At 44.4% G+C, this 126,794-nt stretch overlaps 14 protein-coding genes across 21 annotated transcripts; 5 read left to right on the top strand and 9 right to left on the bottom strand.

The window, feature by feature from the left end:
- Positions 1 to 3,495: 3,495 nt before the first annotated feature.
- LOC146661337 (apoptosis-associated speck-like protein containing a CARD) lies at positions 3,496 to 6,915 on the bottom strand. Its single transcript, XM_085421435.1, has 4 exons — positions 6,824 to 6,915; positions 5,780 to 6,077; positions 4,845 to 4,892; positions 3,496 to 4,418 (listed from the first exon to the last, which is right to left on the bottom strand). The coding sequence occupies exons 2-4, from the start codon at positions 6,075 to 6,077 to the stop codon at positions 4,165 to 4,167; spliced, it is 600 nt and encodes a 199-aa protein (XP_085277561.1). The 5' UTR covers positions 6,824 to 6,915; the 3' UTR covers positions 3,496 to 4,164.
- Positions 6,916 to 11,176: 4,261 nt separating this feature from the next.
- Positions 11,177 to 22,665, bottom strand: LOC146661336 (uncharacterized). Its single transcript, XM_085421434.1, has 9 exons — positions 22,516 to 22,665; positions 20,187 to 20,481; positions 15,112 to 15,171; positions 14,940 to 15,002; positions 14,050 to 14,078; positions 13,777 to 13,797; positions 13,257 to 13,679; positions 12,193 to 12,423; positions 11,177 to 11,725 (listed from the first exon to the last, which is right to left on the bottom strand). The coding sequence occupies exons 2-9, from the start codon at positions 20,479 to 20,481 to the stop codon at positions 11,465 to 11,467; spliced, it is 1,383 nt and encodes a 460-aa protein (XP_085277560.1). The 5' UTR covers positions 22,516 to 22,665; the 3' UTR covers positions 11,177 to 11,464.
- An 831-nt stretch (positions 22,666 to 23,496) lies between these two features.
- Positions 23,497 to 25,533, bottom strand: rnasekb (ribonuclease, RNase K b). Its single transcript, XM_085421433.1, has 3 exons — positions 25,316 to 25,533; positions 24,268 to 24,350; positions 23,497 to 24,114 (listed from the first exon to the last, which is right to left on the bottom strand). The coding sequence occupies exons 1-3, from the start codon at positions 25,391 to 25,393 to the stop codon at positions 23,970 to 23,972; spliced, it is 306 nt and encodes a 101-aa protein (XP_085277559.1). The 5' UTR covers positions 25,394 to 25,533; the 3' UTR covers positions 23,497 to 23,969.
- Positions 25,534 to 25,632: 99 nt separating this feature from the next.
- bacc1 (BPTF associated chromatin complex component 1) lies at positions 25,633 to 29,008 on the top strand. The gene is made up of 6 exons (XM_085421432.1): positions 25,633 to 25,915; positions 26,583 to 26,677; positions 26,910 to 27,011; positions 27,430 to 27,659; positions 27,899 to 28,003; positions 28,085 to 29,008. Exons 1-6 carry the CDS (start codon positions 25,895 to 25,897, stop codon positions 28,147 to 28,149), a joined length of 618 nt encoding a protein of 205 aa, XP_085277558.1. The 5' UTR covers positions 25,633 to 25,894; the 3' UTR covers positions 28,150 to 29,008.
- A 312-nt stretch (positions 29,009 to 29,320) lies between these two features.
- Positions 29,321 to 38,805, bottom strand: LOC146661333 (P2R1A-PPP2R2A-interacting phosphatase regulator 1). Its single transcript, XM_085421431.1, has 9 exons — positions 36,335 to 38,805; positions 35,548 to 35,632; positions 34,381 to 34,437; positions 34,196 to 34,242; positions 34,067 to 34,124; positions 33,756 to 33,820; positions 33,622 to 33,677; positions 33,454 to 33,538; positions 29,321 to 33,379 (listed from the first exon to the last, which is right to left on the bottom strand). The coding sequence occupies exons 1-9, from the start codon at positions 36,421 to 36,423 to the stop codon at positions 33,256 to 33,258; spliced, it is 666 nt and encodes a 221-aa protein (XP_085277557.1). The 5' UTR covers positions 36,424 to 38,805; the 3' UTR covers positions 29,321 to 33,255.
- Positions 38,806 to 39,698: 893 nt separating this feature from the next.
- Positions 39,699 to 47,097, top strand: LOC146661332 (uncharacterized). Of its 4 annotated transcripts, none has more exons than XR_014913599.1 (8): positions 39,699 to 39,838; positions 40,758 to 40,822; positions 40,945 to 41,140; positions 42,636 to 42,748; positions 44,912 to 44,993; positions 45,819 to 45,929; positions 46,010 to 46,653; positions 46,870 to 47,005. XR_014913599.1 is itself a non-coding variant. In XM_085421429.1 (8 exons), the coding sequence occupies exons 3-8, from the start codon at positions 40,949 to 40,951 to the stop codon at positions 46,962 to 46,964; spliced, it is 711 nt and encodes a 236-aa protein (XP_085277555.1). In that variant the 5' UTR covers positions 39,699 to 39,838; positions 40,758 to 40,822; positions 40,945 to 40,948; the 3' UTR covers positions 46,965 to 47,097. The 4 variants fall into 4 exon arrangements, 3 of the variants coding, with proteins under 3 accessions (XP_085277555.1, XP_085277556.1, XP_085277554.1); XM_085421429.1 differs by having other exon boundaries at positions 46,010 to 46,127; positions 46,870 to 47,097; XM_085421430.1 differs by lacking the exon at positions 40,758 to 40,822 and having other exon boundaries at positions 39,700 to 39,838; positions 46,010 to 46,127; positions 46,870 to 47,097.
- An 8,037-nt stretch (positions 47,098 to 55,134) lies between these two features.
- LOC146661331 (P2Y purinoceptor 3) lies at positions 55,135 to 57,960 on the top strand. The gene is made up of 2 exons (XM_085419727.1): positions 55,135 to 55,607; positions 56,695 to 57,960. Exons 1-2 carry the CDS (start codon positions 55,165 to 55,167, stop codon positions 57,602 to 57,604), a joined length of 1,353 nt encoding a protein of 450 aa, XP_085275853.1. The 5' UTR covers positions 55,135 to 55,164; the 3' UTR covers positions 57,605 to 57,960.
- Positions 57,961 to 60,198: 2,238 nt separating this feature from the next.
- LOC146661330 (uncharacterized) lies at positions 60,199 to 70,432 on the bottom strand. Of its 3 annotated transcripts, none has more exons than XM_085421511.1 (9): positions 70,261 to 70,432; positions 69,272 to 69,502; positions 68,858 to 68,996; positions 67,386 to 67,531; positions 66,774 to 66,826; positions 65,245 to 65,369; positions 64,736 to 64,843; positions 63,151 to 63,360; positions 60,199 to 63,000 (listed from the first exon to the last, which is right to left on the bottom strand). In XM_085421511.1, the coding sequence occupies exons 2-9, from the start codon at positions 69,472 to 69,474 to the stop codon at positions 62,689 to 62,691; spliced, it is 1,296 nt and encodes a 431-aa protein (XP_085277637.1). In that variant the 5' UTR covers positions 69,475 to 69,502; positions 70,261 to 70,432; the 3' UTR covers positions 60,199 to 62,688. The 3 variants fall into 3 exon arrangements, with proteins under 3 accessions (XP_085277637.1, XP_085277639.1, XP_085277638.1); XM_085421513.1 differs by having other exon boundaries at positions 65,257 to 65,369; XM_085421512.1 differs by having other exon boundaries at positions 69,272 to 69,497.
- A 1,192-nt stretch (positions 70,433 to 71,624) lies between these two features.
- On the bottom strand, positions 71,625 to 73,641 carry med31 (mediator complex subunit 31). Its single transcript, XM_085419725.1, has 4 exons — positions 73,462 to 73,641; positions 72,576 to 72,650; positions 72,401 to 72,497; positions 71,625 to 72,285 (listed from the first exon to the last, which is right to left on the bottom strand). Exons 1-4 carry the CDS (start codon positions 73,469 to 73,471, stop codon positions 72,069 to 72,071), a joined length of 399 nt encoding a protein of 132 aa, XP_085275851.1. The 5' UTR covers positions 73,472 to 73,641; the 3' UTR covers positions 71,625 to 72,068.
- A 3,831-nt stretch (positions 73,642 to 77,472) lies between these two features.
- LOC146661328 (Na(+)/citrate cotransporter-like) lies at positions 77,473 to 84,724 on the bottom strand. Its single transcript, XM_085421427.1, has 8 exons — positions 84,553 to 84,724; positions 84,344 to 84,466; positions 84,007 to 84,219; positions 80,548 to 80,651; positions 80,345 to 80,466; positions 79,757 to 79,918; positions 79,394 to 79,531; positions 77,473 to 79,297 (listed from the first exon to the last, which is right to left on the bottom strand). Exons 1-8 carry the CDS (start codon positions 84,702 to 84,704, stop codon positions 79,169 to 79,171), a joined length of 1,143 nt encoding a protein of 380 aa, XP_085277553.1. The 5' UTR covers positions 84,705 to 84,724; the 3' UTR covers positions 77,473 to 79,168.
- Positions 84,725 to 88,882: 4,158 nt separating this feature from the next.
- On the top strand, positions 88,883 to 91,681 carry LOC146661327 (uncharacterized). Of its 2 annotated transcripts, none has more exons than XM_085421424.1 (2): positions 88,883 to 91,211; positions 91,565 to 91,681. In XM_085421424.1, the coding sequence occupies exon 1, from the start codon at positions 89,110 to 89,112 to the stop codon at positions 90,355 to 90,357; it is 1,248 nt and encodes a 415-aa protein (XP_085277550.1). In that variant the 5' UTR covers positions 88,883 to 89,109; the 3' UTR covers positions 90,358 to 91,211; positions 91,565 to 91,681. The 2 variants fall into 2 exon arrangements, with proteins under 2 accessions (XP_085277550.1, XP_085277551.1); XM_085421425.1 differs by lacking the exon at positions 91,565 to 91,681 and having other exon boundaries at positions 88,883 to 90,866; positions 91,147 to 91,211.
- A 1,270-nt stretch (positions 91,682 to 92,951) lies between these two features.
- Positions 92,952 to 99,122, bottom strand: LOC146661326 (Na(+)/citrate cotransporter-like). Its single transcript, XM_085421423.1, has 8 exons — positions 98,951 to 99,122; positions 98,742 to 98,864; positions 98,405 to 98,617; positions 94,946 to 95,049; positions 94,743 to 94,864; positions 94,155 to 94,316; positions 93,792 to 93,929; positions 92,952 to 93,682 (listed from the first exon to the last, which is right to left on the bottom strand). Exons 1-8 carry the CDS (start codon positions 99,100 to 99,102, stop codon positions 93,554 to 93,556), a joined length of 1,143 nt encoding a protein of 380 aa, XP_085277549.1. The 5' UTR covers positions 99,103 to 99,122; the 3' UTR covers positions 92,952 to 93,553.
- Positions 99,123 to 103,280: 4,158 nt separating this feature from the next.
- Positions 103,281 to 106,079, top strand: LOC146661325 (uncharacterized). 2 transcript variants are annotated; one of them, XM_085421421.1, is made up of 2 exons: positions 103,281 to 105,609; positions 105,963 to 106,079. In XM_085421421.1, exon 1 carries the CDS (start codon positions 103,508 to 103,510, stop codon positions 104,753 to 104,755), a length of 1,248 nt encoding a protein of 415 aa, XP_085277547.1. In that variant the 5' UTR covers positions 103,281 to 103,507; the 3' UTR covers positions 104,756 to 105,609; positions 105,963 to 106,079. The 2 variants fall into 2 exon arrangements, with proteins under 2 accessions (XP_085277547.1, XP_085277548.1); XM_085421422.1 differs by lacking the exon at positions 105,963 to 106,079 and having other exon boundaries at positions 103,281 to 105,264; positions 105,545 to 105,609.
- Positions 106,080 to 107,349: 1,270 nt separating this feature from the next.
- LOC146661324 (Na(+)/citrate cotransporter-like) lies at positions 107,350 to 124,500 on the bottom strand. Its single transcript, XM_085421420.1, has 13 exons — positions 124,255 to 124,500; positions 117,282 to 117,410; positions 116,982 to 117,118; positions 116,652 to 116,884; positions 115,873 to 116,040; positions 113,347 to 113,530; positions 113,138 to 113,260; positions 112,801 to 113,013; positions 109,342 to 109,445; positions 109,139 to 109,260; positions 108,551 to 108,712; positions 108,188 to 108,325; positions 107,350 to 108,080 (listed from the first exon to the last, which is right to left on the bottom strand). Exons 1-13 carry the CDS (start codon positions 124,498 to 124,500, stop codon positions 107,952 to 107,954), a joined length of 2,088 nt encoding a protein of 695 aa, XP_085277546.1. The 3' UTR covers positions 107,350 to 107,951.
- Positions 124,501 to 126,794: the final 2,294 nt, after the last annotated feature.

Genomic DNA, 126,794 nt, shown 5'->3' with positions numbered 1-126,794 from the left:
GAGGAGGCCGGATGCACCCTCCCCCTTGTTTAGCAATCACGTGATTTTCGTGCATTGCATGCTGGGAACTCGTGGCAAAACAATCCAAGCACCGCAGCAAATGCAAGCGTTTGCAGCACCGCAAAACGTTCATTCTCCGGTTCCAATACCTTCTTGCTTTTTCTTTGCCGCACAAAAAAGGAATGTACAAAACGAAGGAGAACAATGCCGGTCCGTACAAAGACAGACTCGACGAAAAGACCAAAGAAAAGATACGAGGAAAAAATCAAAGGAGTGAAAGGGTCAGACCCTTACGAGCACACAGAGTGGACAAAAGACGTCAGCGTGCTGCCCAACTTTCACCACGCTCAGATTTATAATCATACGGTTCTTGGAGTGAGTGCATACACTCATGAAGTTTAGTAACTTCAGGTCACTGCAACAAGCCCAGGTACAGTTTACCGACGGATGGGTGCAGGACCTTGAAATGCACCGTGTAGAACGAAAGACCATCGTACGAACAAAGGTAAGTTTACCAGTCTCACAAATCGTCGTCATAAATACACGTTCGTTAACCGTTTATTAATAGGACCTTTGAGCTCAACGGTAATTAATTAGTAGTGGAAATAATTTCTGGTTCATCACAGAAATGTAGCAGTGACAATAATACTGTATGCTGTAATCGTACTGGGCAATTAGTGATACAAAAACCCTGTTTTATCCTGTGAATAAAAGTATGTGTTTTTGTCAGTGTACCATAATAACAGAAGCGAAACGCAATATTGTGTCAGGACAATTCACTATTTATGCACAATAAACAAAGGAGCATAGCGCGACAATTTCTGTTCAGCGCCAGACTTGCTTGTAACCTATATCACCAATTATGTTAAGAAAAATGACGTATTAACTACTACAAAACTCTGACCTTTGTGGAAATGCTTGGAGCAGACTAACCTGTGAGCTGGAGTGTTCTGAGATGTTATATTTGGTATATCCAGACCATCCGTCGGCTCTTACTTCGGAAACATGGCTTAAAAAATTTCTCTTCAACGACGTAATCCGATTAAAAAAACGATCTCTTTACCCGTCGGCTTCTTGTGGCTGTCATGCGACCGGCTATTGCAGTTAATAATACGACAGCTTCTTGCCATTTTTTGTGTTTCTTTTTATCGCTGTGTAACTGAGTTCAATTGAACGCCTGCGTGCGCTAGTACCGCTTGCCACGAGTTCCCAGAATCCTTTGTGGTTTTACCCCTGAATGACGTCACATTTTCAATCTTTATCCTGGTGGGCCGGTCTCTAGTCAAAATGCCCGGGCCGATTTTTTGTCCCAGTCCAGCCTTGCGAGCGTCCCCGTCAGACTGACGTTCTCCGTGGAACCTGAACTCACCACAGAGCTCGTTCTTTATTGGTCCCTGTGAGGAGCACGGTTTGTCCTGAGCTTGCGTGTGGTTGGTCAGGTGATGGCGCCTCTGAAGAATGACCCACATGGTTTAATTTGAACCAACCTTCAAATTAAACCATGACCAGAAAAACTGAGCTTTATTGTTTCAGACAGGAAAAATGTACAAACGAGTTGACGTGGCTTTGAGGCTGGAAGCAGCTGGAGCTGCCTCTGGAGCTGGATCGCTTATTCTTTTTGGGCTTTGATGGTCCACCAAGTGCAGCCTGAACAAACCACCATCACAAAGTTAAAAGATGAGCTGGCAGATCAGATATTTCAGTTGTCAGATATTTCAACCAGAACAGTTTGAGGGGAAAGCCAAGCGGGCACTCTGGTTTATTTTCTGAGACAGTTGTTGCCTTTTATTGGATCTGATGGCAGAGAGCCGACGGCAAAGGGCCGCAGGTTTGAATCCAACCCGGACAGCTGCATTCACTTTCTGTGGTAAACGGTGATCTGCTCACACCATGAGCTAACCTGGCACTCAGACCAGTTTGTTTTTAATATTAAGGCATAAACTTATTCCTGCAGCCCCGCCAAAATAAAACCATGATCCTGTAATGAGCCAGAATTTTAAAAAAGGCCCTCACAGGATATAAGATTGGAAATATTTTGGTTGATGGGGAGGGCTCTAAAACTGACCTCTAAGGTTTAGATATGAGAGCAGGAACAGTCTGAGAACACCAGCACAAACACTAAAACACCAGATCATGTGCAGGGATGGTAAACGGGCAGTAAAAAGAAAAATGATAAATGGTTGCCATGGCGTCACCCTGCCAGTGCTGGATATACAGTCTGGTCCAAAAATATTTAACTTTTTTTTCTCGTTTTGGTTCTGTACATCGCCGCAGTGACGTTTAAATGAAACGACTCCAATGCCGTTGAAGTGCAGACTTTCAGCTTTGATTTTTCTTTTTTTTTAAACACAATGCCTTAATTTCAGGGGCGCAAAAGTAATCGACAAATAAGTAATCATAAAATGTTCATTTCTAATACTTGGTGGAAAACCCTTTGTTGGTGATGACAGCCTGAAGTCTTGAACTCTTCTGCGTATGCTGGGTTTCCTCCTTTCGCTCTGCCAGGGCGTTTCTGCAGCAGCTCTCAGCTGCTGTTTGTTTGGTGGCCTTTCTTCAACAAGTGAAGACTAAACTCGGGTTAAGATCAGTGAGTGACTGGGCCATGGAGGATATTCCACTTCTTTGCTCTAACAGATGTGTCTGTCTGGATGAATGTGATTTCACTCTTACCTTGTCAGGCTGGAAGCTTTTCCACCATCCTTTAAAAGAAGAAACTGTTACTTTTGTTTTGAGGTAAACTTTCAAAGGTCAAATGAGTTTCTGCTGTTTAAATGTAATTTACTCCCCAAGAGGCGAGCCTGGGGAGGAGTTCACTGGCCCCGGCCCAGAGCTCATGACGGGAGGTAATGGTAGACTTCTTATCTCATGAAAGCTCCAACGCACACTGAAAGTGTCTAAAACCACAGCGGACCCACTGTGACCCCTTTAGGTGTTTTTACGTACCGACTTCAGGCTCCGTCGGCTGATTTTGAATCACCTTCACCACGTTTCCTCTTCTTCCCTGAAAATTACATTTTGAAAAGTTGAACAGAGATTTTAAAGGTTGAATATGTCAATAGATGGTTTTCAATGAATAATAATTCGACACTTAGGCTACGTTCACTCTGCAGGTCTTGATGCTCAATTCCGATTTTTTTGATCAAATCCCATTTTTTTGTCTGCTTGTTCACACTACAAATAAAATGCGACAGCAAACGCGCTCTAGTGTGAACGCTCAAAGCGCCGCATGCGCAAAAGAAGACGTCACACACAACGCGCTCTGTTTAGACCCAGAGCAACAGCATTGTTTGACTGATGGCCCTTAATATAAAGACTTCGGGCTTCACGTTTCACGATTTTTGCTTTAAGTTATTTTGTTATTTACATAATAATGTAAATAACCTAATAATGATCCTTATTGCTGTTTTAGAGGAGCGCTGCTTCAAAGGATAGTTGCAGATTATACAGTACAAATGAAATGTTCACGTTTCTCCAACATTGTCTTCCCAACAGTTTCACCGGATGGCCAGGAAGCGTTCGCGATGTCTTCTCCGGCGCTGATAATTGGCGCCTGTCTTGTGTCGGTGACGTAAAAGACGAATTTAATGCGACTTGACCGTCAAACAGCAGTCGCTTTCTGAAACATCAGATATGTATCGGATTCAGGACCACATACAAAAGTGACCCAGATCGGATTTGAAAATATCGGATTTGTGCCGTTCACACTGTCAGACCATGATCGGATAGATGGTCGCAGAGGGTAAAAAAAAATCTGATTTGATGCGCTTTCGCCTGCAGTGTGAACGTAGCCTAAGTATTACTGTAATTAGCGGAACATGCGGCTAAACATGTCACCCCTGGTCTGATTGGGGAGGGGACCAGAGAAAACTACAAATTTGCACACCAATTCAATATTGATTTTAGTGACCTCCGATTGGCGTAACCGGGTGTCATTACTGCCGACGTGAATTATGATTTTACTGAAAACTGTCTGGTAACTTCCTGGTTGAGTAGAAGTTTGTGTTTTATTGGATGAAACTTGTTTTCTGTGACCAAAGAAAGGTAAGCGCTGACATGCTGGTGTGTGATTTACCACACAAATTTTAATTTATTGAAGCCCAACATAAGGTGCCACAGATGTACAATAGATACACAAATATAAAATGTTAAAAACACAAAGTTCTTTCAGCTGAGGTCCTCAATGAGCATCTTCTCATGTTTCTTGAGGCTTTGGTAGAAGGCTTCTTTGGCGGCATCGCCAGCTTTCAGAGGACCGTTGTAGAGCGCCCTCATCTTCTCCTGAGGGGTCTGCTGAGCTCTGATTTCATCATAAGCTTCTTGTTGGATGATTTTTTCTTTTAGCTCTTCCAGAATCGGTTCGATGTTGCTCACTCTCTGGATCAGCTCGACTCGGTGTTCATCCACAAAGTGTTTTTGTCCTGAGGGGAAAATGACAGCGACTGATTGGAGTCTTGGTTCATTGCTTTTATATCAAAATGCAAGAATACATTTTTATTTAAAAACATAAATCACTGAAGTTTGTTAAAGAAAGATCCAGAAATATTGATGTCATTGTTTGGGTTCTCTGGTAATGAGACCAGAGGATTATTATATGAGTGGCCTGCCTGTGTTTTACTGATTTTATCCTTTGTTCCTTTTTCCATCGTCATTACTGTCTGTGATTGATCAGTGATTCATTTGTGCTGTATTATTCGCCTCCCAGGAGTTTTGATTAAAGTTCTTTATTTTTCACCTGATCACCGTCTCATTGCTGTCTGCAGTTTGAACTTCAGGAACGTGACAAACGCTGTGACACGTTTCTGTTTCTAATCAAACACATTTACTGAGGACAGCTGTGTGCCTACCATCAGCCAGAGCTCTGACACCAGTTGCTCCTGTTGATGGTCCTGCATCTGAAAAATAAAATTGGGTTGTTAAACAAATCAACTGCTCTCATCCGCTGTAACTATAGCAACAACAAAAACCCACACAGGTAAACAGACTCAAGTTTGTTTGTTCTGCCCACTCCTGCTCTACCTGAAGGAACTCCAGCAAATGTGAGGTTTTACATCCTGGTCTTACGTGCTGCCTGCAGAATCTAATTTAATGGTTTGTCAGCTGAATAAATGTTGTACCAGTCATTTCTTAGCATATCTGATTTCAGAGCATGTCGAAGTATATTTAGTGTCACTTTCATTATAATCAAAGTTCAATATTTTTGAAAGGAAAACCTTTCCCTACATTTGCTGTTCTTTATGACTGAGTTCACCAGTGCTTTATTATCCCTCTTACAGGTGTGTGTAGTCTGCATGTGCTCAGCTTCATCTTCCTTAAATTCTAAAATCTGCTCCTGGTTTGTGGAATTATACTTTCTTGTTGCTTCCTCAGATTGGAACTGATGACTCTATATTTGTAACCTGCCTGCCAGTCTCACTGTTATCTGCATCTTCAGCAACATGAGAGCTGTGAGTCTGGAGACACTTTACCAGTTTTCTCCACAAAGTAAGCATGAAACCCTCCCAGTGGTCCCTGGTTTAATCATGTGATGCTGTGTATCTGGCACTTTCATAAAACATTTTTCGACCTTTCAAGAAATGTGGAATTACAATAAAATGAATAAACATGAATAATTAAATCTTAGATTCTCATTTTAACATGAAGAAAGAAAAAAAGACCTAAACATCAAACATCTGTAAAAACCTCTTGATTTTCACTTACACTGACCTTTAAAGCTTCTGCTGTTGCTCACAGACCATCTGTAGAAACTTCACATAAACATCAGGTCACAGGATGAACTCACCTCTTCTTTCACTCTCCTGTTTCTTCTTCAGTCTTTCCACAAAGGGGCGCAGTCGGTCCTGAACTCTTGGGTCCCTCCGAGGTATCCGATCCATTATTTTATTGATTTCATGGACAGATGTTTCCACTCCGTAGTGCTCGATGATTACTTGGGGCATCTCTTCTCTGGGCTTGTCCGTCCTTACATGTTTGGGGATACCCGACAGAAAAAGCATCATCTTCTTGTACTGTGACCCATCGAGCTCTTCGAGGATCTCGGTCAGAGCTATTTTCCACTCTTCCTCTGAAATCGTTGACATCTGACACACGGACAGAAACGCTCTGTTACACCAGCTCCATGAAGCCAACACACTGAGAGGTGAAAGCACACTGTGCAGTTTTCACTGCACCTCACATTCATCTGAGAAGTTTCATTTCTACTTTCAGCCTTGTTTTAACACTTATTGAAACGCAGTTTAAAGGCCCCGCCCTCTGAGAGCTGTCATGTAAACACAGAGTGATCTGTGTGTTCTGTTTCCAGCTGTGGGAAATCGACTCGGCAGCAGATCAGAATCACAAACAACAACATTTACACAGAGACTCTATAGTCAGAGTTTCCTTTGCACTGAGCCTTTCTATTCTCCATGAGGGCGGGTGTTGTTCACCAGGAGGACCCGAGGACCCCGTCTGTCACACCACTGACCTGCTGCAGGTCATTTTGTAGCTCCGGCACTGCTCATCCTGTTCCTCCTTGCACTAAGGAGCAGGTACATACGACACACACTGTATACAGGCTTTTGCAGAGGTGCTTTATTCATCGTCTGCAGAAAAAAAAAAGCTTCCCTGAAACAAACTTCCTGATGGGAGGAGATGCTGCCCGAGGACAGAGCTGCTGTGCCAATGACACGCACTACCAGGAAACAGAACCCGTAACAGGCGATAATCTGCTCTCACATTTCTTTGTTCAAACCACAAGATCAACAATAGTTTATAAATGTAAAATTCTTAACTATAAAACATTTCTTTTGTAACAGCTTTCAGGGAAAAGCATTTAAATAATACTCACTCCTGCTGGTTTTCAGCCGCAGCTTAGTTCACGAGTTTCAGAGCAGCAAACTGTTTGAGGAAGGCGGGAAAGCTGCTCAGTGTCATATTTCACTACGCAGCGTCTGTGTGATGTCAGCGCGCAGGTCGAACATACCAACTTAGCTTTTATATCGTTTGCTTGTCAAATACACACTGATCATAACAGATACACACACACACACACAGATTATAGCATCCCTGTTTGTTCAGAAATAAATTTTAATCCTCTTAACAGGCAGTTTCAGAGTCACAGTCCCCATCCTCATACAGAATGGTTTGGCCCACAACGGCTGTACAGCACACTTCCTGTCTCTTCTTAAAGTAACACAAATATGTAAGCAGAGATGAAGCAGAGTTATAAGATAAGATAGAACTTTATTAATCCCTCGGGTGGGTTCCTCTGGGAAATTCGGTTTCCAAAAGCACAGCACCGACAGAAGTTACAGTTACAGAATGTTATATATATACACACACACACACACACACACACATATATATAAATACAGAGACAAATATAAATAAAAATAAAATATACGAAGGGGATAAATAGAATAAATAGAAATAAAAAATAAAAAATATTCATAAATAAGAGAGAACTCTTTATTGTCATTTTACAGTCGTACCCAGTACAATGAAATTAGAAACTGCACAATGTGGGACAGCCCCAAAACCACAGAGCTGTTTGAGCTCTGTTGGAGGTCTGTGTCTACCCAGGGACATGGAACTGGACACCCTTTCCACACACTCTGGGCTGCAGCTCAGACTTCCTCCTTCTGAAGTTCTTTTGTCTTGGTGGTATTGAAGTCCAGGTTGTTGTTGCACACAAATCTGACAGCCTCTGAACCTCGGCTCTGTACGCCGTCTCATCTCCCCCAGAGATGAGCCCCACCGCAGTGGTATCATCTGCAAAATTGTACATGTGTGTACAGAGTGTACAGTCGGGGACTGAGTACACAGTCTTGTGGAGAGCCGATGTTAAAGCCTGAGGGCTGAGGAAAGATGAGGCCCCACTTTAACTCTCTGTACACGGTCTGACAGTCTGTTGTCATGGCTGTTACCATAACAACAGTAAACTCACGGGGTATGTAGACGGGTCTGCACTTCACAGTCAAATATTCCAAATCCGGAGCTTCCTACAGTCTTTGTGTTTTTGCACCAGCTGTCACTGATGTGCAGGGTGGGCCATTTATATGGATACACCGTAATAACATGGGAATGGTTGGTGATATTAAAGTCCTGTTTGTGGCACATTAGTATATGTGAGGGGCAAACGCCTCAAGATGGGTGGTGACCATGGTGGCCATTTAGAAGTCGGCCATCTTGGATACAACTTTTGTTTTTTCAATAGGAAGAGGGTCATGTGACACATCAGACTTATTGGTAATGTCACAAGAACAACAATGGTGTGCTTGGTTTCAACGTAACTTTATTCTTTCATGAGTTATTTACAAGTTTCTCTTTGTTCACAGCCATTGACATGTCGAAGAGGTTAACACGTGAGGAGCGGATCGAAATCGTGTTGATATCTGGTGAACGCAGTAACCGGGTCATTGCAGCAGATTTCAATGTAAGACACCCTACGAGACCACCCATCTCCCATGCTACAGTTAGCAAACTGCTTGCTAAGTTTGGTGAAACTGGTTCAGTGTTGGATTTGCCAAAATGTGGACGCAAGAAAATGTCTGTGAAGGTTCTCAGTCATCCAGGTCATCGTAGTCTAAGGAGCTTGGAAAGAAAAGCGTCTGGACTTCTTTAAGTTGCTTGAAGACGTTTCACCTCTCATCCGAGAAGCTTCTTCAGTTCTAAGGTCAAATGGTGGAGAGTCCCAGATTTAAACCCAGAAGGAGTTTCCCCCCAAAGAGGGACAAAGGACCCCCTGATGATCCTCTACCTAATCACATGAGCCAAGGTGTGAAAAAACCCGAAACCCTGGCTGATTGAAAGAACTCTGTGAAAACAGGTGTGGGTCACAAACTCTGTGATCAAGGCATTCCTTTGTCCCCCTCCCCAGCCTCTCGAGGTTCTGGGGGGAGGCTGTAGTATTTTATCACAGGCACATTCCTTGTGAAGGTTTGTTTGATATTTGGTAAGCTTCCTGCCCTTTTTATGGTTTCACTGTGTTGTGTATGGTGAACCAATACAGGAATTGAACCATATATTGGGTGTGGGGGAGATTACCCCCTTTATGACCAGGATGTTGTTAGAAACAGTTGTGATCAGGAGGTCACACAAACGCACCCCCATGACACACACACACACATTCTCACATACACACACGCACAAGTTCTTGCACATGCTTTTACACACACACACACACACACACACACACACACACACACACACACACACACACACACACACAGTACCTTGTCTTTGTAACCAAGGGGGGTTTTACGAGGGGAGGTGCTTGTGCAAACTTGTGTAACTGTTTTTTCCAATAAAAGGCAGCAAGCGGAGCCCACAGCGTAGCACTCGCCGCATGTCACTGGAGAGTGGCATTAGTCGAACATCCCTTCGGTGGATATTAGCTACTCACAAACGGCACCCTTACAAACTCCAGCTACTGCAGCATCTCAGCGAGGACGACCCAGATCGGCCACAGAATTTGCAGAATGAGCAAAACAAAAACTGGAACAGGACCCTCAGTTCACGCAGAAGATTTTGTTCAGTGATGAGGCAAACTTATATGTGAATGGTGTTAACAAACAAAACCACCGCTATTGGTCTGACACTAACCCACATTGGATGGATCCCTCCAAGACTGTTGGACCAACAAAAGTGATGGTTTGGTGTGGTATATGGGGCACAACGATAGTGGTAATGGTAAATGGTAAATGGCCTGTATTTATATAGCGCCTTACTAGTCCCTAAGGACCCCAAAGCGCTTTACATATCCAGTCATCCACCCATTCACACACACAATCACACACTGGTGATGGCAGCTACATTGTAGCCACAGCCACCCTGGGGCGCACTGACAGAGGCGAGGCTGCCGGACACTGGCGCCACCGGGCCCTCTGACCACCACCAGTAGGCAACGGGTGAAGTGTCTTGCCCAAGGACACAACGACCGAGACTGTCCAAGCCGGGGCTCGAACCGGCAACCTTCCGATTACAAGACGAACTCCCAACTCTTGAGCCACGATCGCCCCACAGCCACGATCGCCCCAGTGGGTCCATTCTTCATCAGTGGAAACCTCAAGGCCACTGGATATTTGAAATTGCTACATGATGATGTGTTTCCCTCTTTGTGCACTGAAGCTGGCACGTTCCCTCAGTTTTTCCAGCAAGATGGTGCACCACCACATTATGGGTGCCAGGTCCGAGCATTCCTAGATGAACAGTTTCCTGGAAAGTGGATTGGTCATCGTGGGCCAGTTGAATGGCCCCCAAGGTCTCCCGATCTCACCCCCTTAGACTTTTATCTTTGGGGTCATCTGAAGGCAATTGTCTATGGTGTGAAGATACGAGATGTGCAGCACCTGAAACTACGGATACTGGATGCCTGTGCTGGCATTTCTCCTGCAGTGTTGCTATCAGTGTGTGAAGAGTGGGAGAAGAGGGTTGCATTGACAATCCAACACAATGGGCAGCACATTGAACACATTTTATAAGTGGCCAGAAACTTGTAAATAACTCATGAAAGAATAAAGTTACGTTGAAACCAAGCACACCATTGTTTTTCTTGTGACATTACCAATAAGTGTGATGTGTCACATGGCCCTCTTCCTATTGAAAAAACAAAAGTTGTATCCAAGATGGCCGACTTCTAAATGGCCACCATGGTCTCCACCCATCTTGAGGAGTTTGCCCCCTCACATATAATGTGCCACAAACAGAACTTTAGTATCACCAACCATTCCCATGTTATTACGCTGTGTCCATATAAGTGGCCCAACCTGTAGGTTGAATATTTCTTTGACGGCTTCACTCTCCTCTAGTTTTGCTCCTTTACTGTTTGTCCCACAGTTTACGTTATAACTGCATGTTTGTATTTTGAATATTGTCTTTTTTAGTGTTTACTTCCTGACTAATCTCGAAACAACTAAAGGAGGAAGCTTAACACACAGCGGGACTGAGATAAAGGATGGTAATGATATTTCATGGTGGAAAATCCACGGTGGGCCGGCACCATGAGGAGACTCCATGGAAGCAGAGAGCTGGGAAAGAGTCACACAACAGAGCTGAGCTCACTGCCTCTGAGCCCCACGAGTGCTCGCCCTGCTTTCTGTCTGCACGAGGATCTGTGTCACTTTACTGCTGACTGTTGCTTTTCCTGTGACAGGAAATCAGACACAGGAGGATTTTGTAAACAGATTTACAGAACAAACAGTTAAATCAGAGCCTTTTTTATTCCAACATAAACATTCCATCATCCTCAACATCAGAGCCATTAGTTATGATTATGAGAAGCTACTGCATTACAGCACTGACAACATGAATATAAACGTACAGTTCTTACACACAGGAAAAAAGAGGACAAGAAAAATCAGAATAACCAGTTAGGAAAGAAGAAAGAAACAGCACACATTTCATGATTTGGAATATAAAACTGATTCAAGAGAGATTTACATTTTTTATTGAAACTCAAAATCTGCAGCCTGAACACTGGAACTCATCTTTACTTCTCCTTCGCTTTAATCTTCATGATCTTGTTTCCCTTTATTTCTACATCTGCTGAGAACGGCATTTTCTCCAGCAGTCTGTCCTCAAAGTCGCCCTCCAGTCTGACACCAAACGCTTTTGCCAGCAGGGATGAAGTCGCCACAAAGGACTGCACCTCTCCGCTGCCGATCTGTGCATCCACCTCTGTTTCAGTCTTCTTGGTGTCTTTGATCCCAATGATCTCGATTGTGACGTTCTCGACTGTGGCACTTTGAACCTGCAAAACACCAGATTGACCGTAGAGATCATGACATGTTGAACCAATAAAACTGAAGAACTTGTTATTTAAAAAAGTGAGCAATGATGATTTCATAGTGAGTCTCATCCTGCAGAAGAACTCCAAATCCACCATCTTGTCCTGCAGCAGACAGTCCTGGTTCTGCTCAGGTAACAGCACATGAACATGTTCTGGAGTCACCCTCCAGCTCACAGAGCAGAGCAAAGACTGATGTCACCAGCTGGAGTCCAAGATGGTGGAGATGAGTCTGTCGGACCACAGGGAGACCCTCACAGTGAACCACCTGATGGGGACACTTAGAACAGGTACGGCTGGATTAACTAGAGAGCAGAGACTCAACAACAGTGAGGAAATGTTCCAGTAGGAGGTCAAAGCTGACAGTCTCTGCTTTGAATCAATACCAAATATAAAACACATTTCAAACTGAAGCCAGAATCAGAAATTACCTTAAAAATTCTGGTGAAATCTGTTGAGTTCAGCGATACTGAATCATAGTAGTGACTCGTCTTTACATTGACCACCCTGACAGAGTCTCCAGGTGATATTCCTCTGAGCTGTTTGATGTCTTCGCCCCACAAAGTGATCCAGATGGAGCCTGTGCTGTCCTCAAGTTGGAACTCTCGCTTGTCTTTCTTTCTTCGTTTGTTCTTCAGTTTGACTGTTTCAACGGAGCCGATCTGAACAAACCAACAACATGACAACAACTCAGAGACCAACAACTCTCCTGTGCATGTTTATTTCTGCTGTGAAGTTTGGAATCACAAATTCAGCCTCAAGCTGCTGTTAGAGGAACTTTAGCTGTTGCCACTGTGATGGCTTCATTGCTCGGCGCCAGAGTTTGACTCATGTAATAACAAGAACCTCCATCTAGGCCTGGGCGATATAGAGTTTTTAAAAAATATCGATATATTTTTCTATGAGATATAAGATGTGACAATATCGTTTATATCGATATTGTCTATGTTACGTTATAAAAGAGGATTTCAAACTCCAGGCTGTCAGTCACGCAGTAGAAGTTGGGAACAGAGCAGCTGTGAAATCTTTGTTATTATGCTCAGCGTCTGCTAGTTTACAGTTTGACTGCACAGTTGGGAGCTCTTTGTTATGCACAAAAACAACATTGTTTTATTTATGGAGCATTATTATTTAATAAATGCTCATAATTTATTTTTGAGTAATTTTTCATGTACATCTGCGCTGTATGTTAATAAAAGTGCCTGTGTGACATCTGGGACACCGCTGTGACTAAACTCTCTGTTTGTTCTTATTTTATGGCTTTAAAAAAAAGAAGATCGAGATATATCGTATATCGCCATCCAGCTAAAGAATATCGAGATATGAATTTTGGGTCATATCACCCAGTCCTACCTCCATCCATTTCACTCAAAGACTATTAAAGGTTAGTTTAAAGGTTGATGTCATCAGAGTTTCACAGCCTTCAGCAGGACACTAAGCTAAACATGACGAGCGCCCTCACAGCTTCACTGCAGCAGATTCAGGTCACACTTACCTCTCTTACTGTTCCTTCAACACTCACTGATGTCTTCTCCGCTGATCCGATGGCCTGTCCGATGGAGCAAACTGGAGTCTGGGAATAAACGAACATCTGAGCTTCCATCTCCAGGTTCTCAGGAACATCAATAGCTGCTGTCTTTGATATGACGCTCTTTTTGGTCACTTTCATGACATGTTCGTCCATGATGATCTCTCTGAACAGGTAGCAGCTCTTCTCCTGGAAACGCTGATAGCGCTCTCTTCCATACACCATCACTTTAATGCTGCCTGTTTCATCAGCCACTCCCAGGTAAAAGAAAAACTTCTTCTCCTTTTTTTTGGTTTCGTATGTACGCAGACCAGATTTCGCCACAACTTTGCCAGCTATGACTTTGTTTCCAAGGTCACCGCTGATCTTTACATCATGGATGGATTTCCTCTGCAGGCAGATGGAGAGTCAGCTCGCAGTCAAAACTTACATCACAAAACAAGTCAGATGCTGTGATCATCCAATGAAAACTCAAAAATTCACTCACCCATGAAGGGATTTTTATCTCCTGAAAAGAAAGAGTTAAACAGTAAGTCACTCATAGACTGAATATTGTAAATGTTCAAGAAACTGTTTTCAGAAATGTGCAAACAGTTATGTGGGAATCAAATCCCTACCAGCCCACAGAGCTGATCTCTTTGGTGTAATTACTTCTATCATACAGAAAGCATAAATGTCCACAAGTTAATAAAATTATGTAAAACTTGGTGTAACGTGACATGCAGTATTACATTAACTTGAAAAAAATCACAACTTCTACCTTGTCAGGCTGAGGGCTCTTCAGTCCATCTGTAAAACAAAGTAAAATGACAAAAGCACAAAGGTAAAGTGTAAAATGCATCCAGGACAGAAACAGCTGCGTGATGCTGCTAACAGAACGCCAGCTCTTTACAAGCACAGACAGCATGCTAATGCTAAGCTAGTCAAACACCCAGAGTCACGTCAAAGGTGAGCGTATGCAGACTCCAGTCCAGCAGCCAGAGCCGAACTTTAACAGGTAACAGTCAGGCTGCAGCCTGTTTGTACCGGTTCCTGTACCAGTAAAAGTAGAATGGGAGGCAGAGCCTTCAGTTTTCAGGCCCCTCTTCTGTGGAACCAGGAGACAGACACTATCTCTACTTTCAAGATTAGGCTTCAAACTTTCCTTTTTGCTAAAGCATATAGTTAGGGCTGGACCAGGTGACCCTGAATCCTCCCTTAGTTATGCTGCAATAGACGTAGGCTGCCGGGGATTCCCATGATGCACTGAGTTTTTCCTTCACTCACTGTGTGTTATTAATAGACCTCTCTGCATTTAACTATTAGTTCTTATTAATCTCTGGTCTCATCCACAGTTTCTCAATCTCCCGCCTCAGCCAAACTGGTCTCAGCAGATGCCCTCCTTCCCACTATTGCCAACCACTTGCTCATAGAGTTTCATGTAATTGTTGGGGTTTTCTCTGTATTATTGTAGGGCCTTTACACTACAATATAAAGTCCTTTGATACAACTCATTGTGATTTGGTGCTGTATAAATAAACTGAATTGAAATGGATCTCAAAATTGATACTGAGCATTTTAAACAAATGACATCACTGTGTGTTGGATAGTTAGCTCTTGAGATGGAAAGCAGCACTAAAATCCAGCAGCACTGTTTCCTCCAGCACTTACCAGTTTCAGCCTCTCGCTCTTCATCTGAACTTGAATCACTCACAATGTTGTTCTTCTTAAAGCCTGAACACACACAGCTCAACATCAGACTTACATCAAATAAAATATTTATTCTCATGATTGTGGCCACAGCTCAGTGGCTCTGCCACAGTTTCAGGGTGTGTTTGCCTACCAGCTTCAGCCGTTTTCTCTGCTGACTCCGATTCAGCTTCACTGCGTTTCCTCTTGTTTCCTGAAACAGAAATGAATCCAACTTGTGAGAGCATGTGTGTGTCAGGTTTTCACTGAAGAGTCAGTCAACATAAAGTCTGTTTCTTTTAGGGCTGGGCGATATATCGAGTTTTTAAAAAATATCGATATGTTTTTATACGAGATATAAGATGTGACAATATCCTTTATATCTTTATATCTATGTTACGTTATAATTATACTTGTGGAGCCGCAGGTTTGCCTCTCTTTCGTCCACTTTCGTCTCTACGCAACGTTACTCGGCCTCGCCTCTCCTTCACTGAACACAACTCCCCCTCCTCCCCCATCGCTTCACCTGCAGGAAGCGACAAGATGGAGACGGCAAATCTCCGTTAACGAGTTACTGCGCATCGCCCCGTGCGTGGGGCTGGACGCCGTCAACGTGTTAGCTAGCTAACCACGCTAACGAGCTAACCACGCTAACGCCATGCAGCCCAGAGGCGCTGCACGGACTAAAATCCTTTCATTTTCTCAATAGTTGACAGCGCGCCTTATGTATGAATTCTGGTTGTGCTTGATGGCCGCGAACCGATCTTATGTGGAACACGGCGCTCAGCAATCTGTCAAAAAATGTTTTAGTACGACTTTGGTAAGCTACGGAGCTGCACCGCTTGATGGATTGTCGGAGGATTACGGCTGAGCCTCGCGGAGTGATACGTACTGTGCTTCAACGTAGTATTACCCTACTGTGTATAAGGACCATAAATGGCACCTGTTAAGAGACGTGGTTGCGAAGCGGATTACAAACTCCAGGCTGTCAGTCACGCAGTACAAGTTGGGAACAGAGCAGCTGTGAAATCTGTCTTTGTTATTGTGCTCGGCGTCTTTTAGTTTACATTTTGACTGCACAATTGTGAGCTTTTTGTTATGCACAAAAACAACATTGTTTTCTTTTATTTATGGAGCATTATTATTTAATAAATGCTCATAATTTATTTTTGAGTAGTTTTTTTCATGTACATCTATGCTCTATGTTAATAAAAGTGCCTGTGTGACATCTGGGACACAGCTTTGACTAAGAACTCTTTTTTTGTTCTTACTTTATGGCTTTAAAAAAATATATCGAGATATATATCTTATATCTCCATCCAGCTAAAAAATATTGAGATATCAATTTTGGGTCATATCGCCCAGCCCTAGTTTCTTTCATACCTACACAGAGCAAACGTAAAAACACTAGCAGTGATTACTGTTCAGTCTGTTCACATGTAACTCTGCATCTGCAGCAGCTTTATAAATAATACATAATTTAAGCACTTTGGTAAGAATATCTTACCAACGAAAGTCATAATCTGCCTTCAGCAACTACAAGGAGAGAGGTTACACCCCGTATATATGGACTTCCAAAGATCCTCAAAGAAGCGGTCCCACTCAGACCCACTGTTAACAGTATAAACTCTGTCACCTACAAAGTTTCCCAGCACCTTATCATCACTTTACTTCCATTTGTGAGAACACATCCCATCACATCAAAACCTCCAATAATTTCACCAATGAGATCCACAAACTTGCACTGGACCCAGATGAAACCACCGTGTCCTCTGATGTGGTCTCTCTCTTCACGACTACAACAAAACAGCTCCTTAGAAAACAGAATCAGTTTCAGCCCCGATCAGATTTCATGGTAACGTTCACACTCTGATAGGCATCTTCACTCACAGCCTTTTTCCACTAGTACCTACTTGGCTCGGCTCGGCACGCTAAGTTTTCCATTTTGCAGGTTATGGTACCAGGTACCTTTTAGTACCAACTCCGCCGCGGTTTCTAAACAATCCAAGGCCATCTGGAAAATGTGATGTCAACAGATTGCAAGCCACTGATTGGCTGGTCTGGTTGATGAGTCATTTGAAAATCAAAACTGTCATTTTTGAAAGCCAGCAACAAGGAAAACTGCTGCACAGGAACAACACTGTGGTCCCAGAGTCTGAGTGAGAGTGACATGACTCCAGCAGATCCCGGGAATAACATCGGAGATCTCTGTCCAGAAGAGCGCAGTCCTGGGAACAGCTAAGATACTGCAGGACCCTCAAGCTCCCAGGCCTCTGGTAGAGGACCCGAGCTTGAAGGATAAACCGCCCACAGGGGCGAGAGGGAATTTTTTTATACATACATATAAATATTTTAAAAAAAAAACTCTGCTTTTGCCACTGTGCGGTTTGGGATGAACTAGACAGGAGAGTGAAAGCAACGCAACCTACAAGTGTCGCACATTTATGAACTTCTGTAACAGATATGGGAGAAGATTTGATTTCTATTGTAGAAAGAAGCCACGGCTGTGTTCAGCTGTTATATCTGCCAAAGGCGGCTACTCTGATGAGTCAGAAGTAGAGCTGGGCGATATGAGATTTTTTTCATATCACGATATGTTTTTTTCATTTCAGGCGATAACGATATCTATCACGATATCAGCCAAATAACTATATTTGTAAGATTTAAATGTGCCGTTGCTCACAAGTAAAATGTGAAATAATCAGCAGCTTGTTTTTATTTAAATATTTATTTCCCATAATAAGTTCAACAGGGTAGATGTACTTAAGGAACACGAGACTTTTTCAGATAAATAAAGGCAAATATTGCAAACTACACAAAAGGCAGCCGCTAAAGCGTTTAAGTTTCAAAATAGAACAAACGAAACAGACTAAACTGTCAATTCCACTTAGAAACAAAATATTAATTCTAAAAATAAATCTTAGTTTGTTTTACAGAAGAACAGACAAAACTGACTAACTTTTGTCAATATCAAATAAACTGAGAACTAAAAGGAAATTCTCGATCTCTCCTTGTTGTAGGTTCAAGGTTCTTTATTTGTCACATGCATAGTTATACAAGTATAACACACAGTGAAATGTAGCCTGACACGCTCCTCGACATGTGCAAAAATTGGGGGGGGGGGGGGGGGGGGGGGGGGTAGTATAGCTTAGCTTTTCAAACAGTTACTTTAGTCTGACAAAAGCCGAATGACGAATTAGCGCTTCCAGTCAGAGACTGAGGCTACGTCCACACGTACACGGGTATTTTTGAAAATGGAGATTTTCCGTTTTCGTTTTAAAAAATAATCCCGTCCACACATAAAGGCAGAAATGAAGGAAAACGCTGCTATGAACATGCCAAAGCAGCAGGTGGCGCTAGATTCCTAACCGTGCAGAAATGTTGGCCAATCAGAAGTCTAGAAGCCTCGGTGGGAAAAAGTAAACAAAGCTGGGGCATAGAAGCAGAACCGAGTCGTCTGTGTGGAGGGACAGTAACTGTGTGTATATGTAAGCATTTAAACACTGCAGAGAGTACAATTAACAGTATTGTAGAAATTCATTTCACCGAAACAATAACGTGGCGCACAGTGTGACGTCAAAAAATGCGCACACCTTTGACGCTGCGTTTTCTCCGTTTTTCTGGTCCACACGTAAATGCAAAAACGGAGTTTTCAAAAATCTTCGTTTTCAGTGACCAAAAACGCCGTTTACGTGTGGACGAAAGGTGCAAACGCATAGAAAAATCTGCGTTTTCAAAAATACCCGGGTACGTGTGGACGTAGCACATGCACCAGTTTATTGTATTTCCAGACTTGCTTTCGGCACAATTTACAGTGCACGCTACTCTGTTTTTAGTCAGACTTGAAATAGCCGAAATACCTTCACACTACGGAACTTCTATGGCTCTTCCGTTCGACAATCTCTCCGGCATTGGAACCATCATCTGTTTTCTCTTCGGTCACGCTCGGTTGATTTTTCTAGTCGGCACACTCATTTCCTCCGTTATCCGGGCGGAACGGTGGCTGGCTGCTTCCCAAACAAACACATGTGCGGCTTGGCACTTGTGCTGTACGTAACAAGTCACGTGATGTGACACTGCGGCTGTGATTGGTTCGGCTCTGCGCTACGTAATTTGGATTGGCTTTTTTTTTTTTTAAGAGGACAAGAGCGGCGAGGTCTATCGCGATAGTTAAATTTTTTTTATCGAGAAAAAGTTATATCGCGATAGTATTTAGTATTTTTAGTATTTATTTATTTATTGTCATTGTCAAGAACAATGAAATTGCGTTTGGGGCAATGCGATACATATTGTTATCGTTCTATCGCCCAGCTCTAGTCAGAAGTTTAGAATAGATTTTATTCTATGAATTGATTCCACAATTTCTTTCTTCTTTTTTTGTCCCGTTTGGATCTTTAGCCATCAGAATTGTTGTCTTAAGGCCAAGAAAGATGCCAAGCGGATTTATTTTACCAAGTGGATCATCATGGCCTTGCCATATTGGTCCATTCGATTGACCTTTATTATAATTATGAATTTATTTTATTTTCGGTTGCTACAAACGGGACAGACATGACTGTGGGATAGGACAGGGGGAAAGAATGAAAGAAAGAGAGGGAGAGAAAGAAAACCAGAGGGGAGAAGAGACGGTGAGAAGGGGGGGAAAAACAAAAAAAAACAAACACCTGGGTCACCTGTATGGAGAAAAAAAACAGAAGAGAAAGCAAACAACAAAGAGCAACATAATAAAAACAGCACCATCACAATAAACTAGCTAGCAGTAGATAACAGTAGATACTAAATAATAAACGATATTGTGCAGCACGCAAGATAGACAGCGCACAATGTGCTTTGAGGCAGCAGCCAAGACAGCTGTAGTCCGCGTCTGTGAACACCCGTGTGTACACCTGTGTGCATACCTGTGTGGATCAGCATGCTTGTATTCCAAAGGTTTCTCCATGTAACGATCCACGATTTCTTTTTAACTCCAATTGCTTTTTGTACTATGCTTTACTACTTTTGACCAGAATAACACAAAAAACTTCCACAAATGCTCAAAAAACACAAATGCTCGATCCACTCCTGCTAATTTGGAATTTGTTCAATTGCTGCTTTACAATGAATAGTTTGGTAAGACAGATTCAAATTTGAATATATTTAAACATGATTTATTCTATTACACATGAGATTCTTTGGAAAACCTGTCACACCTGACCAAAAAAAAAAAGAAATATCAATGAGTGAACTCACCTTTTCCCCCCTCGTCTTCTTTGTTCTTCAGTTTTTCAACAAAGGGCCGCAGCTGGCCCTGGACTGCTTCATCCTTCCTTGGTATCCAGAGCATTGCTTCATCGATTATCTGGATAGACGTTTCCACTCCATAGCACTCGATGATTGTCTGAGGAATGGTTTCTCTGCACTTGATAGTCTTCTTCTGTTTGGGGATATCCAGACATCCCAGCATCTTTTTGAGCTGTGACTTATCCAAATCCTCAATGATGAAGGTCAGTGCTTTTTTCCACTCTGACTCTGAAATTGATGACATCTGAGGCACAGAGAAAATAATAAGCAAAACATACTAATACTGTTGTATGTAGCATATTAAAGCCTCTAAAACCTTGTAAAAACATATAGACTAGCACAGAGCCTTTGTAGTCTATATTTTGGATGCTTCTTATTCCACTCTGTGTAGTGTGGATACATGTTGTATGTATATATCATGTGTACTATGGTACCTCAAAAACTCTGGAAAAAAAAAAGCATGATGAAGTCGATGTGAAACAGACAATGAATCTGCCGTTTCTGCCGGTCAAGCACCGTAACAAGTTTAGGAACAATGCTACAAATTAAAATAAATTTGTCATCAACTTGGAAATTTTCTAATTTGAATCTGGTGAGTTACACAAAGTGGAAGAGATTACAATGATTTCAAGATACGCTATCCCTACTCAAAGTAATCTAGATTCCTGAACTGAACTTGAACAACATGAAGCATCTGAGCTGCAACTTAATCTACACGAACATTTTAAAACGAAAAGTAAAGATGCTTTTATGAGCTCATTTAAATCGATCAGCAGCATTAACTACTCAAGTAAAGTTAATTTATTTGGCTTCGTGCTGCGCACTGCCAACAGTCTTAAACTCAGGCTACGTCCACAATAATAAGTTTTCTTTAGAAAACGCATCTTTTCTCTCCGTTTTGGCCTCCCGTCCACACTGAGACGGCGTTTTCGCTCAAGGAAAACGCCATGTTTTGAAAACGCTCTCAAAAACGCACACGTTTGAAAACGGTGCTTTTGCGTTGCAGTGTGGACAGCGAAACCGGAGACTTTGTGAAAACGATGACACATTTTAGTCATGTGATGCAGTCATGTGACCAATTAAACTGAGATAGCGGAGGACATTATACAGCAGTTCTTTTGTTTGACAGCCCTGTTAAAGATGAATATCAGTCTGTACTGCTCCACAAAGCTTTTCTTCAAATTCTTTAACTCTCACTCGCTTTTGCAACTTTGTACTTTTGTACAAGCGCTACATACGCTTCATCATATGTCCTCGTCTTAGCCTTCGGGAGATTTTCGTTTCATTATCTGCGTATCTCTCCGCCTTTTCATCACTATTAAATATTTTTCTTGAGGGTTTGTTTACTGCACTTCAGATCTCCTGCTCTGTCTGTGTGCATGCCCGGTGCAAAAAAAACCCAAACCCTGCCACCTACTGTAGTCTATTACACTTTATTCTAGAACAGGAAAAAAAGCCTGTTCCCAGGGGTCACACTATTTGAGAAGGACTGACTTAAACTGATAGTTTTAGTTCTGGTGTCCTTGTTTTCCTCTCAGTTATCGATTCTGTCACTATTTAGCTAACATAAAGTAATCTATTATTCTAAGTCTGCCACTCTAAAATCTTGCACTGCTCAGGATGTAGTGCTGCTCACTCCTGCAACTTTAAGATACATTTATTTATACATGTGTGTATTTATATAGATTTACTCTGTTAATACTGTTAATTACGGTGCTATACTGCTGAGTAACTGTCTCCTGCTCATCAAACACGTCATTGCAATGTTCACCGTGTGCTAACTTGCATATGACAAATAAAACAAAGAAAACTAGCAACAACCGGCCGACCCGATGACGTCACGCTTCGCTGACCGAAGATTCGCTGAACGTGTTTTAAACACTTTAACCACGTAACAAACCCTCACTGCTGCTTTCATACTGCCCGGTTTTAGAGAAGTGGAAACCGCTTCAGTTTCTATCGCAGATCAAATGAAGTAAGTTTTGTTGAACGCGTTTTCTCTGTGTTCCAGTAACAGCATTAACACACAAACACATAAAACGTGTTCGCCTACAGAGAGTCTACACGGAAAGCATGCCCTCCGTCAGAGTCCGTGAAAACAGACACGGACACTCCGACCTGCTCCCGACGCGACGTGTTCAGGGTAACGCGGTGATTTAGCGGGTAAAAAGCAACGACTGTAGAAAAAGCGACTTTCGCGAAACCGAGCACTAACATAGCGTCGTCTCGTTCATTCTCCAGCAGTAAAACAATCAGAAAGTAGTGAAAGAAGGCTCACCTTTCTTTGTTTTCGTCCTCAGCCTGTTTCCTGTTGCTGTCACTACTTCCCGGTCTCCGTACATTCGAGTTTGGCGGTATTTTCGCACCGGGGCGGAGTCAACGTCCGCGTGCCTGCCCTTTTAAAAAACTTAGTAATAATAATAATAATTATAGTATTATTACCAGAGCTCTGCTTAGATTATTCAGTGTAGAAATACACCCAAAGTAAAGCAGCTGCCTTTCTATTACATGTTTATATGGACAGTGTGGATACTGCACTTCTCCACAGCCCGAACTCACCGTCTAACTTCTCTAATACTGGAAACTAGCTGTTATAAAACTCCAGCATTCACTTTAGTAAAAAGATGAAATTCAATTTTGGACTTTGGAATATTGATGACTCACATTCAGGTTTTATTAAAAAAAAACATGCACATAAAAAAACCTCACAAGGCTCAGTTTGGTTTACCCTGACGTGTTTGAAGAACAGACTTATTTTAGTTTCAGATGTTTACAGAGTAACAGTAGATATATTGTAGCACAACTTTATATTCCACACTCACTAACCCAACTTGGATTTGGTGGGTATTTTAAAACCCAGGTTTAATATTTGTAGAGGAATTCATTGATGACATCCTTTTCCCCCATATTGGTTTTTAATTAGGTTTTTAATTTCGTTTCAACACACTGGACAGGTGACACCATTTTATTTTTAAAGGAAAGCTTAAATTCCTATCGCTATTAACACTAAGGTATCTTCTAAAACATCAAGTCTCCATCTTAGCATCAAAAAATGTGAACTAATGGCAACTAAAGATTGTTCTGAAGCAAATTCTGAAAATACTCCAGTAAAAAATATATAATTTAAACTAAAGATCAACACAGAAGAAGTTTCTTAAAAATTTTCTTTCATAATTAAAACTAAACCAAACAAAACGAACCCCATTTAAATCCATGAGGAACATTTTTCCACAGTAACTGAAATGAAGACGACTCCCTGTAGTTTTCCACTCACACACTTTATTGCAAACGATGTTCCAGCAAACACAGACCCACATCAGAGACACAGCACCGCCTCATGTCCTCCGATCTGTTCGAGCAGAGGACGCCCGAGCGACGCCTTCGTCTTTGTTCTTGTGACACGATAAAACCGCCTCAGCTGATGGTGGAGGCATCCTCGGGGCTCCGCCCCCCCGTTTCCTTGTTAATGTGATTAATGTGGCGAGCAGACGTGAGTGTTTCACACTTTTGGTCACTTTCATGTCCAACGGAAAGGAATGAAACAACAATTCACCCAACAACAACAACAACAACAACAAACACGTAAATACAAAATAAATAATCCAGGTGATACCTGACCCCGCCCCCTTTTTAATCTTAGCCAATCAGATTTTCCAGCGTTGAGATATAAATAAACTTTATGGACAGGAACCAGGTGCTCGAGGTCAAAGGTCAGGCCATCGCCGCAGGTCTTTATGTCACCATGTACTCCTGCCGCTTGTTGAGTCGGACCTGGCAGAGCGAGATGGCGCCCACCACCACGTAGACGGCAGCGGCGATGAAGCAGTTGATGCCGACCTGGTTGTAGAGACCGTAGATGTTCTGAGGGGGATTTTTACTGCGGGGAAAAAAAGGAGAAGACGAGTTTATCTGCTGTTTGTCATCGGTCAGACTGACCCTGCTTCCTCTGATTTGCCGTCGCATCTATGACGCGTCGCAGCGTCTCAAGCTCGGGTCGAACCGACCGAGCAGCTTTTAACCCCCAACTCACTCGTTATGGATGTCATCCTCGGTGAACGGGACGTCTTCGATCAGCACGGCTGACTTGGCACTGAAGAAGATTCCCAACATCGCCTGCAAGAGAGCAAGACACGGGGTCAACATGAGGCTCGGGGACCCGTCAGGGCCACAGCTACGAATCGAACCTCGTCACTGAGTTTAAATGTTTTCTGTTCACTGCTTCAACCGAGGATTTATTCTGATAAGAAAAGCAGGAAGTGATCTGCTAAATATTTTAACTGACAGACCTGAGACCTCAGAACCTTTAAACAGGGTTCGTACAGGTGCTTGAAATCCTTGTAAATGCTTGAATTTTAATATTGTCTTTTCAAGGTTTGAAAAGTGGTTGAATTTCAGATGTGGTGCTTAAAAATGCTTGGAAGTGTAACTGTAGTTATTTGTGGTGAATGAAATATCTGATTGAATAGTTTTCTTATCAGACAGAAATAAAATGAGTCGCAAAATGTGTTGATGCATCTCAGTCATCCAGGAAAGTTATAAACATTACTCTTACAAACAGGACATTTGCATAATGACTGAAACCAGCCCACTGAAGGAACAATGGGCTGGGAGGATATCCACTTACGAGGACATTATGGTGCTACTGTTTTATCAAAATTTTAAACGAATATCCTCATATGTGGCTCTCATTTTTCTTAGAAACAAAATTCAGGTAAAAAAAATAAACAAATCTCGTGATTCTTTGTTTTTACATTCATCAGGTCCCAATTAGCCCAAATTTCAAAGAGAAATTAAAAATCCATGCCATGGAAGAGTTCGGGTCTTAGGAGGTCAAGGAGGGTGAAACCAGCAGAACTACATTCAGATCGGCCTACGTGGGCTCCGTCTATGTACCCGAGAAGTACTGGAATTCAGTGATTAGCCAGTCAGCGTTGAAATGCGTTGAGAGTTTTACCAACTTCGAATAAAATTAGCAGCAAGAAATTGCTCATAATAACATTATATTTAATCCAAATACAGAGTCCCCACTGGTAGTTCCTTAGCCTTCCAGGAAATAGTCGGTCCCTTCGTGATCTTACCAGCATGATGACGCCCCAGATGCTGATCACGATCCCGCACGCGGCCATCTTCGGCCCGCAGAACAGCAGCGACGGCATGTCCGCGTCCCTTTGATCGATCAAAAGATTATTATTATTATTACTATTATTATACTCTAAACTGAAAGAGGACCCATCGAAGAACGAAGCCTCTCGGTCAGCTGATCTCACCGCTCGGCTTTATTCGGCGAATGTCGCTACTGTTCGTAAGCCGCAGGCCAGCGACCAATGAAATATCCTGTGCCCATACACTCCGCCTTTTCCTGTCAAATTGGCCAATGGCGTTTAAGTTGCAAAGTCGCGCATCATTCTCTGTTTCCCGTTTGTCTTTGTTGTGATATTTATAATTTTTCTTTCTGAATATGTAATTCATAAATGACCAAATTAAATCGCAACTTCTCATCGGACGCGAGTCCCGCACAGCTTCGCGAGTTTAGGATCTTAAATCTTGGGAATCCCGCTAACGGAAGTCAGCTAGCTAAGATCATAGGAGCTAATTGTAGCTAACAGCTAGCTACCGTTTGTTTCAAAATAATATTTTTTTTCACCTGAGGCTCAGAAATGACGTCAGCCTCTGCTAAGGTAAGCTTTCACCTGCTTATGTTTTTTTTTCTTTTACGTAAGTGCAAAAATTGAGCTTAACAGCCAACTTGTAGAGAACCGGTCATGTAGCTGCACACATAACTCAATTTAATTCAGTTGCTGCATCATGAAGAAGAGCTTCATGAAATATACTTTAATATCTTTTCACCCCTAAATTATAAAAAGTAGAGGCAAATTCGGCACATACTGAACACTCAGAGCTTTTTTTTTATTTTTGCGCAGAAATCCAGTTGATTAGAAGCAGTGCGGTACTATCGCCTCACCATGACAGCAAGATGTGTTAAAAGTGACGCTGTGTTGTTCTTATCAGAGACAAATGATGAACCAGAAACAGCTTTCAGATGCAGCCACACATCGCACTGACTGTACTGCAGAGAGAGTCCTGATAAATCAGCTCACTGTTTCAGCTCAGAGTAAATCTGCTTTGTGCTTCACTTTTTCCTCAGATTGTTTAGAAATGCAGTGAATGAGTGTATATGTATGTGGTGCACACCTGATCCAGGTTGTGATAGGTCTCCATGTTTACAGTGAGGGAAACACAGCTGGTGGTGTAGCACCTGAGTGTGCAGTTAAAGGTGGTGTGCAGCGTAGATCATGTCTACGGTCACCGTTTAAATCGGAGCATTGATGGCTGTGTTTCCTGCAGGTGGGCGAGATCTTCTCAGCAGCTGGCGCAGCTTTCACCAAGCTGGGAGAGCTGACCATGCAGCTCCACCCAGTGTCCGACTCCAGCCCTGCAGGGTGAGACAGACACACACAGAGGAAGTGGCTGCATTACTGACACAGTGTCAGTTGGTTGTGACCAAACACTACAGCTAACTGTAAACTATAAACTGAATGTGAGCCTCACACACATGCAGGGGGGATAAAACACAGGTGGAAACGAGCAGCGTGGTTTCACGTGTTTGGACGTGAGCGGTTTGTCGACATGTTTGAGTTTTTCTGTGAACTGATGCCGTGTTTGTGTCCTCAGGGCCAAGTGGACGGAGACAGAGATCGAGATGCTGCGATTGGCTGTGCGTCGGTTTGGAGACGACCTCAACAACATCAGCACGGTGATCAAAGAGCGCACAGTGTGAGTGTTAAAGGAGCAGTTTGCCTTTTATTAATGAAGACGTTTAGTTTTAGAATCGTTCAACAAAAACAGGAAACGAGAATCAGACAAGGTCGCCGGAGGAAACGTGACAACACGAAGGGAATCAAAAGTAAAGGAGGGCTCCGCTAACGCATGGAGGTCACTTCATGTTTGCTGTTTGTGTTAAATGGACGGAGGACATGAATGTAGGAAACACGAGTGAGACTCTTTGGTGTCGGGTTGTTGTTGTAGGACTGCAGACGCAAAACTCATAGATACGCCAATAAATGCTCATGTGACACGTTTAAAGGCTTCACTGTTGAATATTTTATGTTAAAAAATTTCAAGCGTTTCCTTTAAGGATGTAAAAGGCAGAATGAACTTTGATTGGCTGACGGCCGCTCCTCTTCCTCTGCAGAGCTCAGATAAAGAGCACGGTGAAGAGGAAGCTGTATGAGGACAGCCGGGTGCCCATTTCCTCCGAGTCTCCCAAGAAGAGCGTCAAGAAAACTCCAGTCGCCATGACACCCACCCCGGCGCCCGCCGCGTCCGCCATCATCTCCGTGCCGACCTCGCAAGTCGTGGCTTCCACTGGAATGCAGAGCAGCCCCTCCCTGGCCCCGCCCATCAAGAAGCAAAAGACAGCAGGTGAGATCCGCTGCGTTTTTCTTTGATCTGTGTGATGTCACAGAGAGGGGACGATGATGGTTAGAAAGAGGGGGAGGAGCTAAAGCAGCTGGTTTTAGACAGGTTGAGCTGAGGCCCAGGAGCAGATAAAGAACCGTGCACCTCTGGACTTCCTGCCACTGTGTGCTGACCTTTAACCCCCGAGGCCTCAGACGCTCCGAGGTTCTCTCTGTTAATCCGAGCTGTCCTTCTGCCTGCAGACGTGACGCTCAGCGCTCTGAACGACTCGGACGTCAACAGTGACCTGGTGGACATCGAAGGCCTCGGAGATGGCTCGTCCAATAAGAAGCTGAACTTTGATCAAGGTCAGTGTGGCGCGGGTGTGAAGGGGTGGAGCTCCTGCAGACTCACTTCAGTTTGTCCATAAACTCCTCTTCTCTCCTCAGAGAGCCTCAACCTGGACTCCAGCCTCATCATGAACTCCAGTGACCTCCCCCTCCTGTCCCGCTGACCTCTGACCTCTCCAGAGCCGCCTCACTTTCTCACTTTGTTTTATTTTATTTTTTTCCTGATGAAGCTCGAGTCGGACTTTTCTTCTGTTGTAGTGACGCAGATATTTTTTTTATTTTCAGTCAGTTTTAGTTTCAGGTCAGTTTGTGAGCGTCGTTATCGTGAAGACGTTTGCCTGCAGATACTCATGTGCAGATTCACCTCTGACCTCTGAGCCTCCAAATTTGACCCCACCCCTGACTTTGACCTGCACCGCCCACCTGAATCTGCAGGACGTGGTGCCAGCGGCCAACCTCCACCTTCAGAGTAAACATGATTTGATGGTAGGAGGTTCAGCGCTCTCCTGGATGTGTGAACGCCCCTACACAGTGCGTGGCCCCTCCCACACCAGCATTATGAGTGCTGACCAGCATCATCACTACGACAACAAGCCGACCAAAAAGGCGGCCGTGATTTTTTTCATGATTGGCTCGTTTCAGTGTGAAGCACTGAGAGGGTCGACTCTGACCCCCCCACAAAGGCGACCACCGCTCTGAAGCTTCGGTTTGCTCTGAGCTGGCGTCCTGCTGAGCTCTGCTCATCGTGCTGACATCATCGCGCATTTACAACTTCCTGTTCAGAGGAGAGCGGCTGTCAGCTGGCTTTTTGATGAGGTGGTGTGGGTGGAGCTTCAAGGCTCAGAGGGGCTTGAAATGACTCGGCACATGGGGTCAGGTGACAGGAAGTCTCCTTCAGTCGCCTTAGGGTAGTGGATGGCAACCACGACGGTATCCGCAGCGAGCTTTGTGACCTTATCGCTGAGGGTCTGATGTAAAAGCAGTTTGAATTATGTTGAATAAACTTGACTCACAACTGTTTGACGTGTTTTTCTTCCTTTGCTTTGAGGCAAACTTTGGACAACAGACACAAATCTGAGGATACGAGTTTGTTTCGTAACCTGATGAGGACGGTTTGGGACAGGCTGAAGTTTAAACGTTTATAACTTGATTTTCAGACGCCTGATATTTACTAAAGTGTGTCGAAGCTGGAAGAAATCGAAGCTGATAAAATGAGTAAATCTGTTTTTAAAGCTTCATTTTGTGCGTCGCTCGAGCAGAGCAGAGGTTCTCTGAGCGATCGTCCCTCTGTGACGCTGCCACGTTGACACCAGAGTCTCGTAACAATGACGAGAACAAACTCGCCGATGTGAAGGTACAGACGTTCTTTTATTGGTATTTTTCATATACAATATAATATTTATATATATTTATAGTGTGTACATGAACAGTTTCCACTAAAGTCGTTCTTTTTCTCGTACAGCCGTGAGAACGTCTCGAGGGAATGAACACTTGAATATAGACTTTAATGTTTCAGTTGCATAAAAATACATCGTCTCATCCACGTAGACAAGTCCAAGTATTTACACGTGAACGTGTGACTGATGTGCTTTTAGTTCCCTTTGTCCTCAACAATAAAACTCTTAGCAGCCCTTTTGTTAAAGTCGTATCTCACTCTGGTCCTTCGCCGACTTTCATAATTTCAGAAAAATAAAAACAGGCTTTTCTCTTCATTACAAAGTTAAATATTTAATGTTGCTGATGAGCGTGAGTAAAAACTATGAAACCAGCTGAAGGTCGCTCTCGATGTTCATGGAGGCGGAGCCTGTTTACTGAAACACAGGTATCAGCCAGCTGTTACCATGTGACTGACAGGGAAGTCTTGGTCACATGATCACAGGCGACGCCTCTGCAGTCTGAAAACCCAGTAGGTAAGGCGTAGTTTGTGTGGGCCCTGAAGGTGGCGCTGTGGTGTCAGGCTGAGCCAAAACATTATTTCCCACACAGGATGTTTTGTTTGCTGGAACTCAGAGGACTCCATCCACTGATGGAGACTCAGATGAAGGTGAAGCCTGAGCTGCTGTCAAACTGAAGCTCTACAGTGTGATGGAGGCGGGGGAACTACGGGCCCCCCCAGGGTCATTTCTGACGTTTGACTCTCGGCGCTCTGCCAGAGTGAAATACTCCTTCAATACTGAAAAACTTTCAGCAAATACCTCTGAGAACAGCGCTCACATCCTCGCCTCTGCATAAAAATCCGTCCGTGTCAGGATGTAACGGATAACAGCTTCATGTCCAACACGAAAACCTCCAATCACACTGGACACGTGCATCACATATAAAAATAAAAACATGATATTGGACTTCAGACACCTGCAGGACGAGAGTCTCGACAACGAAACACCAAAGACGTTTAAACCAGAGTCCGTCACATTTCTGTCCCGCTACATAACACCTCTCACCAGAGCTACTGACAGCATGGGATGGCGCTTGTGCAAAGTTTATCTCACACACACACACACACACACACACACACACACACACACACACACACACACACACACACAGGAAGTTGTCTTAAAGCTACGGTCTGTCTGAACAGCGACTAGAATTTGGCAGCGTGTCGTGACCTCTGAGGAAAGTCTGTCCTGCTTCAGACGCTTCAAACTGGAAATGAGTCCTGATTCAGACAAACTGCATGAAAAACGCAGCAGAAGAATCAGTAAATGTCTGATTTACATCTTTTTTGACACGTTTTGCTTTTTTAAAAAGTTAAATAATAGTTTATTTTTTCCTTTTAGACCAGGGGTGGGCACCTCCAGGCCCCGAGGGCCAGTGTCCTGCAGGTTTCAGATCTCACACCTGAATCACATGATCAGTTCGTTACCAGGCCTCTGGAGAACTGCAGGAGCTAATTTAGTCATTTAAATCAGCTGTGCTGCTTCAAGGACACATCTAAAACCTGCAGGGACAGGGGCCCTCGAGGCCTGGAGGTGCCCACCCCTGTTTTAGACATTTTAGCAGGTGAAGACTTTGGTGTGGGCCTGCTCACGAACCCCGAGCCGCCATGTGAGAGCGTCTGGAACAGGACAGACTCAGAGTCGTGACAATAAAGCAAGAACAGAAAAAGCAGCAGAACTGGACAGCATCCTTCCACGAGGTTATGTCATCAGTCTCTGAATGAAAGGACGATAAAATGGTCAAACTGTGCAAAGTGGTGACGGCAAAATATAATCTGCCTCTAAAAAAAACTACAAAGCTTTTGTGTCTGCGTCGCCGATGGCGACCAACGCTCAGCGGGTCTTTCTCTTTAACTGGGAATAAAGACACTTCATCAAAGAGCTTATAGAGACTATTTACAAACATGTCTCACTGAACCTCAGGCCTGACCTTTGACCCGACCGCTGCTCCTCCCAAATGAAGACATGTTCAGGCACGATGAGTGATCGTAGGAAACTGTACAGCACTGTGCAAACGCTGGAAGCAGAACTGCAGCTCGTCCACATAAAGCATCGCCTCCGACCTCTGACCTCAGATTTGTGCTCACATCATCACAGGAACATCATTATATCCAGACCGGTGAACTGGTGCTTCCAGCAGGAATACCATATCACCTTTATTTATTGCTGTAATATTCTTACAGCACAAACCTGCTCACTGACATGCGGCGTGAACTTTGAACCATGCACCACATGGATAATACTTCACGGTAACACCACACGGCACATACATCCAAAACCACATCAAGTCAACTGATGTTGGTAACTGTTGCTTTGGTGTCAGTGAGCTTTCATGTAACTAAATGCTGCTAACGCTGAAGAACTGACCGGCCCCTCTCTTTATGGGGGCCTGTACCTGCACAGTCTAGCTTCCCCCGTCAAACGGCCTCAGGAAGCACTCAACACTCTAAACTCTCTGTAGGTCAGGTGTGGCTGATAAATCAGAGCAGACTCAAGCAAACTAACTTTAGTGGGTTGAGTCAAAGGAGCTTGCAAAGAAAAGCGTCTGGACTTCTTTAAGTTGCTTGAAAAGCAACTTAAAGCAACTTAAAGAAGTCCAGATGCTTTTCTTTGCAAGCTCCTTTGACTATGATGACCTGGATGACTGAGAACCTTCACAGACATTTAGTGGGTTGAACGAGTTCAATCATAAATGTATATCAGAGGAGGAAGAGCACGGCTTCTTTCTGCAGGCCGAAGGAAGGTCAGCGCACACCAGCTGCTCAAAGTATTCACATATAGATACACTATTAACAAGAAACCACCTCTTTCCTCTTACTGGAGACCGGCTTAAAAACGGCCTCCAACTGAGATCTGACAAAACCAGAAGGATCCAGTCTCACCCATAACTGGAAGTTTTCATTAAAACACAAAAAGCCTTCGAAGGCTGAAGTGTTGTTCAGAGGCAGAGCTTCAGCCCACCTTCATGTGGTTTTGGGATCGGGAATGATCCTTGATTCGATGAAGGGCTGTGAGTCCAGATGATCATGAACACTCATGAATTCCTCTAAATAAACCTCATCATTTCTATGTCTTCCTTACAGAAAGATTTCTGAGATTTTACAAAAGCAACTTCAGGAAACAAAAGTTGTGCTGAAGTTTCCAAGTTTGATTCCGATCCCGTCGATTGAAGAGGAAATCAAATGTTCCTGAAGTGCCTCCGAAGACCGTCCGGACAGCGGTCTGCGTTTAAGTCCTGAATACAACTCAGGACCTCATTTGAACTATCTCAATAATAAACTACAGAGAAACAGGAAGTTGAACATGAACAGCATCAGCTGATTGGTCCGTTTGGACAGGAGCCTCCAGGTTTCATCCTTCCACGAGCCGAGATCCGTCTTCAACGCGTTTTTAAAGAAAGGAAGCAAAAGAATGGGACATCCTCTGGCTTTTCCTTTTTCTTCTTCAGTCCTAATTTCTGCTCCATGTTCACGTAAGGATTACCCACAAACCCCTTCACTCCAAGCTGCGCTTGTTCAACCCGATTACACAACCAGCGTGTCTTCAGTCCTACAAAGTTTCCCGAGTTTACTTCATGATGTCACGATGACACTGATGTCGAGTCCTCTCGGCACTGTTTGATGGCAGTGGGGTGGAGCCACAAAGTGACATGATTGTGGAGATGAATCTTCAATCAGCCAATGGGGACAGCTGGAAATCTACAGAGGCGGGGCTTACAGGGACACTGGTGGATGACTGGAACAGATCTACGATGTGATGAAGGTTGAAGTTCCTCCAGCTGCTGACGGGCGGTCTGTGCCCACTGTGACGGGTCGGGAGGTGAGCTGGTCTTTAGTGTCCAGGGTGCTGGTGGGAGGTGAAGGGAGTGAAGGCGGGTGGGGGCGAGAGAGACAGGGGGTGGGACTGAGGAATGGACCCTCCCACAGGAGGAGAGTCTGCCGCTGACTGTGAGACGCTGAGAAGAGAGGAGGAAGATCAGGTTTCACGTTTTAGGTTTTGAACACAATGCATCTCTCAGGTCATCCTCACCTAACTGTGTAGCTGCTGTGGTGGGTGGGGTCTGTCACCCCAGCAACAAAGAGCTTCTTTGGGGGTCCATCTGACTCCACCCCCCCTGAGGGATGAGTTTTCACAGATTTACACACTTTTGTTTCAAGACTGCAGAATAAGAATGATCCACAGTAAAATGTTGGTTACCTTTCCTCTTCAGCGGAGTCAACGCCGGCCACCTCACCGTGGTGCTGACCGCAGGTCTGTGGGGCAATCGACACATTCGTCAGCACAGTGGCGCAATGACTACACAATAAATCAGGCTTAGGCGTTAGACAAACCTGAACCTCCTGGTAGGACTCGGGGACGAGTTGGGCGTGACGCCGCTGTCGTGTGACGGAAACCACTGAAGAAAAAAAAGCTCCAGTTTAAATGAACTTCATTCACTGTTTGATCGGGTTTAGTTTCAGGGCTCCAAGTCAGGAGATTCAAACTACATTCGAAACTAAAGCTCTTTCTTATTGGTCTAAAAACTACAATACCCATGAGGCTCAGCAGGTTAGAAAAGAATAAAGCATCCTGACAGGAAGTGCAGTTGTAAACCATCAAAATAAGAGTGAGGCAGCATGAAAGCTGAAGTGGAGAAGCTCACCACTGATGTGTGGTTGTGCCACTGGCTGCCTGGAGGAACTGGGACCAGACTGGAAGGACTGGAAGAGAGACAGAGGATTACCGACTGCTTGTTTAAACCTCAAAGATAGAAGTAGAGTTTCTGGATTACCCGAGTCTCTGCAGAGTCCCTCTGAGCGTCATCTCCGTGTTCTCCTCCTGAGGTGAAGCAAACACAGACACTGAAGCACTGCTCTTTGATTTAAAAATAGCTTAAACATGTTGTAGACGATGCTGAGCAAAAAGAGAAAGAAAGTGGCGTGCTGGCGGGAAGCAGAGCAGGAAGTCTGTCCTCACCTGCCTCTTGTGGTCGAGTCTGTATCCGGTCAGAGAGAAAGGAGACAGAGGGACGAGCTGAAAGAGGAAAAATGTGTAAAACAGGAGCTCAAAGAGGCTAAAACGGATAAAAAGTGGACTGAAAGGTTTACGTGAAGCTGAAATGAAGAGAGCATCATTTAAAGGACAAGCTTCAGACTGTGCAGGTCAGAGGTCACGAGCTGTGAGTTTGTAAGCTGTGCTGGCATCTTTGTTTGAAGGCTGGAACTGTGCTTTTCCATCAGGCTGAGTCGAGAGAGAAGGTCATTTGATTTGATTCTATCATCACTGATCGTTTTGTAATCGATTGTCTGACCCTTTTTATTCTATGTTACATCCTGGTGTATTTCTGGCCCTGCTGTCTGAACTTAAGTTAAAAAGGTGCAACATGAATAAACGTTTTATTATTAGATCTGAAAACTGTCTCGAGATTTTTTCCAACTCTGAGTGATCTCCACAGTTTATCCTTTAACTTCAGAACAGATGCAGTCAAAGTGCTCATCACAGTTTAGTCTGACTTTTATCACTGTTTGTAGTCCTGCTGAGTTCTTCAAGGATCCAAGCAGGAAGTCCTGACTGGATATTTGCTGCTGATCTTTGTGGTGAAGACAAAAGTACAAAAACAAAGTTACAGAGAAGTCGGAGGAGAACGTGGTGTTTGGCCCAGCGTCTATGATGATCGTCAGATTAGAGACTAGCTCTGCTCTGTGTTTCAACGGCAGATTAAAAGGTCAAATGTGGTGCTTATCTTATAATTTCTCCTCAGTACTTGAACATTTTGAGTTAAAAGTATGTTGAACAGTAAAACATGAGTGCAGTTGGCTCCTTGTTTCCTTCTGCAAGCGTACGAGCAGTCATAAACATCGGCATGGGGTGCAGTTAGGGGAGCTGTGATTGGTTGATGAGACCTTCCAGTTTCAGCCCTCGATAAAAACTTTAATATCCAGATCAGAGGGTTTTTCTCAAAGCTGGTGCAGCTGTCACATCTGGTTCCTGTGCAGCTCTCTGTCTCTTCTGGTTTAAGTTTCGGTCGACCTCTACAGCTCAAAGGAAACACCTGACGCTTCAGATCAGGTGTGCTTAAACACTGTGTTATCTCACTGCTTATGAACATTTTCCGGTAAATAAAGTTTTTGCAGCACTACTGACCTGCGAGGGACAGCTGGGGTTGATGGAGATGCTGCTGCGTCTGTACCGAGCCGAGGACACGGGACTGAAGACCGTCATCCCGTCACTGAGAGAGAGCAATAACGTGATAAATAAGATAATCAATAACCTCTCGTGTAATTTTCACAGAGCCGAGGTTTGGATATTTAAATATATAAATAACTATTTATTGGCATCAGTATCTTAAACAATTATGAACAATTATGTTAAAATTTTGTTCTCGTATGTTCAGGGTTCAAACTGATTCTTGCTGCCCTCATGGTACGTGTCATTTTTTAAATCTGTTTAATGATTTTCAAAGTACAAAAATCAAAAAGGATGCCAGGAGTGTTTTTTATTTTTATCCAAGTAGCCACAGAATTTTTTAATTTCTCATATTTACATTTTTTAGATTTGCAAATTATTTCATGTGTAAATAAACTGTAGTTTAAACTAATTATTATATGGACTATAGTGGCTGCTACTTTCAAGCTAAGACATTAGTATTCACAGCAGGAGATTAACAAACATAAAAACAGTAATAAGTTGGCCATGTTTACAATCTTTCTGTATAGTTCTATTATTATCTAAGTGAAAATAAGCACAAGTAAAATAAACATTTAATTTTATTACATCACACCTGGCATTAAGCCGAATAAAAGACCAGGACTGTTGTATTAAGATGACTTACTTTATCTATTAAAATAATACCTTCGAGCTTTCTGTGATCAATACATTAAAATTTAAGTTCTTTTGGACGGAGTTCAACGTGTGGTGTAGAACCACTAACCTGACACTCGTGATCATGGGGGCGCTGTTCGACCTGCGAAGTGCCCCGCCTCCTGCGCCTGCGCACTGGTCCACTTCCATCCGTTCCATACTTTGGTCCACAGGCCCGACTGCGCCGTCTGCCGGCCTTCAACCGCTTGACGGCGGCTACGGGCTCTACTCGAGCCCGGTGGAAGCCCGACCCGCAGGCCTCGCTAGCAGCAAACCCAGAGCCGCCGAGTCAGCGGGCTGAACAGCGAAGCTCGCCTCTCTTTACCGCATCTCCTTACGAAAACCTTATTATCCGCGTGTGACTGCGGGCCACGGCGACATTTATGACCCACAGCTGGCTTCACTTGCTGCGCCGCTAACGTTATTTTTTACGACTGCGTAAAACCGCGAAAAATACGCAGAAACAGCCGCGATGAAATTCCCTAAATGTGCCCAGCAGAGCCTCCTCCTGGGCCCGGCTTTGTGGGGAAACTTTTAATCCGCACAGCTGATGCGACTTTTAGGATTAGCTGCGGAGCTAACAGCAAAAACCTCCAGAGATCAGAAAACCGCTAAGCACCCGCGCCACACTGTCCTAGGCGGGACGGTCCGCCTGTCCCCGGGAAGAGGCGGTCACGCCGGCCCCGAACCCACCGAGCACTCCTGCGGAGGAGTCGCGAAAACTCCGAAAATTAACAGTTTGAAAGATTTTTACAACATAGTCCTTCAACCAAATACAGGCAGTTCGCCAACTGTGGAAACAGCGCCGCCGGCCGGCCACAGGGGGAACTGCAGCCTGCCATGCAAATACATAAAAAGTTCTGTCCTGTTTCTTCCTCCAAAACTCAGAGATTATCATACATGACAAGCGTTTCCACACTTTAACATAAGAGCCACCGATATTTAATACACTAAAAAATCTAAATGCCTTTAATTTAGTGAAGAATTGGTCATTTTCTTATTGTCCAATGGTTAATCCAGCTCACACCGATTTATTATTATTATCATTTTTAATTATTCTAATCTACAGAACAACGCGTGACATCATAGCATGTAGCTGTAGTTTATATCAGTGTTTGTCACACTGGGTGTTGAAATTGAAGTTGAGTTCTGTGTGAAATTATCTCTTAAAAGATTTATGACTGTAATGTTAACAGTGATGACTTTAAATTTTATAGTGGTAAAATGAAGCATTGGTATTGGTTTTGATCAGTGATTTAGTTTTCCTTTACTGTCTGGTTCTGATTTTAAAATAAAACAATTTTAAGATAACTCTTTATTGTCGTTTCAGTCATATTTAGTACAATAGTACAATGACATTGGAAAATTGTCCCACGCCAGAAATAAACACAACGCAGTAAAATTTAAAGTGGATAAAAGTGCAAAAAAGTATGACATAATAAATTCTAGAATGGATGTTTGTTGCACATTATTGCCCCCCAAAAGTCCAGGGAGGCAGTCATGCCAGCTGTTAGCACTGATTAGGGCTATTGCTAGGGCTGGCTATCGATTTCTATAACTGATTCAATTCAGATTCAGTGAGAAATATTATAATTCTGGTCATTTATCCGTACAGTCTATATTTTTATATCCATGTATAAACACAAAGCTGGCACTTGTGAGACTTCGGAGGAGTGAGCATCACAGCAGATGTCTTTGTGTCAAAGTAACTGAGGTAACACAGAAAGATGAAAAACAGAAGAAAACCCTGAATCAACATCTGAACATTACCTGATGCTGCTGAAGATGAAGCAGAGCAAAGTTACAGAGGTTTGATTAGAGACACAGCTAAGCAATCATTTGTAAAAGTTTACATTTCTTTGTTATTGAACAGCAGAAATGAGGCTTTTTTTGTCAGTGGTCAATGAAAAAAAACACATCTGACAGCGCTGAACACGACGGTAGACTGGGGTGTAACAATCAAGCGAATACTGCAGAAAATAGAGTTTTTTGATGTAACCTGGTCTCTGAGTACACTGAGACAGCTGCGCAGGTCCTTCAGGATGTCCAATGATTGATGTTAATGACCCTCTGAAGTGCCTTTTTGTCTGCCGTGGTGCAGCCAGACAACCACACTTTGAATGTGAAGCTAAAGTAAGCTACGTTTATTTGCTTAATAAATTTAAAAATTTGTTTCTTAAAAAAATTAAAAATGAATTTAAAAAATGGTGTAACTGTTTAAACAAAGCACGTTTGTCTTTTTATTAATTATCATTAGTTCTGTTTTTCCTGAGTTTACTTTAACAGATGGATGGAAAAGAAATGAGGGACATTCATTTATTCATTTTATACCATCTGTAATCTGGTCTCTAAACTTTCAGGAAACAGTCATACATCCAGGGTGGCGTCTTCAAGCAGTTAAACTCAGTTAAAGTCATAAAAACTGAGTGTTTAGTATTTTATGTTTAAATGCTCATCAGCTCAGACAGGAAGTTCTCATGACTGAGCTCAGTAACACGGAGCGTCAGGACGGAGCTTCGATGGCAGGAATGTTGTGGTGTTTCCTCTGTTGTTGTGAATTCTTCATCTGCGCTGAGTCGTCATCTCCAAAATATGGTGAAACTGGACACCGGCAACCGTAACCCCTTCACTGCCGCTGTGCAGATGTTTCCCACGAGGAGAGAATCAGCTGGACCTGAACCTGGACCAGAGTCGCACCTGGACCGAGTCCAACACAGACATGAAGTTATTAAAAGATTCCAATATTTTACTGAAAAGCACCCAGAGTGTGTTTCAGCGAATCTCCGTTCAACTCTGATCCACATCCAGCAACAAAGATCATTTCAACATCCCAAACCTTCAGGTTCACATCGAGGCAACCACGGCAACATCCTCAGTTGGCCAACCTCTGCATGCAGCAACTTCTGCCCCAAAACCAAATATCTAAGCACAACATACACGACTACAGCAACACCTGTAACCAGCCTCAGCAACCACAGTGAGAATGCCTGCATATGCAACTCACAGCAACACCACCAACTAGTACAATTTGCAACTAAGATGGCAAATATTCAAAAAATAAAAGCAACTAAAGCAAAACAAGCTTATGTAATTGGTGCAACTAAGTAGCCATAGTAACAGTAGCTGCAACCTGAACCACACAAGGCAACCATTGACACAACAGTGTACAATTAAACACAGCAACTTCTGCAGCCAAGCTAATCGCAGCAGCAACAAGATGGGGCAACTCCTGCAACTAAAGCAACCACACCGCGCTCCTGACTGCACCTAACAGTCCCCACGCACGCACCCGCACACCGGAGTACTCCAAGTACCGTCCCGTTACCGTTAGCGCTCGTGCCGTCGGTCACTTTAACGATCAGACGAGAGGTTAAATCTGGGAGAGCGGAAGGGGAGGTGGAGGAGGTGCTCCTTCCTCAGACGGAGTTAAAATAGTTTCAGGAAACTTTGAGCTGCTTTACTCGAGGTTCCCGAAAAAACTGTGAAGCTTCGCGGGAGGCGCACACGGAGACCCGGGGGGCCGCACACGGACGGCGACATGCCGGGGAGAACCGGAGCCGCCTGGATGTGACTGGTAGGTGGGGTGTCCCCGCTGCTCCTAAACAACATGCGGCCAGAGCAGCGCGACAGCAGCGGGACACTGCGGAGCCACAGCCGCCGGGAGGGCTCAGAGAGCAGCAGTCACAACTCTGATCATTCACCTCTATCCGCAACCACATGGGCAGATCATTTACAACCAATAAATCTTCCGTAAACATATTTAAACGTTACCAGATTGTTGAAACTATTCCTTAATTATTGATCTCTATTGATTGTATTTGGCATGTGTGCAGCTTTACATGATTATTGCTGGGTTATTAATGATATTAATAACTTTAGCTCACACCACTGCTCAGTCCCAGCTCCAGATGTTTATCCTGGGTTTCTACAGTAGCTTAACATGAGTTAAAGTTCAAAATAAGCCCTCTTTATCTTAAACTGGACCTTCAGTTCATCAAACGTACAGAATAGCATTGATGCTAATGCTGTATCGATAAATATCTTTGTGTTTTGACTGTATATTGTATTAACAGCCTGTGAAACCTTTAAACAGCAGAAGCTGAGCCAAAGGGCTTCACTGACAGGACCATTCAAATTCCAGCTCTAAAAAATCCCAGTTTCAAACTACTACTACTTCAAACTACTACTTTTGTTGTGGAAAGTTAAATTCGCTGTGATTTAGTGATCATTAAACTATGTCCAGAATTATCAAATATGTTATGACACACTGAGAGGTTGCCACATTATTAGTATTGGTATCGGCAATACTGGCCCAATATTTGCTTAATATCAAATAGATACAAAAATATGCACCGGTGGCACAGCATTTTAGCCCCTCCCTCTTTAAGCCACTTCCATATTATTGGCTGCCACTCATAAACAGAATGCAAATGGGTGGGGCTTTGCTGCCTGAGATAACCATATAAGGTATTTCTCTGTGTGACTTCTTACAGATCCAGGAGTAGAAAAAACTGCAACATGTTAATGAGTGTTGTGGATAAATCGTCTCAGACATTCTGTAGGTTTGAGTTTCCACCTTGGTCTTCAGAGTTTTTAAATGAAAACAACGCTGTTTGTTGCTTTCTGTGTTTACACATGTTATTGTTTACTTTTTGTTGATCTTGCTTTGGTTCATTCAAGGAGGATGGAGGGAGAGAAAGAGACGTCTGAGGAGAAGGAGGAGGAAGAGGAGGGGGAGGAGAAGGAGCTTCATCAGGATCACCCCATGGAGGCATCCTCTCTGGACCAGGACCTTCCCATCATGCACTGGGAGGAACTGAGCCAGCGGATAGCTGAGCTGGAGAAACAGGAGCAGGAGCGGAGGGAAAGGTCAAAGGTCAGCTATAGATAATGTTCAGAGTTTGAGGCTCTGTTTCTCAGTCAGTGGGAAAGACTACATTTCCCATGATGCACTTCGCTGGACAAAGAAGGAAAAATCAAGCACCAAAACCTGCAGTTCATCTAATGTCCACGAGAGATTCCAGCAGTTAGTTCGAATTTTAAAGTAAAAACAAAAACAAGCAAAAACAAGGCGGTTTTTGGTGCATCGCCTTCTTAGCGACCACCTAGCAGCAGCCAGCCACCTTCAGCAGCCACTGGGCAACAGGTTGGGCAGCACACACAATCCGTAGCCAGCTGTGGTTTCCATAGTTTCAGGCTGTAACCTGGAACTAAGCGTTAGAGCCTGAGAGCAGAATCTGCAGGAATACGAGCAGAATTAAACCAGCAGAGCTGAGCGCAGGAAACTGCCCATCTGTAAACATTGCCGGTTGAAAGAGAAGCTTCACTTCAAATTTTTAGTTTGCTGCTGTTCAGTTGCATTGTGGGAAATGTAGTATCCAGCATGGTTTGCCCCCCCCTCTGCTCTTTACTTCAGGTCTCTGAGGAGCTTGTTCCTGATAGTCTTTGCCGTTTCCCCTGTTTTTTAATTCGATCCTGAACAGGATGAGATCGTGTTTGTTGTGTCTGAAGAGCCGCTGCCGTAATCCACACCGAGCTAAAACAAGGAGGAGGAGGTGGTTCAACGACCTGGTGTCACAGCTGCATGTTTATACGTTCTCTGGCGACACGACGATCACTCAGAACTTCCCAACATCAGTTTCCTGTTTGCTCTGGGCGACAGCCTCTTATCTGTGCTGCTTTTTGGGCTAATACCCATCACACTTTAGTTTTTACTACATTTCCTGTGATTGGCGAGAATCTGCTGCTGCTGGAGTACTTTTTTCTTTCACCCTTGCTTTGCTGCACAGAAAAATCTGAAACCAGTCTGAGTGGTTTGTTGTCAACATAAACTGTATATAAAAGATGGATGTGACCACTGTGGCGTCACTCACTAAGTTTTGAAAGGCCAACGTTAGTTCATGGTTGGTTTTTAAAGCCAGTAGGAACCATATTTGTAGTTTCATAACAATTTAACATTATTTCACACCTGCAGTTAAACACAGCAACGTCTTCTAATAAACCAACCCCTGCAACCAGCAACACAAAATAGTCTCAGCTTCAGCAACTAAACCAACTGCTGCAACTAGAGCAACAGTGCTACACTAAGTTTTTGTGCAACTGAACCAACAAAACCAGTGCAAAGCCAGCAATGCCTGCAACTAAATGTCAACTTCTGTAACTAAACCAAAATACTGAAACTAAGGCAACCAAACACAGCAACCAATAAGACTAAACCTTCCGGTCCAAGTCCTGGATGCACCTTTAGAGCATCTAGTGGTCATCGGGGGAACTGCAACTTTTGATGCTTCATTTTTCAGTCCTGGATGTTGATGGTTAGTCGTCAGGTGATCGGTGGAGAATTATCCTCAGGTTATGTTGTCTTCCTGCAGAGAGGGGCGGGGCTGAGGACGGAGGGAAATCCAGATGGAGTGTGGAGCAACGTCTGGGGGGAAGAGGAGGAGGAAGACTTCAGGAGGTGTCGAGTGGCAGTTGTTACATCACGGTAATGAAGCGTCGTGGATAATCTCTGTTTTTTGTTGAGTTCGTGTTTGTTGGTTTGAATCTGTCAAAGTGTTGCCCAGTGATGACGGTGACCTCGCAGGCCAGCTCGCTCCTACACCGGTGCTCCATCATGCAGGATGGAGGAAGCAACACTTGCTGGTTAGCGAGGTCCCACCGTGAAGCCTCCAGATGCATTTTCATCATCTTTGCAAGAAATTAGCGATGTTTTTGTTTCCAGCATCAAATCGATGCATACGGTCGGATAATTCTTCCAAACTCTGATAATCCGATGACTCAGCAGAACGTTTTCAAATCACGGTAAATTCCAGCTAAAGTTACCGTCCGGTAACGTGTGGCGTCGCATAAATGATTGTGGTGAGGCAGATGCTGGCGTCAGCCCGTTGCAGGGATATGGTCTTCCTCACAAAGAGGTGAGAAGTTAGTAGCCAGTTAGTAGGAGGAGTTGGCCGTCCGACTGCGGTCTGGGGTGTGGGGCCTCCCTGCTGCTGCGGAGTCGGGGTGGTCTGCCTCTCCCCACCGCAGGGAAAAGGGTAACACCACCTGGGTCTGGGTGCAATTCCCCCCTCCAGGGGCAAGGGTACCTAGACCCGGTTTGTAGAGTACGCTTGGGGAGTGTGATTGTGTGTACAGCGTCTCTTTATGTCTGTCTCCACGTTGGTTGAGTGTGGAGTGAGTGCATATGAGAGCATGAGGGTGGGAATGGATGTTTGTGTCTGTGTGTGCCTGTATGTCTGTGTCTATATGTCAGGTTGGGTATCAGACGCCACCTCTCTGGGGACACCTCAGGCCCTCCAAGGTTTGGAGGCCTATCTCCACCCACCACCACTTCCCCTGCCGGTGGCGGACTCCCTCAGGTGTCGGTGTGTTGGTGGTTCTTTGTGTCTGGGGGTGGGCGTCCGGGTACACACCGGCTCACTCCTTGGCGGCCGCTTGTCGGGGCCTGGGGCTCGCTCGGGCCCCTTTGGAGGTGGGGTGCCCCCGGCCTCTCGGCCTGGGGCTCGGTCACTCAGGCACAGCTGGGGGCCGGCGGAGCTCACGGGCGCGTCACTGCAACTCCCCCTGACTTCTGCTCCGCGGCTGCTGGGCGAGCCCTCATCTGGGACTCTCCTCAGCTCTTACTGGAACAGTGGCGCGGCTGCCCCTCTGTTGGTCTTCCATGGTCTCTTGTGTTCTGGGGGCCTCTGGATGTCTGGAGTTTTGATCTCCTCCATACCCGCTTCACACCCTGGAGGACGGGGCTGTGGCCCCCCCACACTCCCTAGCAGATCATTACATGGAGAAACCTTTGGAATGCAAGCATGCTGATCCACACAGGTATGCACACATGGGTATTCACAGACGCGGACTAAAGCTTTCTTGGCTGCTGCCTCAAAGCACACTGTGCGCTGTCTATCTTGCGTGCTGCACAATATCGTTTATTATTTAGTAAATATTGATATCTATGACTAGCTAGTTTATTGTGATGGTGCTTTGTTTTCTCTATTATTATGTTGCTCTTTGTTGTTTGCTGTCTCCTCTGTTTGTTTTTTTTGTTTGTTTTTTTTTTTTTCTCCATACAGGTGACCCAGGAGTTCTTTTTTTTTTTTCTCTCTCTTCCCCCCCCTTCTCACCGTCTCTTCTCCCCTTTGGTTTTCTTTCTTTCTCTCCCCCTCTTTCTCTCATTCATTCCCCCTGTCCTATTTATTAAAAAAAAAAAAAAAAAAAAGACAAAGGATGAACTGAAGCTCTGCCATCACGTAATGTCGCATACTGCTGTTTCTGATGTCATTTAAGAAAAAAAAAAAAAAAAAAAAAAAAAAAAAAAGAGAAGTTAGTAGCCAGCTCGACTGTAATGGCTACGGGCTGTACTCACTCTGGGGGTCTCTCTTCCTACCACGATAGTAGAATGACACCCCCTAGTGGTGCTGTGCTGTAATAACAGTTGTTACAGACTGACTGCAACATGTTGGCAGTCTGAAGTTATAAGTTTGGTCACCTGGCAACCACTGAGTTTCCGTAGTCACGGGGAGGTTGCCGTCCTGTTTTTATTCGAGCGTGGCCGTGCCGTTACCGTCTGTGGATTCGGCCATGAGATGCAGCTAGCTGATGACCGTTTCTTCCCCTCTCATTTGTGAAGAAAATAAAGCATTTTATTTGTTTACAGATTTCACAACCACAGAAACCTGCAGCTGTGCTTCATCAACAACAGCGACAGTGAAGAGGAGGAGGAGGGGGCCAATAAAAAGGTGCTTCCTGCTCTGCTTGCTGCAGCGAGTTTCAGGACACAGATCAGGGACAGATTTTACTGCAAATGCAACAAACTGATTCAGAATCTAAGCTTCAGAAGTTTCATGTAGTGAAAGGAGAGTTTGTCTGTTCGTGAAACCTTCCAGTGTTGCTGTTTGTAATCACTGAACATTTTAAGCTTTTGGGATCTGTGAACCTCTAGCAGAGTGGCAGCAAAGCTGGGTGTGGACACAGCTTTTCTCAAAGGATATTTAGACACTGCTAAACATTTGAGAGCAGCAGCCGAGCCAGTGTTACTGCCAGAGATCTGCAGGAGAGTCCAGCCAGAGCAGGAGAACATCAGTTCATCACCAGGCAACAATAAAAATAAAGAACAGCTCGATCACGCGGAAAAATGGGGTCAACCCTTAGAGTTTTCGGAGTCCATTGTACAGAGAGATCAAATTTTAAAAAGAAGCTGAAACACTGATTGGAAGTCACTGAGGGTTAAACGATTAGTTCTCTGGGCTCCATGTGGGAATCCTTTCCTTTGTCTCTGAGTCATTATCAGGCACTAACTCGTGTTCTCACTCGTCACTGTCTGAACACATCGCTGCACAAGGAGTGTAACTCTAACTGTTATTAAAGCTACTTTTTGTGATTATCTGCTGCAGAACGTAACGGCAGCTGTCACCAGCAGGGGGCAGCGTTTCTCCAGCGAGTCTTGTTGCTGTTTTTCTGAACCCAGGCTCGCCTTTACCTCACCACTTCCTAATGCTCAGGTTAAAACACAGTCACAAACAGGTGCTATCCACAGTCTGACCTCTGACCTCTGACCCTGTCAGGTCACAAAGGGAACAGGGCACAATGGTTGCCATGCCGCTGGGTTGAAACAGGAAGTGGCCACGGCTCTGAGGACGTTGAGAGACAAGTTGCTGGCCGAACAGAAGGAGGAGGTGAGTCCGAGCCCGAGCCCGACCAGCAGATCGATGACCTGAAGCTCATCTGTGTGTGTGTGTGTGTGTGTTTGCTGCAGCGGCTGGCTGGCAGCAGCTGCGTGGCCCAGCGGAAACATCTGGAGCGCTGGGAGCTGCAGGAACGCTCGCTGCAGCAGCTCGGCAGCTTGAGGGCGTTGCTGGAACGAGACGTTCACGGTACGCAGAGCTTTAACGGAAACACAACGGTGCTGCTCACAGCCTCACATCTGGGTTTCATTTAGAGTCAATCTTTATTTCACAACTTTGTCTCTGTTAGGTTTACGTCCAACAGATTTGTTCTTGAAAATAAAGAAACAAATTTATATATTTGTGTTAATTATATATTTGTCAGTGCGCCCCAGGGTGGCTGTGGCTACAATGTAGCTGCCATCACCAGTGTGTGAATGGGTGGATGACTGGATGTAGTTTAAAAGCGCTTTGGGGTCCTTAGGGACTAGTAAAGCGCTTTACAAATACAGGCCATTTACCATTTTCAGGAAAAGCCAGGCTGGTTTTCTAAGTAATGACATTCCTCATTAGCCTCATAGTGAATCTTTTACTCTGTCGTGAAGACTTTAAAACTTTGAATAGAAAAGATGTGAAGCTAATCGCAGCTGTCAGTAATCTTTCCACAGCCCTGAGACTTTACTTCCTGTAGAGCCTGTAGACTGAAGGCTGTTTTGTGCTGCAGTGAAGGAAACAGGTGCGTTTCATTTATGACACAAAAATCAGAGCTGTTCTGTGAAAAGTGGAGCGTTTGATCACAGTTGTCTGGTTTTAATAATCAGACCTGATTGATCTCTCAGCCTCACCTTGTTGTGGCCTCTATCTGACTCTACCGGGCTCAGAAATTTCTTCCACTTTGTTCTGGGGACAAACGCCTCGTGTTAGCCCACACTCTGCTTTGCTTGTTTTCCAGCTCTGAGCTCCGAGCTGGTGGCCCACCTCCTGGTACGAGACCAGCTGAGGACGAAGCAGGACGCCATGCTGCTGGACGTCCAGGACCTGACCTAACGCCAGAACGGCACGGCGGACACCTTGCACAGTCTCTGCCCAGTGCTCCTTCTTTCAGCCTCTCTGGGACCAGGCTGACTGCTCGGGCGTGTCAGCCCCTCAGCTGTTTACTGCGTCAGCGACAACCTGCCGGTTCATCTAAACTGACCAATCAGCACCATCCAGAGAAACGACGATGACATGATCCTGGAGGACTCACGTCGGTATTCACAGAAAGGAACAACGTTCATAACAGAGCTCAGATGTTGGAGGGTTTTTTGGTGAAGTCAGATTCATTCATCGGGACGGCCAATCAGCTGCTGGCTTGTGACAGTTTAAACCGAAGTCTCGGTCGTTGTTCTGACTCCTGACAATCGGGCTTGTTATGTTTCTGTTGTTAGAGCAGCTCGTTCATCTCACAGCAGCTCCGTATGTGACGCCCCGAGTTCATCCTCAGCCTCAAACAATCCTTGGAGCTCATGTTCCTTTAAGGCCCGCCTCTCTATAAGCACACTCTTCTTCATGTTTTTCAGCAGGTGACATGTTCATGCAGCATTTTCTCAGCATGTTTCCAGGATCACTAAATCGTTCTGCTCCAAAACTGCATGACAGGGGTCTTCATCTGCACCACAGATTTACAGGCTCGGCCTCTGAAAATGAAACTGACATTTTGGGAAAGGTTAGTATATTTTGCTGTGACGTTTGGAGAAAGCTGGAGCTTTTCAAATCTTTTTTGATACCTGTGCTCCTCTAAATGCTCATTTTAAGCCACCGTGGTAGCACGGTGTTATTATCCTCACTCTGTCCTACAAGAGGATTTTTGTGGAGACTTTATGTTCCTCAGAGGATCCATTGTCTTCGTCAAACAGCCTGTAACCGTGTTTTTGCCTTGAGACACAGGTCTTAAAGCTACAGGATGAAATTTGGGAGACATAATCATGGTCAGCAGACCAAAAACAATGACTTTGATAAACCCACGAGTCAAACGTTTGTGGTGAGCGACCCCCTGGAAACCTGCGGTTGCTATCAGTACTTGTATATTCCCACCAAGTGGTGATTGGTTGCTGGTTATCACTGGGTGAAAATGGGTTGCAAAGGGAGCGCTGCACCCAAAACCCTCCCTGTGATTGATTTGGTTGCCACGTTTGTGTTGAAGACAACATGTCTGCAAACATTCACACTGAGCCAAGCGGTCGGGAAAGGCAAACAGGAAACTCCTTCAAAGTAAAAGTTGTACCTTACTACTGAAAACAACACATTTCAAAAGGTGCAACTTTTACTGTGGAGGTTTCAGGTTTGTGTTGCACTTTCCTGTTTGCTTTACCACTCGGCTTGTTGGTCGAGTGTTTACAGGAAGAGAAGTCACATCACAGCTGGGAGCGACAGCCTGCCAAACCAACCACAAAGAGGCTTGTCGGTGTCTTCCTCTGAGCTCATCTACCAACCTCCAGCAACCTCACAGTTGGTTAAAACACATTTTTCTGTAGCACCTGGTGGTTGGTAGGTGGTTGCCAACCGGTCTCTAGACCTGTCCAACTTTGGACCTTAGACAACGAATGTTACTCAGTTCATTTAGAAGATGCATTTTGGTAAAACGGTGTTACTTTACACCGTGCTGAAAGCTCAGTGACTCATCGGTTCAAACATCCTCATCGAAGTCAAATTGGTCAACTTTCTGACTCCTAACATTACGTTCAGATTTGGGAGTTTGGTGATCAAATTTCATCTAAAAAAATCCCATTTTCACATATTTTCGCTGTGTTCTCTGAGTTGCGGCGAGACTAATTAGACATAATCAACAAAAGGGATCTAACTTATCTTATTTAAGTTTTATTGTGTTACTTACTGAACCACTTTTACCTGTTACTATAAAAAGGGAACAGCACACAGATATAAGCACGTGGAATTAAAGAGCTTACATGATATCTTGATTATTGGACATTATACTTAGTTTTTGTTTTGTTTTTTAATTAAAGGGGAATTTCACCCAAACTTGATGTCATCATCACATTAAAGCAGAAAATAAATAACAAACAACTTCAGACTAACAAAGTTGCGTTTCTGTCACAGTGGTGAAATTCCTCTTTAACTGATGCTAAACTCTTCAGGTACCGTCTGTGATCGCGCTATCGTTGTTTACTTTAAATGTAAGGGAAGAATCCACTGAATATAACCAACTATGTGCCATGATTGCTGCCTTACTTTCATTTTCTTCTTAAAACTAAATGTTTTGCATCTCATCCATCATGTGCTTTAAATAACTCCCTGAATCTGTTTTCATGAGCACAGTAGTCATTGAAACAGTAGTCGAGGATATTTAGCATTGTGCTCTCGTGCCTGTGATAAGAAGCTGAATGTCATTTACATTGAAAGCGATGTACTGTAATGAGAAATGTGCTTTAAAGTATATAAAGTCACACTGAAATGTGCTGTTTTGAGGTTGTGGAAGGTTATGACACTGATACAAGGCTGGTAATCATTTCACCGTGACTTTAAGAATATTTGGAGAAGTATTTTAAAATGTAAATAAAATTAACTACAAATATATTTGTATATGTAAACATTAATTCTGAAATATATTTTTAAAAGCAAAACTTAATGATGTCATATTACTGTGCTTTGCTGTAGTTCTTCATATATGTGCATTTCTATGCAGATGATACCCAGGTTTATCTGCAAAGACACAAAAATCACTTCTTTTATTAATTTTAATGCCTTCGAGCAGGAGTGGGGACCTCCAGGCCTCGAGGGCCGGTGTCCTGCAGGTTTTAGATCTCACCCTGGCTCAACACACCTGAATCACATGATTAGTTCATTACCAGCCATTGAAATCGGCTGCGATGGATCAAGGACACATCCTGGAGTTCCACCCCTGTTTTAGACACATAAACACCTGCAGGATAAATTAGGTGTTTTATCTTCAGGCTATTGTATGCAGCCCTAAACATCTTGGTTCTTATCACTTCTATTATTCATAGAGTTTATAGTTAGGTTGGATCAGGTAATGTAAAAAAAATAATCAGAAAAATCATTATTATGATTATTATTTTTGTTCTGGGATTTGCAGGTCATAATAATCCTGGCTCCACTTCTTCCCAAAAAATGAATCAAAGACTTGGTGGTTATGGGAGCAGACAGCTTGTATTGTCAGATCCTGGATCAGTGCATCGGTTGTTTGATGTGGAGCTGCTGTTTCGAGCTCCAGCCCACACTTCTTCAGTCTGAGATGACTATATTAGAAGTATTTCCTTACTATGACATCACAGAGATCTGGGAGAAGAAAAAACTGAGATAAACTGTCATACACTGAGCTCGGTGTTAGAAACTTTGGCCGTGTTTAACAGGAGGAGGGGATGTGACAAGAATGAGGAGACCGCGGCTGTTTGAACACTGATCCCGCTGCCGTGTTTGATCACACTCAACACAGCTGATAGTGTTTGGTCTGCCCCTCAGCTCTCTGTTTATTTAGTATTTACTGTATGAATCAGAGCTGATGGTGGTGATGATGGAGAGAAGAGAGCGGACGGGTTGGAGGAGGAGGGGCTGATCCATTCACTTTTCTCTCTAATTAAAGCCTCAGATAACTGGAGGCAGAGCGAGGAGCTGAAAGCTTCAGGATCTCCTCCGGATGAGAAGGTGAGTGATCCTGTTTCCACACGAGAAGCTTTTTAAAGTCCACTCTGATCAAATTATTTTTAATTCCTTTGAACGTGTAGACTCTGAGGATTTATGAACATAAACCTTTGACTTTCTGGCTGCTTGTAGAAGACGAGGAGCTCATTAGTTGAAATGTGTGACTGATTTTATCTCGGGTCGTGTGGAGGACAGTTCATCACAATTACAGGAGAGTTGGCGTCGAGCTAATTTGTATATCCAGCATCCAAATACTTCATTCAATCAGCAATAAAAAGTAAAGACATTAAAACATCCTAATAAATTCAACAAATATTGGGTGGCATCAACATTTAAACTTGAGACATTAAAATATTTTATGTCTACTCTGAATTATTCAAACCTCGGCTGCTCGTGTAAAATCATTGGCGCTGTGAGCACCTCCTCCTCCTCTTCCTCCTCGCCCGCTGCAGTCCCTGTATTGGGTTTCATTCCTGCAGCTGTGGCTGAATGAACGCTGATCAATTATTTACAGAGAAGCTGAAGGTCAGGAGAGAGACCCAGAGAGACCCTTTGGGCCCGAAACAGAAACTTCTTAACCACAAGTCTACCAAGAAAAGCCGGAGGTGGAAGCTCAAAGGACGACAGGCTCTGATCCACTGATGCTCGGAAGATGAAGTACTAGAAACAGAATCAATTTCAGGCCAGATTCGCTTCAAATCTTTCAAACGCACCCTTAAATTTCCGTGGACCAGGAATGTCTTCATGGAAATCAGGCACCAGCTGACAGCTGCTGTCAGCTTCTGTCAGTTAATACCATCACAGGTGAGTCCACAAACATACAGACTGGATTTAATCCTCTGCTTGCCTCCAGATGAGATGGTGTGTTTGCTCACTTAGTAATGAATGATTGCTATAACTGATCATAATGAGAGTGATAAATTATAAAGCAACTTACATTTCCTTCTTTTAATTATAAAGAAGAATAAAAAAACAATATAACCCCAACAAACGTTGTGTAAATAACAAACAAATGCAATGATTTGCAAAGCTGGTAAACCCATATTTTACTCACAACAGAACAAAGAAAACATAAAAAGTTTAAACTGAGACTGTTTCATGAAAGATGTAATGGCAGCAACACATCTGTAAAAAGTTGGAACAGACTCATGTTTCCACTGTGCATCATTCTGTAAATGTTTGAGAGCTAACAGCAGCTGCTGGGCTCACAGAGGAACGCTGTCCTGTTCTGGTTTGATGGAGGTTTCTAGCTGCTCAGCAGTCCTGGCTGCATGCATAGATTGTGCATGCAGCATATGAATGCATAGATTAGTGTGTAATTGTGTATTCTGAAAAAGTAGCCAACATGGAGATTGCTGTTCTATCCGTTCATGCTTTAAAATATGTGGCTAAACACTGCCAGTGTTTAGCAGCTAACAAAGGTCAGTGGAATCTAACAGAGGCTAACAGCAGCTAATGGAGGCTAACAGCAGCTAATGGAGGCTAACAGCAGCACACTGATAAAAAAAAGTTAAGGATGTTCTCTACAATTCACCTCGGTATTATTGTCATTGTACAGAAGGGAGCTTTACTGTCTTTACGGCTCTTATCAGGCTGCTTTCACAACTTTTACAGCCTCTTCCAGGGTAATTAGATTTGGCCATATACTGAGAGGTGAGGTAAACAGCAGACTGACAGCCCACACTTACTACAGACGAACAGCTGTTTGCCCTACTGTGGCCACCATACCTAAGATTATGCCCTTGAGTTGCCCTTGCCCACAGAGATTTCGCACAAGTCGCATAAGTCAGAGTAATACAAACATTAGATGGTTACCTAGGCAACCAGAGCATGTCCTATGAATGCCCAGCGTGATAGTGTAACCACCCATCAGCAAATCAAATCACTTCCTCTGTGGATGATCCATAATTAAAGGATGAGAGTAGAACTTCATGCAGCAATAACTTCAAGGTAGCCCAGCCCAAAACTTGCCCTGGCTTCTGTGACTCTAATGGGACAATGGTAAAGATCTAAAGGTAACTGAGACCATGAATTCATCAGAGTGGTGTACAGTGGACTCATTTGCTTCTCCTTCTCCTTATAATTATGTCAGCTGGTGTAGCAAAATAAATATCAGATCAATACAGTAAAAATATTTGCATTATACACTCAGACTAATTTTTAAAAGCAGACTGATCACCAAAATCATTTATTTTCTGGGGATCATGAATGCTCTTTTAAATTTCATGATAACCCATCTGATAGGTCCTGTTTGGAATAAAGGGCCAGATTTACTAAGTGAGGCAAAAATAGGAGCACTTGGTTTTACAGATGATTTACAAAAGTTGCTTTTTCTAAACACAGTTAAAGTTGTTTTCAGCATGACATGCCCAATCTGCCAAAACCTGCATGATTTGGTTTGTTAAAAGGAATCAGAAAAGTACATAAGTAAAGGTCACAGACGCTTTCATGTTGACCACAATAATGAAAATAAGGAGAAGCAGCGAAAAGAAAAACTTTCTGCACCTGAACTGGAGGTCCTAGTTGACCGAAACAACATGTTTAATGAAAATCTGAGCGTTCAGTCTGGCTGTCAGAGAGCTATTCTTTTTTAGAAAGGGTGAATGCAGTGCAGCTCCACTGAAGACGTTAAGAAAGGTGGAATGATTGAGGCGACTCACAAGACCAAAAACTGTGTACAACAAGGTGTCAGCAGAGGAGACGGTTGTAGGTCCTGTGGGTGAAGTACCAAAACAGTCAACACTCATTGGTTCAGATCTGAACAGGTAACAGGAGTTACCTGTTACAGAGTGTTGAGCTCGAAGAGTTTTCTTCTTCTTCGGTCATGTTCTCTCAATAATGCGCACACTTGGTTTGTTGCTTACTTTTCCCTTTTTCTTTATTGACAGCAACACCGGAGGGAAAAAACATACATTCATTTTTGCAGTTCGCGCTTCAAAACATCAGGAACAGGAAGTGAAGTCACCTATAATCACCAAAATAAAATCATTTCCAAAATAAGATGACAATCAGAAAACGTCTTTTACAAAATAAGATAAATTAATATATTTACTTATGAGAACACAAATCTAACATGCAGCATCTGGTTTAGCAAAAATCGGTGGCTCAACAAGCCACACGTGAAATACTGTGGACTCACCTGAAGGCCAACCATCTCCGTACTTTCTAACCTGCAGGTTTTTAAAATGTTTGTTATTCTGGAAAATGAAGACTTTGTGAACAGACCCTGGATGCTTTGCTACAGTGTTGTAATAATGTACATAATGTTTACGGATTTGGAGACTATTTGCACATAAACTGAGTGTGTGTGCTTCTTATTACACAACCCACACTCAGTTTCACATGGGACAATTAAAAATACATGTGTTCTGTCAATTACTCCAAAGATGGGAATCCTGCTGAACCGGCTAAAGGGCGTGCCCAGAAAGACACATACTCTGAACTCTTCTCGTCAGTCACATCGAGACCAGGCCATATTTGAGACCAGGCAAATGGAAACAAAGGCAGTCTTTAATCTCTGCAATGCCTCCACACAGCAATAACTGCCATCACATCAAGCTTTTTTCCGGCGTTGAATATCCCTGCAAATAGCAATAAAACAGGTGTTGTGAAAGTTAGTAAATCCAACTGTGTGCTTGATTGAAGTATTCTTCTCTCTATAGTTTTGATCTTGACAAAGGAAGTCCCAGAAATCCATATCTAACAGAGTCAGTTGCAAAATTCCCAGAGTTCCCACCTCTAACACAGAATGTCGTCAATCTCAGCAAAACCACGTTTGTGCTGGTGCAACACACTAAACATCTTCATATGTTAGCTTGTAATCAAGTCACTTCTATTTTGACCTCACACTTCTTCTTTTATAAGATTTATATTTGATCATTTTAAACAGTTAAAAATTCCGAAACACAAACTTGACCCTAAGATGTGCACTGACACTCTGATCGCTGTTCAGAGGTTAGAGAACAATCTGCACGTGGAACCATTAATAGCTCAACTAATAAACATGGAATATACTCTAAAAATAACACCCTGTGCTTCAGCTGTTTCCTCTCAGAGACTTTGTGTTTTTACACGAAGCCACTATAATGTGCAGTATATAAATTCAAAGTAGAGCTCACAGCTGAGTTTCTACCCTACTGTATACTGACTTTAATCATACATATACATGACTCAGCCATTTGAGCAGCTGTGCACGGGGCGTCTTGACCCGCACTTCTTCAGTTATTGTGACACGGGCTTTAAAAAAACCTGACCCCAACATAGAACAGACCACCAGCCTGCTGTACGAACGGTCTGGAAAGTTTCATTAATGATTGAGGGGCTAATTGAGCGAGACAGAGTCTTCATCAGCATAACGTTGGTGGTACATTCTGAACAACCTTTCCCGAGAATAATGAGGCAATAAGGCTGTGTTTTCTTTGCTCTCTTTCCCTCTCTTGTCACAGAGACATGGATCAGTCAACATTGAGCCGAGACCGAGGATGGATAGATGGCTAGATAGATAGCACCTGAAGAGGAAGGAGCTGAGATGATGCCAGACAAGCCTGAACTAATCCTCTTCTGCCACAAATAGCCTCAGCGGTTCATCATGGGGTTGAGTCAAACCTCAAGCATCACCCCAGACATCAGCTTGCTGGCGGCAGTTGTGGCGAGCAACCATCTCAACACGTCAGGCACCTCGCACACCTCGACACTCCCTCTGCCTTCATGCAGTATCGATGAATCCTACAAATATGTCTTCCTACCCGTCTGCTACTCGCTGACCTTCCTTTTCAGCCTTACCCTCAACTCAGTGGTGCTCCTGCGCTCCTGCTGCCATCATGGACGTCGTTGGAACACTTCCCTGATCTATATGGTGAACTTGGCCACCACTGACCTGATGTATGGCCTGTCTCTGCCCTTCCTGGTGGCAAGCTATGTGCTGAGGGACTGCTGGGTGTTTGGGGACTTCATGTGCCGCCTCGTACGCTTCCTGTTCTACTTCAATCTCTACTGCTCCATCTTCTTCCTTACCTGCATCTCTGTGCACAGGTAGGACAGCCTAGAAACAGTGCAGCAAAATGAAAATGTAAAAGTTTATCTTCCGCATAAATGTTGTCTAAACTTTAACCAAAATACCAGAAAATCTGCACAATAAATACAAAAAAATGAAGGTTTTGTGAATATTTGGATTTAATGTAAGACTTTGTGAGTTTAATTTAAGTTTCCTGTCACGACCAACTCTCAGAGTTTACCAAGAGTTGGTTGTGGCAGATTTTCAGTTGGTGCCATTAAAGCTCAAGTTAAAGTCGGCTTGATGGCATCTTGCTGCTTTTTGTTGTTTATCAAATTGTTTTGTAATCGTTGTTATTATGAGACTGGTTTAGTAACTCAGATATCCAGCTCCTCCCCCTTTGTTTCCAGCTCATAACCAGAAGCACACTTTCACCGACACTACAAACAAATAATTACTGCTCATATTATTTCCTGGTAATGTTAATTTTTGATGGATTTCTCATCTTTGCGATTTGAACTTTGACTGGCTAACAGGAAATTAGCAAGCTATCAGATTCTTCTGATCTTTGAGCCCATCGGAAGTTGATCAGATGTTTGCAACAGGTGAGCTGATGGGTTTGACCTCAAAGCTTGTGATCAAAATAAACTGCCGACCTAACCAAAAGCCATTCTGTTAAAGAGCCACATAATTGTTCAGTAGGTTTGAATGGGTAAGCTTCAGCTGATAATTCGACCCCTGATAATCTGAACCTGACATCGTTGTCATCAGTCCATACTAAATAAAGGCTAGTTCTCATTTGCTCCATTAGCTCACTACCTCTAAGGTAGGTGTGGTTTATCTGTTAGTTTGTTAGCGGGATCACCTGATATGTTGCAGTCAGATTTGCATAAAAATACTATTTATGTGAAAGGTTGGCTTATACGTTAGTAATCAGGTGCTGAACTGAGATGAGAAGCTGTTTCCTTTCAGATCAACTCTTCTATGGATTTTTGACTTTCTGAGTTTTCTGTTATTTCTGTTTGACACATGGCTGAAAACAGTTTACATGAACCTCAGTGTAAATGCTGAATAAGCAGAGGTTAAACTGATGGACTGAACTGACCACTAGTCGTTTCTCCACAGGTATCTGGGGATCTGTCATCCAATGAGGACCATCACACTGGAAAGTAAGCGGGTGGTGAAGGGGATCTGCGCATTAGTTTGGGTGGTGGTCTTCATTCTCACCTGCCCCATCTTCAGGTTCGCCCAGACCGGATACGTTAGGCGCAGAGCTGGTGAGGCTGTTGAGCCTGGAGAAGGGAGCGATTATGGGAACAGAACTGGAGACCAGGTCGGCGAGGAGTACATAAACTGCTGGGATGATGCCATAGATAAGGAGTTTGCAGACTACGTCCCATATGGCATTGTTCTTCACCTTCTAGGTTTCTTTGTGCCCTTTGTCATCATTGCCTGGTGCTACTCCCACGTGGTCCGGACAATATTTCAGACCCTGCGCTCTCCTCCCAGTTCAATAGAGGGTGGCGAGGATGGACCAGTGGGTGACGGGTCTGTGGAAGGAGTTCGAGGGCGCGAGAGAACCTCCGTCTCTATTTCTGGCTCACAGTACTCACACTACATCCGCCGGCGGCGGAAATCCATTAAAACCATTGTCACTATCACACTGCTGTTTGCACTCTGCTTCCTACCCTTCCATGTGACTCGCACGCTCTTCCTGCTCCTGCGGCGGGGACAGCTTGGCGGCTGCAATGCCATGAAGACCGTCTCCATCTGCTACAAGGTCACCAGACCTTTGGCCTCCTGCAACGCATGGCTCAATGCTCTGCTCTACTTCCTCACGGGCGATAAAGGTGGCCCCAGCTGCTGGCCAGCCGAACGCACCATCCATCGAGACCGCCGGAACGGCTCCCTCTGGTGGCCGCTGAAGATCCTCAAAAGAGATGGAGTGGGAGAAGACGATCACGAGGTGGCCGAGAGGGTTGAAAGGGAGGTGCACATAGAGAACGAGTCCAAGTCCTCCAGAGTTATCTTCTAGGATGCCATAGATCCTCAGTGGGTTACAGGCCATGTGGGATTGCTGTTTTTGATTTGAGGATGTCTACAGACTCCTCAATGCACCACACATGGCATCGGTAATTTCTTAAGAAGAAGCATTTCCAACTTGTTAAAGCATACGAAAAAACTGCAGCGATACCTGGCCAGACGTTGTTACCAGTCAGTCTGAACAGTGGAATTGTTTGTAAAAATGAAAACAGTGACAAACTGATGGAGGAGATGGTGTCTATTTCAAATATTCTGTAACTGAATTGTAAACAAAGCTGTCAAATTGTTAAGTCCCAACAACAGAAACTCTGATATATTTATTCTTAATTTAGTGATTTGAGCTCCTGATGATTTCATGACCAGCAGCAAAGTGAGCTTGGTTCCTCCCCACTGTTGCCAAGTGGTGCTTATATGGGATGATCTGATTGTTGAGGTCCTTTCTTTAAAATAGTAGGCTATTTACCTTAAGTGCATTAAGAGGAGCTTTTCCATGTTGATTTGCCCGTTGATACTCTCAGTATGGATGATTCTGAAATGATTAGCTACCTGCATTAATCTGTTTTTATTTATTGTATTTATTTCTTTGACTCGCAGGCAGCCGCTCTCGAGCCCTGTAGTGGCTTTCACAAAGCAGAAACATTTCACTTCACACAGGAGGGAGGGACAATTTTTTGCTTTTAACGAATAAATCAAGAATTTCAACAATTCACAGCTGTATCGTCAAAGCTTGAAGGGAGGGCGGCTCGCGCCTTTCTCCTTCCGCCTTCCTTCGACAGTCCAAACACATGTATGCCTGGCTGTCTCATTGTGCTACACCTGCCCAGGTGCATGTCACCTTTGACAGCTGGGATAGGGTTGTGACCACAGCGGCGCTGCTTTGGATAAGTAGAAAAAAACAGATGGATGGGTTTGCAATGTTGAAAATACATATGAATCCTTTTTTATGTACTTTAATCTCTCAGAAAAAAGGCAGAGAAGAAAAATATTTGTACATGAATCCAGTGAAGGCCAAATTTGATTAAAGCTGCATGTTAAATATCTGTGAAATATGTTGAATTTTAAACAATAAGCATACAGATCACAAGGACACGGAGTCCTGACCAATCAGTAGAAACTGCTGTGTCAGTTTTAGTCAGTTTAGAAACACACTGTGTTTTCAGCACTGAGTTATTAACATTTTAAAGTGACCATTATGATTTTATGCTGCGACTTTTGCACCTGCTGACTGCAGCCGTGCCGGCCCGGCTGTTTGGATGGATCTCCTTCAGAGGCACGCGCTGCAGCTTCCTGTCATGTTGTTGTCCAGCCTGGGTCACTCTGTGATATCACACCTCATTTCTTTGATGTGTTTGTGGGACTTTGTCTGGATTAAAGTGGGTTGTTGAACTCAGCTCTCTGTGCGGCCTTGTTTGTGGATCTGTCTTTGCTCAGAAATGTTTAATCAGCTTTTTCAGAGACAAATCAGCCGGGCTTCTGCTGACATCATACAATAACTAATACTAAGCAGCCTTCATGTCATCACTGTTATTTATTACACAGTTTTAGATTCTGGGTGAAACTTTCATAGAAAGTCCAGCTGAAGCTGACAGGATACTAAACTGGTGGCTGAGTGGTGTCACTGCACAGGAACACGTCTCCAAAACATCCCAGACATAATCAAGCAATTGTGTTTTCACTGTTAAACAAATGTTAACCTCAAACTATCATCAGAGAAACAAAGGTTAAATCAGAGGCAGCGGTTTCCCTCTCTGTGTTCATCTTTCACTCATGTTCCAAACGTGCTGCAACATCTTCACATCACCAAAATCAGAAGAAAGTGGAAAAAACTCACATCTGACGTTATTTTTTGTACACAGATTAAATAGCACCAGAAATCTTTGGCACAACTTCACCTACTTCTAAGGTGCATGCATGAGAAACTAACACCACACAGGTGTCGAACTCCAGGCCTCGAGGGCCGGTGTCCTGCAGGGTTCAGATGTGTCCTTGATCCAACACAGCTGATCTAAATGGCTAAATTACCTCCTCAACATGTCTTTAAGTTCTCCAGAGGCCTGGGAGCTTGAGGGTCCTGCAGTATCTTAGCTGTTCCCAGGACTGCGCTCTTCTGGACAGAGATCTCCGACGTTGTTCCCGGGATCTGCTGGAGTCACCCTCCTAGTGCTCCGATTACCACTGGGACCACCATTCTCAAGATTCTCGTGTTTCTTCTTCCTGATGTTGCTGTCATTCAGGGTCACTACATCGATCACTACGGCCGTCTTCTTCTGTTTGTCTACCACCACTATGTCCGGTTGGTTAGCCACCACCGGTTTGTCCGTCTGTATCTGGAAGTCCCACAGGATCTTAGCTCGGTCATTCTCCACCACCATAGGGGGCGTGTCCCATTTTGACCTCGGGACTTCCAGGTTATACTCGGCACAGATGTTCCTGTACACTATGCCGGCCACTTGGCTATGGCGTTCCATGTATGCCCTGTCTGCAGGCATCTTGCTGTTATGTGCAGCCTGCAGCTGGGGTCTTGTCTGGTGTGGCAGACCCCAGCCTCCATGGACTTAGAGTTTGTTCCTATGCTGCCATGTTTAGTGTTTTCCAACACACACACACACACACACACACACACACACACACACACACACACACACACACACACACACACACACACACACACACACGTGTATTTTTGACTAATACAGTGAGCCGTCTTTACCAGAAATGACATCTTATTGTCCAGGCTTTCTCAGAGCTAACAATTAGATTCTTTTCCCGACACATGCTGGCAGACAAGCATTCCTGAGTTGCACTTAGAGCATATCTGTGTAGTGGACAGAATTAATATTACACCAACTGCAGACAGTTATTCTGGAGACACACAAAACAGTCTGTGTGGACTCATTAAGTTTATTTACAGGAGCCGTGCTGTATAAACACGACAGAAAGAAACCTTAAGATTAGAAAGGAAACAAAACTGCAACACGACTACAGCATGTGTGGTGAGCTAACACAAAACAAACACGGATCTCACTCCCACCAAGATAAACTAAGCTTTACACAGTGAACACTTTTATTACTTACTAAACTAAAAATAACCAAAACAAACAAGTAAAATGACGAGATGGACGACAAATAGTGAGTTTCCCTCTAAAAACAAGAGCTGATGCAACATTAAGGTATTTTATTAGGAGGGTGGTGCCTCCATAACTTCTCTCACTACACCCAAGATCTTCAACAAAAAATCAGAAAATTAAGGAACTCATTGAACTAAATTACCAAAGAAAAACTTAAAGCTTATCACAGAACAGAAACAGTGACGATTATAACTGATCCTCTTATGGCCTCTGACAGCGGACTAATCTCTGTGATTGTCCAGGCCCCATCTTATCTTAATGACCTTGTAGTACCATATCACCCTATTAGAGCACTTCGCTCTCGCTCTGCAGGCCTACTTGTTGTTCCTAGAGTATTTAAAAGTAGAATGGGAGGCAGAGCCTTCAGTTTTCAGGCCCCTCTTCTGTGGAACCAGCTTCCAGTTTGGATTCAGGAGACAGACACTATCTCTACTTTCAAGATTAGGCTTCAAACTTTCCTTTTTGCTAAAGCATATAGTTAGGGCTGGACCAGGTGACCCTGAATCCTCCCTTAGTTATGCTGCAATAGACGTAGGCTGCCGGGGATTCCCATGATGCACTGGGTGTTTCTTCTTCACTCACTATGTGTTTATACACCTCTCTGCATTTAATAATTAGTGCTTATTAATCTCTGACTCATCCACAGCGAGTCTTTGTCCTTGAAATAATGAACGTTTATTGTAACGATTGAGGTAGATTTGAGTGTACAATGTTTATTAGAGGCAGCTCTGCTAATCACAGCAGAGGGTGGCACTAGAAGGTGATTAAATCTACAAAGCTTGGTCCTCTGTGGAGCTGGAACCATGATTTCACAGTAATCTGATTACACTTTGAGAGTTCCCGTCAGCCCTGAATCATAGGATATCGCTGCAGGGATCAGCCCATTAAAAACACAGTGACCGTCCAAATCTCAGCATATAAAGTGCAGTTAGTGATAATGTCACTGTGTAGAGCTCACTCTGCCTGCTGCCAGCTGTGGGCAAACACATTTAGATTCATGCTGTGAGATGATTTCTGAAGGCCTGAGAATCAGCTTGATTGGCTCATTTAAAATGAGCTGAATCGACTCCTGAGAGGAAACGGGGCCTGCGATCCTGCCGCGCTCTGCGCTCTAATCACACCTTCAGATTGTGAGGTAAAACCTACTGCAGTGCTTCGCTTTCTGCCTGTCGGCGTCACAGATTTGCTTCTATTTGTGTCATCTAAAACCTGCCAACACCTCGTTGCACAGACTCACAGTCTCATCTCTGTAGCAGCATCAGTGCTGGAGGTCTCTATAACCTGCAAATAATCAGCACCGCCCTTCCTGTGTCTGTTTCTTCACAGGACAACTGTGAGCACTAACTGTCCTTTATAATAGTAATTAAAACTAAAAGCAAAGTGCCATTGTTATAAACTCCAGTCACATATATTAGTGACAGCTCTGGAGTCACACCAGTTTACATCACGGACTCACAGGGAGTAAAAGCAGCCTTCACAAATCAATATGTATTAAATACTTTGGACTTTTAGACCAATAAAATTCTGAGGTGTGTTTTCAACAGCGGCTTTAGCAGGCGAGAACATTTATCACACAGTAAGCACAAAAGTTGAAGCATTGGAATATTTGTAAGGTGGTTCTTGAGACCACTCTTTGTGTTCTGAGCTAAATTGGGGGCTCATCCGAGATTTGTGCATCCTATAAAATTTGCTTGTTCAATGATGCTGCTTTTAAGTGAAGTGTCGATGTATTTTGGTTTGATGACTTATTAGCCTTTATTAGCTGCAGCGGGAGTTTAAATATAAAAGGTTTTCATTGGCTAATCAGTATAATTACGGATGAGGGTGGAAGTCCTCAATCTAAGCAAGTGTAGTAAATTTGAAGAGGGGCAGAGGGAGCAGGCCTCTCAGGTACAGCCTGATGCGGCGCTAGAGACTCAGCTTCCTTTGCACACCTGCCCTTCACCGATTAATTGATCAGCTCCCACTCCAAGTCGCTGATCAGCCTGTAATTGAGCTTCCGGTAGTTTTTGGGGTGAATCTGTCGCTGCCGCCACACCTCCTCATACAGGCTGCGTATGACCGTAGGCAGCAGTGGGAAGCCAGCGGTGCGAGCCAGTGTGTTGCAGTACTCCCACTGATCCTGGTCCAAGATCAGCAGGTGGCGATGCTGGACTCCCCGCTCCAGCTTCTCCTGCAGCTCCCGCCGGACCTCATCCTCCATCTGAACTCGAGAGGGTAACGTGACCGAGCCCTCCAACACGGCCAGGGCGAACTGGACCTGCAGCGATAGAAGACAAACGAACCTAACAACCGAAGCTACCTAACAAACGGCATTCAAACCAGAGTAAGTCCGCTCTGCTTCTTAGAAAGTCGACACTGGGACTGCTGCAGTGGAGAACAGTGGGTATGACGGTACACTGCCGCTCACCTGGCAGTTGAAGTTGGGGAAGGGGCAGATGATCTTGCAGATGCCGATGAAAAAGAGCGAGGGGAAGGCGGGTGGCACCAGAAAGCGGTACAGAGGTGACATCATCTGGTCCTGGATGTCCAGACCCAGCTGGGCTGCGTCCAAGAACGGAAACCTGAAGTTATACCCGGTGCAGAACATCAGGACATCCGCCTCCGTCACCGAGCCGTCCTGGAACCCATCACAGTGTCAAATACAACCAACCAATCACAGGAGGCGTCTGCTTGAACTTTATTATATGCAGTGGCTTGCAAAAGTATTCGGCCCCCTTGAACTTTCCCACATTTTGTCACATTACAGCCACAAACATGAATCAGTTTTATTGGACTTCCAGGTGAAAGACCAACACAAAGTGGTGCACACGTGAGAAGTAGAACGAAAATCATACATGATTCAAACATCTTTTACAAATAAATAACTGCAAAGTGGGGTGTGCGTAATTATTCAGCCCCCTTTGGTCTGAGTGCAGTCAGTTGCACATGCACGTTGCCTGATGAGTGCTAATGACTAAATAGAGTGCACCTGCGTGTAATCTAATGTCAGTACAGATACAGCTGCTCTGTGACGGCCTCAGAGGTTGTCTAAGAGAATATTGGGAGCAACAAAACCATGAAGTCCAAAGAACACAGCAGACAGGTCAGGGATGAAGTTATTGAGACATTTAAAGCAGGCTTAGGCTACAAAAAGATTTCCCAAGCCTTGAACATCCCACAGAGCACTGTTCAAGCGATCATTCAGAAATGGAAGGAGTATGGCACAACTGTAAACCTACCAAGACAAGGCCGTCCACCTAAACTCACAGGCCGAACAAGCAGCTGATCAGAAATGCAGCCAAGAGGCCCGTGGTGACTCTGGACGAGCTGCAGAGATCTACAGCTCAGGTGGGGGAATCTGTCCATAGGACAACTATTAGTCGTGCACTGCACAAAGTTGGCCTTTATGGCAGAGTGGCAAGAAGAAAGCCATTGTTAACAGAAAACCATAAGAAGTCCTGTTTGCAGTTTGCCACAAGCCATGTGGGGACACAGCAAACATGTGGAAGAAGCTGCTCTGGTCAGATGAGACCAACATGCAAAACGCTATGTGTGGAAAACTAACACTGCTCATCACTCTGAACCATCCCCACTGTCAGATATGGTGGTGGCAGCATCATGCTCTGGGGGGGCTTCTCTTCAGCAGGGACAGGGAAGCTGGTCAGAGTTGATGGGACGATGGATGGAGCCAAATACAGGGCAACCTTGGAAGAAAACCTCTTGGAGTCTGCAAAAGACTTGAGACTGGGGCGGAGGTTCACCTTCCAGCAGGACAACAACCCTGAACATAAAGCCAGGGCAACAATGGGATGGTTTAAAACAAAACATATCCATGTGTTAGACTGGCCCAGTCAAAGTCCAGATCTAAATCCAATCCAGAATCTGTGGCAAGATCTGAAAACTGCTGTTCACAAACGCTAATCTGACTGAGCTGGGGGGCCGAATACTTTCACAAGCCACTGTCTCAGGTGGACTTCCTGCAGTGGAGGATTAATACAGTTGAGGTCAGTCACCTGGAAGCGAATTCTGCCGTCGTCCTCGACGGCCTCTACTGAGCTGGACTGTTGAATCCCATCAGGCAGAGGGAAGGTGATCCGAGGGCGGCGGTGACTCAGAGTCACCTGTGAGATGAAGAAAGAAAAACACGCCGTGAGTCTAAAGCTCCGTCACACGCTTTCTGCACTCGCTGCTCGTCCCAGGCTGCAGTTATGCAGCGTAACCTGCTGTTAACTTCTTTAAAGACACAATTATACGTCTTTGCTCTCGCTCCTCTTCCTCCTGCTCTCTAACCAGAGGCTTCCTGTGGCTTTGTCAAACAGTTAATACAAATGTAGGAACATGCACCCTCTGTCTATCACCTGGCACCTTCCTCCCATCAGAGGAGGAACCCACTGGTGCCCAGTGGGTTCCTCCAAAATAATCTCACACTCGTCAGGCATTCTGGTAGGTCAACTAAAATATGCAAGAAATAAAGATAATAATAATAAAAATAATACATCTGCATGCAGATGTTAGTTGTTACCTGGGCACCCACATTGGCCAACTCGAGGGAAATATCCAGACCTGATGCTTTGGCTCCCAGAACGACCACCGACTGACCCGCAAACGGCTCCGCGAATCGATACGAGTGACTGTGGAGCACTTTCCCTGCACACAGAGAGGCACACTGGTTCTAGAATGGATCACTGGGAGGGATGCTCTGTGCAGCGGTGACAGCTGTTCCAGAGTAGGCGGGGTAAAAGTTGTCCCACAAGGCTGGCCGACATGATAGACGATGGGCAAGGCTGTGAATACTCAAGACTGTGTTTATTGAACGCAGTATGGAGAAGAACAACGAGAATTAAGAGACCTGGTGACCAGTGATGGACGTTAGACCAGCTGTAAAACTGGAGGCAGTTTGTTCGCACTAACCACAACAACTACCATCTTCATCTGATGCGGCCCCCCTGGCGCCAGCTGGATGCTCAAGGCAAAAGCTGACGGGAATAACACAACTCTCCGTTAGATAACAAAACAGCTGCTGTGACTCCTCATTCAAGGTCACCGGCGCCGACCGAAGATTGCTGACTTTTGCATAACCGGGTGAAGGGACACTTTCTCTCCGCTGAACACGGAACACACACGCATGTACACTGATGCAGACCTACACTCACCTCCACCCCCTCCAAACGCCTTCGAAGCTTATGTCTTTATGTTGTGAGATGTGCTGATTCGTGTGTTGAGGTGTTTTTTTCTGTTCTCAAACTGATCTCCCTGTTGGAGCTCAGTCTGGGAGGAGTTCTTTTCTTCTCCTCGTCTTTCCTCATGTTGTGCATTTTCCATGGTTTCGGTTCGGGTGGCTGCTCGTGGGGTCGACCGGCCAGAGCTACCTAGCCTGACCGGTCTCCCCAATGTGATGTTTGTGCATTGTATATACGGTCGGCAGGGTGTCTGTCTTAATTGCCCCTTGGAGATAAATAAAGTCTCTCTGACTGACTTGGCTGAGCTGCCTGTTGAGCTTTCATTCAAACTTCTTTGGTGTCCAGAAGCCTCTGAAACCTCTGATTTTACCAACTGACTGAAACACGAAGGTTTCCCGGAGGTGTCTGAACACACCCGGAGGTACGCTTTGTGGGGATTCAGCACAAAATGAGAACAATGCTGGTGTGTCTAACCAGCCACACAAACATTCCTGAAGCTCACACCGATGCGGCTCAGTTTGAAGTGTCACGATCTGCTGTGAACTCGCAAAACTGTCCACACCTTCAGTGTGCAGCAGACAGAAAGGAGAGGACTGAGCTCTGAGCGCAGTCCTTCCGCTGATCCAATCTAGCACCAGCGAACCTCGATTTACTAAACTGACACAGATTAATGCTAATCACGACTGAGTGTTTACAGATGTTACTGAGGCTTAAACACAAGAATAAACCTGATGAAGTCATCAGCAGTTCACTGCATTCATTCAATCTCCTCAGAAAAACAAATTTCTATCATATCAGGAACTTTTCATTAAAATACTTGCTTGTTGTAAAAGCTTTGTTTTTGTTATGAAGGCATAAATGTTTGTTTTACCTTTAAAGTTCTCGATGCCTGGTATGAGTGGGATGTGAGGGTCTGAGTAGTGCCTTTAAAACAGACGAGAATAAGAGTCAAAATAATAAGAGCCGCTGAAGCAGGTGAACTCAGAGCTTTGGCACCCTCAAGTGGCAGCAGGGGGCAGAGGCTTTTATTCTGAAGTAAAGCCTACAGAGTCATTTCAAAATAAAATGCTCACCTTCAAATTAAGAGCTTTAATACACACTTTGTAACTTTCTGCTTTTGGATAAAATCTTTTTCTTTCTCCAAAACACAAAATCTTAGACTTCACAAGATTCACACTTTTATTTGTAAATGTCAACATTTAAAGACTTTTAAAAAAAGACATCGTATTAAAGTTGCACTCTGGAATAATTAGTGAATGCAAATATGTTGAATCGCAGCCACACGCTGACCAGGTGTTACGGCTCATTAGCCAATGAGATGCTGTAGTTTAACCTTTGATTTAATGAAACTTTAAACTACGTCTGAGACCATCAACTCATGGGCGAAGTGTTGGTCACAGAACCAGATTCATATGTTTCTGCACTATTACTTTTATTTGCCATCGCCCCCTGCTGGTCATTAGAACGCAGTGTGTGATCTCACCCCGAGCAGACGAAGACAGAGTCAAACGTCTCAGTTTTCTGATGACCTGAAGAATCAGATGATGTCACTTCCCACGCCGTCCTCTCCTCCACCTCGCCCTCTGTCGTCACATTGACGGGCTTCACGCTTTCCACGACAGTGTTGAACTGACAAAAAGAGTCACAGTGAGGAAAGTGGCGCCGCGGGAGGTTTACTTTTGTATTGTATCATATTTGAGACAAATCAGATCTCTTAGAAAATTCAAGGCGAGCAGATTTTTATTGACGGAGCTGAAATCGTCTCCAAGTCTCTGATGATCCTGGGGTCCACACCGGTGGCAGGTACTCAGGTGTTGGCTTTATACTAGAGAGCAGTTTAGTCATATTAGAAACTCCATCAGTGACGAAGCATCAGGCTGTTCCTGGATGCAGCGATGTTTCCTTATGTTTAACACCCTGTTACAGCCAATCAGATCACTGTCACGGCTTCATAAACCAGAACTAAAAAAACTCAGGACAACAAACCACAATCACACTTGTTTCTTTCAGGGATTCTGAAAAATAACCAGCCACGTAACATTAACCAGGTCAGGACTACTATTGGATGGATGGACTTTGTGTTTAGTGCTGTGACGTAGTGTTTGTGTAACTGCTGGATCTTTATTTGGGTTTTATGGTTTATTTAATACAGCGTGTGCCTGCAGAGGGAACATAAATGAGATGATGAATAAAGAAAAAGGAAATGAAAACTTTGTTTTGAGTTTGAGTTCGGTGTGTCACACCAGGCTTTATGAACAGCTTTCATTAAGCCTGAGGAAGCAACACCGCTGGTACATTTTCATGTACAAAGCATGCTGGGTAATCGCCTTGATTATCTTTATTGCCTATGAACAGCTGTTAGGATTGTCGCTCGTGTTTCTGGTACCAGGAGTTAAAACAGAAAGTTCAAACGAACGAAAGCTGCTTTTATCCAGCTGGGAAACTTGAAACCTCAGATCTTCTACTGCAGAGTGCGTCTGTGATCCTGATCAGGTCTCTGTTGAACCAGATTTTACTCTCTTGGTTAAATACAAGAAGCAGTCGAGCTGGTTGGAGCCTCGCTTCAGACTGTGGCTCGGAGTTAACATCTCCATGGTCACGGCTGTGGTCTTTCCCACAAACTCCACACTCTTACTTTTTACAGATGCAGACATTTTTCAATTTTCAATCCAATCAATGTTATTTAAAACAACAGCTGCCTCCAGGCGCTTTATACTGTAAAGACTCTACAATAAAACAAAGAAAGGAATAAAACATTACTGAGTCGATATTTTCCTTTCTGCACTCGAAGGGCATTAAATACAAAATGCTGCCATCGATAAAGATTTTAACTGAATCGTAAAGTCTACACGTATCACAAAGCAGCCACCTGCACCCTTCACTACATGACATCACAGACTGTGTTATGAGAGCCAGCAGCTTAAATCTGACTCAGAAGAATCCCGGGCGACTCACCCGGATGTGAGGCCGGATGCCGTGGCTCTGGCAGTACCTCTCCAGGTACCTCTGGACCTCCTGATGGGGCAGGAAGCTGCTAAGCTGGGGTTCAAAGGGGAAGTCCGGGAACATCATCACCTCCTTGGGCAGGTTGGTCCTGTCGGAATATCAGAAAACATTAACTGCGAGCACAGAAAGGAAACTTCACTGCAGCTCAGCCTTTCTCTCATGTTCATGTCAATGTAGGAGACTGCAGAGAGAACGAGCCCACAGGAAAGGACCAGAAACAACTGTGACTTTAGGCTTTAGTCGAGTCAGGACTGAAGCGTTAAGGATGACTTTACAACATAAATTATGCAAAGCTGCTCTCGTGAAACGTGGAGCCGGCCCTCGCAGCGAGCCCATCGATGGTGTGCAGACAGGTGAGCCTACCTGAGGTCTCTGTACATGCTGCTGTGCACCGGCAGCCCGTTATCAAGCTTTCCAACACGTTCGTCGTAACACCAGGTGCCGCCTACGTTTTCAGAGAGCTCGAACACCACCGGAGGAGCGAAGCGGCCTGAACGGGACAGGATGTGCCTGGCCGCGCAGAGTCCGGCTGCTCCGGCACCGACCACCGCCACCCGCTGCAACATCAGGTCTGTGCTGGTGACTCCACCTGAACTGAGCACGGAGACACAAACGCTCGAGATGAGGTCTGGTTATCACAGTGAGTAAACATGAGTGTGCATGCTGTATGAATACAGTACGTGCTGATCTGCTCCACCTCATTTCCTGTTGTAAATCTATGTTCCAGTGCTACGTGCTCACATCAAACACAGCACACAGACGGATAACTAGGTGATAACTGATTAATGTGAAATATTTCCGAGCATCAAAATGATCTTTTTGCTGGTTTTGGCTTTGCGCTCCAGAAGAAGCCCCGCCCACCTGCTGATTAAATGTTCTGTTTATGAGGGGCAGCCAATCAGAAGAAAACTGGCATAAAGAGGCAGGAGTTGAAACTAGCGGAACTGAAGCTCTGATTATTTTGAACCCTGTTAGAGTCAAAGAATAAAAGGTATGTGAGTCTAAAGGTCACAGGTGACGCTGTGACTCTAATTTACAGTTTAACCCAGCCTGGACTTGGACCTGCAGGCTGCCACTTTACAGTCCGAGCCATTAGCTCCGCTCCTCCACACTTCACAGATGAGCAAATATGAACAACTCCCTTATCAGAATGCTAACAAGCTAACTCAGCCACAGTTTCATAAATCACGTTTATTCAACCCCATATTGCAAACTGCGCATGCCCACACCAGGCGGCCACAAACTTTTTAAGTCTACCTGTCAGTGCAGATCGCTCCGTTGCTACATTAAAGTCGGCACTTTTAAACAAAACACCCCGATTAATCAGTGATGATGAAGAAACAAGGAGTTACCGTCGTCCCGCTCAACCGTTTCCCGTCCCGGTGTCCGCGGAAATAAGCGAAAACATCGCTTAAACGTTAGCTAACTGAACCGCTGGGCGTCCATCCAGGTACCGAGGCACGACTCACGTCTCAACACCGCTCGGTTACCGCACAACGGCCCTGGTGTTACGGAGAAAACGGTCCCGTGTCTTCCGCTAACGTAATCAAAAAACTTCCGGAGTCCTTCACAATAAAAGCAGATAAGGACGTTTAGCGCCAGAAAACGGCAAAAATAATATTTTATTTTATTCTATTTTCAATACATTTTAGCTTCATTTAGTTTCCTGAGTGGATTTACTTTACTCAGATGTATTATTATGATTTTGTTTCCTCTGTTACATTTTATTGCTGGTATTATTTTATTTATCTATCGAACTATTTGTGTATTTATTTTAGCTGAACAGTCCTCCGATCAACGCTTCCTGTTTTTAGATAAACGGACTTTATTATTTTGAAAAAATAGTTCGATGATAGTTTAGGTTTTAGTGTATTAACCATCCTATTACGGCTGCTTGTCGTGTCAGTATTTAACAAAAATGACTTAAACTACATGTCCGGGTTTCTTTTGAAGTTAATTTTATAATAAAATGTTTGTTAGCTGTATCAGCCAGCTGACCTCTGAGAATGGTGTTTGCACTCCTCACTGCACGTTCAGTCCTCGGTCCTTCATCCGTTTTGGTTCCCGCTGCTTTAGATGTCCTGTCATAAACACGCGCTTACACTCTTACAGGTGAGAGCAGCAGGTAACAACGCACCCTCAGTCAATAAACAGAGGGTCCAGGAGGGCTCTCTGTCTGTGTTTGTGCTCAAGGCTCTGCAGCCAGGGATGCTTTGTCTTGTTGCTCTGCTCTTTTCCACCGGATCTGTTTTCGGGATCTAAATCTAACGGGATCTAAAAATAGAAAAGAAATATTGAGTTTCCTCTTTAAATGCACATCATGAGCCACCCTGGTGGTGGTCAGAGGGCCCGGTGGCGCCAGTGTCCGGCAGCCTCGCCTCTGTCAGTGCACCCCAGGGTGGCTGTGGCTACAATGTAGCTGCCATCACCAGTGTGTGAATGGGTGGATGACTGGATATGTAAAGCGCTTTGGGGTCCTTAGGGACTAGTAAAGCGCTATATAAATACAGGCCATTTACCATTTACCCTCACTGAATCACTGTTTAATGCTCTGCTGTAGAAGTGACGATGGAGGGAAACTTTGTGATGAAGTGAGATCTTGTTCATGTGACCTGCATCAGAGCACCTCCTCTTTCCCTCACGTCAGGATATTTCAGGTCAAGGAAAAGTGGTTAGGAAAAGGAGGTAGGTCATTGTTGTTATTGAGCAGACTAACTCAAAGAAAGCCTGCATAACTTTATTGGTTTAATCAACACGCAAACAGAAACAAACTCTTCACATTTCAAACATTTTATTAGAACAAAGGATGAAAACAGGCCGAGCCACTCCCCTCTCCCGGAACACTTCAGTCACACTCAGGTGATCGCCGCAGATAAAAGCACGCCCCCATCAGGCAGGAGCTCACTCTGCAGCTGAGCAGCGGGACTTTAAATGAAAACCTCTGCTGCCTTTTTGTTTTCAGTCTGTTCCTGCTGAGACCATAGGACTGACAAGTTCCAGGAAATAGTTACATCCATAAATCCAGGAGAAATTTTAGCTTGAAAGCTTGATGCTTCCCATCAGCTGATCAGCTCCCACCTCAGTTCCTCCCCCACGGTCTTTAATGTTCACGTGAATGGAGAAATAACCTCGGTATCCCAGCAGCACTCCAACTCCGTCGTCATTTTGCGGCAGCATTGCCGTGCGGCGGGGCCGTCTGTGGCTGCGCCTGCGTTTGCTCAGCGAGCGCCTGCTGCAGCCGCATGCGTTTTCGTGAGTAGTGCTGCCAGTGCAGCAGCTGCTGCTCGTCGATGAACTTGGCGCACTGAGCGTTCACCAGCTCCTTCCTGAAGTGCTCGTACTGCAGCAGCTCCAGCATGTGCAGGCAGTGGGGGTACCTGCAGGGGGCGGAGTCACAGAGCAGAGGTCAGCTGACAGAAGGGTTTACAAACATCACAACTTTATCCTCAAAGAGAAAATCATCTAAACTGAGGATCAAACACGTCGCCGTACTTGAGGAACTTGGCATACTCAGGCTCCTTCCAGTACAGCAGGTACTTCAGGTAGTTGATGAAGGATCTGTCCCTCAGGATGCCTCTCTGAGCCAGAACTGGAAACAAACACACAAAACCTACGTTAAACTCTGGCAAATGTGAAGCTGCGAGTTTCTGATTACAGAGTCACTCACAGTTCAGGTAGTTGGGATTCGCCAAACACTGGACGAACTCGAGCTCCAACTGGAAACGGTTCCTGGCCTGCTCGTCTGCACCGGGAAGCACACGAGTTAATCAGCAACACGACATTCAAACCCACAGCACAGATTATCCTGAGATCATCAGGAGCACATGCTTTTAACTTCTATTATTTAATTACATTAAATCTAAACCTCAATAATATCTCGAAGGATTCAATCCACACTACACACACGCCAACGTAACACACCCACGAGAACGCATGTTTCTATACCAGACTCCATTAGAAAAAAAGCAATTTAGAGGCACATTGTTTTAATTCAACCTGAAAACTTTAAACAGGCAGCTCGGAAATTAAATTTAATATAAGGATGAATTATTGAGAGCCGAATTAAAGAGCGAGTCTCGGAGTACAGTCTTCAGCGTCCATGCCAGGTCATCTTCAAACACACTTACGTTAGCTGATAAATCAGGTTTGTTGTCAATCGGAATAATTTCTTGGGACGTTGTGATCAGGACAGAAAAGGCCGACACTCTGCAGCCTGACTTAAAAGCTAATCATGAGTGTACCAACGTCTTTAACAACACATTCAATTACATTTAAAAACAACCAGAACCTTTACTCCCTTTAACTCCCTTAAATAAAACTCGTAATCCCAGCGCCGCCAGACTCCATTCAATTTAACGCCGCTTTGTCTGTTTGCGGAATGCTTCGTAGTCAAAGTAGAAAAACAAGACGGAGCACATGTAAATACCATCAGCTGCTCACAGACACGCTTTTAAAGCCAACAAAGTAAAACTTACGGATTTATTTATGGCGTTTTGTCTTACAGGAAATATTAGCCTAGCAGATTAGCATTGACCAAACAATCTGCTACAAACCTGTTTCCATGGCTACAGCCTGAAGGCAGCAGTATGTAGATGAAGGACTTAAATGTCAGATAAACTGTATAAAAACTTAAGAAGCACAAATAAGAACAGAAAGCCGGGTTTTGCCCTTTTCGGGTTTAATCGCCGCCATCAAACGTGTGCAGACTAAAACGTAAAACGTTAAACTTCCGCCTTCGCGACATCCACGTCGCTTTACGCTGCCTGCTGTTCGTTGTTTGGCCTCAAGAGGGAGGCAACAGCAGGCAAAAGATAAGCGCCTTCAGACTCCCACAGATATGGAACGCCAGGACTGACATAATGAATTAATAAATACACCATTAAATAATTAATTAAATGTGGCAATAATTAATTAAATAAATATTTACAACTCATTTAATTCAATAATTATTGGCACATTTAATAATTATTGACATATTTAATTAATCCATCCATCCATTCGCTTCCGCTTCTCCTTTTCAGGGTCGCGGGGGGCGCTGGAGCCTATCCCAGCTGTCATAGGGCGAGAGGCGGGGTACACCCTGGACAGGTCGCCAGTCTGTCGCAGGGCCAACACACAGGGACAGTTTTTGTGTCTGTAGGGCTGTTTGATGACGGTTTGGACTCTGGGAGATGAGGACACACCCACATCTGTTCCATACTGCAGCCATTGATGGTGTTACAGCTCTGAGGCAGCTTTGGGGCATCAGACGCACACACTGGAAAACCAGCACCTGGACTTCATGCAGGAGAGACGGCCTCAGTGATTTAGGTTCATAAGCGAGTTCAAACACTTCTGGCCTCTTATCACTTAGATTCCTTAATCTTAACAGTGAATGCATTTAAAGCAGGAACTGCACACCTAGCTGTCAGAAGTTTGGCAGCATGAGTACTGTAAAGTTTTGTAGGGTCCTTGTTAAAAATTCCACAAGCACCACGTTTGTCATATAAAGTTCCATTTTTTACAGTACATTGTTGAAATTATAAACTATATATTCTAGTTGTCCACTTGTCAGTAATCTTTGAGTAAATGGATGTCAGTGATAAATCAGTGGTGATTCACCTGCAAATGTTTTTAACAAACTTTGTTTTTTGTAGAATTCATCGGCAGCTGTGGAGAGATGCATTTGAATATCTTCTGGTTCCACTTTTCCTAACCTGGAAGCTGAGGATGGCTGATTGCTGACAAGGACGCACCTCAGTGCTTATCATGGGTGTTACATCCTCTGTGCAGGAATTCCAAAGAAAACGAGAGCAACGAGCACTCGTTAAGAGCAGCCAGAAATCTGTCCCTTTCTGGCAGCTGTGGAAACGTCCAATAAGAAAGTTTGCATTCTTAGAACAATGCTGGTCATGTGTGATGTGTCATCATATGAGGATATTACATTTTGACCTAATTCTGCTCAATTAAGTGTTTTGATCGTTGATCCAGTACGGCAGCTTTGTGTTGTGCTGCAAGTTAAAAACCATTGTCCTCATGAGCACAGCATCTAACAACTCTCCTTTACAAAAGTCGATTGACTTTAACTGGACACAATGGTTTCCAGTGGGAGCAGTGTTGGGGAGTAACGGAATACATGTACCGCCGTTACGTATTTAAAATACAAAATATGAGTAACTGTATTCCGTTACAGTTACCGTTTAAAAAGGTGGTATTCAGAATACAGTTACTTTGTTGAAATAAATGGATTACACTGCGGTACTTTCCTGTTTCATTTTGTCGCGGGTCAGGACTGTTTGGGTTTTGTTTGACAGCTACGTTCTGTTGTTCCAGGCGGCAGCGCTACGGTTGCCATGGTTACAGGGCGACGCTCTCTCTCTCTCTGTGACTGTGTGTTTCCTGGGTGAGAGAGCGCCTTTTCGTTGTTGTTGTTGTGCTAAGCTAACAGGCAGAATGCTACAAGCATAGCTCTAAAGAATGTAGCATCATGGGCAGTGTAGTCCGTGCTGCAGGGAGAATGGACTGCCATACACGTTATGTGTCTGTGAGCGCGAGGAGGGAGAAAAAGGGGAGTGGAAAGGTACGAGTTGACATCGAGGAAAAACGGGAGCTGGAAGCATGTAAATATAATAATAACCACTGCAGCCAAGAAGAGTGCCTGACGAGCCCAGTTGTAAGTAAGCTATTAAGACTCGACTGTACACCGTGTTCCTGTTTTCCTCCAAAAACAATAAGTTGCGTTGGAGCAGCCTTTCAACGCCTCTCTCTGTCTCTCGAAAGAAAAGTTGACCCAGACAACAAAGTAAAGCTATTTTTCGGCTACGAGCCGACAGGGACCCCGCCGTATTAGTCAGAGGTCCCTTTACTACAGTTCGGAGTCGCGGACCTTCAGTAATAGTAATAAATCACACAGCAATAGTACATTCACGTTGTTGTAAAAAGCATGATAATATATTAAGTAATCCAAAGTATTCAGAATACGTTACTCTCATTGAGTAACGTAACGGAATACGTTACAGAATACATTTTGGGGCATGTAATCTGTAATCTGTAATGGAATACATTTTAAAAGTAACCTTCCCAACACTGGTGAGGAGATACATTCATCACTCATCCCTGACACCGGAGAAGTCACCTGGATGAGTGAAAAAACAATTTTCCATGGAAAATCCAGAGGAACTGAACTTTGTTGTTTCTTTGGGCTCAATTTCAGCTCTAGCAGCATCTCTCAGAAGAAAACGGTTTTCCCAATTATCAGATGAAAAGATTGTTGAACCAGGTGGTATTCTCTGGAGTTGAAATGCAGTTTATTAAATTGGAATTCAAAAATGAATTTACAAATACAGATTTTATTCTACAATTCATTAATTAAGCACAGAACTTTTTATTTCGATGCGCGTGGCTCTTGTGGTCCTCCATACAGCCTGGTGTAACAGAGTTAGAAAATAGCTTAATGAATTTCCTCAAAATTGATGTGCTTTGTGAATAGTTGGAGCCACCTGGTGGACAAACACAGCAACTGCAACTGTTAAGGTTCCAAATTGCTGCACAGCGCATGCCTCAGCAAAGGAAAAAAACTCCCAAGCTGGTGGTAGGTGCTAGTGAGCGATACTGTTGTCAATTTTGTAATTGTATTAATGAAAACACCCTCATAGTGGTAATTGTCAACATGTATTTTGATTGTAAGCAGTACTAGCATGTATCCCGAAAGTTACAGGCATTTTGATGCATGGGTAGTAACTTTATTCACGAGTAGCATTTTTAGTTAGCATGCTAAGCTAATACTCGTTAGCTAGTCGGGTGCTTTTTGACTTGCACTCAGCTCTAATGCTTCTCTATGAGATTGTGATTGTTCTAATTCTTTTTAACAGAACTGAATGTTGCAGTTGCTTTGCAGATTGTTAATGAAGACTGTGTGCTGTTTTCTTTGTACCAGGTAGGCGCTGTTAAGTATAAGTTTTAATCGATGCTGTTGTATAGGAAAAAAAATGATGAACAATGATGATTGTTTTATAATAGAAAAGCTGTTTTTATATGTTATTGTTGTTGTTGGTTAGGAAAAAGGAGAAAAATAAATAAATAATATTGCTACTATACGATCACAAGTTTGGTTTCAGCTAGAACTTTTAAAAGAAAGATTTTGTTGATGTTGTGTTGTATAAATATATCTTAGTCATTTGTTAAGTGTTATGTTTGGAAAAGGAAAAAGGAAAAAAACTCCCAAGCTGGTGAACTGAATGTTGCAGTTGCTTTGCAGATTGTTAATGAAGACTGTGTGCTGTTTTCTTTGTACCAGTTGCCAGAATAAAGAGGGAGCCCAGAGTAAGGGCAAGTCCAGCGTTGCAGTGCCGTCCTTTCTACATGGGCATATCACACCACTTGCACAATAGACTCTCAGAACAGCAACAGCTACACTGGCATCAGTTAAACTTCAGCTGATATCACTTCAATATAAAACAGACGTTTTGGACATCAAGTCCAAGCTTCTGTTTGTTTCTGTTCTAACTTTAGTTCATTTTGGAAGATTTTTGTTTAAAAAAAAAAACAGCAGAATTTACAAAAGCTGCATTTAAAGATCAATTTTTATTAATATGAAATAAAACTGTCAACAAGATGGTACAAAACTCTGAAACGTCATGTATGTACAGAACACTCATCAGCTCGCATAAAAATGGTGTTATTATGTTTAAATATGAACCTTAAAAATGCGAAACATATTTAGTAATTATGCTCAAATAATTCCAGTTCACAGGGAAAATAGTTTCTTCACTGGGAATTTTCCCAGTCAGTACAGTTCTGCTGCAGCTGTGCTAGAGTCAGTCCTCCAACAGTGAAATAATCACAAAGAAAATAAAAGACCAGCAATCTGGAAGAAAGTTTTAATACAGCATCATCTGCAGAAGAATCAGTCTCATTAACATAAACTGCAGACCTGGAACAGAGCCCGGTGGCAGCCTGCTAACAAGCAGTTTCACACATTTATGATGAGCAAATAAATATCAGGACTTCAAACAAAAAGAACAATTTTAAATGACATGGTTCTTACAGACAACACTAAGTGTTTTATAATCATCCTGTTTTCACCCTCTGTTAAACTTCTTCCATGTTTCCGTGGTTTCCTCGCATTCCTCACACTGTGCTTTCATCCTCTCATTCTTCACAGCTTCTTCTGTTTCACTGCCTTTAAACAAAATAATATTACACCACTGACAGTCAGCTTTCTGCAGATGTTTCAAATTAAAAGCCGGTGATTTTTTTTTGTTGAAATTCAGGTTTCTTTCAGCTGTTAAATTTTCATCAATATGGTAAAATGGTAAAAATGGCCTGTATTTGTATAGCACTTTACTAGTCCCCAAGGCCCCCAAAGCGCTTTACACATCCAGTCATCCACCCAGTCACACACATTCACACACTGGTGATGGCAGCTACATTGTAGCCACAGCCGCCCTGGGGCGCACTGACAGATCGTGGCTAGGGCGACCGTGGGTCAGGGGGTTGGGAATCGCATCTGTAACCGGAAGGTCGCCGGTTCGATCCCTGGGCTCTCTGTCCGGGTCGTTGTGTCCTTGGGCAAGACACTTTACCCTACTTGCCTACTGGTGTTGGCCAGATGGCGCGATATGGCAGCCTCGCTTCTGTCAGTCTGCCCAGGGCAGCTGTGGCTACAACTGTAGCTGCCTCCACCAGTGTGTGAATGTGAGAGTGAATGAATAGTGGAATTGTAAAGCGCTTTGAGGTTCTCGAAAAGCGCTATATAAATGCAATCCATTATTATTATTATCACTGAAGAGTTCTTTTTTTAAATTAAAGGGTCAACAGGAATGTGAATGTTTGTAGTTAGAGTCCACAGTCCAGCTCAGAAAACATTTTGAGAATCTATTTAAAACTTGGGGACTTATTGTCACTGTTGTCTGGCCCTAAGATTGCTTTAAAGACACTAAGAACGAATACTGTGACCTCAGTTTGTGTGTATTTCTCTTACACCATCTGTACAAACATATAAAGGTAGATCTAGTTTTTCAATCCACCAAAGGTAACGTCGACTACATTGCTTGTGTGTGGAAGTCCATTAATTGCCATTATTACTACTTTGTAGACAGTTTACTAGAACGTGTACACGCACAATGACACAAACAACAAAATCGAGATGATGTTTCTTGTGGGTGTAACACGAATATAAAAAACAAACTCCTGGCTGGGAAATGCCAGATGCTGGAGCTGAAAGATCAAATCTGAAAAGGTCTTTATGTGCATAAATAAAGATGTGGGAGGATGTTGCTCCTATACGGGTGCAGTGACGTTGGCCCACGAGGGGAAAGTGTCCAGAGAAAACATGACCCGACCCCAGCTGTTGATGGCCAGACTAATGCAGCCGATGCCGATGATATTCATCACCACCCCTGTTTTTGCCTGTAGGGGGCACAGTGGGGGGGGGGGGGGGGGCTATGATGACATAATGAATCAGAATGATTATTTCTTTCCAACTGGAAGAAATGAAGAACTCACCATGTCGGACACTTTGAGGAAACCGGAAGAAAACACAATGGCATTGGGTGGAGTGGCCACTGGCAGCATGAAGGCGAAGGAGGCGCTGAGGGTGCAGGGGATCATCACGTACAGAGGGTTCAAGCTGATGGACTGGGACTGGGTTGGGAAAACAACAGAGTCATCAACTTTACCCATAAACTGGCTTCAGTGGCTTTTTTCCTGTTACATTTCAACACTTCCTGTTTAGATGTATCATAATAAAAGTCTGTCAGTGGTTCAAGGGTGAAGCTCCTTCTGTTCTCTGTCACCTTATGATATGAAACATCTGTAGGAACATCTGCAAATAACAAATATAATCTGTGCTGGCTGTGTTTTTGGTACCATGGAAGCCAGGATGGGCAGGAAGAGAGTTGCTGTTGCAACGTTGCTTGCACATTCAGTGAAGGTGGCAACGAGCAGGCAGAGGATGATGGCGATGGCCCATGGAGGGATTGAGTGGAGCGGCGTCATCTGATCACCGAGCCAACGTGACAAACCCGACTCCTGAAAAACCAACAAGAAAAAGCCGGACTTCAGTCTGAGTCTGAAAGCAAAGGTTTCTCTGTGGTCTTTACTTTGAATGAAAACTCCATCTGGTGTCTTCACTTTTCCAAAATATATATAAGATTTACTTAATCTCATCAAACCATCTGCACTGTGCCCATACAGAGCAGAAGCGTCATTTTCATTTACTCACAAAGTCTTAGTTGTGTTGTTCTCTTGGCTATTCAAAATGTACTTTTAGTTTATTCCTTCTAAAAATATACAAACTAAGGCTGCATAAAAGAATGTAACAGAAGGCCGGAATCTGTAAATGTCTTTGAAGTGTCAGCAACTATAAATCAAGGCTGATGTAGTAAAAAAGCCTTGTGGTGCACTTGGTGGAGCGATTTGTCTTATTGGTCCTTGTTTACTCTTCAAAGGTTTTACCTCACTGCCTTTGGCCAAAGCAAAGCCGCCTCCCAGCAGCAGGACAATATTCCAGGGCATCTTCTTCTGAGTCACCTGCCAGGTGAGCAGAGAAGGGGCGGGGCCTCGAGAGACCTGAGACTCTAATTGGATCAAACGAACAATTTAAATCACGAACATAAATTGCCTTTGTGTCCCATCCACATGTTGTGTGTTTGTGGTACCTGTGTCGGAGCGCCTCCAGAAGCAGAGGTATCGCGGCGGCTCGGAGGGAAGAACAAACAATAAAACAGCAACAAACAAGGCAACGGTTGCATCTGTGACGAACCTGCAGACACAGAGAGAGAGCTCAATGCAGGATCTACTTTCATCCACTCAGCATCAAACAACAAACTAGATACTGTCACTTCCAAAGACCACAGGTGGTTCGGGAAGATTAAAGCCTTAAAGAGTTATGTTGAGTCGAACATCTGGGACTCTAATGGCTGTGCTGTAATCTGGCAAGATCACCATGGTAGCTTTTGCAAAATGGTTATGCTTATTCACTGACTCATTACGCGATGTCACGGTCAAAGTGCAAATAAGATTCTCTGTAACAGGAATAACAAAACTCGGAGCCTCCTGCTGCTTCCTGCGACTGAAGCAACAGGTTCTAGCACCTTCTAAACACTACAGTCGGTCACGGGGCTTTGAAAGAGGAACACTGTTCAGCTTCTGTTTAAAATCTGCCGAGGAGAAGATGTGACAGCATAGCAGGTGAATGCCTGATCCCAGGGTTGTATTCATGAAACATCCCAGCTGTGTGTTCAGGGTCCAGGTCATTTAATGACTTATAAACAATAACCAATACTTTGAACTCAGGTCTGGGTCAGACACAGGAGCCAAATCACCTGACCTGGTGTTGAAGGGGGAGGGGTCTAGTTTTGGTTACCTTGGACCTTTGGTTTGTGCAAACAGAGGATTTTGAAATGTTTCCTGATTACACAGGTTTACAGTCGACGTGCAGTCGCCCTCAGCTGATGTCACAGCCTGACAATAACATGAGCAGCAACTATTTTCAGTAACTATAACTATAATAAATATCTACAGTGAACTACGTCATCAATGACTGTGCAGCAACAAAGGAATTTTCCTTCAGTGAAAACAAGACATTCAGATCTCAGAGTCTGCCTGCAGCTGACTGCTTCCACACAGATGTTACCAGGCACAGGGCACGGCCTGCTTCCTGTCTCCAAATCAGTATTTCAAATAACTGAAACCCCTAAAAGGTCAAAAAGTACAAAGCTCACAGGAGGTGGATGTAGAAACATAAACCCAGTGGTTGCATGGTCACTGAGTGTGTGCAAATACCAAACCTCCGGCTGTGGTGAAACTCCTTCTCACGAACTCAGCGGTCGATATTAGACGGGAGGTGAACAGAGTCAATGACAGCTGAAGGGCTTTCACTTAAGACGGAAGAGGGAGTTAAAAAGTCCTCATGTCTAAGAAATAATGACAATAATAAAAATAATTATGAGCTTTTCCTGCAGCCTTCATCGGTGGACACAGACCTGCTGACTCGCAGGTTTCTTTGGGAGCATATTGATATTTTTCATCTTTGCTGAAAAGTTGAAGGCTAATGCTCCTTCGCTTCATCAGCAACCTGCAAACTGATGCTCAGTAACATCCAGAACTGCGACCGCTCGGAGAAAAATCGGAAAAAGTCTGAAAAAGCTTTCCAACAAAACCCTAAAGCTTCAGTCCACAGAGGGCAAACATCTGCCATCCAGCTGTTTCTTCATTTTAACGTGTTTTATGATGAAAGCTCTGAACACGAGCTCACGGTTTCTGGAAGCTTCTTCAAGACTTTGTCTCCACATTCATGCTCCAAAGAGAAAAACGCTCTGATGGGACTAAACTGTGAATTCAGTGACAAGAAAACCCCCCCAAAGCTGTTGTATTTCTCAGTTAAACTGATTATTGATGTTTTTGAATATTCTAAATGTTTCTGTTTACGTGTTAAATCTCACATTTTTCTCAGAAACTGAGGATTTTTTTATTTCCCGTCTCGGCCTTAACAACAACACGACAGAAACAAACAGGTCGATGCGTGACGTCTGCGCTACTCTCGCTGGTCATGTGACCCCACCGGGAGTTTATGAATGAACAGGAAAGTCATGTCATGTGTTGCCAATTTCCCACATGGTTAAATACGCATGTGTGTTTAGCTGTGGTGGTGCTGGTCGGGGTTTAAAGTCAACTTTAACGTCTCAGAGTTACAAAACATACATTTACAGATTAAAAATCTTCCTGTATGAGTCAGACAGACAGACTCTGCTTCCTTATTTATGAGCTTGTGCTATACTCACATACAGTCAGACATATATGATTTCTGATACTGCAGAAGCGAAGCAAATAAACGTGACAACCCTCAGGCTGCTGCTTGTTTCTGTGATTTTGTTCTGGACGTTTTCTCAAACGCAGAAACTCTGCAAAGTGCAACAACACGAACACTGTGCAGGCGTCAGAGTCGCAGCTGCAGGCAAAGAACCGACTACACGGAAAAGCTTCTAACTATTAATATAATCTAATGGATTAAATACATGGTTAACCTAATTTGGAAACCAGTGAGTCCAGTATCACCAGCTGATACACTAAAATTTAATTCACAAAAACTAATCATGCAAATGCTGCTGAAAGGGTTGAATAATAAAAGCTGAGATAATAACATTTAATTGAAAGAAAAATCAGACTAACTAGGCCCGATGTGCGGTGTGGAGGTGAGCTCAGTTCATGCCTCCTGCATTTGTGTAACACGGGTCAAAGCTGCAGCTGTGACACTAAAGTCCAGCATTTGTACCCAGGACACGTCCAGTGTTTGTTCCTCGCTTCTGAGTCCTGTTTATTCTGGGAGTTTGCCCCGAGGCAGGCCCTTTCTTTCCATCTCACATTACTGCAGGAACAGAGACGAACACGTGAAAGTTGGACCTCAGAGTTTCTGCTCAAAAAAACTCAAAACACCCCTTTAAAGGATCATTCCAGTGCTTCACAAAAGATCTACTTTCAGTTTGAAAATGAGACTTAAATCCAAATTCTTATATTTTCATTTAACACAATAAACAAATGAATAAACTACAAGCTTAGAAAGTTGTTACGATAACGTGGAGAGGCAGATTCATCTAAAAACATGAACCAGAACAAGAAAAGTGCATTTTAAAAAAAACACACCTTGGAAATAAAACAGGACGTAATTTAAAAAGGAAGTAATCTGGTCTTTTTTTAATGACACTATCTGACCAATAGAGCGGCTCCTGTGTGAAACTCAGATGTTATTCTGTTGGGTGATGTTCGTCGCCTGGTTACAGCTTCCTGCTGCTAAAGTAACACTGGCAGAAAGCTTGCAGCAGACCCTCCGACCCTGAGCGCTGTTAAAGCCGAGAGCTCGCCGACCCGGCCGAGCGGGTAACACTGGATGAGCAGGTGTCAGTGACCTGCCGGTCACAGCTCGTTGGCCGAGGAGGCTGGGCCCTCAGAGTCTCAGTTAGTCTGCTTTATTAAAAGGCTGAGATGGCGGTGGAGATCTGGGCGGAGCCACGCACGAGGACGTGACTGATTTGGGTTTGGTCTGCGCCGCTCTCTGAACCGCCCAAAACACTAAAACAGCTTCAGCAGCGAGCACTCATGAAGGTTTCGCTGGTACTCACTCAGCTTTGGAGTTGAACATGTGCGTCGCCCAGCCGTCCATGAAGCGCGGGTCTCGTGTGAACCACAGCGCCACCATGAGGATGAAAAGTGCCAGAACGCTGAACTCTCCGTAGCTCATGGGTCCCAGACGGGAATGCTCGTCCCTGATGACCTGGTATGCTGCCCGCTCCTTCTGCGACTTGACCGCACCGCAACCCCACGTCTTCCTCAGGCTGTGGTGCACAAAAGCAAAAAAACCCAATCATGGTTGTAACTGTAAAGTTGAGTTGTGGGAGCTGTGGGAGCTGTGGGAGATGTCACAGTAATGTTGGGGTTGTGTTTTGGTGAATGACTTACTTGCAGCCCACGTAGAGGAACTGCAGCCAGAACCAGGCCAGGGTCAGCGTTAGCACCATGGTGGGGAAAGCAAAGGCAAACCAGGAGGCAAAGTTGATCACGTCACCGTTCTGAGGGAAGAGCCTGCGAGGAAGAAACAGGAAGTTGAGAGTCAGGCCTCACAGGACACGTGGTCACATGATGTGGGTGCCGTTGCTGTGAGTTCGTACTGGTTCATCTGTCCGATGAGGACCAGGTTTGGCCCGGTTCCTGTCAGGGTAGCGATGCCTCCGATGCTGGCGGCGTAGCAGACCGACAGTAGGAGGCCTTTACTCATCCTCCTCGTCTCCTCCTCCACGTCACTCAGCTCCTCCAGCTCCATCTGACAGAAGTTGCTCTCCACGGTCACGACCACTGAAAACAGTTAACAGTGTTAACCAATGAACCTATTACCCACAACAGCTACTGAGCGAACACTCACATTTATCTGAATGTATTCTCCACGTTATGTTTGACTCTTTATTTCTGATTTGGACTCATTTAGATAGATTGATTAAATCTTTATTGTGAACATGTTGAAAAAGTACAACAACATAGAAACAAAGCAAAACAAAAGATATGGCTGAGGAAGGTTTGAAGCGTCAAGGCAGGCGAATGGAGGACATTGGTGGTGAGATCGCTAAAATGTTTGTGAAACACTGCCCAAATCCTGAGCTCGCATCTGTGTTTAAGTACAAACAGATACATGAGTGGACGTGCAAGGAGATTCAGGAGAGGATAGATGAGTATCGGCGCGAGAGGGTGTCTTCTGTGAGAGTGCGCGTGGTTGAGGCCCATGCAGCAGCACTAATTCGTGATGACACGCGTGTTGAGCTCTTGAATAACGATGACAGGAAGTCTTCTGGTGTTGACGCGCTTCCTACGTCACCCCCGTCACCTGGGGTAGGACCCTCTGTCTCACCCTCTCCTCTCTTGTCCCAGACGCAGCAGATGTTTCTTGCTCCAAGCTGTCCCACTGTTCCTCCTCTATTGTCACAGGATGGGGAACGGAATCCGACGACCTCAACTCAGAATAGATGCCAGACTATTCCCCTGCATTACCAGAAGCAGTCTGCCCTCCCTGCTCCTGAGCAGCAGTTCCCCCACAGTCAGCAGCCCAGCGACAATGCTGTGCTTGGTGAGATGATGTCGATGCTCAGGGAGCTGTTGAATAAAGCGAAGGCTGGGGATGGACATTCCCCCTCACGGCAGGGTGGCAGACGAGTACAGAATCGGGCCCCTTTGTTCAATGGCAGGAGCTGTCAGGTCTGTAATAAGGAGGACCACACTACACAGTCCCATTGCCGCTTTGCCCGACTCTGTTTCACATGCTTTCAGCCCGGTCACACACGTCGCTCGTGTGCCAATGGGGCCTCTACGGGTGACAATGCCCAGGGAAACTAGACGACCTGTGCTTTGAGGGAGGCTGTACAGGTCATGAAGAACACTCCCACACACATGATGCAGCAGAACTGTATGACAATGTAAAGGACTTAGACAAGTCTGAGAGAGTTATTTTTCAGGACACACAGAGAATCAGCAGCAGTGACAGCCTGTTCTACACTCCTGTTACAATCGGAGGCAAGTCATCCCTTGGTGCTATGTTGGATAGTGGTTCAATGGCCTGTTCTTTGAGTGAAGTAGCGCTGCAGAGGCTTGCTGCTGCTGGTGCTATTGATTTGAGAAATCAGGGGGCGCCCACTGTTGTTTTTGTTGGCTGTGGTGGTGTACGAGTGAAGCCTAAATCAGTGGTGGAGCTTGACATGGAAGTGTATGGGTGTCGTATCTTGGTTCCAACCTTTGTTGTTGAGAATCAACAAGATGACTTAATAGTTGGCTCGAATGTCATCAGACATTTAATCCGTCAGTTCAAGAAAGATGCAAGCTACTGGGAGGCAGTTTCGATGTCGCGTTCAGGGCATCAGGAACTTGAACAGTTCCTCTCTCTGCTTGCTGGCCTGGAACGCTGGTCTGGTACTGAGATACCAGACAAAGTGGGCACAGTCAGGTGCAACAGGGCTGTCACCCTGCCAGGTAACAGTGAGTTTCTTGTATGGGGGAAACTTCCGAAAGATGTTAAGATATCTCCCGGCTCTACTGTAGTTACTGAGCCAACCACCTCTCGCTCTGCACCCAGGGGCATCATGGTCGCTAGAGTGGTGACTCCTCTCTGGGGAGACAGGTGGGTCCCATTCAAGTTCCTTAATGTCACAGACAACCCTGTTATTCTGCGGAGGAATGCCAAGCTTGCTGATGTCTACACCTGCCTTGCATTGGAGGATATGGAGGTTCCAGAGCTCAGTCAACAGTCTACTCGTACAGAGCCCACTGGGACATCTGTACCCACAGTGGATGTTGGTACTGTACAGGGGAGGCTGGACCGTGTTGGCCTGGGTGACCTGGACCTGAAATCCTGTGATGTGTCATCGGACTGGCAAGAAAAGTTGGCTGACCTTGTGGTCAATTATCAAGATGTCTTTTCCCGCCATCATCTGGACTGTGGTGAGGCTAAGGGCTTTGTACACAGGATTCGACTGACAGATGACAGGCCATTTCGTCTCCCCTACAGGCGTGTGCCTCCTGCCGAATACCACAAGCTCCGCCAGGTTCTTAACGAGATGGAGGAGAGAGACATAATCAGGAAGTCTACTAGTGAGTTTGCCTCACCTCTTGTCCTTGTGTGGAAGAGAAATGGCGACTTGCGAGTGTGCACCGATTTTCGATGGCTCAACAGGCGGACGCTAAAGGACGCTCATCCCCTGCCACATCAAGCTGATTGCTTGGCAGCCCTTGGTGGCAATGCGTTTTTTAGCACGATGGACTTGACTTCTGGCTTCTATAACATGCCGCTACATGAGGAGGATCGCAAATACTCTGCATTCACAACACCCATGGGTTTGTACGAGTATAACCGCCTCCCTCAGGGTTTGTGCAACAGCCCAGCCAGCTTCATGAGAATGATGACCTGCATTTTTGGCGATCAAAATTTCCTCAGCCTGCTGTGCTACCTTGATGACCTGTTGGTCTTTGCACCATCTGAGCAGTTGGCTTTGGAGAGATTGGAAATGGTTTTCAGCCGACTTCGCCAAAACAACCTGAAATTGGCCCCAAAGAAGTGCTGGCTTCTCAGGAGGACGATGAAATTCCTCGGGCACATCATTAATGAGTCTGGTGTGTCCACAGATCCTGCTAAGGTCGAGGCTGTCAGCAATATGACCATTGCGGACCTAATGGAGCCTGATGGGATCACCCCGTCACAGTCCCGTGTCAGATCATTTCTGGGGATGGTGAACTATTACCAGCATTTTGTGCCCAATTGCTCTGCCTTGGCAAGGCCCCTCTTTGACCTTCTGTCTGGCCAGAAGCAGAAGCGCAAGGGGCGGGCACGTGTGAGCCGTGCTATGCAATCTCGGAAGCTGACACCTACTGACTGGACACATGATCATCAACAGTCATTTGAGGATCTGAAGGCTGCTTTGGTGTCCTCAGTAGTTTTGGCCCATCCTGACTTTGCTCGCCCTTTTGTCTTGTCCACCGACGCCTCCTTGGATGGGCTGGGAGCAGTTCTTTCACAAGTTCAGGAAGGTGATTTTGTGGCTAGACCAGTTGCATTTGCCAGTAAATCCCTTTCCCGTGCCCAGCGTAATTACCCTGCTCATCGCCTTGAATTCCTTGCGTTGAAATGGTCTGTGTGTGACAAGTTCAGCCACTGGCTCAAGGGACATGCCTTCACGGTGTGGACTGATAATAATCCACTTACACACATTATGACTAAACCTCATCTGGACGCCTGTGAGCAGCGGTGGGTGGCGAAGCTGGCATCTTACGAGTTTGATATCAAATATGTCCCTGGTTCTAAGAACATTGTCGCAGATGCACTAAGCCGTCGACCGTTTGTGAAGTTTGCTGTCGGAGAGAGGTTGCTCTGCTGTCCCTATAGCAACCTAGTTGGAGAAGCTCTTCCCATCTCTGTTGGCTCAGTACAGGAGGCATTTCGACAGTCGAACTCCAGTCGACATCTCTTCGATGGCCAGGTCGAGGAGGAGCCTAATGTGTCGGTGCATGCTAAGAACCAGTCCTTGACTAAAGAAGAGGTCTCTGCCATCTTTGAGACACATACCCTTTGGGAGTCGGGTGCCAGAACGCGTGCTGTTGACATCCTCCAACAGCTTCCACAGCTACTTCTCCCTGCAACGGATGCTCAACCTGTGTTCTCTGAGGGTGAGCTTCGTGAGGGGCAGTTGAGGGATCCCGTCCTCTCCAGAGTGCTGTACTTTGTGGAACGTGGCCGTCGACCTTCCCGGAGGGAAAGATCCAGTGAGTGTGCCATGGTCATTAGGTACCTTAAACACTGGGACAAACTGACGATGTGTAATGGTGTCCTTTACAGAGTATCTAGGGATCAGGTCTCCAAGAAGAAGAGATACCAATTTGTTGTTCCTGATGCCCTTAAACCCGAGGTCCTCCATGGCACACATGACAATGCTGGCCACCAGGGGCAGTTTAGGAACTTGTGTCTGGCCCGCCAGAGGTTCTTTTGGCCGCACATTGACAGAGATGTGAAGGATTATGTGCGACAATGCCAGCGGTGTGTCATTGGTAAGGCAGCTGATCCTGAGGGGAGGGCACCCCTGGAGAGTATCAAGACATCTGCACCTTTGGAAATTGTGTGCATTGATTTTTGGACTGCGGAGGATTCTAACAAGAAACCTGTTGATGTGCTGGTAGTGACAGACCATTTTACTAGGATGGCCCAGGCCTTCCCTTGCCGAGATCAGTCTGCTAAACAGGTTGCGAAGCAACTCTGGGACAAGTATTTCTGCATTTATGGATTCCCAGAGAGGGTCCATTCTGACCAGGGCGCATCATTCGAAAGTCAGCTGGTTGCCGAATTGCTCAGGGTTGCTGGTGTGAAGAAGTCTCGGACGACGCCGTACCATCCAATGGGCAACGGTAGTGTGGAACGTTTTAACAGGACACTGGGCAACATGATTCGTGCCCTCCCTCCTGATGCGAAACACGACTGGCCCCGGCGCCTCCAGACCCTGACATTCATGTATAACTGTACTGTGCATGAGACAACAGGTTACGCTCCTTTCTATCTCATGTTTGGTAGGGTCCCCCGTCTTCCAGTTGATGTGCTGTTCAAAAACATACTGAAAGATCCTGAAATCGGTTGTTATGATAGCTACGTGGTGTCCCTGACAAAGGATCTTCAAGAGGCAATGGCTATTGCTCAAGGACATGTTGACAAAGAACAGAGACGTCAGGCTGAGCTCTATAACCGCCGTGTGAAGGGGAACTTGATCGCTACGGGTGATAGAGTCCTGGTTTCCAACAGACGTGAGAGAGGGAAGCGAAAAACAGCAGACAGGTGGGAGTCCACCATATACACTGTCGTTGGTGTGAAACCTGCTACTCACACATATGTGATCAAGAATCCTATCACTGGACAGGAGAGGGTTGTGCACCGTAACCTGTTGATGCTTGTTAACTTCTTGCCTGTGGACGTGGACAGTCATGCAGATCGCACCTTTCAGTCTTCTTCTGAAGCTGGATCTGGCGATGCCATGGATGCGACGGGATTGCTGTCTTTCTCAGAGAGTGGGGATTCTGTGAACAGAACTCGGCAATGGGTTGACAAATTGTCGGCTGCACGTTCGGACAGCTGTGAGGGCGCTGAGCCCTCTGGTCATGTTTTGAGCATGGCTGATGAGCCTGAGAGTGTGAGTGATTTGCACCATCAAGCCGGTTCAGTGACCTCTGAACGAGACTGCTTATCGGCCCCCTCGACTATCACTCAGGGAGGGAACAGACAACTCACGCCTTCCACCCACTCTGGTCCTGGCGATGTACAACCAGTCAGATCTCGTTTTGGACGCATTGTCAAACCAGTCAATCGGTTGCTCCATGTAATGTCCACTCAAGAGGTTGTTAATGATGCAAGTCAGATGATTGGCAAAGTCTCTAAGTCATTACGTCAGGCTTTTCAGTAAGTTTTTTTTATTTTCTACATTGTGGTTTCCAGTTTGGTGTATTCTTTGTTCCATTCTGGTTTTCCATTGCACCACCATGTTTGAACTTCGGTCCCGATGCGGGGACATTTCTTTTTCTGTGGGGCATGGTTTGTGTGGGGTGTAGACGGCATCCTGCATCCAGGAGCTGGTAGTGAGTTGGCGCCGCTCACTCTGCTTCATCCTTTTGGGGATACTTCTTGAGTTGGTGTGTCTATATAACCATGTCGGGTCTGTTTTCTTTTGGGTTTCTCTTTTGTTTTGTTGATTTTGGTGGATGCTGTGGGTTGTGCATCTTTAATTTTGAGTGAAATTCTGCGGGGGTGGATGTAACAGAGTTAGAAAATAGCTTAATGAATTTCCTCAAAATTGATGTGCTTTGTGAATAGTTGGAGCCACCTGGTGGACAAACACAGCAACTGCAACTGTTAAGGTTCCAAATTGCTGCACAGCGCATGCCTCAGCAAAGGAAAAAAACTCCCAAGCTGGTGGTAGGTGCTAGTGAGCGATACTGTTGTCAATTTTGTAATTGTATTAATGAAAACACCCTCATAGTGGTAATTGTCAACATGTATTTTGATTGTAAGCAGTACTAGCATGTATCCCGAAAGTTACAGGCATTTTGATGCATGGGTAGTAACTTTATTCACGAGTAGCATTTTTAGTTAGCATGCTAAGCTAATACTCGTTAGCTAGTCGGGTGCTTTTTGACTTGCACTCAGCTCTAATGCTTCTCTATGAGATTGTGATTGTTCTAATTCTTTTTAACAGAACTGAATGTTGCAGTTGCTTTGCAGATTGTTAATGAAGACTGTGTGCTGTTTTCTTTGTACCAGGTAGGCGCTGTTAAGTATAAGTTTTAATCGATGCTGTTGTATAGGAAAAAAAATGATGAACAATGATGATTGTTTTATAATAGAAAAGCTGTTTTTATATGTTATTGTTGTTGTTGGTTAGGAAAAAGGAGAAAAATAAATAAATAATATTGCTACTATACGATCACAAGTTTGGTTTCAGCTAGAACTTTTAAAAGAAAGATTTTGTTGATGTTGTGTTGTATAAATATATCTTAGTCATTTGTTAAGTGTTATGTTTGGAAAAGGAAAAAAACTCCCAAGCTGGTGAACTGAATGTTGCAGTTGCTTTGCAGATTGTTAATGAAGACTGTGTGCTGTTTTCTTTGTACCAGTTGCCAGAATAAAGAGGGAGCCCAGAGTAAGGGCAAGTCCAGCGTTGCAGTGCCGTCCTTTCTACATGGGCATATCACACCACTTGCACAATAGACTCTCAGAACAGCAACAGCTACACTGGCATCAGTTAAACTTCAGCTGATATCACTTCAATATAAAACAGACGTTTTGGACATCAAGTCCAAGCTTCTGTTTGTTTCTGTTCTAACTTTAGTTCATTTTGGAAGATTTTTGTTTAAAAAAAAAAACAGCAGAATTTACAAAAGCTGCATTTAAAGATCAATTTTTATTAATATGAAATAAAACTGTCAACAAGATGGTACAAAACTCTGAAACGTCATGTATGTACAGAACACTCATCAGCTCGCATAAAAATGGTGTTATTATGTTTAAATATGAACCTTAAAAATGCGAAACATATTTAGTAATTATGCTCAAATAATTCCAGTTCACAGGGAAAATAGTTTCTTCACTGGGAATTTTCCCAGTCAGTACAGTTCTGCTGCAGCTGTGCTAGAGTCAGTCCTCCAACAGTGAAATAATCACAAAGAAAATAAAAGACCAGCAATCTGGAAGAAAGTTTTAATACAGCATCATCTGCAGAAGAATCAGTCTCATTAACATAAACTGCAGACCTGGAACAGAGCCCGGTGGCAGCCTGCTAACAAGCAGTTTCACACATTTATGATGAGCAAATAAATATCAGGACTTCAAACAAAAAGAACAATTTTAAATGACATGGTTCTTACAGACAACACTAAGTGTTTTATAATCATCCTGTTTTCACCCTCTGTTAAACTTCTTCCATGTTTCCGTGGTTTCCTCGCATTCCTCACACTGTGCTTTCATCCTCTCATTCTTCACAGCTTCTTCTGTTTCACTGCCTTTAAACAAAATAATATTACACCACTGACAGTCAGCTTTCTGCAGATGTTTCAAATTAAAAGCCGGTGATTTTTTTTTGTTGAAATTCAGGTTTCTTTCAGCTGTTAAATTTTCATCAATATGGTAAAATGGTAAAAATGGCCTGTATTTGTATAGCACTTTACTAGTCCCCAAGGCCCCCAAAGCGCTTTACACATCCAGTCATCCACCCAGTCACACACATTCACACACTGGTGATGGCAGCTACATTGTAGCCACAGCCGCCCTGGGGCGCACTGACAGATCGTGGCTAGGGCGACCGTGGGTCAGGGGGTTGGGAATCGCATCTGTAACCGGAAGGTCGCCGGTTCGATCCCTGGGCTCTCTGTCCGGGTCGTTGTGTCCTTGGGCAAGACACTTTACCCTACTTGCCTACTGGTGTTGGCCAGATGGCGCGATATGGCAGCCTCGCTTCTGTCAGTCTGCCCCAGGGCAGCTGTGGCTACAACTGTAGCTGCCTCCACCAGTGTGTGAATGTGAGAGTGAATGAATAGTGGAATTGTAAAGCGCTTTGAGGTTCTTGAAAAGCGCTATATAAATGCAATCCATTATTATTATTATTATCACTGAAGAGTTCTTTTTTTAAATTAAAGGGTCAACAGGAATGTGAATGTTTGTAGTTAGAGTCCACAGTCCAGCTCAGAAAACATTTTGAGAATCTATTTAAAACTTGGGGACTTATTGTCACTGTTGTCTGGCCCTAAGATTGCTTTAAAGACACTAAGAACGAATACTGTGACCTCAGTTTGTGTGTATTTCTCTTACACCATCTGTACAAACATATAAAGGTAGATCTAGTTTTTCAATCCACCAAAGGTAACGTCGACTACATTGCTTGTGTGTGGAAGTCCATTAATTGCCATTATTACTACTTTGTAGACAGTTTACTAGAACGTGTACACGCACAATGACACAAACAACAAAATCGAGATGATGTTTCTTGTGGGTGTAACACGAATATAAAAAACAAACTCCTGGCTGGGAAATGCCAGATGCTGGAGCTGAAAGATCAAATCTGAAAAGGTCTTTATGTGCATAAATAAAGATGTGGGAGGATGTTGCTCCTATACGGGTGCAGTGACGTTGGCCCACGAGGGGAAAGTGTCCAGAGAAAACATGACCCGACCCCAGCTGTTGATGGCCAGACTAATGCAGCCGATGCCGATGATATTCATCACCACCCCTGTTTTTGCCTGTAGGGGGCACAGTGGGGGGGGGGGGGGGGGGGGGGGGGGGGGGCTATGATGACATAATGAATCAGAATGATTATTTCTTTCCAACTGGAAGAAATGAAGAACTCACCATGTCGGACACTTTGAGGAAACCGGAGGAAAACACAATGGCATTGGGTGGAGTGGCCACTGGCAGCATGAAGGCGAAGGAGGCGCTGAGGGTGCAGGGGATCATCACGTACAGAGGGTTCAAGCTGATGGACTGGGACTGGGTTGGGAAAACAACAGAGTCATCAACTTTACCCATAAACTGGCTTCAGTGGCTTTTTTCCTGTTACATTTCAACACTTCCTGTTTAGATGTATCATAATAAAAGTCTGTCAGTGGTTCAAGGGTGAAGCTCCTTCTGTTCTCTGTCACCTTATGATATGAAACATCTGTAGGAACATCTGCAAATAACAAATATAGTCTGTGCTGGCTGTGTTTTTGGTACCATGGAAGCCAGGATGGGCAGGAAGAGAGTTGCTGTTGCAACGTTGCTTGCACATTCAGTGAAGGTGGCAACGAGCAGGCAGAGGATGATGGCGATGGCCCATGGAGGGATTGAGTGGAGCGGCGTCATCTGATCACCGAGCCAACGTGACAAACCCGACTCCTGAAAAACCAACAAGAAAAAGCTGGACTTCAGTCTGAGTCTGAAAGCAAAGGTTTCTCTGTGGTCTTTACTTTGAATGAAAACTCCATCTGGTGTCTTCACTTTTCCAAAATATATATAAGATTTACTTAATCTCATCAAACCATCTGCACTGTGCCCATACAGAGCAGAAGCGTCATTTTCATTTACTCACAAAGTCTTAGTTGTGTTGTTCTCTTGGCTATTCAAAATGTACTTTTAGTTTATTCCTTCTAAAAATATACAAACTAAGGCTGCATAAAAGAATGTAACAGAAGGCCGGAATCTGTAAATGTCTTTGAAGTGTCAGCAACTATAAATCAAGGCTGATGTAGTAAAAAAGCCTTGTGGTGCACTTGGTGGAGCGATTTGTCTTATTGGTCCTTGTTTACTCTTCAAAGGTTTTACCTCACTGCCTTTGGCCAAAGCAAAGCCGCCTCCCAGCAGCAGGACAATATTCCAGGGCATCTTCTTCTGAGTCACCTGCCAGGTGAGCAGAGAAGGGGCGGGGCCTCGAGAGACCTGAGACTCTAATTGGATCAAACGAACAATTTAAATCACGAACATAAATTGCCTTTGTGTCCCATCCACATGTTGTGTGTTTGTGGTACCTGTGTCGGAGCGCCTCCAGAAGCAGAGGTATCGCGGCGGCTCGGAGGGAAGAACAAACAATAAAACAGCAACAAACAAGGCAACGGTTGCATCTGTGACGAACCTGCAGACACAGAGAGAGAGCTCAATGCAGGATCTACTTTCATCCACTCAGCATCAAACAACAAACTAGATACTGTCACTTCCAAAGACCACAGGTGGTTCGGGAAGATTAAAGCCTTAAAGAGTTATGTTGAGTCGAACATCTGGGACTCTAATGGCTGTGCTGTAATCTGGCAAGATCACCATGGTAGCTTTTGCAAAATGGTTATGCTTATTCACTGACTCATTACGCGATGTCACGGTCAAAGTGCAAATAAGATTCTCTGTAACAGGAATAACAAAACTCGGAGCCTCCTGCTGCTTCCTGCGACTGAAGCAACAGGTTCTAGCACCTTCTAAACACTACAGTCGGTCACGGGGCTTTGAAAGAGGAACACTGTTCAGCTTCTGTTTAAAATCTGCCGAGGAGAAGATGTGACAGCATAGCAGGTGAATGCCTGATCCCAGGGTTGTATTCATGAAACATCCCAGCTGTGTGTTCAGGGTCCAGGTCATTTAATGACTTATAAACAATAACCAATACTTTGAACTCAGGTCTGGGTCAGACACAGGAGCCAAATCACCTGACCTGGTGTTGAAGGGGGAGGGGTCTAGTTTTGGTTACCTTGGACCTTTGGTTTGTGCAAACAGAGGATTTTGAAATGTTTCCTGATTACACAGGTTTACAGTCGACGTGCAGTTGCCCTCAGCTGATGTCACAGCCTGACAATAACATGAGCAGCAACTATTTTCAGTAACTATAACTATAATAAATATCTACAGTGAACTACGTCATCAATGACTGTGCAGCAACAAAGGAATTTTCCTTCAGTGAAAACAAGACATTCAGATCTCAGAGTCTGCCTGCAGCTGACTGCTTCCACACAGATGTTACCAGGCACAGGGCACGGCCTGCTTCCTGTCTCCAAATCAGTATTTCAAATAACTGAAACCCCTAAAAGGTCAAAAAGTACAAAGCTCACAGGAGGTGGATGTAGAAACATAAACCCAGTGGTTGCATGGTCACTGAGTGTGTGCAAATACCAAACCTCCGGCTGTGGTGAAACTCCTTCTCACGAACTCAGCGGTCGATATTAGACGGGAGGTGAACAGAGTCAATGACAGCTGAAGGGCTTTCACTTAAGACGGAAGAGGGAGTTAAAAAGTCCTCATGTCTAAGAAATAATGACAATAATAAAAATAATTATGAGCTTTTCCTGCAGCCTTCATCGGTGGACACAGACCTGCTGACTCGCAGGTTTCTTTGGGAGCATATTGATATTTTTCATCTTTGCTGAAAAGTTGAAGGCTAATGCTCCTTCGCTTCATCAGCAACCTGCAAACTGATGCTCAGTAACATCCAGAACTGCGACCGCTCGGAGAAAAATCGGAAAAAGTCTGAAAAAGCTTTCCAACAAAACCCTAAAGCTTCAGTCCACAGAGGGCAAACATCTGCCATCCAGCTGTTTCTTCATTTTAACGTGTTTTATGATGAAAGCTCTGAACACGAGCTCACGGTTTCTGGAAGCTTCTTCAAGACTTTGTCTCCACATTCATGCTCCAAAGAGAAAAACGCTCTGATGGGACTAAACTGTGAATTCAGTGACAAGAAAACCCCCCCAAAGCTGTTGTATTTCTCAGTTAAACTGATTATTGATGTTTTTGAATATTCTAAATGTTTCTGTTTACGTGTTAAATCTCACATTTTTCTCAGAAACTGAGGATTTTTTTATTTCCCGTCTCGGCCTTAACAACAACACGACAGAAACAAACAGGTCGATGCGTGACGTCTGCGCTACTCTCGCTGGTCATGTGACCCCACCGGGAGTTTATGAATGAACAGGAAAGTCATGTCATGTGTTGCCAATTTCCCACATGGTTAAATACGCATGTGTGTTTAGCTGTGGTGGTGCTGGTCGGGGTTTAAAGTCAACTTTAACGTCTCAGAGTTACAAAACATACATTTACAGATTAAAAATCTTCCTGTATGAGTCAGACAGACAGACTCTGCTTCCTTATTTATGAGCTTGTGCTATACTCACATACAGTCAGACATATATGATTTCTGATACTGCAGAAGCGAAGCAAATAAACGTGACAACCCTCAGGCTGCTGCTTGTTTCTGTGATTTTGTTCTGGACGTTTTCTCAAACGCAGAAACTCTGCAAAGTGCAACAACACGAACACTGTGCAGGCGTCAGAGTCGCAGCTGCAGGCAAAGAACCGACTACACGGAAAAGCTTCTAACTATTAATATAATCTAATGGATTAAATACATGGTTAACCTAATTTGGAAACCAGTGAGTCCAGTATCACCAGCTGATACACTAAAATTTAATTCACAAAAACTAATCATGCAAATGCTGCTGAAAGGGTTGAATAATAAAAGCTGAGATAATAACATTTAATTGAAAGAAAAATCAGACTAACTAGGCCCGATGTGCGGTGTGGAGGTGAGCTCAGTTCATGCCTCCTGCATTTGTGTAACACGGGTCAAAGCTGCAGCTGTGACACTAAAGTCCAGCATTTGTACCCAGGACACGTCCAGTGTTTGTTCCTCGCTTCTGAGTCCTGTTTATTCTGGGAGTTTGCCCCGAGGCAGGCCCTTTCTTTCCATCTCACATTACTGCAGGAACAGAGACGAACACGTGAAAGTTGGACCTCAGAGTTTCTGCTCAAAAAAACTCAAAACACCCCTTTAAAGGATCATTCCAGTGCTTCACAAAAGATCTACTTTCAGTTTGAAAATGAGACTTAAATCCAAATTCTTATATTTTCATTTAACACAATAAACAAATGAATAAACTACAAGCTTAGAAAGTTGTTACGATAACGTGGAGAGGCAGATTCATCTAAAAACATGAACCAGAACAAGAAAAGTGCATTTTAAAAAAAACACACCTTGGAAATAAAACAGGACGTAATTTAAAAAGGAAGTAATCTGGTCTTTTTTTAATGACACTATCTGACCAATAGAGCGGCTCCTGTGTGAAACTCAGATGTTATTCTGTTGGGTGATGTTCGTCGCCTGGTTACAGCTTCCTGCTGCTAAAGTAACACTGGCAGAAAGCTTGCAGCAGACCCTCCGACCCTGAGCGCTGTTAAAGCCGAGAGCTCGCCGACCCGGCCGAGCGGGTAACACTGGATGAGCAGGTGTCAGTGACCTGCCGGTCACAGCTCGTTGGCCGAGGAGGCTGGGCCCTCAGAGTCTCAGTTAGTCTGCTTTATTAAAAGGCTGAGATGGCGGTGGAGATCTGGGCGGAGCCACGCACGAGGACGTGACTGATTTGGGTTTGGTCTGCGCCGCTCTCTGAACCGCCCAAAACACTAAAACAGCTTCAGCAGCGAGCACTCATGAAGGTTTCGCTGGTACTCACTCAGCTTTGGAGTTGAACATGTGCGTCGCCCAGCCGTCCATGAAGCGCGGGTCTCGTGTGAACCACAGCGCCACCATGAGGATGAAAAGTGCCAGAACGCTGAACTCTCCGTAGCTCATGGGTCCCAGACGGGAATGCTCGTCCCTGATGACCTGGTATGCTGCCCGCTCCTTCTGCGACTTGACCGCACCGCAACCCCACGTCTTCCTCAGGCTGTGGTGCACAAAAGCAAAAAAACCCAATCATGGTTGTAACTGTAAAGTTGAGTTGTGGGAGCTGTGGGAGCTGTGGGAGATGTCACAGTAATGTTGGGGTTGTGTTTTGGTGAATGACTTACTTGCAGCCCACGTAGAGGAACTGCAGCCAGAACCAGGCCAGGGTCAGCGTTAGCACCATGGTGGGGAAAGCAAAGGCAAACCAGGAGGCAAAGTTGATCACGTCACCGTTCTGAGGGAAGAGCCTGCGAGGAAGAAACAGGAAGTTGAGAGTCAGGCCTCACAGGACACGTGGTCACATGATGTGGGTGCCGTTGCTGTGAGTTCGTACTGGTTCATCTGTCCGATGAGGACCAGGTTTGGCCCGGTTCCTGTCAGGGTAGCGATGCCTCCGATGCTGGCGGCGTAGCAGACCGACAGTAGGAGGCCTTTACTCATCCTCCTCGTCTCCTCCTCCACGTCACTCAGCTCCTCCAGCTCCATCTGACAGAAGTTGCTCTCCACGGTCACGACCACTGAAAACAGTTAACAGTGTTAACCAATGAACCTATTACCCACAACAGCTACTGAGCGAACACTCACATTTATCTGAATGTATTCTCCACGTTATGTTTGACTCTTTATTTCTGATTTGGACTCATTTAGATAGATTGATTAAATCTTTATTGTGAACATGTTGAAAAAGTACAACAACATAGAAACAAAGCAAAACAAAAGATATGGCTGAGGAAGGTTTGAAGCGTCAAGGCAGGCGAATGGAGGACATTGGTGGTGAGATCGCTAAAATGTTTGTGAAACACTGCCCAAATCCTGAGCTCGCATCTGTGTTTAAGTACAAACAGATACATGAGTGGACGTGCAAGGAGATTCAGGAGAGGATAGATGAGTATCGGCGCGAGAGGGTGTCTTCTGTGAGAGTGCGCGTGGTTGAGGCCCATGCAGCAGCACTAATTCGTGATGACACGCGTGTTGAGCTCTTGAATAACGATGACAGGAAGTCTTCTGGTGTTGACGCGCTTCCTACGTCACCCCCGTCACCTGGGGTAGGACCCTCTGTCTCACCCTCTCCTCTCTTGTCCCAGACGCAGCAGATGTTTCTTGCTCCAAGCTGTCCCACTGTTCCTCCTCTATTGTCACAGGATGGGGAACGGAATCCGACGACCTCAACTCAGAATAGATGCCAGACTATTCCCCTGCATTACCAGAAGCAGTCTGCCCTCCCTGCTCCTGAGCAGCAGTTCCCCCACAGTCAGCAGCCCAGCGACAATGCTGTGCTTGGTGAGATGATGTCGATGCTCAGGGAGCTGTTGAATAAAGCGAAGGCTGGGGATGGACATTCCCCCTCACGGCAGGGTGGCAGACGAGTACAGAATCGGGCCCCTTTGTTCAATGGCAGGAGCTGTCAGGTCTGTAATAAGGAGGACCACACTACACAGTCCCATTGCCGCTTTGCCCGACTCTGTTTCACATGCTTTCAGCCCGGTCACACACGTCGCTCGTGTGCCAATGGGGCCTCTACGGGTGACAATGCCCAGGGAAACTAGACGACCTGTGCTTTGAGGGAGGCTGTACAGGTCATGAAGAACACTCCCACACACATGATGCAGCAGAACTGTATGACAATGTAAAGGACTTAGACAAGTCTGAGAGAGTTATTTTTCAGGACACACAGAGAATCAGCAGCAGTGACAGCCTGTTCTACACTCCTGTTACAATCGGAGGCAAGTCATCCCTTGGTGCTATGTTGGATAGTGGTTCAATGGCCTGTTCTTTGAGTGAAGTAGCGCTGCAGAGGCTTGCTGCTGCTGGTGCTATTGATTTGAGAAATCAGGGGGCGCCCACTGTTGTTTTTGTTGGCTGTGGTGGTGTACGAGTGAAGCCTAAATCAGTGGTGGAGCTTGACATGGAAGTGTATGGGTGTCGTATCTTGGTTCCAACCTTTGTTGTTGAGAATCAACAAGATGACTTAATAGTTGGCTCGAATGTCATCAGACATTTAATCCGTCAGTTCAAGAAAGATGCAAGCTACTGGGAGGCAGTTTCGATGTCGCGTTCAGGGCATCAGGAACTTGAACAGTTCCTCTCTCTGCTTGCTGGCCTGGAACGCTGGTCTGGTACTGAGATACCAGACAAAGTGGGCACAGTCAGGTGCAACAGGGCTGTCACCCTGCCAGGTAACAGTGAGTTTCTTGTATGGGGGAAACTTCCGAAAGATGTTAAGATATCTCCCGGCTCTACTGTAGTTACTGAGCCAACCACCTCTCGCTCTGCACCCAGGGGCATCATGGTCGCTAGAGTGGTGACTCCTCTCTGGGGAGACAGGTGGGTCCCATTCAAGTTCCTTAATGTCACAGACAACCCTGTTATTCTGCGGAGGAATGCCAAGCTTGCTGATGTCTACACCTGCCTTGCATTGGAGGATATGGAGGTTCCAGAGCTCAGTCAACAGTCTACTCGTACAGAGCCCACTGGGACATCTGTACCCACAGTGGATGTTGGTACTGTACAGGGGAGGCTGGACCGTGTTGGCCTGGGTGACCTGGACCTGAAATCCTGTGATGTGTCATCGGACTGGCAAGAAAAGTTGGCTGACCTTGTGGTCAATTATCAAGATGTCTTTTCCCGCCATCATCTGGACTGTGGTGAGGCTAAGGGCTTTGTACACAGGATTCGACTGACAGATGACAGGCCATTTCGTCTCCCCTACAGGCGTGTGCCTCCTGCCGAATACCACAAGCTCCGCCAGGTTCTTAACGAGATGGAGGAGAGAGACATAATCAGGAAGTCTACTAGTGAGTTTGCCTCACCTCTTGTCCTTGTGTGGAAGAGAAATGGCGACTTGCGAGTGTGCACCGATTTTCGATGGCTCAACAGGCGGACGCTAAAGGACGCTCATCCCCTGCCACATCAAGCTGATTGCTTGGCAGCCCTTGGTGGCAATGCGTTTTTTAGCACGATGGACTTGACTTCTGGCTTCTATAACATGCCGCTACATGAGGAGGATCGCAAATACTCTGCATTCACAACACCCATGGGTTTGTACGAGTATAACCGCCTCCCTCAGGGTTTGTGCAACAGCCCAGCCAGCTTCATGAGAATGATGACCTGCATTTTTGGCGATCAAAATTTCCTCAGCCTGCTGTGCTACCTTGATGACCTGTTGGTCTTTGCACCATCTGAGCAGTTGGCTTTGGAGAGATTGGAAATGGTTTTCAGCCGACTTCGCCAAAACAACCTGAAATTGGCCCCAAAGAAGTGCTGGCTTCTCAGGAGGACGATGAAATTCCTCGGGCACATCATTAATGAGTCTGGTGTGTCCACAGATCCTGCTAAGGTCGAGGCTGTCAGCAATATGACCATTGCGGACCTAATGGAGCCTGATGGGATCACCCCGTCACAGTCCCGTGTCAGATCATTTCTGGGGATGGTGAACTATTACCAGCATTTTGTGCCCAATTGCTCTGCCTTGGCAAGGCCCCTCTTTGACCTTCTGTCTGGCCAGAAGCAGAAGCGCAAGGGGCGGGCACGTGTGAGCCGTGCTATGCAATCTCGGAAGCTGACACCTACTGACTGGACACATGATCATCAACAGTCATTTGAGGATCTGAAGGCTGCTTTGGTGTCCTCAGTAGTTTTGGCCCATCCTGACTTTGCTCGCCCTTTTGTCTTGTCCACCGACGCCTCCTTGGATGGGCTGGGAGCAGTTCTTTCACAAGTTCAGGAAGGTGATTTTGTGGCTAGACCAGTTGCATTTGCCAGTAAATCCCTTTCCCGTGCCCAGCGTAATTACCCTGCTCATCGCCTTGAATTCCTTGCGTTGAAATGGTCTGTGTGTGACAAGTTCAGCCACTGGCTCAAGGGACATGCCTTCACGGTGTGGACTGATAATAATCCACTTACACACATTATGACTAAACCTCATCTGGACGCCTGTGAGCAGCGGTGGGTGGCGAAGCTGGCATCTTACGAGTTTGATATCAAATATGTCCCTGGTTCTAAGAACATTGTCGCAGATGCACTAAGCCGTCGACCGTTTGTGAAGTTTGCTGTCGGAGAGAGGTTGCTCTGCTGTCCCTATAGCAACCTAGTTGGAGAAGCTCTTCCCATCTCTGTTGGCTCAGTACAGGAGGCATTTCGACAGTCGAACTCCAGTCGACATCTCTTCGATGGCCAGGTCGAGGAGGAGCCTAATGTGTCGGTGCATGCTAAGAACCAGTCCTTGACTAAAGAAGAGGTCTCTGCCATCTTTGAGACACATACCCTTTGGGAGTCGGGTGCCAGAACGCGTGCTGTTGACATCCTCCAACAGCTTCCACAGCTACTTCTCCCTGCAACGGATGCTCAACCTGTGTTCTCTGAGGGTGAGCTTCGTGAGGGGCAGTTGAGGGATCCCGTCCTCTCCAGAGTGCTGTACTTTGTGGAACGTGGCCGTCGACCTTCCCGGAGGGAAAGATCCAGTGAGTGTGCCATGGTCATTAGGTACCTTAAACACTGGGACAAACTGACGATGTGTAATGGTGTCCTTTACAGAGTATCTAGGGATCAGGTCTCCAAGAAGAAGAGATACCAATTTGTTGTTCCTGATGCCCTTAAACCCGAGGTCCTCCATGGCACACATGACAATGCTGGCCACCAGGGGCAGTTTAGGAACTTGTGTCTGGCCCGCCAGAGGTTCTTTTGGCCGCACATTGACAGAGATGTGAAGGATTATGTGCGACAATGCCAGCGGTGTGTCATTGGTAAGGCAGCTGATCCTGAGGGGAGGGCACCCCTGGAGAGTATCAAGACATCTGCACCTTTGGAAATTGTGTGCATTGATTTTTGGACTGCGGAGGATTCTAACAAGAAACCTGTTGATGTGCTGGTAGTGACAGACCATTTTACTAGGATGGCCCAGGCCTTCCCTTGCCGAGATCAGTCTGCTAAACAGGTTGCGAAGCAACTCTGGGACAAGTATTTCTGCATTTATGGATTCCCAGAGAGGGTCCATTCTGACCAGGGCGCATCATTCGAAAGTCAGCTGGTTGCCGAATTGCTCAGGGTTGCTGGTGTGAAGAAGTCTCGGACGACGCCGTACCATCCAATGGGCAACGGTAGTGTGGAACGTTTTAACAGGACACTGGGCAACATGATTCGTGCCCTCCCTCCTGATGCGAAACACGACTGGCCCCGGCGCCTCCAGACCCTGACATTCATGTATAACTGTACTGTGCATGAGACAACAGGTTACGCTCCTTTCTATCTCATGTTTGGTAGGGTCCCCCGTCTTCCAGTTGATGTGCTGTTCAAAAACATACTGAAAGATCCTGAAATCGGTTGTTATGATAGCTACGTGGTGTCCCTGACAAAGGATCTTCAAGAGGCAATGGCTATTGCTCAAGGACATGTTGACAAAGAACAGAGACGTCAGGCTGAGCTCTATAACCGCCGTGTGAAGGGGAACTTGATCGCTACGGGTGATAGAGTCCTGGTTTCCAACAGACGTGAGAGAGGGAAGCGAAAAACAGCAGACAGGTGGGAGTCCACCATATACACTGTCGTTGGTGTGAAACCTGCTACTCACACATATGTGATCAAGAATCCTATCACTGGACAGGAGAGGGTTGTGCACCGTAACCTGTTGATGCTTGTTAACTTCTTGCCTGTGGACGTGGACAGTCATGCAGATCGCACCTTTCAGTCTTCTTCTGAAGCTGGATCTGGCGATGCCATGGATGCGACGGGATTGCTGTCTTTCTCAGAGAGTGGGGATTCTGTGAACAGAACTCGGCAATGGGTTGACAAATTGTCGGCTGCACGTTCGGACAGCTGTGAGGGCGCTGAGCCCTCTGGTCATGTTTTGAGCATGGCTGATGAGCCTGAGAGTGTGAGTGATTTGCACCATCAAGCCGGTTCAGTGACCTCTGAACGAGACTGCTTATCGGCCCCCTCGACTATCACTCAGGGAGGGAACAGACAACTCACGCCTTCCACCCACTCTGGTCCTGGCGATGTACAACCAGTCAGATCTCGTTTTGGACGCATTGTCAAACCAGTCAATCGGTTGCTCCATGTAATGTCCACTCAAGAGGTTGTTAATGATGCAAGTCAGATGATTGGCAAAGTCTCTAAGTCATTACGTCAGGCTTTTCAGTAAGTTTTTTTTATTTTCTACATTGTGGTTTCCAGTTTGGTGTATTCTTTGTTCCATTCTGGTTTTCCATTGCACCACCATGTTTGAACTTCGGTCCCGATGCGGGGACATTTCTTTTTCTGTGGGGCATGGTTTGTGTGGGGTGTAGACGGCATCCTGCATCCAGGAGCTGGTAGTGAGTTGGCGCCGCTCACTCTGCTTCATCCTTTTGGGGATACTTCTTGAGTTGGTGTGTCTATATAACCATGTCGGGTCTGTTTTCTTTTGGGTTTCTCTTTTGTTTTGTTGATTTTGGTGGATGCTGTGGGTTGTGCATCTTTAATTTTGAGTGAAATTCTGCGGGGGTGGATGTAACAGAGTTAGAAAATAGCTTAATGAATTTCCTCAAAATTGATGTGCTTTGTGAATAGTTGGAGCCACCTGGTGGACAAACACAGCAACTGCAACTGTTAAGGTTCCAAATTGCTGCACAGCGCATGCCTCAGCAAAGGAAAAAAACTCCCAAGCTGGTGGTAGGTGCTAGTGAGCGATACTGTTGTCAATTTTGTAATTGTATTAATGAAAACACCCTCATAGTGGTAATTGTCAACATGTATTTTGATTGTAAGCAGTACTAGCATGTATCCCGAAAGTTACAGGCATTTTGATGCATGGGTAGTAACTTTATTCACGAGTAGCATTTTTAGTTAGCATGCTAAGCTAATACTCGTTAGCTAGTCGGGTGCTTTTTGACTTGCACTCAGCTCTAATGCTTCTCTATGAGATTGTGATTGTTCTAATTCTTTTTAACAGAACTGAATGTTGCAGTTGCTTTGCAGATTGTTAATGAAGACTGTGTGCTGTTTTCTTTGTACCAGGTAGGCGCTGTTAAGTATAAGTTTTAATCGATGCTGTTGTATAGGAAAAAAAATGATGAACAATGATGATTGTTTTATAATAGAAAAGCTGTTTTTATATGTTATTGTTGTTGTTGGTTAGGAAAAAGGAGAAAAATAAATAAATAATATTGCTACTATACGATCACAAGTTTGGTTTCAGCTAGAACTTTTAAAAGAAAGATTTTGTTGATGTTGTGTTGTATAAATATATCTTAGTCATTTGTTAAGTGTTATGTTTGGAAAAGGAAAAAAACTCCCAAGCTGGTGAACTGAATGTTGCAGTTGCTTTGCAGATTGTTAATGAAGACTGTGTGCTGTTTTCTTTGTACCAGTTGCCAGAATAAAGAGGGAGCCCAGAGTAAGGGCAAGTCCAGCGTTGCAGTGCCGTCCTTTCTACATGGGCATATCACACCACTTGCACAATAGACTCTCAGAACAGCAACAGCTACACTGGCATCAGTTAAACTTCAGCTGATATCACTTCAATATAAAACAGACGTTTTGGACATCAAGTCCAAGCTTCTGTTTGTTTCTGTTCTAACTTTAGTTCATTTTGGAAGATTTTTGTTTAAAAAAAAAAACAGCAGAATTTACAAAAGCTGCATTTAAAGATCAATTTTTATTAATATGAAATAAAACTGTCAACAAGATGGTACAAAACTCTGAAACGTCATGTATGTACAGAACACTCATCAGCTCGCATAAAAATGGTGTTATTATGTTTAAATATGAACCTTAAAAATGCGAAACATATTTAGTAATTATGCTCAAATAATTCCAGTTCACAGGGAAAATAGTTTCTTCACTGGGAATTTTCCCAGTCAGTACAGTTCTGCTGCAGCTGTGCTAGAGTCAGTCCTCCAACAGTGAAATAATCACAAAGAAAATAAAAGACCAGCAATCTGGAAGAAAGTTTTAATACAGCATCATCTGCAGAAGAATCAGTCTCATTAACATAAACTGCAGACCTGGAACAGAGCCCGGTGGCAGCCTGCTAACAAGCAGTTTCACACATTTATGATGAGCAAATAAATATCAGGACTTCAAACAAAAAGAACAATTTTAAATGACATGGTTCTTACAGACAACACTAAGTGTTTTATAATCATCCTGTTTTCACCCTCTGTTAAACTTCTTCCATGTTTCCGTGGTTTCCTCGCATTCCTCACACTGTGCTTTCATCCTCTCATTCTTCACAGCTTCTTCTGTTTCACTGCCTTTAAACAAAATAATATTACACCACTGACAGTCAGCTTTCTGCAGATGTTTCAAATTAAAAGCCGGTGATTTTTTTTTGTTGAAATTCAGGTTTCTTTCAGCTGTTAAATTTTCATCAATATGGTAAAATGGTAAAAATGGCCTGTATTTGTATAGCACTTTACTAGTCCCCAAGGCCCCCAAAGCGCTTTACACATCCAGTCATCCACCCAGTCACACACATTCACACACTGGTGATGGCAGCTACATTGTAGCCACAGCCGCCCTGGGGCGCACTGACAGATCGTGGCTAGGGCGACCGTGGGTCAGGGGGTTGGGAATCGCATCTGTAACCGGAAGGTCGCCGGTTCGATCCCTGGGCTCTCTGTCCGGGTCGTTGTGTCCTTGGGCAAGACACTTTACCCTACTTGCCTACTGGTGTTGGCCAGATGGCGCGATATGGCAGCCTCGCTTCTGTCAGTCTGCCCCAGGGCAGCTGTGGCTACAACTGTAGCTGCCTCCACCAGTGTGTGAATGTGAGAGTGAATGAATAGTGGAATTGTAAAGCGCTTTGAGGTTCTTGAAAAGCGCTATATAAATGCAATCCATTATTATTATTATTATCACTGAAGAGTTCTTTTTTTAAATTAAAGGGTCAACAGGAATGTGAATGTTTGTAGTTAGAGTCCACAGTCCAGCTCAGAAAACATTTTGAGAATCTATTTAAAACTTGGGGACTTATTGTCACTGTTGTCTGGCCCTAAGATTGCTTTAAAGACACTAAGAACGAATACTGTGACCTCAGTTTGTGTGTATTTCTCTTACACCATCTGTACAAACATATAAAGGTAGATCTAGTTTTTCAATCCACCAAAGGTAACGTCGACTACATTGCTTGTGTGTGGAAGTCCATTAATTGCCATTATTACTACTTTGTAGACAGTTTACTAGAACGTGTACACGCACAATGACACAAACAACAAAATCGAGATGATGTTTCTTGTGGGTGTAACACGAATATAAAAAACAAACTCCTGGCTGGGAAATGCCAGATGCTGGAGCTGAAAGATCAAATCTGAAAAGGTCTTTATGTGCATAAATAAAGATGTGGGAGGATGTTGCTCCTATACGGGTGCAGTGACGTTGGCCCACGAGGGGAAAGTGTCCAGAGAAAACATGACCCGACCCCAGCTGTTGATGGCCAGACTAATGCAGCCGATGCCGATGATATTCATCACCACCCCTGTTTTTGCCTGTAGGGGGCACAGTGGGGGGGGGGGGGGGGGGGGGGGGGGGGCTATGATGACATAATGAATCAGAATGATTATTTCTTTCCAACTGGAAGAAATGAAGAACTCACCATGTCGGACACTTTGAGGAAACCGGAGGAAAACACAATGGCATTGGGTGGAGTGGCCACTGGCAGCATGAAGGCGAAGGAGGCGCTGAGGGTGCAGGGGATCATCACGTACAGAGGGTTCAAGCTGATGGACTGGGACTGGGTTGGGAAAACAACAGAGTCATCAACTTTACCCATAAACTGGCTTCAGTGGCTTTTTTCCTGTTACATTTCAACACTTCCTGTTTAGATGTATCATAATAAAAGTCTGTCAGTGGTTCAAGGGTGAAGCTCCTTCTGTTCTCTGTCACCTTATGATATGAAACATCTGTAGGAACATCTGCAAATAACAAATATAGTCTGTGCTGGCTGTGTTTTTGGTACCATGGAAGCCAGGATGGGCAGGAAGAGAGTTGCTGTTGCAACGTTGCTTGCACATTCAGTGAAGGTGGCAACGAGCAGGCAGAGGATGATGGCGATGGCCCATGGAGGGATTGAGTGGAGCGGCGTCATCTGATCACCGAGCCAACGTGACAAACCCGACTCCTGAAAAACCAACAAGAAAAAGCTGGACTTCAGTCTGAGTCTGAAAGCAAAGGTTTCTCTGTGGTCTTTACTTTGAATGAAAACTCCATCTGGTGTCTTCACTTTTCCAAAATATATATAAGATTTACTTAATCTCATCAAACCATCTGCACTGTGCCCATACAGAGCAGAAGCGTCATTTTCATTTACTCACAAAGTCTTAGTTGTGTTGTTCTCTTGGCTATTCAAAATGTACTTTTAGTTTATTCCTTCTAAAAATATACAAACTAAGGCTGCATAAAAGAATGTAACAGAAGGCCGGAATCTGTAAATGTCTTTGAAGTGTCAGCAACTATAAATCAAGGCTGATGTAGTAAAAAAGCCTTGTGGTGCACTTGGTGGAGCGATTTGTCTTATTGGTCCTTGTTTACTCTTCAAAGGTTTTACCTCACTGCCTTTGGCCAAAGCAAAGCCGCCTCCCAGCAGCAGGACAATATTCCAGGGCATCTTCTTCTGAGTCACCTGCCAGGTGAGCAGAGAAGGGGCGGGGCCTCGAGAGACCTGAGACTCTAATTGGATCAAACGAACAATTTAAATCACGAACATAAATTGCCTTTGTGTCCCATCCACATGTTGTGTGTTTGTGGTACCTGTGTCGGAGCGCCTCCAGAAGCAGAGGTATCGCGGCGGCTCGGAGGGAAGAACAAACAATAAAACAGCAACAAACAAGGCAACGGTTGCATCTGTGACGAACCTGCAGACACAGAGAGAGAGCTCAATGCAGGATCTACTTTCATCCACTCAGCATCAAACAACAAACTAGATACTGTCACTTCCAAAGACCACAGGTGGTTCGGGAAGATTAAAGCCTTAAAGAGTTATGTTGAGTCGAACATCTGGGACTCTAATGGCTGTGCTGTAATCTGGCAAGATCACCATGGTAGCTTTTGCAAAATGGTTATGCTTATTCACTGACTCATTACGCGATGTCACGGTCAAAGTGCAAATAAGATTCTCTGTAACAGGAATAACAAAACTCGGAGCCTCCTGCTGCTTCCTGCGACTGAAGCAACAGGTTCTAGCACCTTCTAAACACTACAGTCGGTCACGGGGCTTTGAAAGAGGAACACTGTTCAGCTTCTGTTTAAAATCTGCCGAGGAGAAGATGTGACAGCATAGCAGGTGAATGCCTGATCCCAGGGTTGTATTCATGAAACATCCCAGCTGTGTGTTCAGGGTCCAGGTCATTTAATGACTTATAAACAATAACCAATACTTTGAACTCAGGTCTGGGTCAGACACAGGAGCCAAATCACCTGACCTGGTGTTGAAGGGGGAGGGGTCTAGTTTTGGTTACCTTGGACCTTTGGTTTGTGCAAACAGAGGATTTTGAAATGTTTCCTGATTACACAGGTTTACAGTCGACGTGCAGTTGCCCTCAGCTGATGTCACAGCCTGACAATAACATGAGCAGCAACTATTTTCAGTAACTATAACTATAATAAATATCTACAGTGAACTACGTCATCAATGACTGTGCAGCAACAAAGGAATTTTCCTTCAGTGAAAACAAGACATTCAGATCTCAGAGTCTGCCTGCAGCTGACTGCTTCCACACAGATGTTACCAGGCACAGGGCACGGCCTGCTTCCTGTCTCCAAATCAGTATTTCAAATAACTGAAACCCCTAAAAGGTCAAAAAGTACAAAGCTCACAGGAGGTGGATGTAGAAACATAAACCCAGTGGTTGCATGGTCACTGAGTGTGTGCAAATACCAAACCTCCGGCTGTGGTGAAACTCCTTCTCACGAACTCAGCGGTCGATATTAGACGGGAGGTGAACAGAGTCAATGACAGCTGAAGGGCTTTCACTTAAGACGGAAGAGGGAGTTAAAAAGTCCTCATGTCTAAGAAATAATGACAATAATAAAAATAATTATGAGCTTTTCCTGCAGCCTTCATCGGTGGACACAGACCTGCTGACTCGCAGGTTTCTTTGGGAGCATATTGATATTTTTCATCTTTGCTGAAAAGTTGAAGGCTAATGCTCCTTCGCTTCATCAGCAACCTGCAAACTGATGCTCAGTAACATCCAGAACTGCGACCGCTCGGAGAAAAATCGGAAAAAGTCTGAAAAAGCTTTCCAACAAAACCCTAAAGCTTCAGTCCACAGAGGGCAAACATCTGCCATCCAGCTGTTTCTTCATTTTAACGTGTTTTATGATGAAAGCTCTGAACACGAGCTCACGGTTTCTGGAAGCTTCTTCAAGACTTTGTCTCCACATTCATGCTCCAAAGAGAAAAACGCTCTGATGGGACTAAACTGTGAATTCAGTGACAAGAAAACCCCCCCAAAGCTGTTGTATTTCTCAGTTAAACTGATTATTGATGTTTTTGAATATTCTAAATGTTTCTGTTTACGTGTTAAATCTCACATTTTTCTCAGAAACTGAGGATTTTTTTATTTCCCGTCTCGGCCTTAACAACAACACGACAGAAACAAACAGGTCGATGCGTGACGTCTGCGCTACTCTCGCTGGTCATGTGACCCCACCGGGAGTTTATGAATGAACAGGAAAGTCATGTCATGTGTTGCCAATTTCCCACATGGTTAAATACGCATGTGTGTTTAGCTGTGGTGGTGCTGGTCGGGGTTTAAAGTCAACTTTAACGTCTCAGAGTTACAAAACATACATTTACAGATTAAAAATCTTCCTGTATGAGTCAGACAGACAGACTCTGCTTCCTTATTTATGAGCTTGTGCTATACTCACATACAGTCAGACATATATGATTTCTGATACTGCAGAAGCGAAGCAAATAAACGTGACAACCCTCAGGCTGCTGCTTGTTTCTGTGATTTTGTTCTGGACGTTTTCTCAAACGCAGAAACTCTGCAAAGTGCAACAACACGAACACTGTGCAGGCGTCAGAGTCGCAGCTGCAGGCAAAGAACCGACTACACGGAAAAGCTTCTAACTATTAATATAATCTAATGGATTAAATACATGGTTAACCTAATTTGGAAACCAGTGAGTCCAGTATCACCAGCTGATACACTAAAATTTAATTCACAAAAACTAATCATGCAAATGCTGCTGAAAGGGTTGAATAATAAAAGCTGAGATAATAACATTTAATTGAAAGAAAAATCAGACTAACTAGGCCCGATGTGCGGTGTGGAGGTGAGCTCAGTTCATGCCTCCTGCATTTGTGTAACACGGGTCAAAGCTGCAGCTGTGACACTAAAGTCCAGCATTTGTACCCAGGACACGTCCAGTGTTTGTTCCTCGCTTCTGAGTCCTGTTTATTCTGGGAGTTTGCCCCGAGGCAGGCCCTTTCTTTCCATCTCACATTACTGCAGGAACAGAGACGAACACGTGAAAGTTGGACCTCAGAGTTTCTGCTCAAAAAAACTCAAAACACCCCTTTAAAGGATCATTCCAGTGCTTCACAAAAGATCTACTTTCAGTTTGAAAATGAGACTTAAATCCAAATTCTTATATTTTCATTTAACACAATAAACAAATGAATAAACTACAAGCTTAGAAAGTTGTTACGATAACGTGGAGAGGCAGATTCATCTAAAAACATGAACCAGAACAAGAAAAGTGCATTTTAAAAAAAACACACCTTGGAAATAAAACAGGACGTAATTTAAAAAGGAAGTAATCTGGTCTTTTTTTAATGACACTATCTGACCAATAGAGCGGCTCCTGTGTGAAACTCAGATGTTATTCTGTTGGGTGATGTTCGTCGCCTGGTTACAGCTTCCTGCTGCTAAAGTAACACTGGCAGAAAGCTTGCAGCAGACCCTCCGACCCTGAGCGCTGTTAAAGCCGAGAGCTCGCCGACCCGGCCGAGCGGGTAACACTGGATGAGCAGGTGTCAGTGACCTGCCGGTCACAGCTCGTTGGCCGAGGAGGCTGGGCCCTCAGAGTCTCAGTTAGTCTGCTTTATTAAAAGGCTGAGATGGCGGTGGAGATCTGGGCGGAGCCACGCACGAGGACGTGACTGATTTGGGTTTGGTCTGCGCCGCTCTCTGAACCGCCCAAAACACTAAAACAGCTTCAGCAGCGAGCACTCATGAAGGTTTCGCTGGTACTCACTCAGCTTTGGAGTTGAACATGTGCGTCGCCCAGCCGTCCATGAAGCGCGGGTCTCGTGTGAACCACAGCGCCACCATGAGGATGAAAAGTGCCAGAACGCTGAACTCTCCGTAGCTCATGGGTCCCAGACGGGAATGCTCGTCCCTGATGACCTGGTATGCTGCCCGCTCCTTCTGCGACTTGACCGCACCGCAACCCCACGTCTTCCTCAGGCTGTGGTGCACAAAAGCAAAAAAACCCAATCATGTTTGTAACTGTAAAGTTGAGTTGTGGGAGCTGTGGGAGCTGTGGGAGATGTCACAGTAATGTTGGGGTTGTGTTTTGGTGAATGACTTACTTGCAGCCCACGTAGAGGAACTGCAGCCAGAACCAGGCCAGGGTCAGCGTTAGCACCATGGTGGGGAAAGCAAAGGCAAACCAGGAGGCAAAGTTGATCACGTCACCGTTCTGAGGGAAGAGCCTGCGAGGAAGAAACAGGAAGTTGAGAGTCAGGCCTCACAGGACACGTGGTCACATGATGTGGGTGCCGTTGCTGTGAGTTCGTACTGGTTCATCTGTCCGATGAGGACCAGGTTTGGCCCGGTTCCTGTCAGGGTAGCGATGCCTCCGATGCTGGCGGCGTAGCAGACCGACAGTAGGAGGCCTTTACTCATCCTCCTCGTCTCCTCCTCCACGTCACTCAGCTCCTCCAGCTCCATCTGACAGAAGTTGCTCTCCACGGTCACGACCGCTGAAAACAGTTAACAGTGTTAACCAATGAACCTATTACCCACAACAGCTACTGAGCGAACACTCACATTTATCTGAATGTATTCTCCACGTTATGTTTGACTCTTTATTTCTGATTTGGACTCATTTAGATAGATTGATTAAATCTTTATTGTGAACATGTTGAAAAAGTACAACAACATAGAAACAAAGCAAAACAAAAGGAAAACGAGCAACCACAACTACAAATAACTTTCATGTTCAAAAAGGAGCAGGAAGAAGCATAAGCTCATATAATCCCATACATATATACATATATACATACACATTTATATACACATTTTCAATAACCCCAGTAACACCTCAAAGGATACACAACCTACAGATATGATACATGAAAGTATTGGACAAGAACAGCCGCTCAGATCTCCACCTCCTCCCTGTACGCTGTAAAAACCAACATCCTTAAACCGCTGTTTAAACTGCGCCATCCTCGGACTTTGCTTCATATCTTTACTTAGTCTGTTCCACAGCTTCACTCCACACACAGAGATGCAGAAACTTTTTAATGTTGTACGGATACGAGGATGTTTTCAATTTAATTCCCCCCTCAAATTGTGTCCCCGTTCCCTTCTAGAAAACATTTTTAGAATATTGTCAGGAAGCAGGTTATTTATTGCTTTATACATAATGTGTGCAGTGAGAAAATGAACCAGATCTGTGAATTTTAGAATTTTTGATTTTAAGAATAGTGGATTTGTATGATCTCTGTAACCAGTTTTATGAATTATCCTTATGGCCCTTTTTTGTAATATAAAGATTGATGATAGCGAACATTTGTAAGTATTGCCCCAAACCTCTGCACAGTAATTCAAATACGGTGCAATCAGGGAACAATAGAGAATGTGGAGTGATTTGTGGTCCAGAATGTGTTTTACTTTACTCAAGATTGAGACACTTCTTGAAATTTTGTTATGTATATGATTTATATGAGACTTCCAGTTTAATTTATCATCTATAATCACACCAAGAAACTTATGTTCAAGTACTCTTTCAGTTCCACACCATCTATATCAGGGGTCCCCAATCCCAGTCCACGAGGGCCGGTGTCCCTGCAGGTTTTAGATGTGTCCTTGATCCATCACAGCTGATTTAAATGGATAAATTACCTTCTAAACATGTCTTGAAGTTCTCCAGAGGCCTGGTAATGAACTAATCATGTGATTCAGGTGTGTTGACCCAGGGTGAGATCTAAAACCTACAGGGACACCGGCCCTCGTGGACTGGGATTGGGGACCCCTGATCTATATGAATCTGCACTTGTGCCTTTCTAAGGGAATTCCCAAATACGATTATTTTAGTTTTACTTAGATTTAGCGAGACAGCTGGGATTGGCTCCAGCGCCCCCCGCGACCCTGAAAAGGATAAGAGGTAGCGAATGGATGGATGGATGGATGGATGGATGGATGGATTTAGCGATAGTTTGTTCCTGTTAAACCATTTTTCAGTTTTGCACATTTCTGATGTAATTGTATCCAGCAGCTCCTTATTTTCCCCCCAGAACAGAAAATATTTGTGTTGTCTGCAAATAATACTAATTTTAATATATCAGATGCCTTACAAATATCATTTATATAAATAATAAATAACTTTGGACCCAGTACAGAGCCTTGTGGAACACCACAAGCATGATGAGGAATGGACACCCAGCTTCACAAATAGTTTCCTGTTACATAAATAATTTTTCACCAGTGCAGTACAACCCCCCTGATCCCATACCGTTCCAGTTTATTAATTAATATGTCATGATTGATTGTGTCGAATGCTTTCTTGAGATCCACAGATACTCCAGCTGCATACTGTTTCTGATCTATAGCACTTGTAATCTCGTCAATTGATTCAATTAATGCCAGAGATGTTGATCTTTTTGATCTGAATCCATATTGATTGTCAGAGAGTAATTTATATTTATCTAAGAATTTGTCTAATCGTTTATTAAACAGGTTTTCTAGGATTTTGGAGAATTGTGGTAGTAAAGAAACAGGCCTGTAATTTGTGAAGTGGCGTCTATCCCCGGTTTTATACAGCGGCACAACTTTAGCATTTTGTTTGGAACATTCTGAAGTTGCAAATATTGAGAGGCCCTACGATTCCTTCGATGACCTTCTTTTCTTTAACAGTGACAGAACAAGCATTCCTCCCTCAGGCTACTTCAGCCATTTGGACAGTTGGTCCAAAGGTTGTGACTCACTTAACTCAGAAACAAAAACGTTTGATTACAGCTTTTTCTTCAAGGTGATTTCTGTATCTGCTCATCTGTCTGTTTCCCATAGATGTCAGGTTTCCTTGCCTCTGTGGACTTACCGGGACTGCTGCTGCTGTCTGATGGAGGTTTGTCTTGTGGTGCTGGTTTGACAATCTCCTTTGTATCCATCTGACCCAGTGACACCACTTTATGCTCAGGCAACATGTTGTCTTGTAGGTCTCTGGTTTTCTCTGAGTTGCCTTGAGTTTGGGTTGATAGATTCAGACCTGAAAACAAACCTATAAGTTAATACCTCGGGGTCAGACTACAGAGGAATATTTGAGCTGTCTCATGCAGTGTTAGTGACGACATGTTTAGGGTTTTCACATCAATACCAAAGTGACTTTTCTTCCTCTTTCCTTTCTTTAATGCTTTCATTCAAGCAAACTTTATCAGACTCAGCCTGACTGTTTCCCTGAACGAGGACCTATTCTGTACTTTGTATTCAGGGTCTTGACCAGAGTTTCCTCGTGATTCACAGTTATTATTCTGACCACTCATGCACCCCCTCAATTTATGGTAAGTCTGAAATAAGCGTCTCTTGAAGGCCACCCTCTCTAACAGCTCACTTTTTGGAAGCCTGCTGAGGGGCAGCACCTGTACTACCTCAATGTTCTGTTAAATGAGAGAAAATAAGGAAAGGCAGAATAAGGCCACTTTAAAACCTGTCTCACAAAACTGCTAGCATGTAGTCTGTGATAGACCAACCTGACAGGTGCTCCACTGTCTTTGTAATGCAGTACGTTTAGTACTTTATCAGTACCTTAGAGGAATGCTTTTTCTGGCATCGCTTCCATGTGGTTAGAAAGTAGCTATATGCCAGAAGCCTACATCGTACCTATCTCCATCATGTTTGGGTTAACAGCTTGAAGGATGCTGATGGTTTTCTCCTGATGCTCCTGAGGTAGTGCCTCACTCCTGTTCTTACTCTTGGCCGAATGCTCAGGGTCTACGTTACTGTGGAGCTGATCCAGGACGGCCTGGACGATGGGAACCATCATGGCGGTGGTTGCCGTGTTGCTGATCCACATGGACAGGAAGGCCGTCACTCCCATGAACCCCAGCATCAACCTGTGAGGGGAAGGGATTGGATTAAGCCTGAGAAACAGGGGAAGTGATCGGCTTCCACTGCAGCCCTGTGGGGACAGATTAGGTTCAGCTGACTCACAGGGCAGGTCGGACTCCAACTATCAGCAGCACCCGGAGCGCGATGCGTTTGTGGAGGTTCCAGTGCTCGACGGCTACGGCGACCATCAGGCCCCCGACAAACAGCATGTTGGTGTCCTTCAGGTACTGCATACACACCTGGACAAAAACAAGGAGGAGACAAAATAATGGAAATACAAAGTTAGCATGCAGCAGGACAAAAAAAAATCAGTTTGATAATTCGGTATCATTATTTGTATAAATGTACATGTAAAGTTGTAGTACCAGATGTAGTATACGATGTGTATGTGCACGGTCTTACTTCTTTGGACTCCATGATGCCCAGGACTGGGAACAGGATGGTTGGCAGCAGCGCTGTCACCGCCAGCGGCAACACCTCCGTGCACCAATATACCGCCATGAGGGCTATGACATAAGCACAGGCTGCCTCCTATGCACACATCAGAAAACACGTCCAGGTCAAAATGTAACCTGAAACCTGCAGCTTTAACACAACATCCACAAGATGTGAACAAATGGGTGTTTCAATGCACTAACGTAGTGTTCGTATAATACAGCAGAGGGCGCTAATGCTCCAGTGGCTGTTATTAAGCTTCTGCAGAATAAATGATGGTTAAACAAACAAACAAACAAACAAACAAACAAACAAACAAACAAACAAACAAACAAACAAACAAACAAACAGACAAAACTTTCAGACAGATGCTTCAAACGGACACGTGTAACCGTGACTGATCTCACAGGTGTAACGTGTTACGCAGTAGCGTGCTAGCGCTCAGACCACGTTTTTGCAATTAGCTTTCTTCTCTGTGTATTAGTAAAATGTTACTCGCATTTTTTGAGTCTTTCGTTGTGACAAAAGAAAATTCATCCAGCACTTTGCTGCCAACAGAAAACATCCAGTCCAGTTTCACTGCACATGTTGAGCTCAGCAAGGATGATATTTATGTAAGCTTACTTTACACCCCCCTCCCCCAAGGGAGGAGGTCTGGGTGGATGGCTGGCTCTCCAACACACAGACTTAAAAGGTAAACGTGCTCTTCTACCCCACGGGACCTCTCAGAGCACCTTACTATTCTTTACTGAGGTCCATTTAGCCACAAAATGGTAGGAATGGTTTGTAATACAGTAATTTTTTATTTTTTTTACACTGAAATATTTTGGAAAATAGAGTGTGTGCTGTGACATGACCTCACTTCCAGCCTTGTTTTTGGAACAAACGCACAGGAAATTAGTATCTATGGTTTTGCTGTAGTCGTTTCTGACACTGCTGCACAGAGTCAGCAGATGAATCAAAGGCTTAATTATCAAATAGAAATGTTTCGGCTCTCTTCTTGCTTTTGTGTCTGAATGACATTTAAATATTAAATATATTTGTATGTATTTCTCAGTTTTTTATTTATTCTTGCTGTTTTACTATTTATTGTTTAATCTGGCACAGTTGGTGTGGAGCACCCACAACTGTGTTACATGGGCAATGACAATAAAGGGATATTCTATTCTATTCTATTCTATTCTATTCTATTCTATTCGAGTCTATTAATCTAACCAAACTCTGTCTAACTGAGGCTTGGAGCAGGATCACACACCTCTAAGCTGTCAGGTTTAAACCGTGACGCTCTTTTCACTTTCCAGCCTGTCGATACCCAAAACTGTAAAAACACGTTGAAGTTGTTGTTGTAGAAGAGGAGATGTGTTGATCAGGACTCAGAGGGCTTAAGGTGCTGAACCCAACACGTGTCAGGATTTACTAGTACTGTACCCACCTCCATACATCGAGCTGGTGGAAACTTGTAATTCTGAGGAGACGGGGGAAGAGTGCGTGACGATGAGGGGAAAGATTGTATTTCTTTCTATGAGCAGAGCCCCAGAGGCTGCTGGGAGTCTGCTGACAGGACCCACTGAGTCCAAACAAAGTGAAAGACAATGAAACCTGCAATAACACTGTGAGCAAGTCTGGGAAACGTGACTAAAGTCTCAGACGTGGACCCTGCTGTCACTGGTTAAGGATTTCCTTCGTTGTGTTTTCATTAACTCGTTGTGTTTGTTTCCCCAATAGCAGCTTTACATCCCACACCAGATGTTATTTCTTTACATCCAGATGTTGTATTTCAGAGGACTGATTCATTCATTCACCCTCCAAGCTTTCATAAAGGTTTTAGTCCTGTGATCAGGTGACTTCGTTATTTATTCTGTTCAATTCAATTCAATTTTATTTATATAGCGCCAAATCACAACATAAGTCGCCTCAAGGCGCTTCATAGATACAGAGTGTTGAGACTAGTAGTTAAACATATGCCATTTTATGACCAGTAGTCAATGTAGTAAATTAGGTTAACAGCTGTAGGCCATATATTATCCTTTAGTTCTGATGGTGTGCTATGTATGTAGTTTAGTCTTTATTATACTCTTGAATAAAAGAAACATAATCATTTTGTAGTTCATTAGATAAAGTGTGCATTACTCTGTATCCTTGATCGGCTGTGAATGTCTTACACTGTTTTCTTGAAATGTTTTATTGCTGAATCATATGAAGAAGGTTGTAAGCAGGGGACTTGGTGTCTGGGGAGAAGAGATAAAACCACATTCCTTACCCCCCTTCCTACTTCACACAGAAAGACAGGGAGGCAAGGTCAGGAGCCAGGCTCGCTAAGAATTAGAAAAACATGTGAAGATGCAGCTTTTAGGACAAGGAGGGGGGCTGTTACTAGCTATAAAAGTCTGTGAAAGTTGCTACCATTTTGAGACATGCTGTTGACCCTCTGCAGGCATCTCTCCCGTCCGGACGCTGTAATGCTCTGATTGTTGAATTGTATGGAAATAAAGAATTGTTGATTGAGCATTTATACACCGAGTATTGTCCTTCCTTCAGCCCAAAGATTAAAAGAATTGGGAGATTTTAACAACTTGGTGCCGTGTGACCCGGATCTTTGGCGTGCTGAGGAGGTGCAGCCCAACAATCATATGACCCTCTATGAGCAAGCACTTTGGCAACAGTGGGAAGGAAAAACTCCCTTTTAACAGGAAGAAACCTCTGGCAGTTATTAGCTGTTTGGGAACTTCCCATGATGCATTGAGCCTTTCTCCTCTTTTCTCTCCTTTCCAGCTGCAGACGGCCGCCCCTCCTGCCCCTTGGCTCTGCTGGACGTCTCTTCCTGTCAAAACTGGGTTCTTCTTCCTCACCTTTGCCACGTACTGCTGATAGAGGATGTCTCTCAGATATTGTAATTTCTTTATATTTCTTTATCTGATAATATCATGTTTGGTGACATCATTGTTGTACATTAGCAGTATATAAATACAATTTAATTCAATCTTTAGAGGGATTTTATAATCAGAATCATCAGAATCAGAATACTTTATTGATCCCTGGGGGAAATTATTTTTTGTTACAGTGCTCCATTTTAAACCAACATTAAGACAAGACAGACAATACGCTAACTAAGAATAGTACAATATATAGATATATATACACATACATACACAAGTCACTCATTAATAAATAGCTGGAAAAGAAACGTGTAGCTGTTGCAGTATACAGTGTGTTAAGTGGATGAGTTGCACAGGCAGGAAAGATTTCCTGTGTCGTTCAGTGGTGCATCATGGGTAATCTCAGTCTCTCACTGAACGTGCTCCTGTGACTGACCAGCGTGTCATGGAGTGGGTGGGAGGTGTTATCCAACATTGTCTTTATCTTGGACAGCATCCGCCTCTCCGACACCACCTTGAAGGAGTCCAGCTCCATCCCCACAACATTGCTGGCCTTACGGATCAGTTTATTGAGTCTGTTGGCATCTGCGACCCTCAGCCTGCTCCCCCAGCATGCAACAGCATAGAGAATAGCACTGGCCACAACAGACTCATAGAAAATCCTCAGCATTTTCTGGCAGATGTTGAAGGACCTCAGTCGCCTCAAAAAATAGAGACGACTCTGGCCCTTCCTGTAAAGTGCTGTGGTGTTTTTAGCCCAGTCCAGTTTATTGTCAATGTGTACTCCAAGGTATTTATAGTCCTCCACAATGTCAACACTGACCCCCCGACCACAGCCCGGTACTCTGTCTCATCATCCCTGCTGATGCATCCAACCACCGCAGAGTCATCAGGAAACTTCTGAAGATGGAGGCCTCTGTGCAGTGGCTGAAGTCTGTGGTGTAGAGGGTGAAGAGGAAGGGGGAGAGGACAGTCCCCTGTGGTGCTGATCACCTTGTCAGACACACACTGTGGGAGACGTACATATTGTGGTCTTCCTGTCAGGTAATCAACAATCCAGGACACCAGAGAAGCATCCACCTGCATCGCTGCTAACTTATCACCCAGGAGGGTCGGCCTGATGGTGTTGAAAGCACTGGAAAAGTCAAAAAACATGACCCTCACAGTGCTCGCCGGCTGGTCCAGATGGGTGTAGACACGATTGAGCAGGTAGATGATGGCGTCCTCAGTTCCGAGATGAGGCTGATAAGCGAACTGAAGGGGATCCAGATGTGGTCTTACTATGGGTCGCAGCTGGTCCAGGATGAGCCTTTCCAGGGTCTTCATGATGTGGGAGGTCAGTGCCACGGGCCTGTAATCCTGGGGGCCACTGGGACGTGGCGTCTTTGGTACAGGGACGAGGCATGATGTCTTCCACATCACCGGGACCCTCTGCAGACTCAGACTCAGCATAAACAGTTTATGAAAGACTCCACACCGCTGGGGGGCACAGGTCTTGAGGACAAGGGGACTCACTCCGTCTGGTCCAGCAGACTTGCCTGAGTGAAGTCTCCTCATTTGCATCTCAACCTGGTATTGAGTGAAGGTGATGGGTGGGGGAGGGGTGTCAGGAATCTCACAGGAGGCAACATGTGAAGAGAGAGGCTGGCACAGTGGTGTGGCTCTGGATTCCAGGCTGACTGCAGGTGAGGTTGTGGGGGTGGGAGCAGACACTGTGGTGTCGAATCTATTGAAAAACAGATTCAACTCATTGGCTCTATTCTCACCTCCCTCAGCTCCCCTGCTGTTGGTTGGCCTAATCTCTAATAATCTGATTGCATCAGTCCTGATCACATCGGGCACCAAGCAGCCTTCGACCTGCCAACAGTCCAGCTGCCCTGTGCAAAGGCCGGACTGACTGCTGTGTGAGTGACGAAGAGCTGCTGCGAAAAACTACCAGGAATCCACGAAAACGCCTAAAAACTGCAAAGTGGACGAGCTGTTTGGAGTGTGAAATACACGACAGTGTGAAATCATTTTCAAATGAGTTTAAATAAACCCCCCAAAGTCTTCTCAGGTTTGTAGAAATGCACTCTGTGTTTTCAGAGAGCGTCTCCGTGACCTTTCAGACCGTCTGCAGTCTGTTTGTCAATCAGTGACAAGAAACTGTGAAAGAAGCTGCTGTGCAAACACGCAGCGGCTGCACATCAGCACAGCGCTCAGGTTATTCATCACCGAAGCATCGAGCTCACAACGGCCAGTGACAGGAAAACAAAGACACTGTTTCTATTACACACACAGCTGCAGTTATTCCAAACTTTCATGATCTCTTATCTGAGAGCAGATTATTAGGAACGCCTCTGCTGTGAACACTTTTACAAAACTTCAGCGTTTCCAGAAAATCTGCTGTTTGTTGTTTTTCAGCTCACGCTGAGCGCAAATCAGAACAAAGGTTCAAAGGTTAACTAACTAAGGTTAACTAATACACCTGAGGAGAGCAAAATATTAGCTACCTCCCGTGTCTTCATTTTGACCTTGGTTTCTAAATCAAACCCAGTAAAGAGTAAAAGGCACTTTAGTGCAGGGCTGTCAAACTCAAATACACAGTGGGCCAAAATTCACAACTGGAACAAGGTCGCGGGCTAACGCTAATATTTACTGAAAAACAAAATCTTCCTCCTGATATAAGAATGAATCTTTTCTTATGGACACGTTTTGCTGGAAAACTGAATATGGAACAAGCAAAGCTTAATACTAAACAATATATATATTAGCTGTATAGCAGTAGGCCAGCTCTGATAGTAATTTGGTGTGGCTTCGAGGGCCAAATGTAATTAGGCTGCGGGCCACATTTGGCCCGCGGGCCAGAGTTTGACACCTATGCTTGTGTAAAACTGAGATCAAAATAAAGTAGAAAACGATGATGAAACAGCGACACAAGGCTGATTGTCCGATCGTAGAGGTTCTTTCACACTCTGAGTTTATGTTGGTATTTATTCACGTGTTCACTAAACTGCTAACTTTAACTAATCATACAGAAAACTGGTCATTTTAAACACACACGGGTATGACATCAGTTAGGCTGGTTCACTGCTGCATTACAGTCTCAGTAAACTGGCCATTCATACTGGTTAGTGCTCAAACGCTTGTAAACAGCACTTATTGATGTGTTAGTGATCAAAACCAGGTGAATGTAACCAGTTTCGTCTCTGTCCTGATAAACTGGTGACTTTCACTGGTCATTGTTCGGGAAACTTGATCTCTTTAGACTAAACTGGTTGCTCAAACACGCTCTGAAACTTTTAGGATGTACTAGTTAATAAACTGCTCAGTAAACTCTTAACTGGAGTTGGTAATTTCTCAGAAAACTGGCTATTTAAACTGGTTGCTGCTCAGTTTAAACTGGCAGGTTCTCATTAACAGCTTCATTAAACAGGTTTGTTCTCTGGAGTGTAAATCAATAACTTGAACTGGTCACTGTTTCAGAAAACTGATTATTTAAACAGATTACTTAGATGAGTGCTGATTGGTTGAAAGTTTGTTCTTGGTAATATTTAGACCAATAAGTGCTCATTAAACCTGTAACTATGCTGCACTAGTTCACAAATAGCAAAGTCGGCAGAAGCTACAGCAGTAGCAAGAATGGAGGAGAGCTGGTTAGTGTTCAGTTTAATAAAAAAAACAGAAAATAATAATTTTGTAATTAAATTATTTTAATCATCGTTCTTCAAATTTGATATTTAGATCACTTATGTTACACTGGTAGGTTGGAGGTGATCTGTTTGGGACTTTTAGGCTGCATTGCCAAACTGACTCTTTGTTGTGCCATAAACTGGTTATTTACACCAGTTAGTACTAACCCGAGCATTTCTCTGTGAGATGGTTATTCAGGACAGCTAGTACTCAGTAAAGTTGGAAGTATAACTGGTTACTTGTCAGTTAACAGGTTAAAATGAGTTTGTCCTGTACATTGGTTCACTGGTAACTTTAACCAGTCATTGTTCATGAAAACTAGTTAAAGTGCTCAGTGAACTGGTCACCTCTCAGTAAACTGGTGGGTTAAACTGGTCAGTGAAGCGTCTCACCGTGGTGCTGACGGCGAGCGGCAGCAGGAGGAACGGGCTGCAGACGAGAATCACGACGCCCTTCAGCCTCCAGACCTGCCGCAGCATTTTCACCCGCAGAGGAAGAACTGACATGGCTGATGGTGGTGATGAAGATGAAGATGAAAACAAAAAGTCAGTGCTGAATGAAGCCGAATCGGTGCCTCGCAGCTGCGTCCTGCTCGCAGGCTGCTCCCGGGTTTCTCTCTCACTCTGTCTCTGGCACATTTGTGATGCATTTCACAACACTAAATATTAACTTTATGTGTGTTACAGCACACACACACACACACACACACACACACACACACACACACACACACACACACACACACACACACACACACACACACACACACACACACACACACTTTATCTAAACTCTCAGCAGAACAAACACTGAAGTGGAAATCAGATCCGTTTGCGTCAGTCTCACCTGTTATCTTGCTGCTCGGGGTCAACACATCCGAGCACTTCTTCATCCTCACTGTGCCAGCACTCGGATGGATCACATGAAAAGCGGAGCTGGATAAAAGTTCAACATTTTTAAAATGTTTAAATGAAACAAAGGACATGTTGAAGAATAAAAATATAGTTAAAGAAAAGTAGCCTACTGTCCAGGATCAATTTTTTTTTTATCCATTAATGTTTCATAACCAATTCGATTTAAATGAGAAAAAAGGATTAGATTTAAGGGGGAAAGACATCAGACTGAGACATAAACACAGACAAACCACGAAAGAACCCTTAAATGTCTAGATCCAAAGACAAGAGACACACAAACAAAGAAGTTGACTCTCCACCTTTTCTTTTTTTAGAACCAAAGAAGCATCTTAGGCTAAAGATGAAACATCTCCACAAACTTAAAGACGTCCGTCTGCTTTCTTTGTTCAAGCTCTTGAGACTACCATGACCTGGAGGAGTGAGAAACTACAGACATCCTGTGTGCTTACATAGCCTTTGTCCCAGACTTGATGTTCTTACATCTGCTTGTTGGACTTTGGACTACTTTCTAACCACCATTGGATGTTGCTTTTTATGTTTAGCTCTGCCTGTCTGTAGTGTACGCTTTCTGTCCCGTTGACTGTTGATTATGTCACAAGGACATTAAAATTGTACTTACAGTCAAACTCCGGCCCTATTGATGCTCCCATCCAATGGCATTGAGAGAAATGGCACTGAGCCCCCAATAGACAGTAGGGTGTAGTCCAAGCAAATATACACTGCTCAAAAAATCTCAATGGGAGAAAAATCAGGCAGGATCTCTCTACTGAAATGGACTGGGCAACGTGTTCGGCACTAAAGGGCGTCACATCGTTTGATGGAAAATAAAATGATCAAGAGGGCTGAATTCAAAGACACCCGAAAAATCAACGGCAGGTTAGTTCGTTTTGCTGAAATTTCATTGAAGCAACTCCAAAAAGTACCAGTTTGTTTGCATGCCTGACAATGTTGGGGCATGCTTCTAATGAGACAAGGGATGTTTAGGGAGAGCTCATCGTTGACCTCCTGGACAGATGAACTAAAAAGTCCCAGAGGTGTTCGACTGGATTAAGGTCTGGCGAGTGCAGGGGAAAGTCAGTGGTATTAATTCCTTCATCCTCCAGGAACTGCCTGCATACTCTCGTCACATGAGGCCGGACGTTCTCATGCACCAGGAGGAAACCAGGAACCATCAGCCCAGGGTCTTACAGTGAGTCCAAGGATTTCATCCCTGATACCTAATGCCATTCAGGATGTTGTTGCCTGAGGATGTCTGTGTCTCCCAACATGGATATGCCTCCCCAGACCATCACTGACCAGCACCAAGCTGATCACACTGAAGGATGTTACAGGCGTGGCTTCTCTGAATGTGCTCAGGGTGAACCTGCTGTCACTATGAAAAGAACAGGGCACCAATTCTGGTATTCTATGGCAAAATGCCATTCGGACTCCACAGTGCCAAAAAAGGAGCACAGGGGCCATAAGAGCACATTGGACCCTCAGGCCACCCTCATGAAGTTATCTGTTTGGTCAGAGACATTCACACCAGCAGCCTGCTGGAGCTCCTTTTATAGCTCTGGGCATGCTCATCCTGTACAGAGTATATACCAGACCCACTGATGGGTTAAGGCCCTCTATGGCTCTGTCCAGCTCTCGTAGGGTAACCGCCTGCCAGCTGGAATCTCCTCCATGCTCCTCAGACTGTTGGGAGACACAGCAAACCTTCAGGCAATGGCACGTATTCATGTGCCATCCTGGAGAATTGAAACTAGCCCCCCCCCCACACACACACACACATTGACCAGATCAATATCCCAGCTTGATATTATGCTCCAATTAAACAGTGTTTCTAAAATCATGACCCCCCCTTTATTCCTGTCACCATGCTTGAAATCAGACGCCACAAGCACAGATGAAACTGAAGGATGCTGCATGGTCATTGGACAGTTGGCAGCCTTTTTGACTCCAATCAGACCATAACTTACAAAGTGATCATTGCTGTACTCAATAAGACTTTAAACTAGTGACTGAGACCAAAA

This window comes from Rhamphochromis longiceps, linkage group LG10, assembly GCF_057381845.1.
Source record: "Rhamphochromis longiceps isolate RC_006_pf linkage group LG10, R_longiceps_female_GT1.1, whole genome shotgun sequence".
In the NCBI taxonomy this organism is placed as follows: Eukaryota; Metazoa; Chordata; class Actinopteri; order Cichliformes; family Cichlidae; genus Rhamphochromis; species Rhamphochromis longiceps.
The sequence above is the reverse complement of the archived record's forward strand: the minus strand, read 5'-3'. Positions and strand labels throughout refer to the sequence as shown.

Bases quoted from the DNA above. Each gene is read 5' to 3' on its own strand.
- rnasekb (XM_085421433.1), bottom strand. From the start codon at position 25,393: ATGCCGTCGCTGCTGTTCTGCGGGCCGAAGATGGCCGCGTGCGGGATC. The intron at 24,351-25,315 runs GTAAGATCACGA...GCTCTCTTGCAG, and splicing joins TCTGGGGCGTCATCATGCTG to GCGATGTTGGGAATCTTCTT. The intron at 24,115-24,267 runs GTGAGTTGGGGG...TTTTCCCCGCAG, and splicing joins GAGGATGACATCCATAACGA to TAAAAATCCCCCTCAGAACA.
- LOC146661333 (XM_085421431.1), bottom strand. From the start codon at position 36,423: ATGGAACGGATGGAAGTGGACCAGTGCGCAGGCGCAGGAGGCGGGGCA. The intron at 33,539-33,621 runs GTAACCAACATT...CTCATCCCTCAG, and splicing joins GACTCCGCTGAAGAGGAAAG to GGGGGGTGGAGTCAGATGGA. The intron at 33,380-33,453 runs GTGAGGATGACC...CTCTCTTCTCAG, and splicing joins CACAGCAGCTACACAGTTAG to CGTCTCACAGTCAGCGGCAG.
- LOC146661327 (XM_085421424.1), top strand. From the start codon at position 89,110: ATGGCCCAGGCCTTCCCTTGCCGAGATCAGTCTGCTAAACAGGTTGCG.
- LOC146661326 (XM_085421423.1), bottom strand. From the start codon at position 99,102: ATGGAGCTGGAGGAGCTGAGTGACGTGGAGGAGGAGACGAGGAGGATG. The intron at 95,050-98,404 runs GTGAGTACCAGC...CTGTGTCTGCAG, and splicing joins ATGTTCAACTCCAAAGCTGA to GTTCGTCACAGATGCAACCG. The intron at 94,865-94,945 runs GTACCACAAACA...TGATCCAATTAG, and splicing joins CTGGAGGCGCTCCGACACAG to AGTCTCAGGTCTCTCGAGGC.
- LOC146661324 (XM_085421420.1), bottom strand. From the start codon at position 124,500: ATGTGCCAGAGACAGAGTGAGAGAGAAACCCGGGAGCAGCCTGCGAGC. The intron at 116,041-116,651 runs GTACGATGTAGG...GTTTGTTTTCAG, and splicing joins CCCAAACATGATGGAGATAG to GTCTGAATCTATCAACCCAA. The intron at 108,713-109,138 runs GTAAAACCTTTG...TTGGTTTTTCAG, and splicing joins CTTTGGCCAAAGGCAGTGAG to GAGTCGGGTTTGTCACGTTG.
- med31 (XM_085419725.1), bottom strand. The intron at 72,498-72,575 runs GTGAGTGACTCT...GTTTGTTTCCAG, and splicing joins GAATCCCAACTACCTGAACT to TTCTGGCTCAGAGAGGCATC. The intron at 72,286-72,400 runs GTACGGCGACGT...CGCCCCCTGCAG, and splicing joins GAGTATGCCAAGTTCCTCAA to GTACCCCCACTGCCTGCACA.
- LOC146661332 (XM_085421428.1), top strand. From the start codon at position 40,862: ATGAAAACAACGCTGTTTGTTGCTTTCTGTGTTTACACATGTTATTGT. The intron at 42,749-44,911 runs GTAATGAAGCGT...ATTTGTTTACAG, and splicing joins GTGGCAGTTGTTACATCACG to ATTTCACAACCACAGAAACC. The intron at 46,128-46,869 runs GTACGCAGAGCT...CTTGTTTTCCAG, and splicing joins GCTGGAACGAGACGTTCACG to CTCTGAGCTCCGAGCTGGTG.
- LOC146661331 (XM_085419727.1), top strand. From the start codon at position 55,165: ATGGGGTTGAGTCAAACCTCAAGCATCACCCCAGACATCAGCTTGCTG. The intron at 55,608-56,694 runs GTAGGACAGCCT...GTTTCTCCACAG, and splicing joins ACCTGCATCTCTGTGCACAG to GTATCTGGGGATCTGTCATC.
- LOC146661336 (XM_085421434.1), bottom strand. From the start codon at position 20,481: ATGTCATCAATTTCAGAGTCAGAGTGGAAAAAAGCACTGACCTTCATC. The intron at 13,798-14,049 runs GTAGAAGTTGTG...CTTTCTTTTCAG, and splicing joins AGAGCCCTCAGCCTGACAAG to GAGATAAAAATCCCTTCATG. The intron at 12,424-13,256 runs GTAAGTGTGACC...TGGTTTGTTCAG, and splicing joins TTGAAGGAACAGTAAGAGAG to ATCGGCTCCGTTGAAACAGT.
- LOC146661330 (XM_085421511.1), bottom strand. From the start codon at position 69,474: ATGTTGCAGCGGGTGGCGGTGGTCGGTGCCGGAGCAGCCGGACTCTGC. The intron at 66,827-67,385 runs GTGAGATCACAC...TCTGTTTTAAAG, and splicing joins TCTGTCTTCGTCTGCTCGGG to GCACTACTCAGACCCTCACA. The intron at 63,001-63,150 runs GTGAGCGGCAGT...CTATCGCTGCAG, and splicing joins TCCCCAACTTCAACTGCCAG to GTCCAGTTCGCCCTGGCCGT.
- LOC146661328 (XM_085421427.1), bottom strand. From the start codon at position 84,704: ATGGAGCTGGAGGAGCTGAGTGACGTGGAGGAGGAGACGAGGAGGATG. The intron at 84,220-84,343 runs GTAAGTCATTCA...TGTGCACCACAG, and splicing joins TTCCTCTACGTGGGCTGCAA to CCTGAGGAAGACGTGGGGTT. The intron at 79,919-80,344 runs GTAAAACCTTTG...TTGGTTTTTCAG, and splicing joins CTTTGGCCAAAGGCAGTGAG to GAGTCGGGTTTGTCACGTTG.
- LOC146661337 (XM_085421435.1), bottom strand. From the start codon at position 6,077: ATGTCAACGATTTCAGAGGAAGAGTGGAAAATAGCTCTGACCGAGATC. The intron at 4,893-5,779 runs GTGAGTTCATCC...TTTATTTTTCAG, and splicing joins ACAGGAGAGTGAAAGAAGAG to ATGCAGGACCATCAACAGGA. The intron at 4,419-4,844 runs GTAGGCACACAG...TTTTCCCCTCAG, and splicing joins TGTCAGAGCTCTGGCTGATG to GACAAAAACACTTTGTGGAT.
- bacc1 (XM_085421432.1), top strand. From the start codon at position 25,895: ATGACGTCAGCCTCTGCTAAG. The intron at 26,678-26,909 runs GTGAGACAGACA...TTGTGTCCTCAG, and splicing joins TCCGACTCCAGCCCTGCAGG to GGCCAAGTGGACGGAGACAG. The intron at 28,004-28,084 runs GTCAGTGTGGCG...TTCTCTCCTCAG, and splicing joins GAAGCTGAACTTTGATCAAG to AGAGCCTCAACCTGGACTCC.
- LOC146661325 (XM_085421421.1), top strand. From the start codon at position 103,508: ATGGCCCAGGCCTTCCCTTGCCGAGATCAGTCTGCTAAACAGGTTGCG.